Source organism: Trachypithecus francoisi, unplaced genomic scaffold (genome assembly GCF_009764315.1).
Source record: "Trachypithecus francoisi isolate TF-2019V2 unplaced genomic scaffold, Tfra_2.0 Lachesis_group7, whole genome shotgun sequence".
NCBI lineage: Eukaryota > Metazoa > Chordata > Mammalia > Primates > Cercopithecidae > Trachypithecus > Trachypithecus francoisi.
Genome location: NW_022681472.1, coordinates 41,018,059 through 41,129,764, shown reverse-complemented (window position 1 = coordinate 41,129,764; position 111,706 = coordinate 41,018,059). Strand labels below are relative to the sequence as shown.

General features: G+C 37.7%; 1 protein-coding gene and 1 long non-coding RNA gene across 7 annotated transcripts; one reads left to right on the top strand and one right to left on the bottom strand.

Annotated features, from left to right (window-relative positions):
* Positions 1–33,275: 33,275 nt before the first annotated feature.
* On the bottom strand, positions 33,276–52,408 carry LOC117079525. The gene is made up of 3 exons (XR_004435490.1): positions 51,927–52,408; positions 43,494–43,614; positions 33,276–33,461 (listed from the first exon to the last, which is right to left on the bottom strand). It is a non-coding gene; the product is annotated as an uncharacterized LOC117079525 (long non-coding RNA).
* CA1 (carbonic anhydrase 1) lies at positions 48,377–98,817 on the top strand. 6 transcript variants are annotated; one of them, XM_033203518.1, is made up of 10 exons: positions 48,380–48,513; positions 79,748–79,953; positions 83,774–83,872; positions 85,620–85,680; positions 88,728–88,925; positions 90,114–90,232; positions 93,515–93,610; positions 94,568–94,630; positions 97,283–97,438; positions 98,376–98,817. In XM_033203518.1, the coding sequence occupies exons 4-10, from the start codon at positions 85,644–85,646 to the stop codon at positions 98,490–98,492; spliced, it is 786 nt and encodes a 261-aa protein (XP_033059409.1). In that variant the 5' UTR covers positions 48,380–48,513; positions 79,748–79,953; positions 83,774–83,872; positions 85,620–85,643; the 3' UTR covers positions 98,493–98,817. The 6 variants fall into 6 exon arrangements, with proteins under 6 accessions (XP_033059412.1, XP_033059407.1, XP_033059409.1 ...); XM_033203517.1 differs by lacking the exon at positions 83,774–83,872 and having other exon boundaries at positions 79,748–79,949; XM_033203519.1 differs by lacking the exon at positions 83,774–83,872 and having other exon boundaries at positions 48,382–48,513; positions 79,770–79,949.
* The last annotated feature ends 12,889 nt before the right edge of the window (positions 98,818–111,706 follow it).

Below are 111,706 nucleotides of genomic sequence, written 5' to 3'. Positions count from 1 at the left end.
AGTAAGCTACTACTTTTAAAATTCCTATGGATATTGAAACCACCTTTGCAAAAATTGTATTGGTGAGAAAATTATGGCAGTCGGGGAGATCTGATCTAGCCAACCCTCCCTCTTGTCTTTAGCTTTCAAGCTGCTTTAATTATTCTTAGGCTTAGGCTGAGTTAACTTTGGAAGATATTGAGGTTATAGTTTATTTAAATATCTTGCAGTTTGGGCCTTCCCCAAAAGTCAACCACCTTTATAAAGCTAATGAGAGATCACCAGGTTAGGCAGAGGAGAGGAGCCTGCAAATTTGCTAAGGTACAGATTGGTCAAAAGATATGCAATTTCTTTAATTACTCCTGCAGAGAACATCAGTGGCCTTTTGAGATAACTTTTCTGGTTTTTTGCATGTTGGACACCCATGGCTCTACCACCTGATCCCACTTACCAATGGCTTCTGTGGCCCCACCCAGAAGCAACTCAGTGCAAGAGGACAGCTTCAACTCCCTATAATTTCACCTCTGACCCAACTAGTCAACAGCAAGCACTCACCCATGGCCTAACCATCTCCACCCCTTCCTCTGAACTACCTTTGGAAAACTCCTAATCTATGACCCTTTGATGAGATTGATTTGAGTAATAACTCCATCTCCACGCAGCATGGCCAGCCTTGTGTCAATTAAAGAATCTCTTTACTGCAATGCTATGGTCTTTATTTGTGCAGTGGGCAGGAAGAACCCCTCAGTTGGTTACAGTGTCTTTGACATTCTACATTCAATAAATTCCAAATGGAATAATATTTTAGCAAAATCCAGTAAGTTTTAAAAATATATCTAACAAATGTTATTGAAATAATATCATCTATTCATGCATTCTACATATTTATTTAGTGCCTTCTGTGTGCCAAGTTCTGTTCTAGGAACAGTGGTATATCAAGGAGCAAGAGAGAGAGTTTCTCCTCAAGCTTACATTCTACTAGGTGGTACTGACAAAATTAATAGACTAATATCCATTGTGGCTTGTGATACATGCTAGAATGAACACTAATGAAAAACTTAGATAAGGAATAATCAGCTATTGATACTGAAAAAGAGTGATCTTCTCTAGACAGATAATTATGGAAGTCTTTCTGTGGAGGTGAAATTAAAGAACTAAAGCATGGAAAAACATTAGCCACTTGAATTCAAGGAAGAGTATTCTTGGCCATGGGAGCTCCAAGAACACTGTGACTGGAAGGTAGTAATCCAAGGAGAAGGTGGTGCAAGGTGAACTTAGGAATGATGGTAGGAGGCAGGACACACAGGGTCCTGCAGGTTACAGCTGATCTTTTCCTTTGGGGCAATGGCAAGTTGGAGGATATGATGCTAAGGAGGAACACAAGCCAATTCACCTTTGCAGATCACTGACTGATACGTAGGAAATGGAATGGAAGGGGAAGCAGAAAGCAAACAGAGAATAGTAATTTCTGTTATTATGATTCCAGTGCATAATTTTCTTTATGTGATGAAGCTACAGATTTCAAATAGAGTTTCAAATATTCAAGTAGTGAAATTTGTCTGGCTGTACGTGGAGGAAGAAACAAGAAACAAAACTCAATTATGTGTTTCAATATTGCTATCATTAAAACAAGACAATTTAAATATTAAACAATGCTTCATATTTCTCCACATTAGGAGATGGGACGTGGTTGTCAGTTAGAGGTTCAGGTTAACTAACAGGTCATTGATATTACTCCTGGTGATCTCATTATATGATTTTTTTCTTTTCTTTTTTTTTCTTTTTTTTTTTTAAGATAGAGTTTCGCTCTTTTGCTCAGGCTGGAGTTCAATGGCGCAATCTTGGTTCACTGCAACCTCCGTCTCCTGGGTTGAAGTGATTCTTCTGCCTCAGCCTCCTGAGTAGTTGGGATTATAGGCATGCCGCCACACCTGGCTAATTTTGTATTTTTAGTAGACATGGAGCTTCACCATGTTGGCCAGGCTGGTCTCCAACTCCTGATCTCAGGTTATCCATCCCTCTCAGCCTCCCAAAGTGTTGGGATTACAGGCATTAGCCACCACACCTGGCCGATTTCTCTTAAAATAGATCTTAAATCATGTAGACCAGAGCAGCCTGTGAAAAGGTAGTATAAAACTTTACAGCTCCCTCCCCATTAAAGGAAGCACATAGGTTTAGCTATAGCAAGAAATAGGTAATGCTAAAACAAGTTTTTATTTCTTCATTTGTTTGCATTTATTTATGTATTTGGTTAGTTTTAAAATAAAATTTAAGAAGACATAAAGCATTGCAATTAAGAGCTGGAACTCTGAGTTCCAGAGACCTGAGACTAAGACTAACTCTGCCACTTACTTAGGACCAGCAATTTCCCTGAGCTCAGTTTCCTCATTAACAGAATAGAGTTTTAAGGATTAGTTAAGATAATACATGTGAGGAGTGACATCAGGAAGATGGCGGAGTAGAAGATCCCAGCCTTCACACACACACACACACACACACACACACAACACACACACACAATTAGCTATCCGAGAATGAAAATAGCTCTAGGAGAGCTCAGAAGTGTAGTTAAGATATTGTCACAACACAATGGAGCAAAAAATCAAGAAATAACTGCACAAAAACGGTAGGAAGAACAGTTTTAATTTACTGCGTTATCTCATCCCCTAGGCCATCACAGTTCAGCAACCAGTGATAACTCCCCAGCCCATGCATGAGCTTCCCAAACAGGGAAAAGAAGAGCAGGGTGAATGCCCAGCTTCCCCAGCCTTCTGGGCACTGCATGAAGGACCCACTTTGGTTTCATCTACCCAGATTGCTGGGGAAACCAACACAGCTGAGATATCTGAAGATGACTAGAATAAAAGAAGAACAGGGCCTATCAGTTTCAGCCACATGGCAGAGGACACCATGGTCCCCAGTGGCCTTGAAGTTGTATTGACAACTTGAAGAAAATTGAGCTCATATCAAGTATCTTCTCAGTGGAATGAGACTAGAAATCAATAATAGAAATAAAACAGGAAAATTCACAAATACGTGTAAGCTAAACCACACATTCTTAAACAACAATTGAGTAAAAGAGAAAATGAAAGGCAATTTAAAAAATTATCTCAACACAAGTAAAAATGAAAATATAACTTACCAAAACTTATGGGATGGGACAAATGTGGTACTAGGAGGGAACTACTTTAATGCCTAGTATTAAATGCCTATGTTAAAGAAGAGAGATATCAATTTAAAAACCTAGATTTATACTGCAAGAAACTAGAAAAATAAGAACAAACTAAACCCAAACTTAGCAAAAAGAGGAAAATGATAGTGTGATGTAAAATAAAGAATAGAGAAAAATCAATAAAACTGAATTGGTTTTTAAAAAGCCAAACAATTAACAAATCCTAAACTAGACTAAGAAACAAAAAGAGGAAGACTCAAATAAATAAACTCGGAAACGATAAAGGCAATATTACAATGGATAACACAGAAATTACAAAACATTATAGGGGACTATTGTGAACAATTATATGCCAAACAAGGAGTTCCATAACTGAGAAGAAATGGACAAATTCCTAGAAACATACAACCCATTACAACCACATCAAAAAGAAATAGAAAGGCTAAACAGACCAATAACAAGCAAGGAGATTGAATTAATAACCAAAAACCTTCCAACAGGCTGGTGCAGTGGCTCATACCTGCAATCTCAGCACTTTGGGAGGCCAAGGCTGAAGAATAGCTTAAGCCTGGGAGTTTGAGACCTGCCAGAGCAACATAGTAAGATCCCTATGTCTACAAAAACATTAAAAATTAGCCAGGTGTAGTGGTGCATGCCTGTAGTCCCAGCTACTCAGGAAGCTGAGGTAGGAGGATTATTTGAGCCCAGGAGGTCGAGGCTGCAATGAGGTGTGATGCTGCCACTGCTCTCCAGCCTGGGTGACAGAGGGAGTCTCTGGCTTAAAACAAAAACAAAAACAAAAATCATTCCAACAAAAGCCCCAAACTAAACGGCTGTGTAGGTGAACTCTACTATATATTTAAAGAAGAGCTGATACCAATCCTTGAATTTCCATGAAGTAGAAGAAGGAACACTCCCAAATTCATTTAAGAAACCAGCATCACTCTGATTCCAAAGCCAGACAAAAACAACACAAGACTGTACTAGCAAACCAAATTCAATAGTACATTAAAAAGATCATGCAGCAAGATCAAGTGGAATTTATCCCTGGTATGCCATGATGGTTCAACTTATGAGAATCAGTCAATGTAATACACCACAGTAGTAGAATGAGACAAAGGCCACGTGATCATCTCAATAGATGCGGAAAAAGCATTTGACAAAATTCGATATTTTTTCATGATAAAAAGTCTTAACAAAATAGGTAAGGAAGAAGCTGACCTCAACACAAAAAGGCCATAGATGAAAAACCCAAAGCTAGAGTCATAATCAATAGGGAAATAAAGGCCACATATGAAAAACCCACATAATCATCAATGGAGAAATAATAAAAATATTTTCTTGTAAAATCTGAAACAAGACATGGATGCCCACTCTTACCACTGCTATGCAACATATTACTGGAAGTCACAGAGCAATCCAGCAAGAAAAAAAAAAATAAAAGGCATCCAAATCTGAAGGGAAGAGGTAAAATTATCTGTTTTCAAATGATGATATCTTTTATGTAGGAAACCTTAAAGACTTCACAAAAAAAGCTATTCAAACAAATAAATGAACTCAGTAAAGTTGTAGGATACAAAATCAACATACAAAACTCAATGGGATTTCTGTGCACCAATAACAAACTATCCAAAAAGGAAATTAAGAAAACAATACCATTTACATTAGCAACAACCAAAAAATAAAATACTTAGGAATTAACTTAAGCAAAGAGGTGAGAGACCTGTACACTGAAAATTAAAAAACATTAATGAAGAAAATTTAAAATGACATGAATAAATAAAAAACACCTCATGTTCACGGATTGGGAGAATTGATATTGTCAAAATGTTCATATTACCTAAGGTGATCTACAGATTCAATATAATTGCTATCAAAATTCTGATGATGTTCACAGAAATAGGGAAAAAAATCTAAAATTCATATGGAACCACAAAAAGTCCTACGTTTATTTAAACATAGTTTTTACATTTTTAATAGCTTTGGGGTAGGAGTGGGTTTTGTTTACCTGGACAAATTGTGCACTAAAATCCCAGTTCACCCAAGTCATGAACATTGTACCTAAAAGGTAGCTTTCCCCACTTCCCCACTTCTGAGTTTCCAATGTCCATTATACCACCCTATATGCCTTTGTGTACCCATACCTTAGCCCCCACTTATAAATGGGAACATGTGGTATCTCGTTTTCAGTTCCTGAGTTACTTCATTTAGAATAATGGTCTCCATCTAATTCCATCTAAGTTGCTGCAAAATACATTATTCCGTTCTTTTTTATGGTTGAGTAGTATTCCACGGTGTGGAGATATACATATAGAGAGAGAGACATACATATATATGTGTGTATGTATATATATTTTATGTATATATATAATATGCATATATACATATTTTTTTCTTTATCCACCCATCAGTTGATGGACACTTAGATTGATTCTATATCTCAGCAATTATAAATTGTGCTGTGATAAACATATGCGTGCAGGTGTCTTTTTGATATAATGACTTCTTTTCATTTGGGTAAGTACCCAGTAGTGGGATTGCTGGATCAAATGGAAGATTTACTTTTAGTTCTTTAAGAAATCTCCATATTATTTTCCATAGAGATTTTACTCATTTACATTCCCACCAACACTGTATGAATGTTCCCTTTTCACCACATTTATGCTAACATCTGTTGCTCTTTAACTTTTTAATAATGGATATCCTGGCTAGGATGGTGGTATCTCATTGTGGTTTTAAATTGTATTTCACTGATGATTAGTGATGTTGAGCATTTTTTCATCTGTTTCTTGGCCATTTGTATATCTTCTTTTGAGAAATGTCCATTCGTGTCATCTGCCCACTTTTTAACGGGATTATTTGTTTTTTTCTTGGTGACTTAAGCTCCTCATAGATTCTGGATATTAGTCCTTTGTTGAATGCATAAGTTGCAAATATTTTCTCCCATTCTCTAGGTTGTCTGTTTACTCTGATAATTATTGCTTCTGCTGTGCAGAAGCTTTTTAATTTAATTTGGTCCCATTTATTAGTATTTATTTATTTGTTTGTTTGTTTATTTTTGAGACGGAGTCTCACTCTGTCGCCAGGCTGGAATGCAATGGCGCGATCTCGGCTCACTGCAATCTCCGACTCCCTGGTTCAAGCACTTCTCCTACCTCAGCCTCTGGAGTAGCTGGGATTACAGGCACGAACCACCATGCCCAGCTGATTTTTGTATTTTTAGTAGAGACGAGGTTTCAGCATGTTGGCCAGGATGGTCTTGAACTCCTGACCTCGTGATCCACCCTCCTCAGCCTCCCAAAGTGCTGGGATTACAGACATGAGCCACTGCGCCCGGCCTAGTATTCATTTTTGTTTCTGTTGCATTTGCTTTTGGGGGTCTTAATAGATTCTTTGCCTAGGCCAATGTCCAGAACAGTTTTTTTTAGATTTTCCTCTAAAATTTTTATGGTTTCACGTCTTAGATGTAAGTCTTTAATTCATCTTGAGTTAATTATTGTATATTGTGAGAGACAGGAATAATAAGGTGTTGTTTTCCCAATGTATGTTTTTGTATGCTTTGCCAAATATCAGTTGGTTGTCAGTATTTTGCTTCATTTCTGAGTTCTCTATTCTGTTCCGTTGGTCTACATATCTATTTTTATACCAGTACTATGCTGCTTTGGTTACCATAACCTTGTAGTATAATTTGAAGTCAGGTAATGTGATGCCTTCAGATTTCTTCTTTTTGCTTAGGACTGCTTGGGCTACTCAGGCTCTTTTTTGATTCCATATGAACTTTAGGAGTTTTTTTCTAATTGTGTGAAAAATGATATTGGTATTTTTACAGAAATTGTGTTGAATATACAGATTGCTTTGAGTAGTATGGTCATTTTCATGATATTAATTCTTCCAATCCATGAGTATGGGAAGTATTTCCATTTGTTTGTGTCATCTATTATTTCCCTCAGCAGTGTTTTATAGTCCTCCTTGTAGAGCCCTTTCACCTTCTTGGTTAAGTATATGCCTAGGGTTTTTTGTTGTTGTTGTTGTTGTTGTTGTTGTTGTTGTTTGTAGTTGGTGTAAAAGGGGTTAGTTTTTTATTTGATTCTCAGCTTGGTTGCTGTTGGTGTACAGCAGTGCTACTGATTTCTGTACATTGATTTTGTAACCTAAGACTTTACTGAATTCATGTATCAGATCTTGGAGTCTTTTGAAGGAATCTTTAGTGTTTTCTAGGTATAAGATCATATCATCAGTAAACAGAGATAGTTTTACTACCTCTTTTCCAACTTGGAGATATTTCTTTCTCTTGCCCGATTGCTCTGACTAGGACTTCCTTAAACATAAAATTTGGAACTGTAAAATTCCTAGAAGAAAACATAAGGAAAAACCTTCTTGACACTGGTCTTGGCAATAATTTTCTGGGTATGAAAAGCATAGGTAACAAAATTAAAAATAGATAAGTGGAATTGCATCAAACTAAAAAATTTCTGCACAATAAAGAAAACAACAACCTATAGAATTGGGAAGATGTTTGCAAATAATATATCCAAAATGTATTAATATCCAAAACATATAAGGATCTCATTTAGCTCAATGCCCCAAACACAAATGTCCTGACTAAAAAATGAGCAAAGAACCTAAATAGACACTTTTCAAAAGAAGAAATTCAGGTGACCAACAGGCACATGAAGATGTTCTCAACATCACTAATTATTAGGGAAACGAAAAATCAAAACCACAATGAGATATTTACCTCACACCTGCTAGTATGACTATTATAAAAAAGACAAAAGATAACAAGTGTAGGCAAGGATGTGGAGAAAAGAGAATCCCTTACACTGTTGGTGGGAATATAAACTAGTGCAGCCACTATGGAAAACAGTATAAAGCTTCCTCAAACATTCAAAATAGAAATACTGTATGATCCAACAATCCCACTTCTGGATATATATCCAACAAAATTGAAAACAGGATCATGGAGGGATGCTGAATTCCCATGTTTATTCCAGCGTTATTCACAATAACTAAGATACGGGAAAAACTAAAATGTCCTTCAATGGATGAATGGATAAGAAAATGTGATTCACACACACAAACAACAGAATATTATTCAGCCTTTTATAAGAAAATATTAAGTCCTGCTATTTGCGACAACACAAATGAAGCTAGAGGACATTATGCCAAGTGAAATAAACATGACACAGAAAGAGAAATACTGCATGGTTCTCACTTATATGTGGAATTTAAAGTAGTCAAACATGGATACAGAGAGGCCAAGGGAAGAAACGAACGGAGTGATGTTGGTCAAAGGGTACAAAACTGGTACCTATATAAAGGTGACATATTAATTGGCTGGGAAGAGATGATTTCACAATGTATATGTGTATCAAAATGTCAAGTTGTACACCTTAAATATATACAATTTTGTGTCAATAAAATTAGATCATCACTAAGTAGAGAATTCAAAAGACAAAAAACCCTTTAAATATGAAAAGTTTTTATTTTATTTTAAAGATATTATTATACTCCATCTCCTAAAAATGGATGAGTCAGATAGAGCTGTCATTCAAGTCTAAAAGCAATGTTTGCCTTTTGAATTCTGGGCAGTGTGTGTCCCTTTTGTTCTCAGGATGTATTTGAACCCTAAGGCTATTTCTATACACATCCACTGAATTGGCCAGAGTCTTTATAAATGATTGTGAATCATCTCAAGGTTCAACAGGTGGGAATGGTTCAAATAGTATAGATTCAAGAAATGAACAATTCATTAAACACATCCTTATGATAAAATGTATTTAGTAAAATGAAAAATGCTTACAAAAATAAAAGTAACATGCTCAGCATGCTACCTGGTATTTAGTAAGCATTCAGTAATTATTAACTTACAAAATATAAATGCAAAGTAAATAAAATTATGTCTGGGCTAATCAGCACCTAATTAAATGAAAATTTCATGAAAGCAGTAACCAGGACTGTTTTGTTCATAACTGTATATTCAATACCTAGCCCAGTGCTTGGCAGCAAGTAGGCATATATTAAATATTGTTGTAGGAAGGTAGGCAGGTAAGAAGAAGGAATGCAGGAAGAAAGGGAAGAAGGGAGAAAGGGAATTTCTAACAAACAGAAAGTGAATTGTCTGAAGAAATATCCTCTCTCACACCAAGGAAAAGGAATGGCTTCTGTTTAAAACTGTCTGACAAAAGATTGAAATGTATTGAAGACTTTTGAGATTATGAAGAACTGAATAGGGATTGGAGAACGACTTGTATGCATGTATGATGTACTTTAATATGACATACATGTATAGAGTCTATTCCAGTGTGTGAGTACCTCCAAAATATGCCTCCACCGCTATCATCGTAGGCCAAGCTGTAGACATCCCTCATCTGGACTGCTGCCATCTGTTCTGTGTGTAACTAGAATGTGCTAAACTCCTCTCAGCCTCAGGGCCTTTCAGCTTGCTGCATTCTCTATCTAGACTGATCCTGCTCTAAGCTCTGCACCTGCAGGTTCTTTCCCTACATTCAGGCTTCAGTTTAAAAGTCACTAGCACAGATTGGCTTTTTCTTACTATCCTATCCAAGTATATTCTCCTCTTAATTTTTGAGAGTTAGTATTTATGTTCTTTCTTCCATTTATCAAAATCTGTACTTTTTCCTTTGTCTGTTTCCTAGAATGAATGAATCAATTTATTTCTGGTCTGCCTGTCTCAAAGTTATACTGAACAAGGAAATAATTTATTGAAGAAAAATACGATACTATTTTTTTCTTCATCCAAAAACTTAAACTTTGTGGCAGGACCTTCAAATTGAAATCAACCAGATATTTGCAAGACAGCATACCATAGAGCACCTGTTGGTCACTTATTTACTATTTGGAGAAAAATAAAATCACCATGCAAGTTGCAGAAAAGTCATTTGCCTAAGACGAGTAAATATGGTAATTTCCATCCCTTACTCTTTGGTAGGCATCTCCTAGCATGGCATGCATATTGAAATCTCAATTCAGGAATGAAAATCTGAAACCAAGCTATCTGCTTTTGTGTACTCTGGCATTGTCTCACTTAAAATAATCTAAGAATGAAAATATGAGCTACACAGCTTGCTTTTTTAAACACTGAACGTGTCGATACTGAAATTCCATTGGACAGGCATTTACTCTCCATGAAGGTAAGAGTTCCTGTTGACCTTGAGTTACTCAAATGTCTTAACAATACAGCACTCCTCCCCATATATATATTCACTCTAAGCAGGTAGAATTCTAGCCAGATTATCTAACTGCAATCAACCTATTATAAAACACTGAATGACATAGAGACCAAAAGAGTTTTAGGAGAGCAGTTAAGAGCTGAAGTTCTGAATTACAGTGACCTGAGTTGGAAGTCTAGCTTTAACATTTACAACCCATGTATCCTTGAGAAAGTTACTCGGCCTAAGTCCTCAATTTCCGCATCTATAAAATGGAATAATAAAATATTATGGTTTTTTGTCAGACTAAATATGATCATGCATATAGAATATTTTTATAATAGTTTTCTCAATTCATATTAGTTGATACTATAACAATAATATTATAATTATTATTGGCTCTTTGAGCTCAAATGGATCTTATAAGACATTGAGACAATCTTCAATGAAGTTTCAGTAATACCTCTAAATTATTTAATAGTGTTCATATTCTTGCATAATCCCCATGAACAACTGCTCACTAAATTACAAAGTAGATTATTCCATTTTCCACAACTCCCAATTATCTGAAAATAATTCATGAGCAGAAATATGTCTCCCTGTCTTGTTTGAGTTTGAATTCTACTAAAGTAAACAGAATTGAATTAAACCACCCAAGCCCCAAGACATCCCCTTAAATCTTTGAAAATACCTATTTTACTTCCCTTCTCCCCACTCCCACTGTACCATCCAGGTCTTCCTATTCCAAGCTAAACATCCCCAGTCTTCACATGACACAGTTTCACTCTTCTGTTCTCTCTCTGAACATGCTCCAGTTTGTCAATATCCTTCCAAACAATAGCCGCCCCAAACTGAACAAAATGCTTCAATATTTGTCAGACAATAGCAATGACCAGAGTGCAATTACATTCCTTTTCCTGAACACTATATTTTAATGCAGGATAAGAATGCCTTAGCTTTTTTGGCTAACACCTTTGAGTCATATTGAGCTTACTGTCAATTAAAATATCCAAGTCTTTTTCATGTGAATTCCTGTTAATCCAGTTCTCCCTCAATCCCATATTAATTTCAGCCCATAGTTCCAGTCTGATGAGATCTTTTTAAATCCTGATTCTTTCTTTGAGCATATCAACTATCACTTCTAGCTTTGTGTCAACAACAAATGTGGTCATCCTGCCTTCTGTCTTCATTTATGTTGATAATAAGATTATCAAATGGGATCCAGCCATTCTCAGAGCCCTGTGACAACTCTAGGGATGTCCCTCAAGACTGAGATCAGTCCATGAGTTAATTCCCTGCATTCAGTTATTCAACTCTTTGTGAATATCTCGAATTACATCATCACTCAGTTCCTATTCTTACCCACAAGCATGCTACTGTTGGAAGCATGCCAAAATGGAACATCATGGACTTTTCAGCCCTATATAACTTAGTTCAAATTCTTACTTTGTTACTTATTAGCTGTGTGACAACAGGACTGTTATTTAACCTCTCTGAGTTTCTCTTTTCATATTTAAAACATAATTTTTAATTAATAGATAGTTCTGTGAAGAACTATCATATTGATCTCTGAACCGCTAATAGCCAGCACAATTCAGGTACATTCTTAGTAAATTTCCAAAAGATAATGAATTACTGAACAAGCAAAACAATCAATGACTGGATCAAAATTACTTACTTAAATCATGATACATTGTCTATAGGTTGTTTCTCTAATCTGCTTGTCTAGTTGGCTTATGAAAACATGATAACAAATTATGTTAGTCAAATTATTCTTAAGTGATTCATTGCTGGCTCCTAATAATCATCATATCTCTTCATTATTTGTTGGTACATAATTCATATATTATAAAGCATATTCTTTTAAGCTGTGCAAATTTAGTGACTTTTATTCACAGAGTTGTGCAAACATCACCAGAATCTAATTTCAGAACATTTCATCAGCGTGAAAAGAAATGCTATACCCATTATCAGTCACTTTCCATTTCTTTTCTAAACCCCAAGCCTAGACAACCACTAATCTACTTTCTATTTCTACAGATTTTCCCATTCTGGGTTTTTTATATAAATGAAATCACTTACTACATGCTCTTCTGTGACTATATTCTCTCAGTTAGCAAAATCTTTTCAAGGTTCATCAAGGACTTAGCTTGTATCAGTACTTCATTCCTTTTTAGGGCCAAATAATATTCCACTATATGGATGTACCATGTTTTATTTAACCATTCATCAGTTGATGGACTTTTGAGTTATTTCCACTTTTTGGTTATTATGAATAAAGGTGCTATAATGTTTGCATACAAGCTTTTGTGTGAACATATTTTTCATTTTTCTTGGATGTATACCTACTAGTAGAATTGGTGAGTCATATGGTAACTCTATATTGAACCTTTTGAGGAATGGTTTTTCAAAAGCAGCTGCACCATTTTAAGTCTTATCAGCAATATAAAAGGGTTCAAATTTCCCTACATCCTAGCTACCACTTTTTATTGTTTGACACTTTTATTATAACCATCTTAGTGAGTGTGTAATGATATCTCGTTGTGGTTTTTATGTGCATTTCCCTAATGACTAATGCTGTTGAACATTTTTCATGTGCTTATTGGCCATTTGTATATCTTCTTTTAAAAACGTCTATTAAAAGTAGTTGCCCATTTTTCTGTTGCACTGTCTTTTTTAACGTGGAGTTGCGAAAAGTCTTTTATGTTCTGGATAGACTAGTCCCTTAGTAAATATATGATTTGCAAATATTTTCTCCCATTCCATGAGTTGTCTTTTAACTTTCTTGATAGTGTCTTTTGAAGTACAAAAGTTTTCAATTTTATGAAGTCTAATTTATTTATTTATTTTGTTGCTGCTCATGATTTGATGTCATGTCTAAGAAACCATTGCCTAATTCAAGGTCAAAAAGCTTTATGTTTTCTTGTAAGAGTTTAGTAGATTTTGTTATTAAATTTAGGTCTTTGATCTCTTTGGAGTTAATTTTTGTATGTGGTGTGAGTGATACAGTTTTATTCTTTTGCATGTGGACATCTAGTTGTCTCAGCACCAAATTTTTGACACAACTATTTTTTTCTCCATTGAATATCCTTGGAACCCTTCCAGCAAATCTATTGACCATAAACTTGAGGTTTATTTCTGGACTTTCAATTGTTTCCTAGTGCTCTATATATCTGTTTTTATGCCAGTACCACATAGTTTTTAATACTGCAGCTTCACAGGAAGTTTTGAAATTGGTAGTATGAGTCTGTCTTTGTTCTTTTTCAAGTTTACTTAAGCTATCTAGGTTTCCTGCACTTTCATATGCATTTTAAATTAATTGTCTATTTCTGAGGAAAAGATAGCAAACAGCTGGAATTTTTATAGGAACTGCATTGATTATGTAGCTCAATTATTACCTTAATATTAAATCTTGCAATCCATGAACATGGGATATCTTTCCATTTATTTAGATCTTCTTTAATTTATTTCAGCAATGTTTTACAGTTTTCAACACACAAGTCTTAAACTCCTTTTGTTGATTTTGTTTGTAAATACTTTATTCTTTTTTATACTACTATAAATTGACTTTTTAAATTTTTCCTTTCAGATTGTTCATTGCTACTACATAGAAATACAATTAATTTTTGCATAATTATTTTGTATTTTTCAACTTTGCTAAGCTTGTTTATTAGCACTAGTAGCTGTTGTTTTGTACCTTCCCTAGAATTTTCTACTTATAATATCATGTCAGCTGCAAATAGTAATAGTTTTACTCTTTCCTTACCAATTTGGATGCCTTTTATTTCCTTTTCTTGCCAAATTACATGGAAAAATCTCCAGTACAATGTTGAAAAGAGTAGTGAGAGTGAACATCCTTGCCCTGTTCCTGATTCTGGTGGGAAATCTTTCAGGCTTCTACCGTTAAGCATAATGCTAGTTGTGGGGTTTTTGTAGATGCTATCAGGTGGGGAAATTTTTTTTCTATTCCTGGTTTGTTGAATGTTTCTATCATGAAAGATTGTTGAATTTCATCAAATGCTTTTCCACATCTACTGAGATGATCACATGAGTTTTGTCCTTCATTCTATTAATATGGTGTATTATGTTGATTCATTTTCACATGATGTAACAACCTCACATCCTAGGATAGATCCTACTTAGTTAAGTATGTAATCTTTTTTTCTATCTTTGGATTCAGTTGACTAGTAATTCAGTGAACTGATATTTTCCAAATGAACAAAGAATTATGCTATAAAATCATGCATAGCTAAACTACCTATTTAAAGTACAAGATAAAATCCAAAGCCATGGATTTTAATGTAACAGACTGTGGACAGTTTATTAATACAGTTTTAGATTCTACATTGAAGCTAATATTTAGGAACCTACAACTTGTTGAGTATTAGGGTAATATCAAAAAATAGCCACAATTATATGAAAAAGTTAACAAAATTCAGTCAGTTCTGCTTTCACATGGAAAAATCTGAATTTTTGCCAGCCAGAAAACAAATCTGTTTTGTTCTGAAGGCCTGAATATTTTCCAAAGAGAACCATTAGGTGAATGCGGAACCCAAAAACTCCAGGCACACACCCTCATGAGGACATCGAGCCACATCATCTGCATTCAGTGTCACAATTGTTCCATGTGATTTCAGATCACCTCTTGCCACCACTTTACAAAAACTTTCAAGCTACAAGCTTGAGTATTAGGATAATATCAAAACATAGCCACAATTATATGGAAAAACTCCTGTCCTAAAGACTCTTTCATTGTCCCATTTCCTCTTGCTTATTATATATTTTTTCTCTCTGCTCTCGTCTCTCTTCCTCTCTCCTTACCCTTTACTGCCTTGTTCTTTTATTCCTGCACACGTGATGGTGGGTGAGGAAGCCAGTCAGGCAAGCCTGGTGGGAGTGGGAGTTCAGACACCCACTTCCACAAGCAAACTTTAGATATTTTTCAAGGTAAAATACCATAACTATTATAGCATCCATTTATTTCTTAACCATTTAGAATGTGTAAAACTGTGCTCCCATTTTATTAGATTCCATTCTGTCTAATTAAATTCCTACCTGCTTTTTATGTGTCACTGATAAGTTTTTGAGTATTATCTCTTAAATCCTATTTTCCCATAAATCTTGTGATCTATTTTATTGGGATAAAGTGACTAACATTAAATCCACCATTTAAGCAATTTTAAAGCATACAATCCAGTGTCTTTTAGTATATTCACAATATATGGAACTATCACCACTAATTCCAGAAAATTATCATTACCCCAAAAAGAAACTTCATACCTATTAAGTAGTAACTTCCCATTTCCCCTCCAGTATCCCCTTTCACTGGCAACTATTAATCTACTTTCTATGAATTTCTTATTCTGGACTTTTTAGATAAATGAAATCATACAATATATGGTCTTGTTGTCTGGCTTCCTCCACTTAGCATAAAGTTTTCAGGTTCATCCATGTTTAGTATTTATCGGTACTTCATTCCCTTTATGGCAGAATAGTATTTCATTGTACAAATATATGACATTGTGTTTATTCATTCATCAGTTCATGAACACTTGGCTTGTCTACATTTTTGGATGTGATGAATAATGCTTCAGTAAACACTAGTATATAAGTATCGACTTTGAGTCTCTCTTTTCAATTCTGTTGGGTATATAACTAGGAGTAGGATTGATTAATCAGATAGTAATGCTATGTTTAACTTTTTGAGGAGCAGTCAGACTGTTTTCCTGTCTTTTTAAAAAAATTATAGCCATCTTAGTGAGTATAAAGTCATATTTCATTGTAGTTCTTATTTACATCCACATTCATAAGGGATTTTTATCTGAAGGTAATTTTTTCTTGTCATCTATCTTTCTGACTTTGGTATAATGATATTATTGGCCTTATGGAATGCATTTAGAAGTGTTGTCTCCTCTTCTACTTTTTGGAAGATTTTGAAAGGATTGGTACCAATTATTCTTTAAATGTTTGGTAGAATTCACCAGTAAAGCCATCTGGTTCTGGGCTTTTCTTTGTAGAAAGTTTACCAATTACAGATTCATTATCTTTACTCATTATAGGTCTATTCACATTTTTCTATTTCCCTTGGAGTTACTTTTGGTAATTTGTGTCCTTCTAGGAGTTTGTCTATTTCATTCAGGTTATTTAATTTGTTGGCATACAATTGCTTATTGTATTATTTTATAATCCTTTTATTTGTTCTACCTTTACAATTTAAAGATCATTCTCCTTGTTAGAAAAGAATAGCTGATTGTTTTTCATTTATTCCCTTAAAATTTCATCAAACAAAATTTGTTAAATAGGACTACAGTTACTACTATTTATTGAATGATGGAATTTATAAATTTTTTACTAATGTCTATAAGCAGGTCCTTTTAACTGTTCTGTCCTTTTGCAGGTGGAGAAGGTGGGGATGGAAGTGGAAATTGCCTTTTTACAGTATATGGCACATTGAAATCTGTTTGTGTATCTCTCCTTCTCCAGTTGAGAAATACTTGTATCCAGTATTTGTGTTCTCCTCCAGAATTTTCCGCCTTGGTCTTTTGGTATCTGGGGCATACTTGCTGCCATTTTTGTATGTATCAAATGGAGACAGATGTGCCATGTCAGTAATATTTACACTGGGAAATAAGAACAAAAACAAAATGTTCCAAAAGCAACTTGACAAATAATTCACTCTTAAAAAGCTTTTTGCTGAGGAGTGCTTTACTTCCAATTATGTGGTCAATTTTGGAATAAGTGCGATGTGGTGCTGAGAAGAATGTATATTCTGTTGATTTGGGGTGGAGAGTTCTATAGATGTCTATTAGGTCCGCTTGGTGCAGAGATGAGTTCAATTCCTGGATATCCTTGTTAACTTTCTGTCTCGTTGATCTGTCTAATGTTGACAGTGGAGTGTTGAAGTCTCCCATTATTATTGTATGGGAGTCTAAGTCTCTTTGTAGGTCTCTAAGGACTTGCTTTATGAATCTGGGTGCTCCTGTATTGGGTGCATATATATTTAGGAGAGTTAGCTCTTCCTGTTGAATTGATCCCTTCTCAGCAAATGTACAAGAACAGAAATTATAACAAACTGTCTCTCAGACCACAGTGCAATCAAACTAGAACTCAGGACTAAGAAACTCAATCCAAACCGCTCAACTACATGGAAACTGAACAACCTGCTCCTGAAAGACTACTGGGTACATAACGAAATGAAAGCAGAAATAAAGATGTTCTTTGAAACCAATGAGAACAAAGATACAACATACCAGAATCTCTGGGACACATTTAAAGCAGTGTGTAGAGGGAAATTTATAGCACTAAATGCCCACAAGAGAAAGCTGGAGAGATCTAAAATTGACACTCTAACATCACAATTAAAAGAACTAGAGAGGCAAGAGCAAACACATTCAAAAGCTAGCAGAAGGCAAGAAATAACTAAGATCAGAGCAGAACTGAAGGAGATAGAAACACAAAAAACCCTCCAAAAAATCAATGAATCCAGGAGTTGGTTTTTTGAAAAGATCAACAAAATTGACAGACCGCTAGCTAGACTAATAAAGAAGAAAAGAGAGAGGAATCAAATAGACGCAATAAAAAATGATAAAGGGGATATCACCACCGACCCCACAGAAATACAAACTACCATCAGAGAATACTATAAACACCTCTACGCAAATCAACTAGAAAATCTAGAAGAAATGGATAATTTCCTGGACACTTACACTCTCCCAAGACTAAACCAGGAAGAAGTTGAATCCCTGAATAGACCAATAACAGGCTCTGAAATTGAGGCAACAATTAATAGCCTACCCACCAAAAAAAGTCCAGGACCAGATGGATTCACAGCTGAATTCTACCAGAGGTACAAGGTGGAGCTGGTACCATTCCTTCTGAAACTATTTCAATCAATAGAAAAAGAGGGAATCCTCCCTAACTCTTTTTATGAGGCCAACATCATCCTGATACCAAAGCCTGGCAGAGACACAACAAAAAGAGAGAATTTTAGACCAATATCCCTGATGAACATCGATGCAAAAATCCTCAATAAAATACTGGCAAACGGATTCAGCAGCACATCAAAAAGCTTATCCACCATGATCAAGTGGGCTTCATCCCTGGGATGCAAGGCTGGTTCAACATTCGCAAATCAATAAACGTAATCCAGCATATAAACAGAACCAAAGACAAGAACCACATGATTATCTCAATAGATGCAGAAAAGGCTTTTGACAAAATTCAACAGCCCTTTATGCTAAAAACGCTCAATAAATTTGGTATTGATGGAACGTACCTCAAAATAATAAGAGCTATTTATGACAAACCCACAGCTAATATCATACTGAATGGGCAAAAACTGGAAAAATTCCCTTTGAAAACTGGCACAAGACAGGGATGCCCTCTCTCACCACTCCTATTCAACATAGTGTTGGAAGTTCTGGCTAGGGCAATCAGGCAAGAGAAAGAAATCAAGGGTATCCAGTTAGGAAAAGAAGAAGTCAAATTGTCCCTGTTTGCAGATGACATGATTGTATATTTAGAAAACCCCATTGTCTCAGCCCAAAATCTGCTTAAGCTGATAAGCAACTTCAGCAAAGTCTCAGGATACAAAATTAATGTGCAAAAATCACAAGCATTCTTATACACCAGTAACAGACAAGCAGAGAGCCAAATCAGGAATCAACTTCCATTCACAATTGCTTCAAAGAGAATCAAATACCTAGGAATCCAGCTTACAAGGGATGTAAAGGACCTCTTCAAGGAGAACTACAAACCACTGCTCAGTGAAATCAAAGAGGACACAAACAAATGGAAGAACATACCATGCTCATGGATAGGAAGAATCAATATCGTGAAAATGGCCATACTGCCCAAGGTGATTTATAGATTCAATGCCATCCCCATCAAGCTACCAATGACTTTCTTCACAGAATTGGAAAAAACGGCTTTAAAGTTCATATGGAACCAAAAAAGAGCCCGCATTGCCAAGACAATCCTAAGTCAAAAGGACAAAGCTGGAGGCGTCACGCTACCTGACTTCAAACTATACTACAAGGCTACAGTAACCAAAACAGCATGGTACTGGTACCACAACAGAGATATAGACCAATGGAACAGAACAGAGTCCTCAGAAATAATACCACACATCTACAGCCATCTGATCTTTGACAAACCTGAGAGAAACAAGAAATGGGGAAAGGATTCCCTATTTAATAAATGGTGCTGGGAAAATTGGCTAGCCATAAGTAGAAAGCTGAAACTGGATCCTTTCCTTACCCCTTATACGAAAATTAATTCAAGATGGATTAGAGACTTAAATGTTAGACCTAATACCATAAAAACCCTAGAAGAAAATCTAGGTAGTACCATTCAGGACATAGGCATGGGCAAGGACTTCATGTCTAAAACACCAAAAGCAACGGCAGCAAAAGCAAAAATTGACACATGGGATCTAATTAAACTAAAGAGCTTTTGCACAGCCAAAGAAACTACCATCAGAGTGAACAGGCAACCTACAGAATGGGAAAAAATTTTTGCAACCTACTCATCTGACAAAGGGCTAATATCCAGAATCTACCAAGAACTCAAACAAATATACAAGAAAAAAGCAAACAACCCCATCAAAAAGTGGGGAAAGGATATGAACAGACATTTCTCAAAAGAAGACATCCATACAGCCAACAGACACATGAAAAAATGCTCATCATCACTGGCCATCAGAGAAATGCAAATCAAAACCACAATGAGATACCATCTCACACCAGTTAGAATGGCAATCATTAAGAAGTCAGGAAACAACAGGTGTTGGAGAGGATGTGGAGAAATAGGAACACTTTTACACTGTTGGTGGGATTGTAAACTAGTTCAACCATTATGGAAAACAGTATGGCGATTCCTCAAGGATCTAGAACTAGATGTACCATATGACCCAGCCATCCCACTACTGGGTATATACCCAAAGGATTATAAATTACTCTACTACAAAGACACATGCACACGTTTGTTTATTGCGGCACTATTCACAATAGCAAAGACTTGGAATCAACCCAAATGTCCATCTGTGACAGACTGGATTAAGAAAATGTGGCACATATACACCATGGAATACTATGCAGCCATCAAAAAGGATGAGTTTGCGTCCTTTGTAGGGACATGGATGCAGCTGGAAACCATCATTCTTAGCAAACTATCACAAGAAGAGAAAACCAAACACCGCATGTTCTCACTCATAGGTGGGAACTGAACAATGAGATCACTTGGACTCGGGAAGGGGAACATCACACACTGGGGCCTATCATGGGGAGGGGGGAGGAGGGAGGGATTGCATTGGGGAGTTATACATGATATAAACGTCATGCACATGTACCCTAGAACTTAAAGTATAATAAAAAAAAGAAAAAAAAAAAAAGAAAACACTACAAGATGGAAAAAAAAAAAAAAAAAAAAGCTTTTTATGGGTATCTGTGAAAATCAGAGTTTCATTTTTGGGAGATCTCCACTTCACATTCTGCCGGTGTTTATACACGTGAGGATATAACTCAATAAAAGTATTGAAGAGACTTCACATGACTAATTCCCTCCTCCTAGAAGATACTACCTCTTCCACCCACAATAGTTGATTCATGTGGGCATTTGTTTATTGACTGATGCAAGAAATTTATATTGTCATATGCCAGGAATACAAAAGTGCACAATAGAATAAATGGACAGATGCACCTGCCCTTATGGAGCTTAACGTTCTACTGAGGAGAGATAGACAATAAACAAAATTGATAGAGAAATTTGATAGCATATCAACATGTGACTAGTGGTTTGGAGAAAAAAGGAAAGGAAATCAGAAGTGTGAGAATAATTTCACAAAGGGTGTTCATTTTCTTCCCTGAAAAAGTGGCATTTGCACAAATAACTGGAAGATCTTTTCATGATATGATTCCACTGTTGAAATTGGTATCATTATAGGTTTCCTCCTTCAAAGTCTCCCTTTGACATGCAGCACCTGCTTTCCCGCCCCCTGTCACGCACCCCGTTGTTTCTTATGTGCCGCTCTTCCACCTCCGACACTTCCATGCATACTTGTCCCTTTTCCAGTCCTCATCAAATATCTTTCCACTGCGCTTACTATGGAGGATGTGTCCTCCCAGCAGGAGAGACATTTGTTCCTCTTAGTGACATTTTAAAAAAGTATTTGACTTATATTGTGAGCCTCGTGTAATAGATATATGTCCTCTGAAGAATTTTTCCTCTGGGACGTACTCTCCAAGTTCACCCTTCTACATCTTCTTCACATGCTGCAGTATATTCCAAAACAAGGTTGCCAATTTCTATTATTTTTATGTGGGCCATGATTCTCTACAGCTAGAGCAACCTGTCTTTTCACATGGCAAATAATAATAATTTTTAATTATTTTAAAAATGTTTTTAATTCCAGCTAATTTTGAAAAACTATTTAATTAACAAGTGTTAAATTCAATACTTTATATGTACAAATAGAAAGCAGCCTACCAGTTTTTGTTTTTAATTTCCTTAAGACAGACCCCTTCTATTGAATTGCAAAAGAGACCCTAAAATCAGAAACCTGGAGAAATCTGGTGTTCCTCCAGGGATATTTATATTATCTAAAAATATTTGTACTCAAGGACTTTTTTTTAGTAATAAGAAGCCTTATGGGGATAAGTTAAATTTTTTAAATTGTAGGGTACGGCCGGGCGCAATGGCTTATGCCCGTAATCCCAACATTTTGGGAGGCTTAGGCAGGTGGATCGCTTCAGCCCAGGAGTTCAAGACCAGCCTAGACAACATGGTGAAACTTCATCTCTACTAAAAATACAAAAATTAGCCAGGTGTAGTGGTGCTGTAATCCCAGCTACTCAGGAGGCTAAGGTATGAGAATCACTTGAACCTGGGAGGTGGAGGTTGCAGTGAGCCAAGATCATGCCTCTGCACTCCAGCCTGGGCAACACAGCTAGACTCTGTCTCAAACAAAACAAACAAAAACAAAATTGTAAAGTAGGAGCTTTCCAGAGGTTGAGTTATATTTTCTTTAATGGGATGCAAAGAGAAAGAAAATTATTTGTTGAGCACCTTACTAGATATAAAGCCTTGTAATGAGTCTTACAATGATATAAAGAGTTGAACTTTAATGTCCCCATTTGACAATTGATATCACTGAGGCCTGAAAAGGTAAGTAACTTGCTCCAGGTCACAAAGCTATAGACCAGCAAAGCTGGTACTTAAATCTGGTCTGTTTGGCTCTAAAGACCATAGTCTATTTTTCTAGTAGTTAGTGTCATAATAGAACTCAAACCAGGCTCATCCCAAAGAGTAGTTGTTATAGAAATCCAAATTATAAAAGCCTACTAACCAAACAGAGAGTGACTGAGTTACATGTAACTTGTAAAGTACACAAGGATAGTTAATTGAAGAACTATCAATATACATGAAAAAAGTAAATGCACGATTAGTGACAGGAAAAGAGCCAAAACCCAGCCCTGCTCCTCACTCACAAAAGCATAAAATGTTTTGCCCTATTACCTTATAAAATCATCTTTAAAACTTTTATTTTCACTATATTTTAGGAAAAGTATTGCCAGTATATTTTAGGAAGCATGACAACTACACAAGTATTGAAATTGACATGGTGGTGAGAATTCAAGGTTGGTATGTGAATTATAATTCTAGTGCAAAGTGTACTGAGGGGAGTGTCTTTCCTTCCCTTTGCCAAAGTTGCAATTATCAAGCTGTTAACAGAGCCAGCTTCCCTCCTGGCTCATGCAGAGCACTGATGAGTTCCCATGGTCATGATCTCTACACAGAGTAGTTAGCTCTACTCTGAGAAAACGTGTTGCATAGCCACAAACAGCATTTTCAGTCTAGGCCAGACATCATAAAAGTTCACATCCCTGATCAAAAAGGAGAAGGGATTGTGCAAGACAGAATGGATAATTTGGTATCCACAAATGAAGAATCACTGCTGGGAAACCAGCTCCATTGCTCATTTTGCTGAAAATTTGTTGTTAGTACAGTGGCCATGTAATTTACTATCCAAACCAGAACACTTTTGAGGGGGGTGTTACTAACATCATCTGGGCCAGGTGTGGTGGGTCACACCTATAATCCCAGCACTTTGGGAAGCTGAGGCAGGTGGATCACCTGAGGTCAGGAGTTTAAGACCAGCTTGGCCAACATGGTAAAACCCCACCTCTACTAAAAATACAAAAAAAAAAAAAGGCCAGGCATGGTGTCAGGCACCTGTAATCCCAGCCACTCAGGAGGCTGAGGCAAGAGAATCACTTGAATCCAGGAGGCAGAGGTTGCAGTGAGCCAGGATAGTGCCATTGCAGTCCAACCTGGGCAACAAGGGAGAAACTCCATCTCAAAAAAAAAAAAAAAGTTGGGATAACAGGCCTAAACTGGGGTTGCACCAACAAGTGAAGGACTTACATTACACCAGCTATTAGTCTCATCTTTGTAAATGAGAAGACAAACATCTAAATGATATATATGACTATGTAGTGTTACAATCTCCCTGGAATTGTTTCCTTTAAAAGAAGTCTCTGTGTTGGTATTAGCTAGAATCAGAGCCTACTGTGGAGGTAACAGAAATCTATGATTAAATGATCCTCAGAAAATGTTTGTGTACTACAAGCAAGAACACTTTTCCTGTTTTGACTTTTGTCCTAAGAAAATGAACTCCAAGACGAAGGGACTAATATAGAGAAACTAAGACTTTCACTCTCTCACCTGTTGTTTCACAGCATTTTGTTCACAATTAGGAACTAGAGCTTAGCAAGATCTGTTGCCATTTACCTTATTCTGTGTTTATCAATGAACAACTCAAGAAGAAGGATCAAATATTACTCATCTCTGCAGCCCCAGTATTTAACATAGACCTACACAATGCATCTTCTGTAAATGTATGTAGGACAAATGAAAATGGTAGGATCAAGTGTCTTAATCCTGAAACTATGGAATTTACTACATTGACTAACATTGAACTTGAAATAAATTTCCCGGCCGGACGCGGTGGCTTTGCTTTTTTGTAAAAATACAAAAAAATTAGCTGGGCATGGTGGTGTGTTCCTGTAGTCCCAGCTACTCAGGAGGCTGAGGCAAGAGAATCACTTGAACCTGGGAGGTGGAGGTTGCAGTGAGCTGAGATTGCTCCACTGCACTCCAGCCTGGGCAACAGAGTGGAACTCCATCTCCAAAAAAAAAAGAAAAGAAAAGAAAAGAAATTTCTCTCTTGGTTTAAAAAATACACATTGAGTTTCAGGAAGAATCTTCTATGAAAATCTAAGAAAATCACTTCTACTTTGCTTTCATATGCAGATGTGAGAGTGAAAGCAAAGCATAGCTTTTCAAGTTTGTTCCAATATGAGCAACTGGCTGAAAAGCAACCTAAACTTTGCCGGTTACTTGTTCAGTCTGTGCAGGGCCTTTTTCTTATCTTAGCTTTGTTGTACAAGCAAGCTATGACTTTTACCAGCTTATTTTTGTGTTTGCTAAGCAGAAATTATTGCAGCATTTCCTAAGATGCCTGGAATGGTAAATATTCTTTTTGAACTCATGCTGCCAGCCATACCTTTCTTTCTCTTCAGCTACCATGGAATCAGAGTTCTAAATAAAGAGCTTACATGTGTTTTCAAACAGCCAAATTCACCTCTGTTTATTTCGCCTCCAGGAATATTCTTTGGCTAGAAGCTCTGGGAGTTTCATTTACTGATAGCTCAGTTAAGTCAGACAATGACATACTTCCAAGATGGCCTTTGGGAAGAATTCAAATAGAGCTGCTTCAAATTATTTTTAGAAGTAGACAGGACATAAATACATATATTTTTGATAGCAACTATGGAAGAGTTGTGGCATTATATCATTTTTGGAATGAAGTGGGATATAAATAAACAGATAACTATGCAGAGTTCCATCCCAGATATTTGTTTACAAGGAAAAGGTTGGATCCCTCCAATTTATCCTCTTTATTGCAGCCAGTGTTATTTTCCTAAAGTGAGAAACTGATCCTGTCTCTGCTCTGCCTCCAGTTCTTCCAAGCCTCTCTTCCTCTGCCAGTCCACATTTCTTACCTCCATTTACAAAGCCTGGGGTCCTCTATAACTTCCCGGACTCTCCTCTCACCAGTCACATGCACCTTCTCTTCCTACATAGTGACATGGATTGATAGTGCAAATGACCCCAGTTTTCCATCCCTCCACACCCTTTGCAAACTGACTGTGCAGCAGTGACTTATTTTCCCCCTCTGTGAATTTGCACTGGCTTAGTGACTTGCTTTGCCTTATGGAAGGTGATGGTGTGCTGGTTCTAAATCCAGTCCTCAAGCGGTCTTATGCTCTTTCTTAGAACCCTGCCTCCACCATGAAAACAAGTCCAGGCCAACTTGGTGGAGGAGAAGAGTTCACACAGAGCAGTGACAAGTCATCCTGACTGAGGCCATCTTAAACCCATCTGCTCCCAGCTTCAGGCCAGTTGATCACAGATTCAGGAGAGAACTCAGCTTAGATCAGCAGAGTACAACGAGATCAGCAGAAGCATCCAGCCTACTCACAGATACATGAGAAAGAATGGATGATTGTTGTTCAGCAACTGGATTTGGGATGGTTTGTTACACAACGTTTTGTGGAAAAAAGATAACTGATACATATACCAATCTACTTATAGTGCCTGAACAAAAATATTCTTTCACCCCATCACTCTTTCTTTTTTGAAAAAAAAAAAAAATATATATATATATATATATTTTTTTTTTTTTTTTGAGATGGAGTCTCGCTCTGTCGCCCAGGCTGGAGTGCAGTGGCCGGATCTCAGCTCACTGCAAGCTCCGCCTCCTAGGTTCACGCCATTCTCCTGCCTCAGCCTCCCGAGGAGCTGGGACTACAGGCGCCTGCCACCTCGCCTGGCTAGTTTTTTGTATTTTTTAGTAGAGACGGGGTTTCACCGTGTTAGCCAGGATGGTCTCGATCTCCTGACCTCGTGATCCGCCCGTCTCGGCCTCCCAAAGTGCTGGGATTACAGGCTTGAGAAAAAATATTTTTTTAATTTGTGTATTATTCATGGGGCACAAGTACAATTTTGCTACATTAATATATTACATTGTGATGAAGTCAGGGCCTTCAGTATATCCATCAGTGGAGCAATATACATTGTACCCACCAAGCAACCTCCCACCATCCAACCCCGGCAATCCCCCAACCTCTCTAAGTCCCCACTGTCTATCATTCCATACTCTGCCTCCACGCCCATCACTCTTTTAAAAGATGCTATTATCTCTGCATGGAATAAGTCTCAATTCCGTCCATAGTCATTAATATGTCACCCACATTCCCGAGTGTTTTTCTCCCTATTTATTTATCTGACAGGTATTTATCTGACAGGGACAACCCTACTGGCATATCAAGATCTTGCAGCTTGGAATCCCCCATAAAGTCAGCAATAATGTAGAGAACTGAAATTGCCCTTATTCCTCCTCATCTTCTCTCTCACCTCACAACTACTCACTCTCTCCTCTATGCTGCTTAGTACTTTGCATCTATATGCATTCTGGCAGTTGTCACATTATTTTGCATTTATTTTACATCTTTGTCTCTTCCACTGGACAGTAAGCTCTTTGAGAGGAGAGACCATGCCATTTAGTTTGGAGTAGCCAGGGCCTGAGACAGGCATTGCTCACATTTGCATGACTGCATTAATTTTCTACTCACTGTGAGTTTGTTTCTTATCAATGAATGTCTGTACTCAAAAAACATGGAAATACAACTCAACGTAAGTGAAGACAGTATTTAAGTTTATTTTCAATCAGGTACTAGGCACCATGGTAGCATGAAGGAAACAAAAAATAAATAATAATTAAGTCCTTTATTAAAAGGATGGGTTAAGGTTATCATAAAGATTTGTGGGTTTGGGCCAAGTACAGTGGCTCATGCCTGTAATCCCAGCACCTTGGGAGGCCAAGGCAGGAGGATTGCTTGATCCCAGGAGTTTGAGCCCACCCTGTCTCTACAAAAAAACTAAAAAATTTATCCAAGTAGGGCGTGGTGGTGTGCTCCTGTAGTCCCAGCTCCTCGGGAGGCTGAGGTGGGAGGATCACTTGAGCTCAGAAGGTTGATGCTGCAGTGAACCATGATCATGTCACTGCACTCAGCCTGGGTGTCAGAGAGAAAGCCTGTTTCAAAAAGGAAAGGAAAGATTTGTAGGTTAGGTAATGCCCCACATGATTTGATTTATCCAATTCTTACTTCATTCAGAAACCAAAAGCTATATTCTATTTGGAACTCATACATTTAATAAGGAGGATATGAGGCAGAAAGATTCAGGCAATTCTGTCTTGGCAAAAAATGTTTGATTCCTATATAGAATTCCTCTCAAAGAACAGATCTCGTGACCAGGAGAGATGACTTGCTAAAATCATAAAGTGGATGAAATTTGTTTTAATATTACAATGTACTCTCTTCTTCTTTATGATACCCATGCTAGGCAGGTTATTTTGGATCTATGGAATAAAGACTCTATCAGGATAGCTCAAGTAATAGAGGGGAATTATAAAAATTCTCACACTAAGGCTGACAGGACCTTATTTGAATGAATCTGAGGACAGGAACCATAGGACAGATGCATCACAGGGAAGGGAACTGGAAAGATGACAACTTATATGATGTGTCATCAGCCACAGGAATTCATGTGCCATTAACTCAGCTCCAGTTCACCCTCGTGGTTCCGCCCACCATTACTTCCTGTCTTCCCCGCTGCCCCCTGGTCTCTGCTTACACCTAAATTAGAAGTCTCATGACTTTGGCCCTGCCTTCCTCATGGCCTCGCTCACTGTGGCTGATGAACTTCTCCTCCTGTGTTAGAGTACTGATTCCTTTCATGTTTCTAAATTCTAATTGCTAAGAGAAATAACATGATGGCATAACTATTTCACATTTGGCTAAGGCTTCCCACATCAGGTCTCCTAACAAGCTATGGGCCGGCCATGAGATTGGCTACCTTCCTCCTCTGGAAGGGAACACTGTATCAGCACAAGACTGAAGACTGAAATTTACACTTTCTCTGGGGCCTTTGATACACACCATTAGCTTAGCCTTTGTTTCAAAGACAAGAACTGTAACAAGAATTTTTAAGATCCCGATTGGTTGGCTTTTTCTTAAGTAGACTCTTAACTAAACCAAGCAGTTTTACTTACAGCTAAATTGAGCAGAAAGTATTATACAAAGTCCCTGTATGCCCTCTACCCCTACACGTCCAAAGGTCCCCAACTGTCAACCTCCTTCACTAAAGTGATTCATCTGTTACAATCGATAAATGCACATTGACACATTATTATCATCCAAAATTCGTCATTTACATTAGAGTTCACTCCTGCAATTGCACGTTCTATGGGTTTTGACAAATGTGTGACATGTATCTACCATTATAATACTTTACAGAGTAGTTTTGCTGCCAACTAAAAATCCCCTGTGCTCTGCCAATTCATTCTTCTTTTCTGCCAACCCTGGCAACCATTGATCTTTTTACCATTTCAATCGTTTCGCCTTTTCCAGAGTGTTGTATAGTTGATAGTTGGATCATACAGTATGTAGCCCTTTATATTGGTTTCTTTCACTTAGTAATACAAATTTAAAGTTCCTCTGTTCTTTTTATACCTTGATAGCTCATTTCTTTTTAGTGCTAATTAGTAGACCCTTGTTAGGATGTTAAACAGTTTATCCGTTCACCTGCTGAAGGCACATCTTGGTTGCTTCCAAGTTTTGGCAATTATGACAAAACTGCTATAAATGTTCATAGACAGATTTTTGTATAGACATAAGTTTTCAACTAATTTGGGTAAATACCAAGGAGCACAACTGTCAGGTCATAAGCTAAGAATATATTTAATTTTGTAAGAAACTGCCAAACTGTCTTCCAATTTGTTGACTTCAAAACGTTCTGTTCTCAAATATTAATACTTTCTTCTCTGAAAGTTAGAATTGGCAATCACATACAATAATTTGGCTATGTTCTAATCAGACACAAAAATCCTCCTCTATTGCCTTTATTACCTCTGCTCCTTGTTCTTCACAACAATCTTCCCAATCTCCATAACTTACCTACCACCCATTTGCCACCCAAGAGTGGGATTGCAGAGAACATGATGTTACAGGCTTGAGCCTCTTCAACTGCTTGACATCTCCTAGATGCAAAATTACTTGTCTGTTTGCCTCTTTGCATTATTTCCTTTCACTTTAACACACACACACACACACTCTCCACACCTCTCCTCCAACCAAACATAATCCATCCATCTGAGCTCCAAACCTCAATCTTACACACATACTTTTCTACAGTTTTCTTTTTATGCCTTGACAATTTCCTTTTCATCTATTTTCTCTCAGCAGGTAAATAAGCTTACTTCACTTACATCTGAAAACAAGAAGCCAAACAAAGGCCTACTATCACCCTGCTGTAACTTTCTCTTCCCTTCTCTCTTCTTTCCTCTATAGCAGCAGTGGGTCTGTCCTGTTAACTCAACTTGCTCCCTTACCATCCAGTTTTCTGCACCCCTGTTTTCGACTTTTTAAAACTTTTGCACCCCTACTGCTCTGAATTTGTGTTCTCTAAGGTCAACAGTTATCTACTAATAGCATAGACTAATGAACACTTTTCAGCTTTGCTCTGTCTCTCTTCCCATTATTTTGAGTGCTTATTTTGACTTATTTCCCAGTTTTTACCCACTCCTACCCTTTGATCTCATCTGCTGATTTGGCTCTCCTGGCTCTCCTGATTCCTATACATTTACGTACAGACTCGTCTCCTCTGGTTCTTTCTTCTCCTCCTCAAGGTTTCAAGATAGCTGCTTAGACCTAGCTATGGTCCTTTAGGATTGACCTACATAGCTGACCCTCCAGCCTAGCACACCCAAGCCCCACTGATGGGTGATAGGACACCTCAACTCTCTATTATCTCATCAGATTACTTCAACTCTCACTTACATACTAAAGAATCACAAATTTATGTCTCTAGCTGTCTCTTAGAAACATCCACCAGTATGTCCCACAAGAACTTCAAATTTCACACGTCCCAAACTGATCACCTCATGTTAACTCCATATGTGTGTGCCTCCACCAATATTCTCTTTCTTTATAAATGGATTTCTTATCATTCAAACCAGTTACGTTTTTGCTTCAGTACTGCTATGGTCTGAATGTATCCACTCAAAATTCCTATGTTGCAATTTAATTGCCAATGTGACAGTATTAAGAGGTGGGGCCTTCAGGAGGTGATTAAGGCATGAAGGTAGATCCTTCATGAATGTGATTAATGACCTTCTAAAAGAGGTGCAAGGAAACTGTTAGTATCTTCAGTCATGAGAGGACACAGAAAATGCACCCTCTGTGAGGAACAGGCCCTCACAAGACATTAAATCTGCTGGTACCCTGATCTTGGATTTTCTAGCCTCAGGAACTATAAGAAAATAAATTTCTATTATTTGCAATTGCCTGGTCTAAGATAGTTTGTCATAGTAGCAGGAAGAGACTAAGGCAAATAGTGTTAGTTCTATTACAATTGTCTCCTATGATTTTCTCTAAACTTAACCCTCCCCAATTCACCCCTAATGCACTGCCAGTTGCACACTAACAAACAAATCTGATCGACACTTTCTTATTCAGAAATCTTTGCTAACCCTCTGCTACCCAAGGAATAAAGCATACACTGCTTGAAGGAAAGCGAGTCCTCCATTATCTGGCCCTTCTCTGCCTCTCCAGCCAAGGTCACTTTCATACTTTATGCTCTAGAAATATCAAATTATTTATAAATATGTGCTGTGCAGGACATTTGTCATTTTGGAAGCTGTATTATTCAAGATCTAATATGTTTAAACCATACTAATGTTTTAACAGGAAGAATGTAACATAAGGAATTAGTTAAATGGGTGTTGGGGTCTAAAGAAGGCAAAGGTGACAACTGAGGTGACACAGAGATAATAACTGTGGGGGCATCTGCCATCCCTGTGCTTGGAGCAGCAAAGGGAAGAGGTTGGCCTTATGAGAACCTGAAAGCTTAGGGAGAAGGTCCTCTAGAGTTGGGACCCAAACAACTTAGGAGAAAGGACAGCCCCCCTGGTATGTTAGTAGCTCAGAAGGGAGTCACCACTGAGCTAAGGCCCAGGTCACTGAAGATGGAGCACGGGCAGACTGGAGTTGGCCTCTCAGGGTAGGATGTGGGCAATTATGAGGTTGGTTCTTGGAATGTGGGAAGAAACTCAAGACTGGAATTGACTGCCCTGGACAGGGTGAATAATCATTCCTGGGCAGAGCCTGACAGGCACAGGGAGCAAATGAAGAAGGAACAAGTTTCTTCCCCATCCCCTAGCCTTCTCATCTCCTTCTAGTGGCCCCTATTGGTAAAATCTGACAGGGGGCCAATTGGCAGTGGAGGAATATGGTTCGCACTGTTCCAGCCCCAGTGCCACTAAGAAGAGAGCAAAGAGACAATTGCTTAATAACCAGCATCTAGACAACTTTTGTATGTGAGGAAACATCAAGACTAGTAGAAAGTGGAGCCCTGCATCTCATCCTGAAAGACGAAGGAGGCGGGAGGCTGCTACTCCCTTTCTGAGCTCCATGTAGCTAGAGGACCTATGTTCAGCCAGAAGAAGGTCTCATTTGAGACATTATTCCTAGAGTGAATGATGCAATCAAGAGGGGACAGTGCAGAATTCATCAGTTGTGACTCTGGCAGCAGAAGAGTCCAATATTAAGGGGGAGTGGTCCCAGAACAGGCAGTAATGGTGACCAGCAACAGAGTGCCACTCGTGGCAGGACTGCCAGTGGCGGCAGCCAGGGTCCATCTCTACAAGCTCTGGCCATCCAGTCTGTCCTGGTTCTTCCTTTATTATGAGTTTGGTTCTTTAGACTTCCAGAGGGTTTGGGAGTTACACAATATTCCTTTAATATATCACCTTTCTGCTTAACTAGCATCATTTTCTAGTGCTTGAATATACATGTATATAACTAAAAATAGAGTGATCTGAAATGACTTTTCCCTTTTTCATCAGCCTCTATAACCCCAGGGTAAAGAAAAGGGCCTGTTTCGCAGGCCATTTATGGACACACTTCTGTGTAGTTAGCTGATCTCTCTCTGCCCCTCCTAACCCTCATAGTGCTATTATTGAATGCCCAATACAGGCTTTGGCAGCCAACCGTGGGTGGCTCTGGAACCTCTCCAGGGCTGGCAGCTTCCTTCTCTTTTTTACAAATCTGATTTCTCGAATCTCTATGACACCCCATGCGGGAGGCTTCCTAGAGTACAAAGCTGGTCTCTGTGCCAGAACATGCAAGCATGCTCTGCAGGCTACTTTAGAACAGAGCTTAAACCTCTGCGCATTGACACTTCTAAGCCAGTGGGTTGAGAAGACTGATAGCCTTTTAAAAAGTCATAACTCAGGAGAGAGTTCTAAGGAGCAAATGCCATAAGGACATTCACTGACCAAATGCTTATTAAACATTTACTGTGGGCCCAGAACTCTGTCCCCTGCTCCCTATTTGAGTTTGAATATGCCTAATGGATTCACCACTCTCTTCTTACTGTGCTAGTCCTCTCTGCTTCTGGTTTCTCTAGGAAGAGCAGAGCCATCTATAAAGACTGGTCAGAAGTGAGTTAGAGTTCATTTTTGCCCCTTCTAATTATGGAATCTCTATCAAAGGTTACTGAGACTTGTTGAGAGTTTACCATTCACAAAGAGACTCCAGAGGACTGAAACTAGAGAAATAAAGAAATCATACAGGTTTTGGCAGATCATCTAGTACGAATTTTGTAATTTTGTGAACAATAGTCAAAATCCTTCCACTATTATACTTTGGTGAATTTACATGGAATCCCATATAAACAGATGGTTACATTCACTATATAAGTCATTTGCATCAAAAACATTCCTAGTGTCCCAACCTATAATGAAGCATAGAGTTACAGGAAAATTAGAGTTGACAACTTCTTTATTTGTTCCCTTTGCTGTCTCTAGAGCAGGGCTCCACAATACATTTTTTCATAACTGAATTATAATAATGTATTTACATTCTTGTCCCTTCTGCTTCTCTGCACGTCATTGAGGACCAGCTCACGGTCTGATTCACCTTCATGTATCGAGCACTTGGGCCAGTGCCTGGAATCTAGGAGACAATAAATGGTTTGTGAACACATAAATAAAAACATCTTGAGAAACAAAAGAGGTAAAGAGAGAACTACAGAAAGCTCACACATGGTGCAACTGGGGAACTACTGTAAGGTGAGTAGTAATGTACAAGATGAGAGTCTGCCGTTTTTGAGCACGAGGGTTGGGGGAATTTCAGGTAAGAAAAATAGAAAACATTTAGGGTTAAAATGGTCTATGCAGGGTTTCATGGAAGCAAGTATTGAGGTGGACTTTAAGGGATAGGATTTGAAATGACAAAAGGAATAAAAGCATTCTTAGTAGAAAGGCAATTTAAGACTGTAGAATGGAAATTTATAGAAGGTATCAGTGATTGTATTATAAGTTTGCTGAGTAGAGTAGTGAATGAAAGGGCCTTTCTCTTGCTTAAAATCTCCCTGTACTTTTTTTGTGTGTAAATATTCCACCTGTTCTTCAAAGTAATGTTCGTAACTCAGTCTGCTTCCTCAGCTGACTCAGACTGACTCTTGTTACCTCCCATAAAATTATTCCTGCACATTATTTTCTAGTCCCATTTGATACTTAAAGTATACTACAGTGAAGTGGTGAAAAGAAAGTCCCCAAAATGGACATTTCAATATTAGCTCTTCAACTGACTGGTTTGGTGACTTTGACTAATCATTAAGCCTCCCAAGGACTCTGTCTGCTATACAATTTCTAAGATCTTTTGCAAAATAAGAGTCTAAAATGTGTCTTTTTGGCCCTCTGGAATCAAAAGGAGAAAATATCTGACAGAGTCTTCAGTCTGACCAGTTTCAGAAACTCATATGCATTTTCTAACCCAATCCATGTCTTGTCCTGGTGGGGGAGGTCCTCTTGGCCTTCTCTAGCTACACAAAGTATTCATATAGAAATTGACTCTCAAGTCAGACTGCCTTGTTTTGAATTCAATGCTATTACTTTCTAAGTGTTTAATTTGGACAAACTGATTAACCTTATTATGCACAAAATAGGGCTATCAGAGTTCCTACTCCTTAAGTTTGCAGCAAAGATTAAAAGAGATAATCCATGAATAATTCAGCACAATTATTCTCAGAGGAGAAGCAGAATGAAGTGATTTTCTTCCTCTCTTCCAGTTTGCTGAAACACGGCTCCAAGAATCACGACTGCCCCTAGAAGCCATTAACATTGCTGTACCTGGCATAGTATAAGCTGATCTTGCCCACATTCTTGGTCCCTCACCTTCCAAGCTAATTTCTATGTGTCATTCAATAAGAAATGTTCAGCTTTCTCCATTGATGGTTCAGCTTTCTCTTTCTGACTGATGGTCAGAAGAAATAAGATAAATACATTATATATAATATATATATATTGAGTGTATATATATTGAATATTTTATATATATATATATTCAACCCCAGGTTCGAGTTCTCCCATCACTAAGTGTAGGAGTGTTTCTGACATGTTCTAACGTTGTATTGCTCTATCTCTAAAGATCTTTGAGTTAATCAGTTTCTAATTAATGAGGCTGAAGAGTGGATCACTTAATTTTATAGGCAAAGAAAAAACTATACATTTCTTCAGAGACTAATGAACAAAGAAGTGATACTTCAAGACAAGTGAGCAGGCATTGTGGTACAAAAGGTCCTGAATCTGGGGAAAGAAGAGATTTTTGTTCCCAAATGTGTGTGTTCCTTATCGAAGTGAGATGTATTATATTTAGAAACACTTTGGGAAAATAAGATCTCATCCAGGTGTCAAAATCTAGTTAATAGAGTTCTGCTCTCAGAAACAAAAGGAGGAATATACAGAAGGAGGGAGTTTTGGAAGGAGGGAAAGACTCAAAAGATGCTTGGTTTGTTTTTTGATTTAAAAGCAAAACAAAACAAAAAAATACCTATGTTGCTATAATTGCCTGAATAAAAGTTATAAACAGAAATGCTAGTTTCTGACCTAAACATATTTTAAATAATAAGATTTTCATGTATGCCTAGGTTCTAGAATCCGCATTAGTATTTTAAAATCTGTAGAGTGAGTTTTCAAATCACTGTTTTAATGGCATCTCACTTAAAGAGGAGCAAACAGACTGAAATTTTGAACCAGTATGTTTCATCTTCAGTAACTTGTCAAGGAGGCACCCAGTAGAGAACATGTATTCTGGAAACTAAAGCCAAAACTGAGTTGAATTTGGTAAGGTAAAACGTTCTTAGCAACTATCCAAAATGAGCAAAGCGAAGTTTCATTTTCCTCAACCAATAATGGGAAAATGAATAAAAATAAACCATTATGCAAAAAAGTTCTGGAAAATAATAAAGTCATTTTTTCCCAAATATAGCACACTTTTAAAAAATTGAATTCACCCTTTGAAAAAATACACAGGCTGGGTGCAGTGGCTCACACCTGTAATCCCAGCAGTTTGGGAGGCCGGGGCGGATGGATCACTTGAGCCCAGGAGTTTGAGACAAGCCTGGGCAACATGGCAAAACCCCACCTCTATGAAGAATGCAAAAAATTAGCCAGGCATGGTGATGTGCACCTGTGGTCCCAGCTACTCAGGAGGATGAGGCAGGAGGATCACCTGAGCTCTGGAGGCTGAGGTTGCAGTGAGCTGAGATTGCACCACTGCACTCCAGCCAGGGCAACAGAGAGAGCTTCTATCTCAAAAAAATAAAAAATAAAGAAAACACACAACTTTAATTCCTGAAACTTCCCTAATCACCCTTCAATTCAACTGCATTCAACTGATCAAAGAATACAAGTTTTATTATTCATAAATTCAAGAATATGTATTGCTTTATTGTGGTTGTTTTTTCATAATTATAGTAAATTAAATGAGGAAATGTAGCTCTCTCCGGCGTTAAATATGAAATATTATTTTCATATTATATATGAAACATAAATTATTGTAATTAAATTCAGAATGAAGTGCACACTTCAATATGTATGATTTCACATATGGTCATTTTATTTTTAATAAGAATTTATATTCATATTTTACTTTTTATATCTAAAAGTAATATGAAGCTGTTTCTTTGTTTATATCATCTCATAACTCAGTATATGCATAGTTATAAATTATATTCCTTATTCACACTTCGTCTTTTCTTCTTCCCCTGAGGAGAGATTGTATGAGAAGAAAGCATTTGAAGGACAGAAGGAACAATGGCTTTTCAAGAAGAAAAGAAAGAAACCTGATGGGTAAGAAAAAAGCCCAGGGTGGGCTGGTGCTCTCAGCTTCCTATTGGAGAGGCACAGCACTGATTTCTAAGAAGACTTTGAGAGAGGGCAATTGTCAGACAGAAATTCCTATAGCCCTATAAAATAACCTGACATACAAATGCTGCAAACATGTGTCAGAGTAATCATGTTGAGGTAAGCCAAACTTAAGATGAAAGATTCTGAAGAGGTGGTAGGTACAGTAAATAAAATAAGAATTTGCTTCCATAATTTCCCACTCAAATTGCTTTATTTTTATTGACATCTGTATTTCTTCCAATTTGCTATGGTTTTTGTACAATTCACTTATGGTGTTTTTGCCTTGACAGAATTTTTATGCAGTCAAATTCATCAATCTTTTCTTTTGAATATGGATTGCTAATCATAGTTTAAAAGTCTTTTCCTATACCTAGATTATAGAAGAATTCATCCATCCTTTAGTACTTTCATGGATTCTTTCTTTTTTTCTGTTTTTCATGTGTGAGAGGTGAGGAATTAATCTGACTGTATCTTTTGTCAAAAGACATAACTCTTTTATTTAAAAATTTTTTAATTAATTATTTTATTTATTTATTTATTTATTTATTTATTATTTATTTTTGAGACAAGGTCTCACTCTGTAACCCAGGCTGGAGTTCAGGGGCATGATCTCGGCTCAGTGCAACCTCAACCTTCTAGGCTCTAGAGATCCTCCCACCCTCGCCTCCAGAGTAGACGGGACTACAGGCGCATGCCACCACACCCAGCTAATTCTTTGTATTTTTTGTAGACACAGGGCTTTGCCATGTTGCCCAAGCTGGTCTCAACTTCTGGGCTCAGGTGATCTGCCTGCCTTGGCCTCTCAAAGTGCTGGGATTACAGGCATGAGCCAGGGCACCCAGCCACCTTTCTTCTCTTCCCAGCAATTTAATAGAAGTCTATCTTTACTCCAGTAATTTGAGACATTACTTTCATTAATATTAAATTTTCATATATATTTGGATCTATTTCTAGACTTTCTATTCTATTTCACTAGTCTGTCTGCCTACTCATGTGACAGTACCACATTGTGCTAATGACAGAGGCTTTCTGTATATTTTAATAGCTGTTAAAGAAAGTCTCCTCACAGCTTTTAATTTTTTCAGTATTTTACTGGCTACTCTGGTTTGTTGTTTTCTTTTTTTATGGGCATTTTGTTGTATTTAGTATTTTGTTAAGATTGCATTAGAGAGAAATGACATCTTTATGATTGAGTCATCGACCCAAAATTAATGGCTATCTTTTCATTTGTTCAAGTCTGCTTTTGTGTCCTCCTCATACAGAGTTTGCACATTTCTTGTTCTGTTCACTTTTAAGTATTTATCTTCTTTTGCTATGTAAATGAAGTTTTCTGTATCACTTTATCTTTTAGCTGGCTATTTTTATTTTGCATATAAATGCTATTTCTACATATTAATTTTATATCTTGCTACATTACTGAATTGTTTTATCATCTGAGTCCATGGACATTCATTTGAAAGCTACATACTGCACACATTCTGACAGATGACATTACCTAATTGAGGATCCTGTACTTTGGTCAAGGGTATGTGATGCTATTTAGAGTTGAAGGAAAATAATCTACAACAATGTTGAGCCTTAAAAATCTATTTGTTTCGAGAAGAAATCGGCATACTTCCTGATTTCAAAATGGTCTATGAAGAAATGGTAATGAAAACAGTGTGATACTGCTACAAGAATAGACAGCTATACCAAATAAATAGAACTGAGAGTCTAGATATAAAATCATACATTTACAGAATGGACATATGGAAGCCAGGGCCAGAAAGGAAATTATGATCTCCTGCATAGTTCTGACTTTCAGAAAGGAGCAAGCAAGTTGGCTGGGCACGGTGGCCTACGCCTGTAATCTCAACACTTTGGGAGATGAGAGGGTGGATTACCTGAAGTCAGGAGTTCAAACCAGCCTGGCCAACATGGCAAAATCTCATCTCTACTAAAAAATACAAAAAATTAGCCAGGTGTGGTGGCCGGCGCCTGTAATCCCAGCTACTGGGGAGGCTGAGGCAGGAGAATCACTTGAACCTGGGAGGCGGGCTGCGGTGAGCCAAGATGGTGCCACTGTACTCCAGCCTGGGCAACAGGGCAAGACTCCATCTCAAAAATAAAAATAAAAAAGGAAAGAGCAAGTTAATCAGTACCTGGCTACATAATCTTTTTATCTGCCAGTAAACTGAAAGTCTAAAATAAATTTTACAAAAAGAGCTATTGAAGAATTTAACGTGAATATTCCATAATATGCATATTTATGGTAATACTTACAATTGTAATTCTTCTAAATTACTTAAACTGGAAATACACAGTGCCTTATTAACATGTATTATATCAGATTTCAGGAGATTTTGTTGAAGGTAAGGAAAGAATTATGTGAGAATCACTAAATTTACAAACAAAATGAAAATTTGTAGGAGTTCTTTAATCTTTAAAGGGGCTATGGCCTCAAAATTGAGATTGTCTGTGAAAAACTACCATTCTTCATCAAATATTTGAGACAGAAAAACTAGCGAAGCACAAAAGTTATGCATGCAAACGTACAAAGTCTTTATATTAAAAAAAAATAGTAGCCACAGTTTATTGAGAACTTGCTAGGTTCTAAGTGTTGTGTTAGTACTTTAAAACATTATATTACTGCAGTCTCACAAGCACCTAATGCAGTTGCTATTTAGAGTCAGTACTTTACAGATAAGGAAACTAAATGTGAGAGACAGCGGGATCTTTGTCAATGGTCCACAACCACAGCTAGTCCATGGTTGAGCTTGTTACTTTAGCAGACGACTTGCTTTCACATAGCAGGGCTCCCAATAATTAATATTTCTCAATATGTTACCAATGAATGAAGTAACTAAAAATGTAAAATTGTGTATACAAAAGAGAAACATTTTCACCATATTGTTTATCTTAGTTTGCTTTAATTTATTATTTATCTTCTAAAAGATTTGACTGCTCATTTTTCACCTGTCTCTCTTTTGTCAGAAGCAAACTCAGTGTTATATAAAAATATGATCACATTTCCCAAAAGGCAAGGTGGTCAGAGAAAGCCAGTGATGATGATATGATACTGGACATTAAATATAGCCTTAAGCCAGACTTAAATTTCAGGTGGAGTCACTTGTCTGCCGAGAGAAATGCCATCATTGCTGATAAGGATTTTTAGACTCTAGCTTCAGAGTCCTTAGTTCTGAGTGATAGTTCCAAATGGTCAGTTAAAATCTGAGATCACAGCCTAGTCTGAATTCCATCAAGTCATGGCACTGGCCCAAGGGCAAGATTGACTGTACATTTGCAGACTTGGCAGCTTTTGAAATGATGACTTAGGGTAATCAACTTTCACCTCTTCCTTTTCTCTGAGATTTATGAAGAACATATTTAGTTTTGGAGGTGTTTTTTGTTGTTGTTGTTGTTGTTGTTTTTCTTACAGAAGAACGATGCTTAGGTTTAGTGATACTCTAACTTCAGAACTAATTCAGAAAATCACACTAAAGTCTTTAATGTGTTTGCATAATAACACACATTTAAAGCATTATAATTACGAATAAAGTAGGATAAATCACCTTCTGGGTATTTATAACCAACTTTAAACTAAAGTAAAAGCTGAACACAGAGTTTGCAAATTATCTAGATTCTATGTTTCTTCTCCTATGGTTTCTATCTGGCTTTCAGCTAGTTGTTAAAAGCTGCATAGAGTAGGAGAAAATAGCTTTGCAGGTATTATTTTTAAAAAGAAGATAACTTGCAGTTAACATGACTGCATTCCAATTATTCATGGATTAAATTTTCTATGTGCTGGTTGCCTATTCCTGTTAACCTCTGAAGAAGTTTAGACTTCTTTGAGCATGTATCTAAACTTGTGTCCTAAAATGTAAATAAATGTATATAAAGATGCATTTTAGTGAGCACAGACATTCCCTTTAAGAAATCAACAGGGAAATAACTAAAATATGTGGGGAAAAAATCACTGGATTGAGTCAGAGTCCTTTTTCATTTTTGGTGACAAATGGATCAGTAATCTAATTTCTCACAAGGAGATTTCAATCGTTGTATCAGTTAAAGTAAATTTGGAACTACTCTTCCACCCCATTGCTGACTCCTACTGTCTTGATGTTGAACCTTTTCCTGTCCTTTGAATGTCTGCCTCAGTCCTAGACCAATGCATTGTCATTGCCCCTAACAAGTGCAGTTGTCTATGGCTCTCAAATATTGCCCAGGTCAAATTCTCTCAGCCTAGCTTGTGTCCTCTCTGGTGACCTTCAGCCAGCCTGGTCCTGGCATTTACATAAGAACAGGATATTAAAACATTCCCTGTGCATGTTTGAAGTTGATACTCACTGCACAGTTATTTCAGAAACTTTTTAGAACAACTGCTCTATCTTTAAAATGTCTGCAGACAGGTGTCATAAATGGGCCATCCAAGAGTGTCAGAAACCATCAAAGCACTATTTGCAAAGTCAAAGTACTCTAGTGATGTTATTCATGGAACACAGTCTCACAGCTTGCAGGTTATCTAGTCCAACTCTCCATCTAATTCAATAAATTCTTTCTCCAGCATTCGTGGAAGGGGGCCTGAGAGGAAAGAGCACACGATATTTGTGAAGTCAGAAGGCCTTGGCCTGAGTCCTAGCTCCAGTTCATTCTACCTCTGTGTAAGCAAAATACAAACGCTCTGAACCTCAATTTGCACGTGTTAAGTACTTGGATACATAGTAAGTGCTTAATAAATAATTTTAAATGAATAAACATGACAACAACATCAATCTCTCAGAGTTGCACTTGCAATTTTCCAAATCATTCTCTTCCTCTCAACTGTGCTTTTGCATATCTTATATTCTGCCTGGGATTGCCTTCGCAGCATGTCACCTGGTTAACTAGTACCTGTCCAGAAAAATCTCTCCTGACAAGAGCCTCCTACCCTAGGCACCTGAAGTCTGTCTAGGGTACCCACTTTAAACATTCTGTGCTTACCGAATTAATCATATGTTACAATCACATGTCTCTACCTACGTCTGCCTGCCAAGCTGTGAGTTTCTTGAGGACAGGGACTATGTTTTATTCCTTTATTTATGTACTTTCCGCAAGTGTAGAAGGTCAAGTTAATCACATCTCTCAGTTCAGGGGAAATTGCCATTATTACTGTGAAAGCCCCTTTTTTCTTTTCCCCCTTTGTTACATTACTTTTTAACTTATTCTTTTTTATATCCTCATAACCATCTCCCATTTTTCTCCCCTGCACAAGTGTCCATTATAATGCAACTATATATATCTTTTTGTTTGCATGTATTTTCAAAATGAGCTATGTTGTTCTATATAGCTATGTCTTACTTAATTTTAATGAATTGACATACTTTTGTACCAACACTTGTTTCCTGACCGGCACATCTTTAATTTTCAATAAATATCTGTGGAATTACAAAGGAATAAGTTAAAAATGTGGTCACTGAATTTACTGTGAATCTGGTTTGGAAAGAAAATTGTGAAATAAAGTATGTGAAATTGATGTACAAATAGTCTATTACATTACAAATGTTACTCGTAATTAGTAATCTTTTAGCTTTTTCTAATATAATTTGAATGGCAGGAAACTCACTAGTTCACAAGAGAGTACATGGTAATCTAAAACAGGGATCCTCAACCTTTTTGGCACCAGGGACCAGTTTCATGGAAGATCATTTTTCCATGGACTGACATGGGGGCAGGGATAATTTTGGAATGATTCAAGTGCATTACATTTATTGTGCACTTTATTTCTATTATTATCACATTGTAATATATAACGAAATAATTGTACAACTCACTGTAATGTAGAATTAGTGGGAGCCCTGAGCTTGATTTCCTGCAACTAGAAGGTTCCATCTGGGGGTGAGGGGAGAGAGTGACAGATCATCAGGCATTAGATTCTCACAAGGAGCACACAAACTAGATCCCTTGTATGCACATTTCTCAATAGGGTTCGTACTCCTATGAGAATCTAATGCTACTGCTGATCTGACATGAAGTGGAGCTCAGGCAGTAATGTGAGTGATGGCGAACGGCTGTAAATACAGATGAAGCTTCCCTCGCTGGCCCGCCACTCACCTCCTGTTATGCGGCCCTGTTCCTAACAGGGCAGGGACCTGTACTGTGACCTGTTAAATCAGGGGACTCCTGATCTAAAACACAAAATTTGCATCATTCATTCTTAGTGAACCAATGCTGGCTCTCGGTGATTACCTCCATCTTTTGGTTTGTAATGTTTATGAGGGTATTTATGCACAGAAAGAGTCTCTTAGTCTACATTATAGGGTTTTCTTTTATTTTTTATTCTGGTTTTTTTTTGGTTTTTTTTTGTTTGTTTGTTTTTGTTTTGAAATTGTGCTGTCTTGACCCAGTTTGAGACCCTGGCTAAAGGCTGATAAATCCCCTTCCTCCAGCAGCTGATCAAGTCCGTACCTTGAAGACTTTCCTTATCATGCTCTCACACTCACATCTGCCCTAATCTGCCCTGGGACCTAGCACCAAACAACCAGGGACAGTCCCTAAACCCCAGGGCCTACCAAAATTATTTAAATCATCCAATCCACAGAGAGCCTATGAAACTGAGCTAGCCCCACCCTATGCGTCAAATGTAAGCTGCCCCCGATAGCTTGCAGTTATTCAGTTACTCAGTCCCCGATGCAACTTCTGTAAGTGTCCTCCATCAAAAGTCTTCAAATCTTATAAACAACTGGTGCTGTGAGCAGGAAGGTGTGGCCATGATTGTGGACTCTTGGGTAGCTCCTTGTGGGGACAGGGTGCAGGGTGTGAGGGTCTGCTCTTGGCTTACTCATTGGCTCCAGACCCGCACCAGCACAACTAGGGATGCAACTGCTGCCTGTCGGTGAGCTGCGCTTCAGCTGGCGCTGCTGTGCTGCGGGTGGTTGCCAAGTCTCTCCTTATCCACATTCCTGTGTTGGAATAGGAATTAAAAATGAGCAGTGCTGACTGGCTAAACTCCAAAGCTATATACTAGTACGGGGGGCCAACCTTAGACCATTAGGAGTGATGAGCCACTTGAGCTGCACTTTGCAGGGTCTGCATTCCCCATGCTTCTGCTCATAGCCTGTGTTTGGCAGAAGCCTATTCCAGGAGTCTGTAACTTCTTTGGCAGCGGTGCTTCTTTTTTATTATGTGGGGCAGAATCCTGTTTGTCCGAGTGTTTCAGGTAAACTCTTGTGGAGGAAAGCGTTGGTTGGGCTCTCCCACAATACAGAAATGGCGCCCAGGTCTCATTGTCAACTTGACCAATTTAACCAATTACGGTAAAGGAACTATAAAGGAACATAGAAATTGGTTAAATTGGAGGGGTTCCTACAGACTAATAATACTAGAGTTCCAGCCTCAGCCATAGATACATTAATTGGCAAACAACCTGACACCCTAGTAACCATATGCACTCCAATCAGGCCATATCATTTAAAACCCATGTACAGCAGAACCCCTCTCTTCACACGTCTAGAAAAAACAGTGACTGTTGAGAGCTTTTATATTCAGCTGCCTTTATTTTTATTAATTTTGTTTTATTTTACATTCTGGGATACAGGTGCAGGATGTGCAGGTTTGTTACATAGGTAAACCAGTGCCATGGCGGTTTGCTGCAACTATCAACCCATCACCTAGGTATTAAGCCCCACATTCATTAGCTATTTATCCTGATGCTCTCCCTCCTCCTGCCATCACCCCCAAGAAAGGCCCCAGTGTGTGTTGTTCCCCTCCCTGTGTCCACGTGTTCTCATTGTTCAGCTCCCACTTATAAGTGAGAACATGAGGTGTTTGGTTTTCTGTTCCTGTATTAGTTTGCTGAGGATAATGACTTTGAGCTCCAGGATACAAAATCAATGTGTAAAAATCACAAGCACTCCTATACACCAACGGCAGACAAGCAGAGCGTCAAATCATGAATGAACTCCCATTCACAATTGCTGCAAAGAGAATAAAATACCTAGGAATACAAATAACAAGGAAAGTGAAGGACCTCTTCAAGGAGAACTAAAAACCACTGCTCAATGAAATCAGAGAGGACACAAACAAATGGAAAAACATTCCATGCTCATGGATAGGAAGAATCAATATTGTGAAAATGGCCAAAATGCCCAAAGTAATTTATAGATTTAATGCTATTCCCATCAAGCTACCATTGACTTTCTTCACAGAACTGGAAAAAAAGTACTTTAAAATTAATGTGGAACCAAAAAAGAGCCCATATAGCCAAGACAATCCTAAACAAAAAGAACAAAGCTGGAGGCATTACATTACCCTACTTCAAACTATACTACAAGTTTACAGTAAGCAAAACAGCATGGTACTGGTACAGAAACAGACACATAGACCAATGGAATAGAATAGAGATCTCAGAAATAAGACTGCACATCTATAGCCATCTGATCTTTGACAAACCTGACAAAAACAAGTAATGGGGAAAGGATTCCTTATTTAGTAAGTGTTGCTGGGAGAACTGGCTAGCCATATGCAGAAAATTGAAACTGAACCCCTTCCTCACATCTTACACAAAAATTAACTCAAGATGGATTAAAGACTTAAATGCAAAACCCAAAAGTAAAAACAAAAACAAAAAAACCCTAGGAGAAAATCCAGGCAATACCATTCATAACATAGGCATAGGCAAAGATGTCATGACAAAAATGTCAGAAGCAATTACAACAAAAGCAAAAGTTGACAAATGGGATCTAATTAAACTAAAGAGCTTCTGCACAGCAAACAGGCAACCTACAGAGTGGGAGAAAATTTTTGCAATCTATCTATCTGACAAAGGTCTAATATCCAGAATCTTCAAGGAACTTAAATTTATAAGAAAAAAAAATGAACAACCCCATTAAAAAGTGGGCAAATGCCATTAACAAACACTTCTCAAAAGAAGAGATTTATGTGGCCAAGAAACGTGTGAAAACAGCTCAACATCACTGATCATTGCAGAAATGCACATCAAAACCACAATGAGATATGATCTCACACCTGTCAGAATGGTGATTATTAAAAAGTCAAGAAACAACACATGCAGGCAAGGCTATGGAGAAATCGGAGTGCTTTTACACTGTTGGTGAGAATGTAAATTTTCCACCATTGTGGAAGACATTGTAGCGATTCCTTAAAGACCTAGAACCAGAAATAGCATTTGACACAGCAATCTCATTACTGGGTATGTACCTAAAAGGATATAAATCATTCTATTATAAAGATACATGCATATATATGTTCATTGCAGCACTATTCACAATAACAGAGACATGGAATCAACCCAAATGCCCATCAATGACAGACTGGATAAAGAAAATGTGGTACATATACACCATGGAATATTATGCCACTGTAAAAAGGAACAAGATCCTGTCCTTTGTAGGGACATTTAACTGCCTTTAATTGAGACTTTGATCGTACCATTCAGATTCTGGCACTTTGATCCAATTATAGAAGAATCCTGGATGCTAGCATCTTTGCTAGCGGTGCACCCACAAAGCCTTTGACTTAAAAGACAAGCAAATCAAGCTCCCAGGACCCAACATTGTATTCAAATTCTATAAATGACTCAGTCTCATTATAACACCATAGAGCCACAAAAATATGACCCACATCAACCCTAGTGGGTATCCATGTTGAAAGAATACCCTAGTCCCACACTGCCCTAGCTCAAGACCATGCCATTAAAAATGGCATGCCCCTGCCTCCCAACCAACTATGGGCAGTGCCAACTACACTGGCACATGGAATGTCTTGCCATTCATAGGAGACCAGAGGCTCTTGGTTTTCCGGTGGCTAGTTACACTGCTGACTTCTGTTTTAAAAAGCAAGACCCACAAAACTGGAATGACTTTTCAGACTTTACAGACACCTATAAAACTGTAAGTTCTGCTCCCTTTGATTATAATTCCACTCTATACCAGGCTAAGCCCTTATGAGACCAAGTCCAGTGCCTCCTTAATGCTTCTAAGATTCGGGTTCATGCTAATCCCACCCACTTCTCCTGCCTAAAGGGTAATCTAACTGAAGTATCCACCCTGTGTGCTCTCCTAGGAGTAAAAGGAGCATCTGCTGGTCTCCCACTGTCAAACCATTCACTCCCTTCCATCGTCTTTCCCTTCCCTTTCTCATTGTCAGTATCCCTACTCCCACCCCCATCTCTTCCGTCCTAACAGCATCTTCTCCTCTTGCCCTCTAAAAGACTACATGAGTAAAATTCAAATCCACTGCCCCAGTTTCTCTGATATTTATACGGGCATCCAAAATACACACACATTTGACTGAAGTAGACTCTTCTGCAGTGACTATCCGTAATTCATCAGCCTGCTTCCACATAACCTACACCACACATTTACCCAGCTGATAATTGCTCCAGAGATGAAAAATATTGAGAAATTAAAACCACTTCCAAACGGCCTCTTCTCCTGTATCGGGGTGCCCTCTCTTGGCAAGCGGCAACTGCACTTGTGTTTTGTCAATACGTACCACAGGTGGGCTACCCAGTGAACAACTGCATACTCTCACCATATGCCCAACAAAAGCCACTGTCTTCCTCCAGTCCCATTCTTTAGTAATTTCCCTTTACCTAAATCAAGGTACAGTTTTCCAGTCTAAAGGTAATGCCACAAAACTATATTGTGTTCCAACCAACAAAAGGTGCTTATCCCCTCTACTTTGCCCTTCCATTACCCTGAAACTGGAAGCCATGAGATGCATTCTGGCCTCTCTTGGCATTCTTATTTATATAAATATTAATTATTCTTTCCCCATCTAGCCAAACATCATTGATGTGCCACATTCATACCTATAATACTGGGACTCACCCCTGCTCTAGGACTCACTGCGATGGCCACAAGGACCATTGCTTTAGCCCAACAGTCAAAAATAATTGACGCTATCCTACAAATGTCCAAAACTCTAGTATATCATATTTCTAAATTACAGCAAATATTAGTCCTGCTAGACCGGGGAGCTTTGGCAAAAATGTTTTTTGAGAGTAAATTTGTCCTTGATTATATATTAACTAGTCAAAGAGGTGCCTGTAACATTATTAGAGCTTCTTGTTGTAGGTGGGTTAACACCACCAATCAAGAGGTCACTAACAGAAAGCCTGGATCACAAAACCATCACCCTAAAGAAAACATGCCTTACATGTTTAACGCACTCTGAAATTCAGTCAAACTATGACTAAAGGCCCTTGCCAAGACTGATGTATTCTCCTGGCCAACACCAAACAAATGGGAGCCTGGTTACGAGTCAGCCTTCCGGGACTTGTCACATTTCTACTTGGTTTCTTCCTTGTTACTGTCATAACAAAATGTTTTCCATGCTGTTTAGTGCAACTTAGGCCCTATTCTGTAGAAGTCTCCTCCACTATTCAGGCCACTCAAATACCCCAAATAATTGAGTTCAAAATCAACATCAAAATATAAAGGAATCAGTGACTAAATATATTTCATATATGGTATTTTTATTCATTATGGTGCTGTCTTGACCTAGTTTTGAGGCCTCGGCTAGAGGCTGGTCAGTTTCCTTTCTTGAGCAGCCGATTAAATCCACACCCCAACCACTTCCCTTATCAGGTTTTCACACTCCGGGGCCACTATGTACCCACTCTAATCACCACAGGGCCAGACATCAGACAGTTAAGGACAGCGCCCATGCCCCAAAGCCCGCCAAAATTGTGCAAATTTTCAAAATTATTCAACCCAGATAACCCCGCCCTTTTTGCTATACATAAGCTGCCCTTTCCCCCTCCAGCTTGTGGTATCCAGTCTTCAGGTGCAACCCCCTGTGTGGTCCTCTGTGGTAGCTTTCTCTCATTTGGAACTGTAAGTAACAAAGACTTCTGCCTTTCATCTGGCTAAGCATTGAAGTGTTTCGTCTGACTGCCAAAAGAATCTTTAAATCTTATAAAATACAGTCCTACCTACATCTTAATTACTATTCAATGAATGAAAGCTGCAAAGTTTAAAAAATCCTTATAGTTTTTCTAAACCTTCTATATTTATCAAGCAGATGTCTGGAAATCTGGAAATCTGAAAAGGATAATATAATATTCTGGCCTCTCTTTTTTTTTTTTTTTTTTTTGAGACACAGTCTCACTCGGCCACCTATACTAGAGTGTAGTGGCACCATCTCTGCTAACTGCAACCTCTACCTCCTGGGTTCAAGTGATTCTTCTGCCTCAGCCTCCCAAATAGCTGGGATTACAGGCATGTGCCACCACACCTGGCTAATTATTGTATTTTTAGTAGAGAGGGGGTTTCACTATGTTTGCAAGGCTGGTCTCAAACTCCTGACCTCAGGTGATCTGCCTTCCTCGGCCTCCCAAAGTGCTGGGATTACAGGCGTGAGCCACCGCGCCCAGCCCCCTTACCCAATTTTTAAAGTTACCTCTTTTATAACTTTTTTTTTTTTGAGACAGAATCCCACTCTGTCACCCTGGCTGGAGTGTAGTGGCGTGATCTCTGCTCACTACAACCTCTGCCTCCCAGTTCAAGCAATTCTTGTGTCCCAGCCTCCCAAGTAGCTGGGATTACAAGTATGCGTCACCATGCCCGGCCAATTTTTGTATTTTCAGTAGAGAAGGGGTTTCGCCATGTAGGCCAGGCTGGTTCAGAACGCCTGACCTCAAGCAATCTGCCAGCCTGGACCTTCCAAAGTACTGGGATTAAAGGTGTGAGCCACCATGCCCGGCTTCTTTTATAGCTTATAATTGTGTAAGTTGATAGGTGAAATTCCCTCTACAGGATATTACTTACTACTCGACTGAATTTAATGTCTTTATTGCCTGATTGGAGTCAACTTGCTTTTTACATGTTTTATATCCAGTTCAATATCAATAATCCTATTGCCATTTTATTGACTATTCCCTACGTGATTGACATTATCTACTGAATACTGTATCTTAGAATATTACCTACATTTGCATCAAGCTCATGACCTATAGCTCACCTACATCCACCATTCTATTTTTGAAATGTGGGATAGCATGTGCCAGGATATAGTTGTTCTGCCTGAGTCTTCGCTGCACCTCGAGTTATTCTGAGTTTCGTCCATCTTATCTGAACATCTTCTGTGCTCTGGATTTTATTCCTCTCCAAGAGACACAAACTCATTTAGAGCATGTAGATCTTCCCTTGGGATGTTTCTATGTATTTTATTCCTTGTTTCTATCATGCCAACATTTGTTCAAAGCTTTCTATTTGTTCTAATTTTTTTTTTCAAAAGAAAAGGATAAAAACGGACTTTTATGGCACCACTGGTCAGTGTAGGGCAGGTGAGTGGGACACAGCATTAGATGTGCTAGTTGGGCAGAGCTGTGCTGTTACGTTTCTGAACAGGGTAACAAAATACATAAAATAAAACAGTGCAATGCCAGGACAGGCCAGCATGAGATAGGTGAGTTCTTCCCTCCGTAGCCTTCCTTCCAGGTTGTTTTATGTGTCTTTCCTTAATGTGTCCTTACTGTCTAATTAGGTTCCTCTCATTGCCCTTATCTTAATGTTTTACAGTTATCTAAGGTGGAATAGCACAGTGGAGAGAAGCAAAAATGTTGGAGTGAGACAGACTTAGGCAGAGGTGGCAATATTGTAAAAATAATGATGCTTAAGCTGCAAGACCATTCATTGGCTTGATTTACTTCCAAGATCCCAGAAGGGCACAAGAAATGTTTTATATAAAATTTGCAAAAGATATTTAACCACAATCAGTCAACCCCATTATCATTTTACTACAACTGCCTGGCATCATATTTCCTGTATCAGGTGTTGTTGGAGAGGCTGCGGGCATTTTTGAGACCGAAAGGGAGGATGTTGGATTGAGAATAATTTTAGTTGGGCTTTAGTGGGACATATTTATGTGGGTATCAGTCATTTCTGTATATTGATAATTTATTGCTAGCCATTCAGGGTAGCACCCACTATGCCAAAACAAATATTCAGGGCCAGAAGTCACATCGAAAAGTGAAAGTGTGCTTCTTAATGGCTCCTAGGTTCAGAAATTTGTAGGTTATTGAAGAGAAAAAGATGGTGAAATGCACAGAGGCAGAGCAAATCCAGGGAAAAAAATTTCAACCATCCAATATGTAAAACTGTAAGCAGAGAATTCCTTTTTAGAATTTGACCAGAAAACCTAGTTAAGACAGGTTCTCTCAGGAATGTATCTGATAATGTCTTATGTACAATTAAAACCATATAATATGTTACAAAATTTGTTTGATGAAAATAGTGCAAAATTAAAGAATCCTGTGTATTAAGACACAAACCTATAGCAGTACTTCAAATGTGTGTGAAGTTTTATGAATCCCAATATTAATAAGAACAAACATAAATTTTAATCAACCCATGCTTGAAATAAGACTGAAATATCTTTCTATTCTCTATACAGAAAATAATATAAAATTTTTGTCATATGAAGAGATAATCCAGAATTATGAAATTTAAATATAGATAAAAACTATTAGAGAATTGTGTCTGGCAGTGGCTGAATATGAAATTTTTTAAAATTTTGTGATATTTTTGATATTTAACTTTGTAAAATATTTGATTTATTATAAATCATTTTCTTGTTCTAAATAGATATTCACTTTAGTCACTAATTTTTATTATTAATTTTGTATTCTTTTTGTGATAAAATTAAATTTACTACTTTAAACATTTTAAAGTATACAGGTCCGTGGCAGTAAGTACATTGACATTGCTGTGCAAACCCCATCGCGCTTCATCTCCATGACTTTCTCATCTTTCCAAACTGAAACTCCATATTCATTAAACAATAACACGCCACTCCTTCCTCCCCCGAGCTCTGGCAACAATTACTCTGTTTTCTAACTCTATAAATCTGACTATTCTAGGTATCGCATATAAGTGGACTCACACAGTATTTGTCCTTTTGTATCTGGCTTATTTCACTTAGCATAGTATCTTCAATCTTCATCTATATTGTAGCAGGTATCATTTCTTTTTAAGGCGGAATAATATTTCCTTGTATGAACAGTAGTCCCCCTTATCTGCTAGGATACGTTACAATACCTGAAACCATGGATAGTACCGAACCCTATAAACACTATGTTTTTTTCCTTATATAAACACACCTATGACAAAGTTTAAATTATAAATTAGGAATAGGAAGAGATTAACAACAATAACTAATAATAAAATAGAACAACTATCACAATATTTCATAATAAAAGTTATGTGAATGTAGTCTCTCTCAAAATATCTCATTGTACTGTACTCACTCTTCTTGTGATGGGAGATGTTGCAATGCCTCTGTGATGAGATGACAGGAGGTGAATGATGTAAGCATTGTGATGTAGCCACAGCCTTTTAACCTTCTGTGTTCCTGAATCGGTGTAACCAGCCCTTACTTGTAGTAAGCGGCTTCGTATCACTCATTTCTTGCTTGCTGAAGTCTTCGCAGATGCTCAGTGCTTTCTGGTGCAACAGGTTGTTATCAGAACATGTTTTCTATTCATGTCTTCCACCCACACATTTAATGCCTTTTCCATCTTAACTAAACACCCAGCATGTACTGTAGCTGTAACTTTTACAGTTTCAGTTGCAATAGCAACACTAGCACGAATTTCTTTTTCCTCCTTCACAATTGCCTGGATAGAAGATTTGATTTTACCATAGATCTTAGCAACCTCAGTATATGACTTTTTTCCTTTCCTTATTAAGTCAAGAGCTTTCACATTTTCACTTAAAGGGAGGACTGATGGCTTCTCTTTGGCACATCCAAATTACCAGTGTCACAGATCTTGGGCTTTGGGACCATTATGAAGTAAAATAAGGGTTTTACTTGAACACAAGCACTGCAACATGGCAACAGCAAATCTGATAACCGAGAAGGTACTAAGTGACTCAGGGGAAGGTGGCGTGTACAGAGGCGATACAATGGGCAGAGGGAAGATTCACGGCCCCGCAAGGATGGAGTGGGATGCTGTGAGATGTCATCACACTACTCAGAATGGCATGCAATTGAAAATGTATTAATTGTTTATTTCTGGAAGTTTCCATTTAATAATTTTGGACTGTGGTGGATCATGTGTAACTGAAATGGAGGAAAGCAAAGCTTTGGTTAAGGGGGAAACTACTGTACATATAGTACCACATTTTGTTTATTCATTCATCTGACAATAAACACTGGGTTTGTTTCCACCTTTGGACTATTGTGAATAATGCTGCTATGAACACAGGTGTACAAATATCTGTTGAAGCCCCTGTTCTCACTTGTTTCAGATATATACTCAGAAGTGGAATGCTGGACCGTAAGGTGGTTCTACGTTTAATTCTTTGAGGAATCACCATACTGCTTTCCAGAAGAGTGACAGCTTTTTACATTCCCACCAGAAATGCACAAGGGTTCTAATTTCTCTACATCATCACCAATACTTGTTTTCTACGGTATTTTTGTCTGGTTGGCTTTTCTTTTTGTTTCATAGTAGCCATCTGATGAGTACAAAGTGCATTCTTTTTTAAAAAGGGCCTCCCAAAAACCTGGGTCTTCCCTGTGCTCAGGTCTGAACTTTAGTTCTACCATGGCATATGGTCCATCGTCCATGATCTTGTTTCCTGGCTTATAAAATGAGGATAAAAATAAACATACCTCTAGGATTGTTTTAAAGATTTGGTGAAATAACATATGTGAAACCATTAGCATGGAATCTACACTTTAAAAGTAACAATCCCTTTCATTATTATTTACTTACACATCTTTCTCCTCTACAACATTTTGAGCTTCTCGCTCTTTTTTTTTTTTTTTTTTTTTTTTTGTCCACAACACCCAGCTTAGGACCTGACATATATTTGGTGTTTAATGGATGTTTGATGGTTGAGCTTAAATTCATCCATAGAAGACAGGCCACAATTCTTTTAGTCACAATGCATATAGAAGTTCAAAAGTTCCTCAGTGAAGAGAAACTGAAAGTAAATATCAGAACCTTGCTGCCCTGTAATTCACTGAGTGCAATTAAATCTTTATCAACACAGTACAATCGTTACTGTTCTCATTCTCTAAAGTAGCTTCACTCATGCTCAGCAGATGATTTTATTTTTCTCATTAAGTTGTAAATCATATTACCTCTCTGGGTATTGCTTTAGACAAATATTTGTATTGGGTGGACCCTACCTGACTACTGTTGACAAGATTCTGGTGCACGGAAGGGCAAGACAGCTTCAATGGCATGTGATTTAGGATGCTGCCTCAGCTGGGCTGATTTCTGCTTGGGTGTACTACACATTGCATTAAAGCCTGAAATATTCAGAGATCCCATTCTTTGGGGGTTGCCTTAGGATTCATGAAAGCCCAGAAACTGTATTCAAAATTGTGAGCATGTGTGTATATGCACACGTACCTGAGAATATGTGCACTTTCAAAGGAAACAAACCTAACTTTTATCATAATTTCAAAGGAATGCATGACCAAAAGAATTAAGATTAACAGACCTAGAAAGCCTAGGGCACCAGAATCATTACCAAGTCAGAGGCTTACCTTTAGGAAAAGAAACATGTCTTGAAACAATCTGTGGTATGAGTTCAGATCTTAGGGGAGATAGAACCCCCAATTACTAGGACCAAGGCACAGAATCAGCTAACCAAACTCCAGGGATGAAGAGTCATTGGAGTTGACAGGGTAATTTAAATCTCCTTTAAACTCCCTCTAGCTGCACATAAGATAGATCCAGAATCCGTGGATCCATCCCAAAGACGGCAGTAGTCATTATAGCTGGGAGCTATTCAGAGAGGCATTCAGATATCACCCTGTGTCACATGTTAAATGCAGACAACCAAAGGTGATAGAAGAATTATGACATCAAATTTAAAATTCCTAGAAGTATCCCGAATAGTATGAAAATGTAAATTTAACACTTCTAAGATCCATTTAAACTTAACAATGGCAAGTTATATTTTAACCTATTTTGTGTCTTAATCTGATAAGAAGAAGTTTGAAATTGTGCATCTTTTAATACAGGACTGATTAAAATAATTTCTGAGAAAAGTCAATAAAAATGAATATTAGCTGAGAAAAGAAAGTCTAAGACATAAATTTTAAATAGTGTATCTGTACATACTTACACTACATGTTGTCATAAATTTTGAGAGTACTTGTTATTTTTAGAAAATTGAAATTACTTTCTATTTACTCTCTGTAAATAAAAAGCATTTCTACTGAGACATGGTTACTGAGTTGCATATTTACAGAAATGAGCTAGAATGTTTTACTCTCTAACTACAATAAAATTATCCAAGGTGATCATAAAGTTCCCATATCTCTTTCTAAAGAATAAAAATAAGATAGAACAAAGCTAAAAGATTTTTAAAGATTTTTTTTAAAAAAGCTCCAAGGTTTTAGTACTACTAAAAAATGCCTACGTTTAGAGGGTTTTGATTCAATTTCCTCTGAATTTCACTCTTCCCATGACAACCAGTCACTACCATTTGTATCCCCAGAGGTCTGAATGAAGTCTGAACAAAGCTTACTTCAATTGATTTCCTGCCAATCTGAGATAGACTGAGACTGTCAAAGTGAAGGAAAACCAGTACAAATAAACATATAAAATACAAGAAGCATAAATCCTTATGGGCTTATAAATTACAGGTATTAATATATAACCATCACTAGTTCTCTAGAACAGTCCTAACCTATCCTATGGCTGTGCCATCTAGCCCTTAATGACGGGGTTCAGCTTCAAAGACAGCTGATTCAACTTCCCCCCATTTCGGTTGCTGGCCTGATTCCGAAAGGTTTGGTGTCATGTTATTTCTCACTACAGAGGAAGTAGTTTGTTAGCCACATTAAACCCTATGTAACCAGATTCCAGGGATCTTAACTTAGTTGGTCAGATATTACTTGGCTATTTGTTGAACTATAATCCTATCCTCTACATGCAAGTCCAGGACTATAACAGAAAGTAATTTCCAATTAATAAGAAACAGACTAACATGGGTAACAAGCATAAGGGATGAATGGAGAACATCAAGATTGACCCACTATAGTGCCAGGGTTCCCATTCATTTCCCTTTCAGGTAGTCATTTGTAGTATACTTTTAAAAGAGAACCCTGTTCACATGCTTTCTCTTAAGTACAACTTTTGCATCAACCAAAGATAGACTAGCTGTTATGATACAAAGGACCATGGGAAGCTGCTCTGGCTAAACATCTCCTTCTTGCTGGTCCTACCAGTCCATGGCATTTCATTGTTCAAAATGCATTTCTTTACTTAAGATCTTTAAAATCACCATGTAAAGCAAAGATGTGATTAGAAGTTACCACATTAAGCTATTTTCTGTCATTAATGCATTGATATGAATTTGTTTCAAGATGGTTAACTAGCCAAGGTTACGCATTGAAAGTTGGAGAGATGCGTCCTAGGCAAGCTGGGGTGATCTCCAAAGTGGGGGTAACCAAGAGCATTAGAAAACTGAAGTTGGAAAAGAGAGGGTAGCATGAAAGATGAAATCTGATGTAAATAAGGGGGTAGCAGGGCAAAGTCATTTCACAGATCTGTAAACAAACTGCAATGATGACCTCTGGTTTCCCTAACATAAGAGCTTTCACAAAGTAAACATCTTATTTAAAAATAATAGCTCAAATAGCCATGCAATGATGATGCACAGTTTAGCTGAGACCGGGGAGAATCTCTGAGGGAAGAAACGAGAGATTAGGGTTCAAGGCTGGGAGAGAAGTGGCTACTTCCTTGGAAATGTTCCTAGGTGTCCTGATCTGCCACTGAGCTACTGCCTTCAAACTCAAACTGCAAGGGAAGCTTTTTTCTAGCTTCCCTGGAAAAAACCCATGACCCTAAAATCCTTCCCTTGAAGCTCTGTCCAGAGACTTGGTACCGCTTCAAGTAGAAAATCTGGGAAGGAGGACCTGTTGGAAAGTTATACGATTGGCATGACAGTGACAAGTCTGGAACCTCCTGGCTCTGATGCACAGTGCTTGAACTCCCTTAGAAATGAGGCATTGCCCCGAAGATAGTATAAGGTTATAATTATCTAAAGTTTTCTTTTTTTTTTTTTTCCATGTTTCTCTTTCTCCAAAAAAAAAGTTTAAGAACAATGAAAAATCAATCTTGAACAATTATAGGGAAACTCAAAAGAGCACACTGTGCATTTCAGTTGCTTCAGTCACAATGAAACAATCATTAAAAACATATTATGTTTGTTTCACACAAAGAAAATGTGAAAAGAACACCTCCGTATTTTTAAAGCAATCATGTACCACAACTAAAGACAGGTAAAACTTTTAAATGTTAAATTTGGCCAGGCTCGGTGGCTCACACCTGTAATCTCAGCACTTTGGGAGGCAGAGAAGGGTGAATCATCAGGTCAGGAGTTCAAGATCAGCCTGGCCAACATGGTGAAACCTCATTTCTACTAAAAATACAAAAAAATTACCCGGGCATGGTGGCACACGCCTGTAGTCCTAGCTACTCAGGAGGCTGAGGCAGGAGAATCGCTTGAACCTGGGAGGCAGAGTTTGTGGTGAGCCGAGATTGCGCCACTGCACTCCAGCCTGGGCAACAGAGTGAGACTCTGCCTCAAAATAATAATAATTATTATTATTTTTAATTAAGTTTAATTTAATTTTTTAATTTTAAAACTACAAACGATTCGTAAACATTCTGTCCTCTCTTCTTTCAACATTTTGTTTTTGTTTATTTTCTAATATGTATAACTAGCTGGAAACTTGTACAGTTCATATTCTTTTATAAGCAATGAAAAAAAGTGAGATTTAATACATACAAATAATTTTCTATTATTCTTAAATACTTTTGTTTTATTTAATGCTTTTGTTTTATACAACATACAAAATACTACCGCAGCACATGTAGTGTAATAGACAGCTTAGTCATAGTCTTACTTTTTAAAAAATTGTATATCATACATAATCTCAACCCCAGTATCAGATATCACTTGTGTACATCTTGCCTTTATTCCTATTCTTGCTTCTGGAAATCTTAGCCGTTTCTGACAAGGGGTATACAAGGAATATTTCTAAAGCAGTGGCTCTCTAAGTGTGGTCCTCAGAGCAGCAGTATCAGTATCATCTGGGACTTGCTAGAAATGCAAATTCTCAGCTTCCATTGTAGGCCCACTGAATCAGAAACTCTGAAGGTCAGGCTGGGCAATCTGTGTTTTAACAAAGCCCTCTGATGCACAGAAATATTTGAGAACCGCTCGCTTAAAGGAATCACAAAGCAAAGATTTTTAAAAAAGGTTTCAGAACTTATCCCTAGCTTTGTTTTTCTCTTTCCAATCATTTAATTTAAAAGTTTTCTCTTACGCCACAGAGTTGAGTGAGATTCCCCTGACTCCCTTGGTTTTTTTCAAACAAGTATATTTATTTTCCTCTTAGGAGTATAATCATCACGTAGATGGTACAAAATAAAATAACTTCTCCATGTATTCATCTGGTTAGGAGATTTCCAATTTTATAAGGCAATAAAACAGTATTCAAAAGGGGGCACAATAGCTATATTGACATGTCAGTAGACATGTAGAAACTACAGAAATGGTTCTTTTCCTCTTATAAACTTTTCTTATTGGTTAAAACAAGATTTTATTAAAATATTGACTCGTTCTTAAGGCAAGAAATTTTTAATTTTTAAATTCTATAATCTGTCTCTGAAATTCTTCAGATTAATATCTCAAAATCTTATAAACTTTTAAATATGAGGTTAAGAAAAATTTAAACAATTTTATTACAAAAATAATATATGTTATTTACAGCTATCAAACTATACAGATGTAAATCAAGTAAAAATTAACAATCTGTCTTCTTTTAGAGTCTTATTCTCTTCAAAGCAACAAATGTTAGCAGATTGGTGTTTCTTTCTAATCTCTCTTCACTGAATGCATAAATGTGTAGATGCGAAAACATTTCATATGCAAAATCAGGATCATATTATGCCATTGCTCTTCAATTCACTTTTTACACTTAAAGTATCACAAAGGCACTTGCCTAGTATCACTATTTAATTCCATTCCCCTTGAGTTATTTTGAAATGCCTGCTCTTATAAACATTGATTCAGTTAGCATCCTTGCACATTTATTTCCAATTACTCTTGTTAATTTTTCAATTGCACAGACTCCTAAAAGTGAGAAATTTTAATCTAACTCTATGTCCATTTATAATTTAAATAAGTGCTGCAAATGAATTACCGGAGTACCTTGTGTTTCCACAGGAAAATTATCAGTCTTTTGAATTTTGCCTCCCACTCCCATGGTCTCTCATTGTTTTGATCTACATTTCTCTAAACAAGGGTCACATAGATTATCTTTTCTCACACTGTTGGCCATTGGCTATTTTGTGAGCAAAAGGTCAAAAGTCTTCCTTGGAGGCTAAGGGGGAAAAGTGACCTTTTGAAGCTCCAGGTGAGAAACAGCATAATGGGTGGCACATAGTAACTCACACCAGTAATCCTAACACTTTGGGAGGCCAAAGTGGAAGGATCACTTGAGCTCAGGAGTTCTAAACCAGCCTGGGCAACATAGTGGGACCTCATCTCTACAAAAATAAATAAATAAATAAAAATAAAAATAAAAAAAAAGGAAGAAAGAGCATGGTGGTGCTTCTCCCTTCCTTAACTGTGTAGATTAACAATAGTTCCGCTCAAAGTTGCAGTTCCTCTCCAGGGCCGCTACAGTTGGCCTGCAGACGCAAGCTGTACATAGGACATTGGCAAAGGGAATTTTTCTCCAAAGACCAAGAGACATCTACCAGGTTTCACTGATTGCACCCACTCAGGGAGCCAAGGGTTCTGAGTTCCTTATCCCAGGGCAAAACATCAATCCTGTACCTAGGGGAGCCACTGCCCTATGCCTGGGTCTATAAAAGCCTTCATTATTTTGGAGGTCCCTAGGCCTTGCTTATTCTACTGATTGATTCTTACCTGCAGGCCATTAACAAGAAGAGGGGGTCATGGATATGCAATGAAATTGTCATCTTTCCCAATATCTTGTATTTTCTTCATGTGTATGGCCACAGTTGTTCGCCCTGAACTTAAAAATAAATTAACAAGCCTGGGCTATATTGAAGGTGAAGAGGATATGATTTAAAAATAAGATTTAAAGGGAATCAACCATTTAGAAATTTATTTAGAATATAACACAAGCAAAGTGCATAAAATGATTTACCAGTTCTTGCAAATGCTCATTTTAAAGCAAAAGCCCTGTGTACAAACGGGTGCAGAACACTGTGGCACAAAGTCCATATTTGGCTTCCTCAGCCTGCAATGTGAGAAATTCCTTTTACCATAATAATATTAGGGAGGCTCTGTCCAGCCAAGCAGGGTTCACTTTCTTAAGTCATAGAGGTTTATCATATCAGACAAAGTTCAGAATCATTTAATCTCACCTTTCATCATCCATTATGGTAGAGACGGAGCTGCCTACTTCTAGATTTATGTGCCTGTAATTTTTTCATGTTGTTCTGAAATGAAGCGTCTGTTAAGTTTACTCCCCAGATAATCCTTTGTTTCTGGAAGTTCATAGAAGCTACCCTTTGTCATCACTAATGTAATATCGTCTAACAAGCAGGTCCTATAACTCAATTCTGAGATTCCCTCACCCTTTTATATACCGGTGATGCCATAACTAATTACTCTGCTTCATATAGGTCAGCTGTATCTCCAACCAGGGCCTGAGGCCTCCTCTTAAGCCCCTGCCCCATCTGACCCCCCACATCCCCATCTCATCCTGGACCTCTTGCCCACAGAGGGAGAGCAGATGGCTACCTCCAGAGCCAAGCGGCAGCTGTTGCTGCCAGTACCGTCTAGAAGCTGAGCACGCATACCCACACCCACCCTCAGCACCTTTCTCTCCACATGCCCCTCGGCTGGCACTGCAGGGTGGATAATGCTCAAGTTAATTTGATACTCCCAGCCCTGTCAGAGTTTATGAGCTATTAAAAATTGAAACTTATTTATTCTCCAGTTAGGTTTCACATTTCTGGTACTAAGACGAGGTCACGTCTTAGGAAAAGAAATGGTATCTCTTTCCTGAAAATAGTGTAGTAAGATTCTGGCACCTTTTCCAGCATGAAATTTTTAATAGCTAATAGCTCAGTGTGTATTACAGTGTAGCTTGATTAAAAACACTGTTACTCTAGCTCCAGATGGTTTTTATTTTGGATGTGCTCAAAGTGTTTTTTCACCACATCACTAATGTTCTGTAGAAATAAATTAACAAAATCAATTCACTGGCTTATTCATTCCAATATTTAACAAAATATTTTGATTTTCTACTGAAGAGAATGGAAGAGTCCTAGGATTGATAAAATTCGGACTCTGATTTTGAGAGTCTTACTACCTACCTGGTGGAGAGACAAGTGTACACATAAATATAACCAAGGTTTGAATGTGATTGCTGTCATAAGAAAGATGTAAAACAAACTCTAAGGCAACGCAAAAATGAAAGACTTTATTCAAGAAATACCTATCATTTGAGATGTACTTTTAACGATAGGTTAGATTTTCACAAGTGGATATGTGTATTTGGGACAAGAGTTGGGCATTTCACATTAAAAAGCAGCACATCGCGAAGTCTGAAGGTAAAGAGAGACACAGAATAAACTTGGGGATAATAGCCAGGTGCAGTGGCTCACGCCTGTAACTCCAGCATTTTGGGAGGCCAAGGTGGGCAGATCACTTGAGCCCAGGAGCTCAAGACCAGCCTGGGCAACATGGTGAGACCCTGTCTCTATTTAAAAAAAAGAAAAGAAAAGAAAGAAAAGGAAAAGAAAGGAAAGAAAAGAAATTTGGGTACAACATATAGTTCTGCTTTACTGAAAAAGAAAAAGGAAACTATTGAAATAAAAATCTGGAAAAGTAGATCTGAGGCCCTTGCCTGCTAGGTGGTAGTATTTGCCTTTTATGCAAAGCAGCGGGAAGCTGTTGAAAATTCCCTGACCATGAATGAGCTGACTGGAAAAGGGCTTCAGGGCTATCATTCTTGCAGTAGGTCTTTAGCTGGATATGAGAGAGCAAAGGCTTAGGCAATGAGGTCAGTTACGATGTGATTTGATGTCAGCAGGTGAGAGGCAATGGTGATGAAAGGGGAAGGAAAGAACACCAGAGGGGTTGTGAAGATAGAATTGGCAGCATTTACCATGAGAGCCTAAGGAAAGGGAAGGAGACACAGATAACACCAAGCCGGTGGGCTTGGACCCTTACCTTTGATAAGGATGGCAACAGTAACCAACACACTGGAGGCAGGAGGGGAACAATCTCCAATTCATTTGGAGGCAGGAAGAGCTCAGAGTGTGGGCAAGTCACTCAGGGGGTGCTCCCTTTAGCAGAAAGGCTGTGTAGCTGAGGGTTTAGTTAAAGGACTGACATTTTCACAGATATGCCTTGAAAGTATGTAAATCTGTATTTCTTAAATGGTTAGCAAGCAGAGCCCTCAACAGCATTTATCACCTGCATGAACAGATTTATTGTGCTATGCTCCTGTGAATGGTATTCCAGGGATTGGAAAGATGCAGGCAAAATTTTGTCTTAAAATTAACTCTTAAAGAATTGGAGTTTCTCTCATTAGTAGTAAAAGCAACAAGGGGTTGCCTGAAGCAAAAGTGTTGAGAAAGAAACAAGTTCCCTTTACTTTTTCCTTAAATTATAAGTGAATGGATTGCCACAAAACAGCAACCATGATGACTAAGCAAACCTATTTAGACCTAACAGCCTTTATAAAATAAAACTTACAGCACCCTGACTTGCTTTAGTGCTATCGTGCCACAAGGGAATTGAAGGTAAGCAGTCCACATAAATGACTATATTGATAATCATTCTGCCAAACCACACATCTTTAGATCTTTTTAATTGCTTCTTCTCATGTATCTATTGCTAATATCAGCATTGATATTTTCATCAAAACAATATATGATAAGTTAACTGCCTAAAAATTTCAAAAGAATCAATAGAATAAATGGATGACCAATTAGAACTCTTTTCTGCTACATCAACTATAGCCAATTGAATGATATCCATCAATATCCAGAGAATGATATGCTTTAGTAATGAAACTATTTGTACATTATATTATTTCAGCCATCACTAACTCCCCTTGCTCTCCCCCTCACCACAATTATACTCCCAATTTTGCTTTTTAGAAAGCAAAAGCCCTGAATCTTTTTCAGCCCTCAGTGAGGCTAATTTCCTTGAATCCCACCCCCTCAAAATATGCCAATTCAATTACATCCAGGGTCGAAAATCATCTTTTATTTCCCGTTTGGCCTGTTTCCTCCTCAGTACCCCAGCCACCACCACCTCCAAACTCCACCATCACTAAATGAGTCCTTGAGAAATTTCCCCCTGCTTCCTACCTGTAGTAGGCTAAATAATTGACCCCAACGATTTAATCCCCAGAATCTTTGAAAACGTTGTCTTACACAACACAAGGGACTTCACAGATGTGATTAAATGAAGGATCCTGAGATGGGAGATTATTCTGATTCATCTAGATGGGCTTGATACAATCACAAAGATTCTTATAAGAAGGAGGAAGAAAAGAGGAGGGAGAGAAGATTTTATACTGCTCGCTTTGGGGATGGAGAAGGGCTCATAAGCCAAGGAATGTAGGAGGCTTATAGAAACTGGAAAAGACAACAAAACAAATTCTCCCCTAGAGCCTGCAGAAGGAATGCAACCCTGCCAACTCCTTGATTTTAGCCCCAAAAATGTATTTTGGATTTCTGACCTCTAGAAGTATCAGGAGAATAAATTTGTGTTGTAAGAGGCTAAAATTTTGGTGATTTGTTTCGGCAGCAGTAGAAAACTACTATATTACCTCTCTGTATGGTCTGCCATAAACTCAATACCATAAAGATGTGGATTGCCTGCCCACAGAAGGTAACTTGCATGATCAACGTGTACCTTCAGATGATAGTAGCTGGTAAATTGGTGCTAATAGCACTGGTTCAGTGAAGAAAGGATGAGGTGCAATCCAAACGGAGCTTCCACATAGTAAGTAAGCCCCACTGAGTGTTAGACATCAAGCTCGATACTTCACATCTGTTATCTTTCTGTTTTTTTTTTTTTTTAGACAGTCTTGCTCTGTCACCTAGAGAGCATCTCACATTGCACCCAGGGAATGCAGTGGTGTGATCTCGGCTCACTGCAACCTCTGCCTCCTGGGTTCAAGCGATTCTCCTGTCTCAGCCTCCCGAGTAGCTGGGATTAAAGGTGCCTGCCACCATGCCCAGCTAACTTATGTATTTTTAGTAGAGACAGGGTTTCGTCATATTAGCCAGGCTGGTCTCAAACTCCTGGCCTCAAGCAATCATCCTGCTTCGGCCTCCCAAAGTGCTGAGATTACAGGTGTGAGCCATGGTGCCTGGCCACATCTGATATCTCTTTAACATTTTCTTCTTTATTATCTCTTTAAACATCTTTGACACATACAGTGCTTATCTTCTTGGGTATCTGGTGGTCTTCATGAACTCATTATTTGATGATTTGGGGGAGTCCTAGATTCCTAAACTGGACAATCTTTCCTTAAAGAGATCAGTAGCCAGTGGTCATCAGCAACCATGAATCAGTTCAGCTCCCCAAGGAGAAGAGTCACAGATTCAGATTTCCCATCCCAGTGACCTAAGCCTCAGAGTTATTATTGGCATCCACTCTCAGGATGGGACAACATGTGCCTCTAAGGCCCAGCTCCCAGTTTCGGGGGTTTTGCTTTGTGTTTAGAGGGAAAAGGTGCATTTCCTGAAGGTATCAATTACTTCTTGCAGAACCCATATTCTCTCCAAGAGTGTGGTCTCCCCAGGGCCTGGTGGCTCTGCAAGAGAAATGGTGATGGCAGGTGGTGGTGCAAAAAGAGATGATTTAAATTATGTTTAGGAGGAAGAAGCTATTAAACCTGCTGCTGATTTGATCAATAGATTTTGTGAAAGGAAATATTCAAAGAGGACTCCTAGGTTTCTTCCTTAAGAAATAGGGATGGTATAATGCCATTTACAGTTACCGGAGATGAGAAACAAGAGTTATGCCTGTATCATTTTAAATTATTTATTTATTTATTTAGAGACAAGGGGTGTTGCCCAGACTGTAGTGCAGTGCTGCGAACACAGCTCACTGCAGCTTCGACCTCCCAGGCTCAAGCAATCCTTCTGCCTCAGTCCCCCAAGTAACTGGGACTACAGGCACGTACCACCATGACTGGCTAATTTTTGTGTTTTTTAGTAGAGATGGGGTTTTGCCATGTCGCCCAGGCTGGTCTCAAATTCCTGAGTTCAAGTAATACTCCTGCCTTGGCCTCCCAAAGTGCTGGAATTACGGGCCTGAGCCACTGCGCCCAGCCAACGCTTGTATCATTTTCTAAAAAGTCTTTACTGTTGAGTCCCCAGGCCATTTTGAATTTTTTTTTACCTTTTAGATTGACAAGGAAAGGTCAGCAGTGTCGTTAGTTTACATGTAGGCCTACTTTCAGGGAAAACCGGTATTTCATCTTCTTATAAACAAAATTTGGCTGGCTTGATTTTTCTATTTAAGATATGAAAAATTACTAAGTATTTCAAGCAAGTTAGGGTTAGAGGAGGTAAAAGGCTAAAAAATCTCATATTTTGTCTCTCTAGAAGGATTTATGGAGGAAGGGCTATGGGATTTGTTCCCAAAGACTGGCTAACAAAGATTCAATGGGACTTGAATCCTTCTTTCTATATGTTCATAGCTTGCTTTTTCAGTATCTTCTTTTTAAACAAGTGCTACAACTAGAAAACATAATTTGTCTGGAACATCAGCACATATTCTCCATGTTCTTCCAGGCAATTTAGTCTCCTTATTGGTAAATCATACACAATACCAGTAAGTGGGTTTTACGCCCTGGGACTCAGGTTTCAGGGTATCTGGATGTCCCAGGGTATATCAAAGAGGCCAGTGCACAGAGATAAGATACATGCCCACATTTTTAGGGGCATTAGTGGAATAAGCCTTTGTTATAACCCCTACCAAGTTATCAACAATATGTGAAAGACTGTTGCAAGCAGCTGCTTCTGGGCTCTTGTACAAACAAAGGTAAATAGAAGATAACCATTGATGAAACTGGTTGTTTGTTTCTCCAGCTGCCCCATCCTGCCTCACATCATTTCCATGCAGGGCTTCCTTTTCATTCGAGGTTTAGTGTCTCTTCTTCCAAACGCTCTCTACCAATTAACACAAGAAAGGTCCTGATATCATCATTTACGAGTGGTTGAATCTTATTTTTCATCTGTTAGCAATTCCAGGTCTTTCTATTTTTAAGAGTTACTTGAATTTCCCTAGGACTCATCCACCGGATGAAGTCACTGACTCATAGATCTGGCCTGCAGGAAAAGATTCTCCCCATACTCCACTCCAATCAAAACCCACCATGTTAATTCCTGGATGTTTCATATGCTCAGAAACAAGTCTGTTCATGTTCTTCCATCTGGCCTTCCTGTTATGGCCTTTCTTGCCTCAAAAGCTATTTTTAAAAGGCACTTCCTCTCTTCCTTGGCTTCTGAAAACCATTAAGAGAATGTGGCTTTGCTGAGTAGGGTACAGTGTGTGGGTGCCTTCCCAACTGCACAACATCAAGGTACAAAGTGACACTTCATTCTTCCAGTTCTTATTGTGTTCAAGGTCCTATGTTGTACTTGGTGAACTAATGGGCTAAAATTTTTACAAATTGCCACCTAAGCCTTCGCACAACTTTGCTTTGGCCTTTGATCTCATCAAAATCACCTTGAAAACAGTTCCTTTTGTTTCTACCTGCCATATTTGCTTCATTTAAAAATAATAATAAATTATTGATACCATTAAAGCTTTAATCTAGATTTCCCATTTTCTTTCTTTATTTTTTTCTTCCTGGAGGTAACTGTGATCACCTGAACAGGTAGTTACTTTTCTCAAGTGTATTGTTCATGTGATTGCTACCTAGTATGAATTTGTAAGTTACATGTTGCATTGCTATGCATATTTTTAAACATTATAAAATTGGTATTGTGCTATATACATTGTTCTCTAACTTTTCTTGATTATGTTTTTGAGAATTATGTATGTTGAGCATATAGTTCTGTTTATACTCTACTGTATAACAATGCCACAATGTACTTGTCTGTTCTCCTGTTGGCTGATATGTAAGTGGTTTCTAGTTTTTAGCTACTGATGACTATGCTTCAATAAGCATTTTTCCTTTTAAATGGATTTGAAGCAATAGTAAGTATGGAAAACTTATTAGGTTGATACAAACGTAATTATGTTTTTTGCCATTGAAAGTAATGGCAAAAACCACAATTATCCTTGTACACCAACCAGATAGAATAAGCATGTGTTGTTCTTCAGAGCTCATCCTTAGTTGTGGTTGTCACAGAGGGTCATCTACAATTTGAGAGGAGTAGTAAGAAGAAAAAGTTGCTTTCCTGGAATATCGCTTTCTTTCCTTTTATCTTCTCCCTAACTCTAATACAACTTTTCACCTCCTCTCTTTCTGCCACCAAAACTCTCATATATTGCCAACCTAGAGCCCATCCAGATCTTATATTGGCAATAGCTTGCTTTTGGAATTAGGAAGACCTAAATTAAAATGCTGCCTCTATGTCTGTGAAAGTTCAAACAAAGCTATCTAGATCATTTATACTTCATTTTTTCATCTGTAAAAATTTGAGTGATATTAATGACATTATAATGTTATTGTGAGAATTAAGAGATATCTGGGAACTTATGGTGGACTGCACTCTTCCCATTGAAAGATGATGTATATCTCCTCGTCTTGAATTTGGGGGCAGAGCAGGGTGAAGGGGTCTGTGATTAAGGGCCTCTCCAAGTAATTGCTCCAGCAGAGTAATCAGCTTTCTAAACAGATGCTCAGGCTTCCCAGAGAGTGTTCCTAAAGAAGGGAAGTAGAAGTTGCCAGTCTGATAAGGCCTAAGCCTGGGCACTGGCCTCTGGTCTTTTCCATCACATTCCATTACTCAAAGCAACGAAAGATATCTGGAATAGCCTCCTAACTGATCTTTTCAGTAATAAGTCTTCCCTTCCTTCAAACCTGTTCATTTCCATCGTATTTAACATACAGTAATTTGACATGTGTAAGGTTCTGAATAATTGTTTTCCTTCCTAAACCATCTCACACTACCTTCGCCTGCTCACTATGCCTCGGCTCTGTTTCAGGTTTTTTGCATATAGCAGACCACCCCAAAACTCAGTGGCTTAGAGTGACAACTTTTTTTTTTCTTCTCACTGTTACAGGGTGGATGGGTGGATCTTTCTATTGGTTTTGCCTGGACTTATTCACTGAGCAAATTTCAGCTGGGTGACTGAATTTTAGCTGGGACAGCTGGAACGTCAGCACCTTACACTCCAAGTGGTATTTCCTCTTGAAGGAGACCACACCAGGCAGGACTTTCTCACGTGGCTCATCTGTGTTCTAAAAAAGCACTTATCAAGCCTTCGCTTCTGTTGTTTGCTGATGTCCCATTGGCCAAATAAGTCATGTGGCCATGCCCTGAATCAGTATGGTAGGGGACTACATAAGGGATACCAGGAGGCAGGATTCATTGGAGGCCATTATCATTAACAAGACCCAAATGCCTTGTTTTATTTCATAGAATGCATCTAGCTTTTTTTTTTTTTGCTTTAAGGTCTTTGCATAGTCTTCCTTTTAATCATTCAACAAATATTTAGGCACCATCAGACACTGGACAAAATGTTCAGAGTTCTCAAGAATCTTTCTAAAGAGGGCAAGCATGTAATAAATACATGCAAAACTAGAAAAGATAATTTCAGATGGTTATAAAAGCTCTGAAAAAATAAACTGGGATAATGGGGAGAAAGTGACTGGCGAAAGTGGAGAGTGAAATGCAGTTTAGCGAGCTCAAGAAGGCCTTCTGAGGGGATGGCACTCCATCTGAAAGCTGGTGATGAGAAGGCACAGCAGCGAGGTGTCACAGAGGAGGAGTGTTCTGGTCACACCTCAGCCTCGGTCATGGCTGTCCTATCTCCTCTTGCTTTCCTCTTTGTAAGTAGCCCATTCCTGCCCTTACCACTGCTCACCAAGTTTATCCCTTTAGAAAATTCACCACAATTTTGGGTGATTTGCTGTTGCTCCTTATTTAAGTCCCTCTTAAACTATAATGCTAATGAAGATAGAGTTGTTTCTGTATGTTTGTTGGATATTTTCATAGATCTATGCTTCGTTGACATTCAAAAACAATTGCTGAATGAATAAATAAATGAATTAACATAGTCACTGGCGCAGGTTGAATGCATGACCACAGATGCTCAGGGTGAGACAGGTTCCTATGTCCAATTCCACATGGGCCCAGACTACATTTGCCCATTTCTCAGTTGGGACCAACCCACTGTGCAAGTTCTTTCTACTTTCCTGGGGGTTTCATTTCAGGGGCTCTTAGGACTCTTTGGAACTTCCCTGACTCTGAGCTGAGGTCAGTTGCTATCCTGTCCAGCCTAATAGGTTTCAATAGATGTTAAGTCCCAGAGACAAAGCTTTGCGGCCTTGCCCCTTTTCTCTTTAGGAAGTCTGCTGGGATTCATATACAAAATTTCTACCCCTTTTCCCTGCTACTTTCAAATTTGAAATAATAAAAAAAGATTTTATTCAATTTCATTAGATACTACCTCTCATGAACAATGATAGCAGCTATCAATCATACTGTAAGTACCAGGTAACTAGACACCTGGCCTATATTATCATTAACCCTCACCACAATCCTGCAAGGTAGGATTCTTTTCCCCATTTTCAGATAAGGAAACAGAGGCCTATAGAGGTGAAGTAATTTCCACAATAAATCCGAGGAGTAAAAGGTAGATCAGGTGTTTAGGCCTACTTGAGTCCATATCTGATGATCTTCCTACCAGACACGTTGCCTTTGTGTTGACCTGCTCCACACTGGGGATAAAAATACAGCTCCACTGTCTCTTATCTCCAGCTCTGAAATCCAAAAATTTCTGAAAACCAAAAGTGTTCCTGAAAACATATGACCTGATTTGACCTGAACTCATCTGTGGGCCTAACCTAACCTGACACAAAGCTATTTATAGTCTTTATTTATTGCATGTACCATGACTTTTCATACATTTGCTCCAAATATAGTAATGTGTTCAATTACAAGGTGCTCCCCCAGACCCTGATAAGGGCATTCATATATAGTATTTGTGTTACATTGCTTTCAAAAAAATCTGAGAAATTCTGAATTCTGAAACATATGTGGCCCCAGGGTTTTCAGGTGTGCAACTGGGATTCTGTAATAATAAATTATGTTTGTGAATGGTTTTAGAGCTCACAAAGTTTTTAAGGGTTGAGGAAATTTTATTTTGTTTTCCTCTAGTACACAAAGAAGAATTTAGGAGATTTATCTGTGCCTTATTTTCTTACTCTTCTATAAAGCAGTTTTATTCCTGATTTCAGGCTATTAATCATACTTGATCCCAACAGAAGTTTTGAGTTATTTCTTCTTGCAGAAAGACATTTAGTTTTAAGATTAAGTAAAAATAAAAAAAAAAAGGAAAGCACTTTTCAGAAGCATTGGTATTCACTCAGTTAAACTAACTTAAAATTTTTAATTTCCTAAAATAATGGCTTAGAATAACACTAAAGTGAATATACTAAATGGATCCAACCATTAAAACGTATTCTAAAAATAGTGAATAAATATTTTTAAATGTAAGAAAATAATTATAACAAGACTACCTTGCATTTATCAATTTGCAATTTATAAAACATTTTCACCTACCTGATCTCATATATAATAATAATTATTATTATCATTATAGGAAAGTTGCCATTCACTGAGTGCTATCTTTACATGAAACACTTTATATACACTATTTACTCATCCTCACAACTGTGTAAGGTTATTATTATTTCTACTTCACAAACAAGAAAACTAAAGTTCAATGAGGCTAACACATTTGCTTCCAATTGCGCAAATAGAAGGTTAGAGTGAGTACATGAGAAAAGCTGTGTGTAGAAAGCATTTTCTTTTTGGTATTTTATTCTTACCAACATATGACAACATTCAATGTGTTTTTAATCTCAAGGTTCCTGATTGTCATGGAAAAAACTCTTGGACTGGAGGCACAAAAAGTGGGATCAAATATCAACACTGCCACCCTGACATGGGACTTCTGGCAAGTGACAAAATATTTCAACTTCAATCTCCTCATTTGTGAAATGAAGGACATTATATTCAGTCCACATGTTTTCATAGGAGTTATGTCAAATACTAGAAGGATTAAATGCTAGTAAAGGAAGCCAAGAAAGTCATGGCAGGCTGAGGTTCTTGATCTTCTTTCTTTTCTTTTCTTTTCTTTTCTTTTTTTTTTTTTTTTTTTGAGACGGAGTCTCGCTCTGCCGCCCAGACTGGAGCGCAGTGGCTGGATCTCAGCTCACTGCAAGCTCCGCCTCCGGGGTTTATGCCATTCTCCTGCCTCAGCCTCCCGAGTAGCTGGGACTACAGGCGCCCGCCACCTCGCTCGGCTAGTTTTTTGTATTTTTTAGTAGAGACGGGGTTTCACCGTGTTAGCCAGGATGGTCTCGATCTCCTGACCTCGTGATCCGCCCGTCTCGGCCTCCCAAGGTTCTTGATCTTTCAATAAGAAGAAAAGAAAACTAGACCTGCAATTTATCACTGATCAAAATGGCTTGGTTCACACAGTAAGCTTAGCTTCAAGTTACATTAAAACAAAATAAATAAAATACACTTAATCACTTTTTTAAAATAAAAAGTATATACTTTTAAAAGTGAAAATTTAAACTTGGGCCAGACATGGTGGCTCATGCCTATAATGCCCCTACTTGAGAGGCCGAGACAAGAGGATCCCTGGAGCCCAGGAGTTCAAGACCAGCCTGAGCAACATAGCAAGACTCTGTCTCTACTAAAAGAAAACAAAAGGTAACTAGACAGTGGTGTGTACCTGTAGTCCCAGCTGCTCAGGAGGCTGAGGCAGGAGGATCACTAGTGCCCAGGACCTGGGTGCTGCAGTGGTCGTGCCACTGCACTCCAATCTGGGTGACAGAGCAAGACCTTGTCTTTTAAAAATTTGTTTTTAATTCTTAAATAAAAAAATAAGTGCACAGGTATGTTTGGTTGCTTTCTCACTAAGCTTTAAAGTTTCTTTCTTTGTATATTCATCTTCATATTTCAGTTAGAGAAGAGCAATTTCGGGGTGATGTTTCTCAGTGTTCGTGTGTACCAGTTCTTCCTTTGCAGCTACAGTTTTTCATGCACAGTAATCAGTGATCTCAGTGCCCTGATTTGCTGCATTTCTCTCAGCCTCTGGTCCAAGCAGTCACTTGAGCCTGAATTCAACTAGTGGCCTGTATCAGGCCATAAAACAGGGTGAGATAAGAGGGTCCTGTAATAGAAGCTGGGCTGAGCTGGCAGGAAGGGAATGGGCAGAGCAGGGGCATGCAGAGCAGGGGCATCCTGACACAGGCAGCAGTCAGTGGCTATGATATAAGACCAACCACAGATGAAAGGCAAGGTCACAGTCTAGGTTGGAAGACTGGGGCTAAGGTCCAGGGAGCTGAGTTGCTCCGGATGGCACAGGACAGAATGGAAAGCAGACATACAGGTATAGGTTGGACATTCAAGCTAACCTAAATCTAGCTTCCAGAAAAGACAGGTTCACACAAGTCTATTCCAGGACGTAACTAAGGTATGCTCCGTTGGTTTTAAGACTGTGCTCACAAAACTTGTTTTCTCTCTTTACATCAAACACAAAAGCTATCCTGGAGAGCTACTTACAAGGACAATGAGACTGCTCCTGCCTCCCCACCACCACACACTCCCTTCAATCAGAAGCTGGTTCGCCACCTTGAAAGATCTCTCTTCTCTGTTGTCTCAATGACTTCCACTGGTGACTCCACCTTGAATCTGCTGTCAATCATGTAAAAGTCATCCTTGTTCTATAAGCTATTTGCTTTCCTTTACTTTGTATATATGTGAGGAAACAGGTATTTTTTTAAAGAGTTCTAAAAACAGATCATCCCAACAAGATTTTGTCTTAGCACTTTTTCTGGAAGCAAGAATGGACTTCTCCGCTAAAAAGTGGTACTCCGGGGTGTATCTAAGAAATGAATTTCCTTCCATTCAACTTTCCCTTTAAAGAAAGCTGTCACCTTTGCCTCTCTTTATATACATTTTTCCTTATGTTAAAAAAAAAAAAGAAAAAAAGAAAGAAAGAAAAATGGGCCAGGCACACTAGGTCACGCCTATAATCCCAGCACTTTGGGAGGCTGAGGTGGGCGGATCACTTGAGGTCAGGAGTTTGATACTAGCCTGGCCAACATGGTGAAACCCCGTCCCTACTAAAAATACAAAAAAAAAAAATTAGCTGAGCGTGGCACAGGCCTGTAATCCCAGATACTCGGGAGGCTGAGCTGTGAAGATCTCTTGAACCAGGGAGGCATAGGTTGCAGTGAGCTGAGATCCACGTCACTGCACTCCAGCCTAGGTGACAGAGTGAGACTCTGTCTCAAAAAATGAAAAGAAAAAAAAAAGTATGTATTACCTTTCCCTCCCTGTCAGGATAGTTATTAGAATCTAAGTAGTGAGAAGTCATTGAGAAGAACAAAAATCTATGTATTTATTTGCAAGGTGTTTATATTACTAGACCCCTTTTCCTGTATCTAGTAGCAGTTCTCTCCATATACAAGGAAATGTACCATTCATTTCAGCACTGTTCATAACAATGAGAAATAACCTAAATGTCCATTGACTGAGGAATGGCTAAATAAACAATGGCAATCCTGGCCGGGCGCGGTGGCTCAAGCCTGTAATCCCAGCACTTTGGGAGGCCGAGACGGGCGGATCACGAGGTCAGGAGATCGAGACCATCCTGGCTAACACGGTGAAACCCCGTCTCTACTAAAAATACAAAAACTAGCCGGGCGAGATGGCGGGCGCCTGTAGTCCCAGCTACTCGGGAGGCTGAGGCAGGAAAATGGCGTAAACCCAGGAGGCGGAGCTTGCAGTGAGCTGAGATCCGGCCACAGCACTCCAGTCTGGGCGACAGAGCGAGACTCCGTCTCAAAAAAAAAAAAAAAAAAAAAAATGGCAATCCATAAAACAGAACATTGCAAAGCCAAAAAAAAAAAAAAATACTCTTTGTATGATGGCCAAATTCCAAGATAATGGGTTAAGGAGAAAAAGTAAAACAAAATATGTAAAACAAAAAGAAAAATAAAATTACTCTTTGTATAGTAATAGGGCCAAATTCTAATGTATAAGAGGAAAATGTAAGGGACAAAAAAAGTGTATACAGTGTGTATTATTTGTATTTTTTTCAAAAGAGCAAAATGATACATGCAGTTATACCCATGTATATGCATCCAATATCTCTTTAAATGTATGAAATAAATTGATAACTTTGGTTTTCTCTGGAATGGAAAATAGGAGATTTTTTGAATTTTGTACCCTTTTATACCTTTGAATTTGAAACCACATGAACATAGTACCCGTCCAACAAAATTAAATTAAGATCATAAATAAAAATATCCCTGGGTGGTTTTTCACAATGTGTGAGAAACTCAAGATGCAAATACTACCCAAGTGAGCTGAGTTGCAAGTCTATAGCCTCATGTTAGTTATTCGTGTGGCACAAGATTAATGGCTCATGTTCTTCTTGCTTTCACTTTTCTCCCATTTAAGCCAGATATTTCTGCTCAAATTTTTGACCACTGGAGAGCACACAGTGACCTTTGTTTCTGGCTCAAAACAGCCTGTACTCTCCCCTCTGGGTCTTGGGTGCCTCAGCAGTATTCTTCCCAGGCCTAAACTCTCAGCCTGTGGTCTAAGCAGTCACTTGAGCCTGAATTCAACTAGTGGTCAGCATCAGACCATGGAACAGAATGGTGTAAGAGGTCCTGGATTAGAAGCTAGGCTGAGTTTGTGACCAGTCTGTCCAACTTGGCAAAACCCCGTCTCTACTAAAAATACAAAAATTAGCCAAGCATGGTGGCACATGCCTGTAGTCCCAGCTACTTGGAGGCTGAAGCACGAGAATCGCTTGAATCTGGGAGGCAGAGGCTGCAGTGAGCTGAGATCACACCACAGCACTCCAGCCTGGGCAACAGAGTGAGACTATGTCTCAAATAAAAAAAAAAAAAATGGAGCTGGGGGCTGAGCCAGCAGGAAGGCGATGGGCAGAGCAGGGGCATGCATCCTGACACAGGCAGCAGTCGGTGGCTATGATATAAGACCAACCACAGGTCAAAGGCAAGGTCACAGTCCAGACTGGAAACCTGCGGCTAAGGTCCAGAGAGCTGAGTTGCTCCAGATGGTACAGGACAGAATGGAAAGCAGGCATACAGGTATTGGTTGGACATTCAAGCTAACCTAAATCTAGCTTCCAGAAAAGACAGGTTCACACATGTCTATTCAGGATGTAACTAAGCTATGCCCCCTCAAATGGTTTTAAGCACTTTTCCTGCTGAGGATGTAGAGAGAGGGAGCCAGGACACTGCAAGCACCACTTGTAACATGTAGCGAGGCCAAATGTGATTCTCTCCCCTCCCACACTCAGAGCTGTCTAGCCCATATTTTACACCCTAAGAAGCCATGGGTCATTGAGTTCAAAACACACTTTCTCCATCCACCCCATGAGGTTAGGTTGAATGATTTGGGTGCAGACCTGGTGTTTAACGAGACAGGTTGGTGACATTAATGGTAATATGTAACTATGAGTTACAAAATCAACCCATCGCTAATTTCAACAACCAGAAGTTGTGGTGCCTGAGACAGTGTCCAGCTGCCATGGTACCATTTGTTTTGTTCCTTGTTCATATTATGATGAGGGGATTAAGTTGTGTTCAAATTAGCTTCTTCTAGACACTGCAGTTCAAGTCTTTCGTCAGTAGCTGCATTTTAATCCTACTGAGTTTAATAACAATACTAAAAATCTTTATGGTATGTCATTTAATCATCGACCTTTGCATGACTTCAACAGCAGCCTTACAAGTAACAAAGAATAAAGCCTGTGCTTGCCTCTAGGTTTTCTGCAGAGGTAGTGAAAAGAACTGGATTTTCAAGTTCACTTTGGAAGAGGCAAGTAGGAAGGAGACTGAAAGCTGCTCGTAAATCAGTAAATCAGTTGCTTTAGGCAGGACACCTGCCCTGTCAGTCTCAGCTACATCCAAATGGAAAAATGGGTGATCTAGGATTACCCTCAGGCAATGCCAATGGCCAAGGCACTAAAAGGTCACATCTATTATTGCTGGCATTTCTCTCCCCACTGAGCTGTTTTTTGAGTGGATGTCATACTCATCTCATACAGAAGGCATGTCCATCATGCTAGGGCAGTGCTGTCAATATTGGATCTAATAAAATAAACCCTATTTTTCTTTTCCGCAAACTTCATTATACCTTATACCTAGCTGCTGCTAAAAGATGATTCCTTTTTTCCTTACCACTCCAATATTACATTTTAGGGACATGAATCCTTAAGCAAAGTTTCATTTGCCGCCTCTGATTTTAAAGTCAAAATGAGTCTTTTAAAAACATTAACCAAAATAAACGGCACAGTGAGTGCCATACCCAGAAATGGCTACATAAAGCCACGACATAAACAGTCAATGCTCCCTTGGAAGAAGCCACTGGCCTTTACTAATAATATCATGTTCGCCAGCAAACAATTTGGCACTGTTTGCGTAGTATCAGAAGTTGGGGGAGGACTAGAAACACAATCTTAACACACAAAAATAAATGCGGATAAAAAAGTGTAGTGACAGCTGTTGCCAGCTGCAAGCAACCACGCAGTAAAATCCTGTCCAGCTCTGCAGAGGACTGTATGAGGACTCTTGGAGCCTGAGATAGGAGCGACAAAAGATTGCATTGTAAGAACATCGAACGTGAACCCTGGCTAGCAAGCACCCCTAGGATTACCAACAGGAGGAATTGAGAGCATTGCCAAGAATTCATCTTCCCCAGATCGAATCACTGTGTAAAATCAGCCCTATTTATTCTAAGAAGTCCACATTAATAAGCTTCATTCTAACTGAGCTTGGTTCTTAGTCTATGAGGCCCATAAGAACTCCTTTGGACTCTCTGGATCTCCATTTTAAAAGCGTTATTGACACAAACCTGGGGAGGTGTTTTTCCTGGAGTTCTTTCTCACCAGACCGGTTCTGGCTGCCTCCTGGCTGATGATGGAAAACTGAGGCACTTGCCAACATGTCATCCCCTCATTTTGCAACCCTCAGGCAGTTGCACAAAGGCTGTGTGGAACTTTAGCAACTAGTTAAAGGCAGAGTCCGGGACAGTCTTAAAGGAATTAGGACGACTGCAATGTCCAGGTGTTGCATATTAAGGAACTCCATCACCAGGCCAGATAAACTAGGTGCAAGGGGATATAATTAAGAACCTTTCATTCAACACCTTTTCACTCATAACCCTGGGATTTTGAAATGCGGAGCCTTTCAAGTCACACTTGAAAACTGTTGCCTAAGCAGCCTCTCCAGAGTTTTCTGATTCCAGAAGCTAAAAGAGCCCTAAGAAACCACAGGAGAAGCTGCCTTGCACTCTTTCTGTGGGAGTCACTGAGGACAGAGTTACATGGTATCAAAGATCTTTAAGAGGGCTGAAAATTCTTCACTTACTTAGAGCTAAACCCATCTTAGAAATCTGCTTATTTAATATGTTTAGGTAACTCTCATTTGCTTGGAGCAACTTGAAAAAAAAATTTTTAGAAAGTAAAACAGGAAATTCAGAATAAGACATGACCTTGACCAGCTAAATTAATTGGCCAAGTAATCTTTTGCATAAAGAAAACAGGATCAGGAAGTTTGAACTTTCATTCAAACCTTGCTATTTTGCCTTTAGCTAAGAGGACAGGATTCTTTTCTGAAATTTTGCTGTGAAGATCCTAATAAATAATTTTGCTTTTTTCTCCTTCCTATTCTAGAAATAGAAGGGAGGAGGATCTATTTTGTTCCATCCTGTGGGCTGATCCTTTACACCTAGGACTGGAAGAAATAAAGTAGATTTTTGTGGAAATGTAGGATATGCATTCACCAGCTACACTGGAATCAGGAAGCATAGATCACGAATAGCTTGGTCTCTCCACACAAATGTGGGAATGGTAGGCCCTGAAAAAGCCTCGGTAGGGATGCATGTGATAGCTTCGTGGGCTGGGCAGGCTGGCTGTGGAGATGCAAAAGCCACAGCATGCAGGATGCATTCTCTCCGAAGATAATGATGGTCTATACCCCATCATCAGTGCCCATGGACAAAATCAAGCCAAAGTTATAGGGTCTGTTTTAGGGAAACTACAATGATGTTGTGAGGTAATAGTTTCCCATATGACTAAACTCTTTTGTGATAATAAAGTAAAAAGTAATGAAAAAGTTATTGTTAGTTTGATTTTATAATTTACCATAGTGGGAGGAATTCTTGACCCAGAGTTTAAAGACTTGACATTCCACTTTTGACACTTTCATCTGACTTTGGACAAGTGGCTTAACTTTCTCATCTGTAAAAGCCTCTTTCTTCCTTTTGAAATGGAAATACTGATATTTGTTTTTCTCAGCCTCCGAACTTCTTAAAAGTTATACATTAAGATCATGTGAGTAAAGAAATTACCGGAGTAAAATGGTCTCATTCTATTGGGTTACTCTAAAAAGAAACTATTTCTATTTCTTTCTTTAAAAGCACCTGTTGTGTCCTTAGTGTAGAGGCTAAAAATAAAAAGATTTTTTAAAAATCAGAAAGCACTTATAATCATTCCATTTATTCCTTCCCCATTTATTAGAAAAACTCCAGGATGAGGGGGTCGGATTATGTCCCTTGATTTCAAGGCTGATCAGCTAATGTACATCATCCAATCCTTGGAAGCTCAGACATAGCCTTGTGTCCTCCTTAACACCTGGCTGCATTTCAGTTTCAACCATAGCCCACGGTTTTCTATCAGTAGTAGTACACTCAGTAAAAAATAAAAGCCATCTTTTACTGTGCATCTGCTATGTGCATTAATCGCTAATCCTCATTTAGAAAATATTTTTAGGTATTTTATACTTATTAACCCAGGTTTATCATAAAGAAATAGCATTACTCAAAGAAATTGGGTTAGACAGACAAAAAAACTTTTACAGTTAATACTAATTCTTAAAAATAACTGTGAAGCAAAAGACAGTCTAGAGACTAAAGGAGCATTATAGATATTACATCATCCTCATTGTATGTCTTTGTTTACTCTTTTAAGATCAGTAAGGTAGACCTCTGTAATGTACGTTTTCTGTGAACTCTGCCCTTGGGTAATGAGTCGTTCTGCAAATCATTAGTTCAAATAGTGCTCTTGCCACTTTTCTTTGATAGATCTACTAAGACAAAGATCGGATAAGAGTAAATTAAAATGACAATCTCCTGCATGCAACAATTGGTATTTCCAGTACTAGAACACATTTAGTTATTGTACCTGTCTTCACTTAATCACGGCTCTGACTTGAGCATTTGATTTAAAAACTACTGCAGAGAAAGTCACCACCCTGTATTTAGCATACTGACTCAATAGGTAAAAGGGCATCACAAAAAATAAATGAAAAAAATTTCTTCACTGGAGTTAGGTACTAGTAAAATCATTAAAAATTCAAGAAATTTTATGGGGAGAAATCTCATTTAGAAAAACAGTGAGTAGTTTTTGAAGTGGCTGTTGAAGTGAATATTAATTCAGTATTCTTCCTAAAAGAGAAAGTAAGTCAAGAAAACAGCATTTAGGATTTTTAAAAATGTTTGTAAAAGTCTACAAATATGTTTTTAAAATATTACCTGGAAATATTTGTTAAAAACATAGATTCCCAGGTCTTGCATGCAGAGATTTTGATTCCGTAGTGTTATAATTATATATCACTTGAGTATAAATAACTTTTGTTCATATAATCTAATGCCTAATAGGAATGCTTGATAGTGTCCTAATCAGGACCTGCCCTCTTCAGAGGTGGCTACTTAGTTATTTGTAGTGAAATCAGCACCTGAAGTTTTGTTATTTACTATAAAAGATGTTAGAAAGAATTTTATACAATTAGTGGTATCAAGAGTACCTGAGAAGTAACTGAGAAAGAAAAATTTTCTGCACCTAGAAAATGTCTTGTATGAATATAGGAGTGGAGAAGCCCAGCACTCAAATGCCATTCATGGAGTATGTGAGGTCTAAGCCCCACTGAACCCAGCTGCCTGACCCAAAAGAGGTCTTGATGTCACTGACGTCTGTTTGGAGTGAGCTTTTCGTGCAAGGTGCTCGTTGGTGAGCCTCACTTATAGCCAGCCCACCTGAAACAACAGGCAAGTCATATGACTATTTTCTGGCTGTTTGCTTATAACACATGTACACTTGGGAAATTTGATTGTTGAAGACTTGTTTTCACTGAAATGTACCTCTTGGTAATTAGATTGTGGGGGTGGAGTCATCTAACTCCCAGATACCTCTAACAAAGCTACCAATACTTACTCAAAGAGCTTATTTGTTGATCGTCTAAACTGGCCAAGGCCATTCACAAAAATAAAGGATTGGTTGAGACACACACATTGTATTTTAATATCACTTCAGGTGACTTTGAAGCAGATAATTTACAAACCACACACTGGGAACCCACTGGATTAAGAAAAGACACATCATTACAAATGTATTTTAGAAATCTAGTCTTTGATAAAAGGATTTGAGAGCTAACAAAGCTGATTTCAGGAGTAAGAAGACATTTTTTTAAAAATCTTAAAAAGATTTTAGGTAGCCTAGAACCCCCAAACAGATGCATGAAGGATGTTACAAGGTAACTAATAGAACTGACCTTCACCTCACTTAATATTTACACTTGAGAACTTATCTTTTTTCATATTTACATGTAGGATTTAGTCTAATATACAGCAAACAGGTATCTATGAAGCAAGTGCTTGAATTTCAGGCCACATGCAATATTTGAACTATTTTGTTTTATATCATCATCTATTTGCCTGAGAGTTAAAATCAAATTCTTTTTTTTTTTTTTGAGGCTTACATTGATCACTTATATTAGTGCAGAATTTTCCTATTTATTTATTTAGAGATGGTGTTTCACTCTTGTTGCCCAGGCTGGAGTGCAGCAGCACGGTCTTGGCTCACTGCAACCTCTGGCTCCTGGGTTCAAGCAATTCTCCTACCTCAGCCTCCCAGGTAGCTGGGATTACAGGTGCCCACCACCACGCCTGGCTAAATTTTTGTATTTTCCGTAGAGACGGGGTTTCATCATGTTGGCCAGGCTGGTCTCAAACTCCTGACCTCAGGTGATCCACCTGCTTCAGCTTCCCAAGGTGCTGGGATTACAGGCACGAGCCACCATGTCTGGCAGAAGTTTATGATTTACAAATCATTAATGCATGTTATTTTCTTTTTAGGTGGAAAATGTTACTTAATAGTGTTATCATCTGTTCTATAAAGACTCATTTATTTCCCAAATAGTTATAGAAGATAAGATACAATAGTATATTTTCAATTTTAAAAATAAATTTGGGGGTAGTACTATTAACCTGCCCAAGTTATCCTTCATGCAGTAGAAGAGATTCCTAATTATTAGCATAAAAGTTCACAAGACATTCTCTGAATGTGTGTGTCTTTCTAGCTAGTAATTTCAATAAGCATGACAGTCAATGAGATATACTTAAAACTTAATATTTTCAAAAACATGAAATTGTAAGACATTGTGAATGCCTCTATGCATGTATTAAAATGATTACAAAAGGGAGTTGACTTGGCTGTTAATAAAAAACACTCATTAGCAGATTTAACAACTGCATTAAAAATAAAATGTTCTAAGACAGGAAATAAAAGGTTGAAACTTTTCTTTAGTTACAGTAATAAAAGCCATAAGAGTGATGGATTTTTGAAATTTATATGTCAAAAGTTCAAACTATATTTGAAGAGTTAGATTTTGACACTTACAAAGTGTCAAAAACTTGACACTTACAAAGATCAGTGTTCTCATTCTCCCAGTAATGACTGACAGACACAGACGGGTCACTTCATTCCTCCCATTAATAGAACTGAGAGGGGAAAGGCTTTTTCCTTAATCCAAAAACAAACATGAGTATAGCAAAGCTCATTCACATGCCCAAATATCAATGTAGCACAGAACCTGAGTTCAGATCAGTGCACTTGGGTAAGCATAGTCCCTGATAAACATTCTGTTCTTCTATATCTTTAAAAATATACAATAGTTTAAATTTAAAATGACCATTTAATTATCCGCTCTATAAGTGTCTATTGAGTACCACTGTTTTCCAGGCATGTTATAGGTGAAGAGAATACGGTGGTGAAAAAAAATGATCAAGGTTTTATCATATCATAGAGATGCCACTTTAGAGATGGTTATAGACATTAAGTAAATTAATTTCATAATACAAGCAAGATAATTTCAAGATGCAACAAATGCTATAAAAGAAATAAGACAGAATGATATAATGGAGTGACTGGGAAAAGGGGGACATGTGAATTTGGAGTTCAGGAAAGTCATATCTAAGCAGGAGATATTTGAGGCTGTGCAAAGGTCTGGGTACAGAGCAACCTAGACAGTAGGACAGCAAGCACAAAGGTCCTAAAATGGGAACAAGCTCGGTATGGATGGAGACAAATACAAACACTGGAAGGAATAAAGTTACCAACACAGCTTTGTTACTGGTGATGAGAAAGCCCAACTGAGAGAAAATGATAACTGTGAAATCCAGATAACCCATCCTGCCACTTCAGTTGATTAATCAGAATGTCTAGTTGTCTCAATGCGGAAATGTCTAGGCTAATATCACCATTTTCCATGACCCACTTCTCCACTGGAAATAAGATTTATCTTGCCACCCCAAATGATACCATTTCTGAAGGGGCAGGGAATTTAGGAAGCAATGTGAGAGTCAGGCCTAATTTAATAGTCAACAATGGCACTTATTTTCAGAATATATATTTCCTCATTTTAGGGAAAATATGAATCCCAGGAAAGCCACTTATTGTTGTGGAACTCTAAGCTTTGTAGAACAGCTATGGTTTTTTGGAATTTGGTCCTGCCAACGTGTGGATTTTTCCTTTCAGTGGCATTTAGCAGATCTCGCCCATAACTAGGCATGGATGACACTTTTTTTCACTTTTTGTTCCTTTTATACCAGAGAGTTATTTTCAAAGTACAAATTTAAATTTGAAACTCACCATAATTTATTTGCTTCCAGAAGAGTTCGTGTTTTTAATTTTAAAATATTAAAATAAAAATTAGATGAAAAGTATCAAAGGAACTAGAAGAACAAAAGTTAAAATAAGAAATACTAAGGCTTTTAAATATAATTTAAAACTGACTTAAATATATACTTAAAAACACTGAAGAAATGCTTTTTTGAAACACATTTTAGGGTACTAAAAAATCTTTAGGTGAAATTAATTGGTGTTAACAAATGTAATAATCTAATATATATTATATATGTATAAATTTAAATTATATTATATTATATACTACATATTATATAATATATAATTAGATTATATTATATATAAATTTAAATTATATATATTTTATATATATATATATATTTTAGTTTAGAAAAAGCAGAGGCTGTGTAGATTAAATTCCTTCTTGGTAGGCAAAAATAGCCCAAAGATCATCCTGGAAAAGTATACTGGGAGGAGACTGTTGGTGAAAGTGAAGTGAATACAAAATTAAACGTCTTGAATTTGGCATAGATTCAGCTGGGAGAAGCAAAATTTGTAAGCAGAAAAAGAGGGATAAAGGTAAATGGGAAGGGTGTTTGGACTCATAAAGCCTCGTTAAACTTTATATCCTTTCTCTATATAATTTTCTGCCTGAGGCAGTACACTAGCACACCCTGGGTACATAATAAAATAAAAGGTGATAATAGTTAGGGTCCAGTGTCATTCTGTACCTAAAACTTTAAATAAATTACCATTCCATATGGATGTTAAAGCATTCATGTAACAAATCATCACATAATCATGTAATGAAAGGGGGTTGCTGTTTTTCAAATTTGTGGATTAATAGAACAGTTCAAGCTAAAGTTACTTTTCACAAAGTATACAATATTCGGAGGCAAATTACCTGGCAAAGGGTAGTCTGCTCCTGTCACTCCATGAGCTTCCAGAGTGAAGTAAGCCCAAGGATGAAGCCTGACTCTTGGTCATCTTGAGCCAAACCAAGCTACATCACCTAATCCAATCCTCCAGAAAATAGAGTCAACTGGAGGTCAGTGGGCAATTGTTGACAGTGGAAGGTTGAGAAAATGTATTAGCTTTGGAATTAGACAGATCTAGGTTTAAACCCTAGGCTTATGGGATATAAACAGCCACTTGCAAGCTTTGTAACCCTGAGGAGGTGTCTTCACCTCTGTAAGCCTCAATTTTTTTTAATGTAAAACACAATTTTTTTTTTTTCCGGAAACAACTATGTTGCCCAGGCTAGTCTGGAACTCGTAGGCTCAAGAGATCCTCCCATCTCAGCCGAAAACACAGATTTTAATGCCCAATTTTGTTATAATAAGAATTAAATAAGTTGATGCACGTAAAGTTTTTAGCACAGCAGTTGATCCCTATTGGGCCTTCAATAAACAGTACTTTGAAAAAAAAAATAATTCCCTTTTAAACAATATCGTCTTATGCTTACTGAAGCCATAGAATGGGAGCTTGGGTCTCTTCCCACTCTGTGGATGTTCATGACCACAGCCCACTCTGCGTATAAGACAATGCACCATCATTAACTGCAAAGGAGCAAACAACGTGTCTCCAGTCAGCCTTGGTGAAAATTGCCCCGATCCCTCTCTTCTTTCAAGGGTTGCAGCAGCTCAAACAATCCTTACAGTGTGAAAGGAGGAATGACTATCATGGCATGAAAAAAGCATCACTATGGAAGCTTATTTTTCTGGTTGTCTTCTCTTTGAGCATGTTTAGAGCTTTGAATATGTAGAACTGGTCAGAGTCTGGCACATTCTAATCAGTTTTCTTTGCCTTCCTGAAAAGTCCTGTGTACCTTCTCATCATTCAATGGGCATCAGTTTTCATCTTGATCCAGGCTTAACTTGGACTTAAGAGTATTGTGAGCATAGGAGGGGAATTAATTGTGGCATTTGGTGGAGGTAAGTGAAGAAGGCAACTGGATTGGGAGGCTGAGGTCTTGGCTTCTTGGCTTGTTGCTAGTTATGACAAAGTACTTCAACATCTCTCAATTACAAAATGCTAATTCTTATTATATAGGATTTGTATGTATGTGTGATGGTGAAATAAAATAATAAGAAAGGGGTTTATAAACTATATAGAACTATTAAAAAAGAAGACTTTCATTCTAGTAGACCTATTTGATGTATCAAATAAATATTGGGCCATATTTAACTTTAACATTAATAAAATCTTCTTCATTTATGAATCCCAATATTGCTCCAAAATGAACTTTATTCTTACCCTGTACATCTATAAAATGTACCATTATAAATAACATATATTACAAATGATTAGTAATTTAATTATCTGATTTTAAATTAACATTATGATACTAATTCAGATCAGCCTGTAAACACACAAATTATTCTCCTGATAAATTACTTTTGCTTGTATTGCTTAAGTAACTAACAAAGGTAGAGTTGGAAATCTTAAGTGTACAAAGTATTTTTCATTTAGAAAATCTAAAGATTTATATATGATAATATTAAGTCATATCTTCTACTAACATGAGTGAAATAGGACTTGGCTTTATAAAATCTAGGATTTGATAATTCTCTTTTACAATATAAGAAAATAAAGCAATTGAAACTAACATAGCCCTTGTAGAATTTTTTACAACACCTTTTTTAGATATGTGTACTTCCTGATAAGCAGAGATGATGAAATAATGGCCTTTTAAGGGCAAATAAGTTTCTATAAAAATGCCCAAGCAGGGATTTAAGGTGTCTCCTGCACGCACAGTTGCAGTTAGTTATTCCAGGTATTATTTTTGTTTTCAGAAAAAGAAAACTCAGTAGAAGATAATGGCAAGTCCAGACTGGGGATATGATGACAAAAATGGTAAGAGTTCTCCTGTTTATATAGATCAAAATGATAGCTTCCTTCCATTTCCAACAGAAGAGATATTAAGCATTTAAAATAACGGTACAGCCATAGGTTAATTGTTGAACTGCCTGCTTTAAATAATTATACTATCTTTGCGTGTATTCTTATCATTGTCTTTTGGGGTATGACTGACTACAAAATATGTTTGATATATGTACAGGCATACCTCAGAGATACTGCAGGTTCAGGTTCAGACCCCTATCATTAAGCAAATATCACAAGAAAGCAAGTCACATAAAATTTGGAGTTTTCCAGGGCATTTAAAAGTTATGTTTACACTATGCTGTTGTCTATTGTGTGCAATAGCATTACGTCTAAAAAATATACATACCTTAATTAAAAATACTTTATTGCTAAAATATGCTAGTGACCATCTGAGCCTACAGAAGTATTAATTTTTTTTTCTTTGAGTCAGAGTCTCACTCTGTCGCCCAGGCTAGAGTGCAATGGCACGATCTAGGCTTACTGCAACCTCCGCCTCGCAGGTTCAAATGATTCTCCTGCCTCAGCCTCCTGAGTAGCTGGGACTACAGGCACCCACCACCACGCCTAGCTATTTTTTTTGTATTTTTAGTAGAGATGGGGTTCCACCGTGTTAGCCAGGATGGTCTCTATCCCCTGACCTCATAATCCACCCTCCTTGGCCTCCCAAAGTGCTGGGATTACACGTGTGAGCCACCACGCCTAGCCAAGTATTAATCTTTTTGATGGAGGAGGGTCTTGCCTCAATGTGGATGACTGCTGACTGATCAGGTGGTGGTTGCTGAAGGTTGGGAAGGCTCAAAGTTATCTATGACTTTGGAATCAACTTCTTCCAAACTCCTATTAATGCTGATAACTTGACCTTTTCCCATGAATTATGAATGTTCATGCAGAATGGTGAATCCTTTCTAGACAACTTCAATTTCCTTTACTCAGATCCATCATAAAAAAAATTATTATCTATGGGAACTACAGCCTTACAAAATGTATTCTTAAATAAGATTTGAAAGTTGAAATTTTTCCTTGATCCATACACGGCAGAATAGATGCTGTGTTAGCAGGCATGAACATGACATCAATCTCCTTGTACATCTCTATCAGAGCTCCTGGGTGACCAGGTGCATTGTCAATGAGCAGTAATATTTTGAAAGGAATCTTCTTTTACAGAGGAGTAGAGCTCAACAGTGGGCTTCAAAATATTCAGTAAATCAGGCTGTGAACAGATGTGCTGTCATTCAGGCTTTATTGTTCCTTTTAGAGAGCACAGGCAGAGTAGATTGAGCATAATTCTTAATGGTCCTAGGATTTTCAGAATACTAAATGAGTGTTGGCTTCAACTTAAAGTCAACAACTGCATTTGACCCTAACAAAAGAGTCAGGCTGTTTTTTAAAACTTTGAAACCATGCATTGACTTCTCCTCTCTAGCTATGAAAGACTTAGATGCTATCTTCTTCCAATAGAAGGCTGTTTTGTCTACTCTGAAAATCTGTTGTTTAGTGTAGTCACCTTCATTGGTTATCTTAGCTAGATCTTCTGCATAACTATCTGCAGCTTCTGTATCAGCACTTGCCACTTCACCTCACACTTTCATGTTATGGAGATGGCATCTTTCTTTATATCTCATGAACCAACCTCCACTAGCTTCTAACTTTTCTTCTGCAGCTTTGTTGCCTTTCTAAGCCTTCACAGAATTAAAGAGAACTGTAACCTTGTCTAATTAGGATGTGGCTTAAGGGAATGTGGTTGTTGGTTTGATCTTCTATCCAGACTACTCAAACTTTCTCCATATCAGCAATAATGCTTCTTTGCTTTCTTATCATTTGTGTGTGCACTGGTGTAGCACCTTTAATTTTCTCCAGGAAGTTTTCTTTTGCATTCACAACTTGGCTAACTGGTACAAAAAGTCTACTTTTTGGCCTGTCTCAACTCTTGACATGCCTTCCTCACTGGGCTTAATCATTTCTAGCTTTTGATTTAAAGTGAGAAACATGTGACTCTTCCTCTTACTGGAATACTTACAGGTCATTGTAGGGTTATTAATCAGATCAATTTCAATATTGTTGTCTCAGGGAATAGGAAGACTTATAGAGAGGGAGAGAGATGGGGAACAGCCAGTCAGTAAAGTAGTGAAAACACACACAACATTTACAGGTTAAGTTCATCATCTTACTTGGACATAGTTTATGGTGCCACAACACTATTACAATAGTAACATCAAAGGTCACAATGATAGATATATGAACAATTAAAAAGTTTAAAATATTGTGAGAATTACCAAAATGTGACACAGAGACGTGAAGTAAACACATGCTGTTGAAAATATGCCCCTAATAAGCTTGCTTGATGCAAGATTGCTACAAATCCTCAGTTTGTAAAAAATGCAATATCTGCAAAGCACAATAAAGTGAAATGCAATAAAATGAGGTATGCTTGTATTAGAAATCTATTGCTGATAATAAAATATGTATAGTCTAATCCTATATACTATGAGTATAGATCTATATTAGCAGTATTGACAAATACACTATTTTATAGTATAATATAGAAAAGAGACCAGGTGCAGTGGCTCATGCCTGTAATCCCAGCACTTTGGGAGACCGAGGCAGGTGGATCACTTGAGGTCAGGAGTTCAAGACCAGCCTGGACAACATGATGAAACCCTATCTCTACTAAAAATACAAAAAAATTGGCCAGGTGTGGTGGCACATGCCTGTAATCCCAGCCACTTGAGAAGCTGAGGCATGAGAATTGCTTGAGCTTGGGACACAGAGGTTGCAGTGAGCCGAGAGCACATTACTGCGCTGCAGCCTGGGTGACAGAGCAAGACTCTGTCAAAAAAAAAAAAAGAAAGAAAGAAAGAAAAGGGACATTTTCAAACACAGAATTTTTATTAATCTTAACAGAATATCATTTAATACACTTAAACCCTAATCTAATAAGCAAATAGGTAACTACACTCCTAAAACTTGGAATCAAGCATTTGGTAAAGTATCGATTTTACTCGTGTTTGTCCTTGTAGGTCCTGAACAATGGAGCAAGCTATATCCCATTGCCAATGGAAATAACCAGTCCCCTGTTGATATTAAAACCAGTGAAACCAAACATGACACCTCTCTGAAACCTATTAGTGTCTCCTACAACCCAGCCACAGCCAAAGAAATTATCAATGTGGGACATTCCTTCCATGTAAATTTTGAGGACACCGATAACCGATCAGGTGAGCTGAAAGACGCTGCTTATATTTTTTTTCTTACGGTCTCCTGGGGAAGTTTAAAAAATAGTACTCGAGAAACATGATACTCATTCTAAGTCTTTTGTGCTTGTGTGTAGCATTGCTGTAATCTAGTGAGGCATCTTGGACTTCTGGAAAATGCCGAGGTGGTAAAGACAATTTTTGGAATTCCCAGCTCTGTATTTTCAGTCTTTCTTCTCAAAGTCACCATCACATCTTTTCTGGTCATTCCGGTATCTGTGTGCTCACTTCACGCTCTCTGAATAAACAGTATTTATCCAGAAAGGTCTAGTGAACCAGTCATTACAAATATAACAACTGAAAAGAAAAATATTTTCTAATTGAGATGAAGATGAACGAGCACAGTAGAAAAGAAAAACAAAGCAGTAACTGAATTATCCTTATACTCCAGAATCTGGAACAAATTTTGCTACAGAGTTAGCTTTTCATGAAGGTTTATTGAATATTTTATTAAATGACAATTCCATAAAACAGTTCTACTGATTTAAAATGCTAAATTTGTTTACGAGTTTCTGAGGCCTAAATTTTAAGTACCTTGGGGCTATGTCCATTATTAATGTTAGATTAGATCTGGTATTATGTGCATTTAACTAATATTATCATTGGATAGGCTCTCCAAACAAAGTTTTAAAAGTGCCCCACTGCCCCACTGGTACTCTCTCTTGGTCCTTGGTCAAGGATTCTCAACAAAGCTGTCAAGATACACTGTTGTGTCTTCATCAGTTGCAGAGTAGGTGATGAATGGTTCATTACTCAAAATAAACTACTAAAGATTTTTGATGCATATTATCTTTGTTGAAAGAATGAAGGAATAAACTTGCAAATAAAAGGAGATTCAAGGACAGCCCTGTAATGATATAATTCACTCACCTTGCAATATGCCTTCTAGGAGTTAGAAATAGGTAAAATTACAGCTCGTGTGCTGGGAAATGTATGTAACTCATGGAATATCTCATCAGTGCCACAGTCAGGGGTGTACCATACATATGACTGTCATCCTCGTGGATGTGGGGTAAAACAAGATGAAAGCTTAGGCACTAATGTTTGTTTTCACTTCTAGTCAACACAATTTAGTGTTGGTTTATATTAAATGCAAAGATAAGCTAGAGTTTGCAGAGCATCAGACTAACAATTGGTTCCCTTTTCTTCCAGTGCTGAAAGGTGGTCCTCTCTCCAACAGCTATAGGCTCTTTCAGTTCCATTTTCACTGGGGCAGTACAAATGAGTGTGGTTCCGAACATACAGTGGATGGAGTGAAATATTCCAGCGAGGTAATGTAATTTAGTAAGTGAGAGATAATTACCCTGAGAGTACTCCCAGAAGCAGCTTCTCCCTTCTCTCCTAAAACAACATCATAACGACTCCAAAGGAATGAGTATTCCAGTAATGAACTCCCAGGTTCCATTAAAATCAAACACAGACACATAACGTTTGGCAAGAGAGGGAAATTTTTCATGTGGAAAGAGGCAGCTAAACTCCTGAGTCCAAGATTCACCTTTCCCTGAGAATGCCTCAAAAACTGTTACCTTGATATCATAGCTAGCTTCATAGGTTAGAGCTCTCCTTTAAAGTTCTAACCCCAAATGGAACACACCACCATTTCCTCTTTATTTAACTGTTCAAGTTGGGACACACCAGCAGTATGGTTGTGACCAAGCTGGGACAATTCAATGAGACTCTACTAAGAGCTCGAATTCAACCACAGCAATGGTCACAGAGAACAGCATACACCCAGATGAGGGTCTGAGCTTCCCTGGCTCTTAAACTGCTCTCACATGGAATGTGTGACTTATTGCAGGACATTATTATCTGTACATCCAAAGAAAAATTGGAGACATGTACACCAAACTGTCAACAGAGGGTCTGGGAGATTAAAATGGGAGAAATTTTGCTCTTTGCTTTGGCTGTGTGAGTTATAAAATACATGTGTACCCATATATGCAGGCTGACTTTTTAATTTTGCTTTCATCAAAATGAATTCTATAATATACATAATTTTGCAACCTGCTTTTTTCTATTTACCCATTTATCATGATAATTTTTTAAAATCAGAAGACTGAATTCCACCTCACTTTTTTACTTTCTGCATAGTATTTCATTTGGGTGAATACATCATAATTTATTTAACTGCCTTCTATTGATGAACAATCACAACATACAATTTTTGTTTAATTGCTTTCTTTTCCTTTTATTAAAAAAATGCTTCAGTAAATGTATCTGTACATATATAGTGAAAGTGAAAGTAAAAGTGCTAGTGAAAGTAATTATATAGGATAGATTTTTACAGGGCAGATTGCCAAGTTACAAAGTATATGTATCTTTTATTCTGATAGAATATCAGCGATTGTGTACAAATAAAACTTGCTTTACCTTGTGTTGTAAAGCATGACTAACACCTTTCAATGCTGCAAGAATCTGTTAATTGGATTTTCCCCTCCATAAAATTGAAGATAGATTAAAATTAAATGGACTAACAGCCTAAATTAGCATTATCTTTTTGGAAAGACAGTTGGTAGTATCCAAGAAAACTAAATTAGTGACTCTCATCTAAATTGAGAAAAATCAATATAACCCATGCTAGATATGAGAGACTCTTAGCCACAAAGTTTAGCATGTGATTAAATTTAATTCAATAAACCTTCTTGGGATACCTATAAGACACTAGATTTGAGAGGCAGTACAGCCTGTTGCTTAAGAATGCAAGTACCCAGCTGACTGCCAGGGTTTGAATCAAAGCTCGACCACTTACTAGCTGTACAACTTCGAACAAATCACTCTACATTCCAATATTCCTATATAGAGAATCTAGATAATATAACATTAGTATCCATCTCAATGATTGTTAACAGCATGAAAAGAGTAAACCCATACAGAGCACACTTAGACCAGCACCTTTCATGTTGCATGTGCTGAATAATGTTACTTAACATTTCCATAGAGACACAAGCAAGCCCTTTTCAAGCAGGGAAGTGTAGGCATAAATTATTGTGATTAAATAAATATAGTAGTAAATGGCAGTATGACTATTCACAAAGAAGCACAGGAATACAGATGTAAGAATAATTGATTACAAGTAGGGACAGAATCTAGACTGGCATGGTCAGAGGAAATTGCAATAAGTGATCCCTCGTAATATACTGTCTTAATCATTCTTTTTTCATTCAACAAATATTCATTGAACACCTACAATATGCCAGATACTCTCTTTATTTATTTTTTGTTTGTATTTATTTATTTATTTATTTTTGAGAATGAGTCTTGCTCTCTCACCCAGGCTGGAGTCCAGAGGTGCAATCTCGGATCACTGCAACCTCCTTCTCTCGGGTTCAAATGATTCTCCTGTCTCGGCCTCCTGAGTAGCTGGGATTACAAGCATGCGCCACCACACCCGGCTAATTTTGTATTTGTAGTAGAAACGGAGTTTCACCATGTTGGTCAGGCTGATCTCAAACTCCTGACCTCGCGATCCGCCCTCCTTGGCCTCCCAAAGTGCTGAAATTACAGGCGTGAGATACTGTTTTTAAAAAGTACTTGTGATCAGAACTTGCATTTGGTAGGGAAAATAAAAATTTCAGAGGAAGGAAGGGAAGAAGGAAGGGAGGGAGGGAGGGAGGAGAATAGGAAGAAGAGAGATTAAATAAGTGATATGGATAGAATTGTTTTGATTTGTGGTGGTTACTTTATGTTGGATGATCAGAAAAGAATTATTTAAGGAGTGGCATTTGAGGTCAACCCTAACTCAAGACAAAAGTCTGCCACTTGAAGATCATGGGGAAGGAAATTCCAGAGAATATTAGAAGCTAATGCAAATATTCAAAGTTGTGATGAAGTATAATCTGTAAGATGTGAATGTTGATAGGTGAGTAAAGTAAGAAATGAATGATAATTGTTCTACTTATTGATTGAGCAATTAAAAAACCTTATCCCAAGAAGGTAAATTTAAGCAGGTTTGGCAAGAAGGAAATTTAGAGTTCTATTTTGGCCAGATTAAGTTTGAAACATCTGTTAGACATCCATGTAGAGATATCAAGAATACATACATACATACTTGGATATATAAATCTAAAGTTTGCAGAGACATTAAACTGGAGATATTTATTTGAGAGGTGTCTGAAAAGGGCACTAATGTGCCTGAAAAAATCTGTTCTTGGCCGAGACTCCCAGATACTCCAGGAACCCTTTCTCACGAATTTACTACAAAGTACCTCATGTGAGAGAAAATTACTTCAATCATTTTCCCAAAAACTAGTTAGTCATGTTTCCTGATCCTTTCATAACAAAGAGAGATACATTCAAAAGAGTAATATTAAATAACAATATTGTAGGAAAGGACATTTTGCTTACTGTTTCCAGGTTTTGCAATCTCTACTTGGCACACAGATAACCCTTCCTAAGAGTAAGAAGGTAACTCCTCCAATCCACTGGATAAAGGTTCACATAAGTTTTATGTATCTAAGCCAAGATACATCATCATATGGTAACAAGTTAACTTATAATTTACATTTGTCGTCATACTGGTATAAATAATTAATTAACCAGAGTATCATGTTTAGCTTCATGTAGTTCACTGGAATTCTGCAAAATACTCCAGCCTTGCTGAAGCTGTCTCAAAGGCTGATGGTTTGGCAGTTATTGGTGTTTTGATGAAGGTGAGTTACAGGTAGTTAAGTTACACAGCTCTGCTTCCAATTAGACCTCAAAATAGAAGGAAATAAGGCAACATATATTTTAGAATTTCTTATTTTAAAGTTCCCATTCAACGGATGACTACAGGTGAAAAAATAGTTCCCTAGTATTTTATTGCTTGGTTTTATCTCTGCTTTTCCCTCTGAGAGAAATGAGTTTCAGGTGGAGGTGACATAGAAAGGTGTTCATAGGGAAAAAGGAATTTCTATTTTCCAGCTCTTCCAAATTCCCCTTCCTCTAAACTTCTTACCTCATAGACTCTGAAATTTATTAATCTAATATCTCATCAGGAAAGAAATATTATTAAATATTAATAAGGAAACCTGAAACCATAGATTCAGAAATTTATCAATTTAAAAATCTCATTAGGAAAGAAATAAAGAGAATTTTTTCTTACAAAGAACATTCGGTTGATTTTTTTAAACGGGAGATGTTGCTCAAATACTCTATAGAAGAATCCCTGAAAAGTTCTACAAAAAAGTTATTATTAAATTGGATATGCCTGGGTAACTAAGTAACTCTTGAAATTATAGCATCTCTACCTAATCTTTACTGAGCACTTACAATATGCCAAAAACTGTAGTAATGATAACTAACATAACAGACCAAAATAAGAGATTTGTTTTCATGTCAGTTTTGATAAATTTATAGATTTTGCCCTGTAAAACTTTGAACATATTGCCAATAATCAAGTTTAATCAAGTTTTTTGTTTGCTACTTTATCCGTAGGTACATATTATAAATAATTTATAGAGTACAAAGGCTCTCAAAGACATACAGCTTGAAAAACTTCTCCTTCTAAAGCAGAGAGAAAATACCTTACCTCTCGTCAGTTGCTAAATGAAAAAAAAAATTAAAGCTTAGCTAAGCAGTGTTTGACAATAATCTTTATCTCATACTTTATTTTCTTAAATCTCCAGGTTGGTGAGGCCAACCCAAAGCTACAGAAAGTACTTGATGCCCTCCATGCAATTAAAACCAAGGTAAATACACTAAATAAGTAGTTTAAATCAGAGAACAAGAATTTACAAATCTATGGAAATCATTTAATGAAGTATTAAAACCGGGAAGTAGGAAGGCGATAGCAAAAGCTACCAACTAAAAATCAAGGTGCTACTTCAACATTGCCTACCTCTGAGAAAGTCTCTAATGCAGGGAATTGTTTTGGTTTTTTGTTTTTCATAGTTATGGTTTATTTATTTCAGCAGAATATGGCCTGTAGAAAAGCAGATTACATAGCCATTTAAATTTGCTTGAAAAACTGTATCTAACGAAATTGTGATTTTCCATTTGATAAATAAAGATATCTCTAGTTTTTTAGCAGTACAAAAATTCAGAAGTAAAGGGCATTCTTTTGAGATACGATTGATATGCAATCTTTGATAACCATAACTCTTATTAGTCAACTCAAAAAATGGATTTTTTGATATACACAAAGTTAGCTTTATTGTTTTAATGGTAAGTAGTTAAACCATAAATCAGAGATTTGTCGTTTTTTGCAGCATGGAGAACTGTCATATTTTTGTGTAAAATAAATCTGATTTATGCTGATTCTAGAAAAGATTAAACTTAAGTGAGTGTCTTATAAAGTATAAATGACAGAAGATAAAAAATAAGCCCGCAACTCAAGAGTTATCAAAAAAATATGAAAAGAAAATAGAAGGAAATAATTAGTGAAGATAAAAGCAGAAAAGAATAAAATAAGAAAGAAAAATTACGGCCGGGTGTGGTGGCTCATGCCTGCAATCCCTGCACTTTGGGAGGCCGAGGCGGGCAGATTGCCTGAGGTTTCAGGACTGAGATTGTAGGAGTTCAAGACCAGTCTGGCCAACATAGTGAAATCCCATCTATACTAAAAATACAAAAAATTAGCCAGGCATGGTGGCGCACGCATGTAGTCCTGGCTACTCAGGAGGTTGAGGTGGGAGAATCGCTTGAACCCGGGAGGTGGAGGCTGCAGTGAGCCGAGATTGTGCCACTGCACTCTAGTCTGGGTAACAGAGCAAGACTCTATCTTAAATAAATAAATTTTAAAAAGAAAAACGATGACTAAGTAAAGGATAAAATTTTATCAATAAATTGAAAAGTTGATTCTTTCAAAGAACAACAAAAAAGTCAGAATATGGGGAAGCTGGATAAAGAGAAAAAAAGCCATACATATAAAACATTATTAGAAATAAATGGGTTATGACTAAAGATATAGAAGAAAATTTTAAGAGACAAAATTTTTTATAACATTATGCCAGTAAATTTGAACATTTAGATAAAATGGATAATTGTCCAAGAAAATGTGAAGTAAGGGAATTGACTCACAAGGAGTTAGAATACCTAAATAGACTGAGAACCTAAAAGTAAATGTAAACAATAGTCAAAATGTATTAAACGAAAAGACTAGGCCCAGACCATTCATGGAAAAGGATTTCTCAACTTTTAAGAAACAATCATGCCAGTGTTAACTAAACTGCCCAGATGAAGGAACAGACAGAAAACTTCCGGTCAATTTAATGGAATCTGATACCAAAACCGGGTATCAAAACTACAAAACAGACAAAACAAAAAACATAGCATAAACTTTCTTAGGAATATAGCTAAAGGAAATCCTAAAATTTATTATAACAAATCAAATTCAACAGTGTATTAAAAGAGTAGTTTCTGAATTAGTAGAGTATATCCCAAAAATACAAGAATGACTCAATATTAGAAAATCTTAAATTAATTCATTATATTAACTAAAGATGAAGAAAACCTCATGATCAACTTGTTAAATGCTTAAAAATCATTTTATAAAGGTTAATGCCCTTTCTTTAGGATGAAACAAAATGAAAGAAAACTGCCTGAAAACTTCTTGAATTTGATAAAGAATTTTACCTAGAAACTTGTATCAACATTTTACTTCATAGTGAAACACTTGAAGCATTTTCATTTGAATCAGGCACAAGACCAAGCTGCCACTGTGACCATCACAATTGAAAATTATAATAAGGGTCCTAATCAGTGCAACAAAATAATGAAAGAGTACATATTATGACAGATATTGAAATAGCAAAAGCAAAACTATCATTATGTGCAGTTGATATCATCATTAGCATCCACCTGAACACTCCAGAAGAATCATCTAAAATACAGAATGCATAAAAGATTAGCATACAAACATCAGTACATTTCAGTACTGATTACTATACATCAGTAATAATCAGAAAAGATGATAAGAATAAATAGAAGAAAACTAAAACAACCAATATGCATGTCAATAAAGATCTTTGCCATTGAAATAGAGTCTGGCATCATTCCTGGAGAAAAAATAAAAGCATTATACTAGAAGTTAAATATCTTTTAAAGATACAGATTGTAAAAACGTTTTTTGCATCTTTGCTTATCTGCAACCAAATGAAGAAGGAAGAAGATGTCTTGGTCAAAAACTTACATGTAACACATTTTTCATCTTTTTTCTTCTGTTGATATTACTGTTTATACCCACAAACACACCAGTCAAGAAATACTAAATAGAAAAATCAACGACTCTTAGCTAAAATGTCTACATAATGTATAACAAGATAATATAGCATATATATATGTCACATATATTCATATAAGTATTTTATATCATGCTGTAATGATGTATTATTTTCTTCCAGGGCAAACGAGCCCCGTTCACAAATTTTGACCCCTCTACTCTCCTTCCTTCATCCCTGGATTTCTGGACCTACTCTGGCTCTCTGACTCATCCTCCTCTTTATGAGAGTGTAACCTGGATCGTCTGTAAGGAGAGCATCAGTGTCAGCTCAGAGCAGGTAGAGTTGTGAATGAATGGGAACTGGGAATATGTAGCAGGAATATTACTTTAATTGGTAGTATCAGTGAAAGAGATTATTATTTCAATCAGCTTTGTGAGAAGTTCATTTTTCCTCCCAACTTAAAAATAGTAATTTGGGGACATCGGTTTATTAAACTATCCAAAACTGCATTATAATACAATTTTTTGACCTTTATGCAGAAAAAAAAAAAAATGACTCCCACTACTCTTTCCTCCTTAAGAAGGAAATATCCGACCTGTTAAATATCTTCTTAAGCATTTCAGAAATAAAAGAAAAACTGTGTGGACATTTCAATAAGATTTTGGGGAACTGTGGCTCTCAGCTGGCATACCTTGATAGTTGGCAAAATATTTCTGTTCCTTTTGTGGAGCTTAAACTTTTAAATACTCAGCAAAATATCTCATTAACTATTATGTATAATTGTGATTATAGTATCATTGGTTGCTCAACCACTTTTATTATGTGCCTTACATATGTTTTGTTAGCCAATTCTCATAACAAACCCACAGGACAAGCATTGTAGCCTGTTGCTAACTGACATTTATTGAGCACATACTGTATGTCAAGCATCATTCTAAGGGCTTTGCATGTATTAACCCATTTAATCTTCACAACAACACAGTGAAGTAAGTACTATATGGAAACTAAGGTACCAAGCTAATACATCACTCGCCCAACATACCCCAGCTGAAATTAAAAAGTTGATACTTTAACCCAGTCATCAATAATTAAAGCAAAATGCCTGGTTCAAAGGAATGAATGTAAAGGATCTGGGGCTTCTCTCTTCCTATTAGTGATATCACTGCAATTTCTAACTCAGTTTTCTAAATATTAGTGCATTAGTAATACTGTAAATAAAACGCTTTATGTAACTTTAAAAACTTTTTATGTTTAAAATATTTTATCCTTCCAGCTGGCACAATTCCGCAGTCTTCTGTCAAATGTTGAAGGTGATAACCCTGTCCCCATTCAGCACAACAACCGCCCAACCCAACCTCTGAAGGGCAGAACAGTGAGAGCTTCATTTTGATGAGTCGGAGAAGAAACTTGTCCTTCCTCAAGAACACAGTCCTGCTTCTGACATAATCCAGTAAAATAGTAATTTTTAAGAAATAAATGTATTTCAATACTAGCAAGATAGCATGCCTTCAAATCAACCCGTAAAACTAAGAAACTTAAATTTTAGTTCTTACTGCTTAATTCAAGTAATAACTAGTAAGCTAGCAAATAGTAATCTGTAAGCATAAGCTTATGCTTAAATTCAAGTTTAGTTTGAGGAATTCTTTAAAATTACAACTGAGTGATTTTTATGTCTTTTTTTTCAGTTTATTTGAACTAATAATTTTATCTCTTTCTTTCTATTATGCATTCAGTTTCTAAAACCATTAAGTTTCTAGTCTATTTACATTCAAAAATCTTACTTTACTTGCAAGAGTATTTTGCCTCAAATGTAACAACCTAAGAGCAGCTGAAGATAAAATATTGAGAAATTCATTTGCTTACTCCTGAAGACAAAAATACAACTGAGATGACAACTGGATTTAATATCGTTATGCTGGCCCAACATTGCTACCATTTGTGTTGTCTGTGATCAAAAAGATTATCTTTTATATAGGAGGATGATGCTTCTGGATATTGCTTTCACTTCTTCTCCCCACGTTAGCAAGGACAATGCTTCTCTGCCATTATTACAACTAGTTAGTTTGCACGGCGAATCTTTACTTTAGAATTGGAAGAAAAGTCACAAGTGAGTGGTTTATAAAAATGCTAAAGAAGTCGGCCGGGCACGGTAGCTCACGCCTGTAATCCCAGTACTTTGGGAGGCCGAGGCGGGCAGATCACAAGGTCAGGAGATTGAGACCATCCTGGCTAACACGGTGAAACCCTGTCTCTACTAAACAAAATACAAAAAATTAGCCGGGCGTGTTGGCGGGCACCCGTAGTCCCAGCTACTCGGGAGGCTGAGGCAGGAGAATGGCCTGAACTCGGGAGGCGGAGCTTGTCGTGAGCCGAGATCGTGCCACTGTACTCCAGCCTGGGCAACAGAGCGAGACTCTGCCTCCAAAAAAAAAAAAGCTGAAGAAGTCATTTGTGCTTAGAATCATATAGAAACATCATGCAATCTTTTAATCAGATGTGCACTTCACCTTATGCTGTTTTTATCTTTAATTGACACACAATAATTGTACATATTTATGGAGTACAAAGTGGTGTTTTTTGTTTGTTTTTTGAGACAAGGTCTCACTCTGCCAGCCAGGGTGGAGTGTGATGGTGTGATAATAGCTCACCGCAGCCTCAAATCCCTGGGCTCAAGAATCCACCCACCTCAGCCTCTTGAGTAGCTGGGACTATGGATGCATGTCACCATGCCAGCTTAATTTTTTTTTTTTTTTTTTTGAGGCGGAGTCTCGCTCTGTCGCCCGGGCTGGAGTGCAGTGGCCAGATCTCAGCTCACTGCAAGCTCCGCCTCCCGGATTTACGCCATTCTCCTGCCTCAGCCTCCGGAGTAGCTGGGACTACAGGCGCCCGCCACCTCGCCCGGCTAGTTTTTGTATTTTTTTAGTAGAGATGAGGTTTCACCGTCATCTCTTAGCCAGGATGGTCTCGATCTCCTGACCTCGTGATCCACCCGTCTCGGCCTCCCAAAGTGCTGGGATTACAGGCTTGAGCCACCGCGCCTGGCCATTTTTTTAATTTTTTTTTGTAGAGACATGGTGTCTCCATGTTGCCCAGGCAAGCAGTGTGATATTTTGATTCATGTATACAATGTGTAATTATCAAATCAGGGTAATTAGCATATCCATTACCTTAAACATTTATAATTTCTTTGTGTTGAGAATATTCAAAATCCTTTCCTCTACCTATTTTAAAATATACAATAAATTATTGTTCGTCATAGTCATCCTATTATGCTGTAAAACACGAGAACTTATTCCTCCTATATTGCTGAAGCCATATCTACATCCAGAATTCTACAAATCCTGTGTCCAGTGTTTAATCTTGTTATTTACTTTAGTTATCTCATTTGAAGTAGTAGAGACCAAGCCCAATTGTTCATTTCTGTAAGCTTTAGTAAAATTGCTTTAAAAACCATAAGCAGATTCTTCATTGCTCTAAGTAAGCCTTTCTGCAAAGGCTGTGTTTGTTTTACACCTAAAAACCATACTAAGAGACTTCTTCTGAAATATTTGACTTGGGGCCTAGAATTTAGGTGAATCCTGTTTATTAAAATGTAATTTGTTTTTATTTTATTTTTAATCAAAATTGATTTGTTTTTCTACACAAAGTTGGGAAATTTAGAATTTATTAATTGAAAAAAATACAAATATAACAGACTCAAATAACACATTAGCTCTGCCCCCATATGCAATCTCTAAATATAAAATACTTTCTTTGCAAAGGAATCCAACTGTGTATGATACTCTATATATGCCAAATATTGAGAAAGCCTACAACACTTATAGCTGGCCTAGGATGTTATTACTTTACATGAGTTGTATTGATAGGATTTTAATTATAAAGTTATGAAAGGCTCTCAAAAGGTGAGTGCTAAAGAGGGATATGAGCTTAAGTTGAGAAATACATTTGCAAAAGATGTTCATTTGAAAACATTTTCAGGAAAGAAATTAAACAATTTAGAAATAAGTTTCATAGGAAGGATCTGAAAAACACTTGACTTGATGGTCCAAATATTTTTTAAGAAGGTTAAAATGGATTCCAGCATTTAGATATAAGTCTGTAAGTCTTATTATGGAAAGGGCAAAAATGTGACAAAAAATACATTATGACCATCAAACATTATCCCTAAGGCAAATGCCAACTGGGGAGCATGCTTCCCCTTACTGCCTCTGCCAGAATTTCATATATTTGGCAGAACTCATGAGATGCATTATGAATTTCTCTGAAGTAGCCGATAAAAACAGCTGTTGAGAGAAGGTATGTGGACTAGGCATTGGATCATCTGAGAGTGTAACTCATATGTGTCACTGACTCACCCTCCTCTTGTACGTCCTCATCCTTTGTCAACTTACGTAAAGAATTTAAACATCCTGCAAGGATTCTCTGGTTTTTCCATGATGTTTGGCAGCTGACCTTCTTTATGCCGCATCTATTGGCATCTAGAATGATAAGCCAGCTGGTGAGGCCCAGCGTGGGCTCAAGGATAAAGAGTGCTTCTACTCCATTCTGTTTTCTGTCTTTTCACTTGCCCTTCAGAAATACCCTGCTGTACACTTATCACTATGGTACCCTTCTGTTAAATTGTGAGTCCAAAATATTTTCTACATTGTTCATATTTTCTACATTGTTCATTTATGTAAGGTTTAGCAAATGACTCAAAATACATTAAATTCATCGTAATAGGAATTAGAGAAAAGGAAATAAAGAAAAAGAAATATTTTCATTAAATTTAATTTCCTTACATGACTCAGAAGAGCAGATATCTATTTATTATAACTCTAGGAACTCCCTATCCGTGGTCTTTCTCTGTTTTGTGGTGGCAGATTCCTACCAATATGTGATTAAAGCTATGAAACTTCTCTTCCTTACCAAAAAAAAAGTCACATAATCAAATATAGCCAAAATTTTGCAATGAGTCTTAGAATGTTTAGAAACTCAGTCTTTTGCTTCCTTTCCCATCACAAAGTCATTCCTGAACCTCAGGAAAAGATCCCTGCTCTAAACTATTTAAAAACTTAAAAATGGACTCCAAGTCTCTCTTGATCTTGCATCCTAGTATAATATTTATTTTTGCTTTTCTACCTCATTCTTTATAACACGTACCTACAAATGGAATGACAGTATATTTCTGGTATCATTCATGAATTATCTTTTATTTCTTTCTCCTCTAAAAGTATTACTTTGGGTTGATATAAGGTTTCATTGCAGAAGAGATATAAAAAGATTTTTTTAAAAAAGAGAACCCAAACCTTAGTGAATTGTTTATTACTGGTAATAAAAGATTACAAATGAGAATAAAAGGGCATATAAGAGAAAGTTTGATTGAGGAAGACATCATCGGATAAATAAAGGGCCAAAATCATTTTAAAAGCCATCAATATTCTCTGCATCCAAGACCATGAAAGCATAAGGAAATACTTATTTTATAAGCATTACCTTCCTGATTATCTATAAACCCCAAATTTTTATTTATCAACTGATCTCCATGAGACACTGCATGGATTTTCTTATTACTCTTAATATAGTTACCAATTTTTAATCTCAGTAGATACACAAAGAGATAGGCAGACAGACAGACATAGCTACTGTACAAATGAGTATACCTACTTTGGCAAAATGGAACTATAGATGTAGGTATTTAACCAATTAACAAAAGGTAGCTGATTTTGTGTTCCTAGACTTAAAGCTAAGGGAAAAAATTAAAAGAGTAAAAAATATTTTAATAGAAATATAACATGTTTGAAAGAAATGTTGAGAAGTAGCCATAGGATTCTTGTATAAAATCTTGCTTTCAATAAAGAAGTAAGTCATAAGGAGTAACTTGGAGTCTCAAAAATATGTGCACACTCTCACCATGTACCAAAACAGTGAACTGGTGAACAAAGGGCATGTGTTTGAAGACTTTAGAATGCTCAGATCACAAATGCACTTACTAGATGTTGCAGGAAGTCAGGAACCCGGAATGGAGGGACCAGCTGGAGCTGGAGCAGAGGAACATAAATTGTGAAGATTTCATTTTAATATGGACATTTATCAGTTCCCAAATAATACTTGTATAATTTCTTATGTCTGTCTTATATTAATCTCTTAATCCTGTTATCTTCATAAGCTGAGGATGTACATCACCTCAGGGCCACTGTGATAATTATGTTAACTATACAAATTGATTGCAAAACATGTGTGTTTGAACAATATGAAATCAGTGCACCTTGAAAAAGAACAGAATAACAGTGATTTTTAGGGAACAAGGGAAGACAACCATAAGGTCTGACTGCCTGTGGAGTTGGGCAAAAAGAGCCATATTTTTCTTCTTGCAGACAGCCTATAAATGGATGTGCAAGTAGGGAAGACATCACTAAATTCTTTTCCTAGCAAGGAATATTAATATTAATACCCTGGAAAGGAATGCATTCGTGGGGGAAGGTCTATAAATGGCTGCTCTGGGAATGTCTGTCTTGTGCAGTTGAGATAAGGACTGAGATACACCCTGGTCTCCCACAGAACACTCAGGCTTACTAGGGTGGGGAAAAACTCTGCCCTGGTAAATTTGTGGTCAGACTGGTTCTCTGCTCTTGAACCTTATTTTCTGTTGTTTAAGATGTTTATCAAGACAATATGTGCACCACTGAACATAGACCCTTATCAGTAGTTCTGCTTTTGCCCTTTGCCTTGTGATCTTTGTTGGACCCTTATCAGTAGTTCTGCTTTTGCCCTTTGTCTTGTTCCCTCAGAAGCATGTGATCTTTGTTAGACCCTTATTAGTAGTTCTGCTTTTTGCCCTTTGAAGCATGTGTACCTACTGCCTGTTCTTATATCCCCTCCCCTTTTGAAACCCTTAAAAAAACTTGCTGGTTTGAGGCTCAGGTGGGCATCATGGTCCTACTAACATGTGATGTCACCCCCAGCAGCCCAGCTGTAAAATTCCTCTCTTTATATTGTCTCTCTTTATTTCTTAGCCAGCTGACACTTATGGAAAATAGAAAGAACCTACATTGAAATATTGGGTGTAGGTTCCCCCAATAACTAGAGTTTTCTCACAATGGCATCTTGGATGCTAATCCCCTAACTATGAGAAGATAGATATAGCAGTTATGTTAGAGAGGAACAAACTTTAAATGGCTTTATTTTTTCTCTCAAAAACTAGAGTATATCTTTCCCAAGTCATTAATAAATATTTTAATACCCCTTACAGGTAGAAGCATGTTATGCTATTTAAGTATGTTACCTTCTATTACGTTATTAGATGACCTAAATTGCCAGCAGAAGCAAACATGCATAACAGAATCATACAGTGCTAGAATAACATTTAGCTACTTAAAAAAAATAGTTAGAACCTGATCTCACTCATATATTAAAATATATCCAAGATGGGTTAAATCTTTCAATGAAATCATCAATATGCTAGAAAATGCATAAATATTTAAATAATATTTGGTAGGAGAATTTTATTCAAAAACACCAAAGGCAAAACCCAGGAAATGGCAGAATAATTGATTGAACTGTGAAAAATTAAATATGTTGGTAAAAGCAGCAACAATAAAAAAATTTAATGAAAAGGAAAATGACAACTGGGAATAAAGTTTCAATATAACTGGCATCCACAGGAACAATGGCCTTGCTTTGTAAAAAGCTTTCACAACTTTTAACATAAAAACTGAATTTCCAAGAGAAAATGTCAAGAAGACATAAAGAGGCAATTTAGTAAAGAAGAAATACAAATAATAAATAAATACATTTTTAAATGACCCAACTTAATAATCAAAGAATTACAGATTAAAATAATGTTCTATCATTCTTTACATTCTTTAAATTAGTAAAGATTTTTAAACAATACACAGTGCTGTCAACGATGCAAAGAAATAAGAACTGTCATATGTTGCTGAGAAGAGCATAAATTGGTACTGTCTGTTCACTGTTAATACAAAGGGTGTGTTCCAGAAGAAGTCCTATTTAAAAAATCATGTAGGCCGGGCACGGTGGCTCAAGCCTGTAATCCCAGCACTTTGGAGGCTGAGACAGGCAGATCATGAGGTCAGGAGATTGAGACCATCCTGGCTAACATGGTAAAACCCCGTCTCTACCAAAAAAATACAAAAAAATTCGTCGGGCGAGGTGGCGAATGCCTGTAGTTCCAGTTACTTGGGAGGCTGAGGCAGGAGAATGGTGTAAAACCCAGGAGGCGGAGCTTGCAGTGAGCTGAGATCCGGCCACTGCACTCCAGCCTGGGCGACAGAGCGAGACTCTGTCTCAAAAAAAAAAAAAAAAAAAAAAAAAAATCATGTAACAAAAAACCATAGGTTCAATATAAGAAAAAAGAGTTAAATGGCAAAATTTTAAACTTGCTATAATAAGGTTCACTTATCCATAACTTTGGCTTCAAACCTTTATTAGGTTTATGATCTTAAATTTACATTTTTATCCAAGACTGTTTCAAATGCCCACGTCCAATGCTTATTTGATATCTCCATTTAGATGTCACAAGAACATCTCAAACTACTCAAAACACGGTTCATGATGGCCTCTCAAAGCTGGTTCCCACCAGCCCCACTGTGCACAGAGATGATGAGGCAGGAGGAGCTTCCTGTAGCTCAGGGGCTGCTTGGCACGGTGGAAATCCCTAAAACATGGCTCTAATCAATGTCACCACTGAGCTTGATGTGATCCCTTCTAATTTTTCAAACATAATATTTCTCTTATCATTATCCTCCTCTTTTTTTCTGTTATCAAGAGCAGTGTTCTTGGACTAAACTTCCTATGTCACAAGCTACCTCCTACATTTTTTCTTTTACAGGAACAATGATACCTACCACATGAAGAAACAGATGTATTTCTAGCTCCAGTTCCATATTCCCAGGAAAAGCACCCCAGCTGGCTTGGATAGGACCCAGCTATGGTCCTATCAACTGTGGTTGGACATGGGGTGGAGATCCCATTGAATTCACTGACATTTAGGAAGATAGGCTATAGGCTGCAGGAGCAGATGCAGTTTAGGGGCCATTGTGAACCAAATGGAAACTTTAAAAAGGGTTACCACTTCTTTGAAGATGAGAGAGGAAAAAGATTGGGCTAGGAGTAAAGTTAGGTGAATCTAGGTAAAGTTTAGAACTGGGCTCCTCTGAGAAAGACACTCCCAATTCTGAAATCTGAATTTTCCCTGAAATTTTTAATGGTAGAATCCTAGCATGTCAACTGAATATCAAAAACAGCCATTTCCTTCCACTCACCATATGAACTGAATAGCAGGTCATTATTTTTATTTTGTAAATACTAGAGCTAATCATTAAGCCATTTCCAGGAAAATAAATCCCTATACAAATCAGAAAATTAACTGAGTTAATCAGAAAATCACCTCAAAAAGAAATCTAAGCTTTCAGGTAGAACACAGATTAAACAGCAGCATTTGTTACTTCCACAGAAATGAAAAGTCTCAGAAAGCTCTGCAGCTTAAATAACATGTAAAAGAAAATAAATGGAAGTTCTTGGAAACATTTATTGCTTCCTTAGATAGCTAAGATTCAATGATAGATAAAGAGAGAAGTTATACCTAGAGAAATAGTTTAGAGCCGAGAGATCTCTCAGGCATTTATTTTCTTTCTAAAATTGAGAAAAGAGGGATTTTTTTTTTTTGGATTTTTGTAGATTGGCAGTGTTCAAGAAGGGTATATAAACTTTCAATTCCTTATTTCAGCAGAAATACAGTTTTCTGTTGCACCGAAGAAGTTAACAAAGACTCAATTCCAGAGACCACAGCCCAAGCCAAGCATTAAGTGTTTGGGAAATGGCACCAATTTTATTAAAAACTTGGGAAATCCATAGTTCTGCCAAAATGATAGCTCAAGTTTTGCTTTACTTTCTGATGATTTTTCTTGACATATTTTTCCCCTTGATTTTATTGGACCAAGCAAACAGAAACAGAAGCTCATCCATCTCCCCCTTCACTCTTGTCCCTGTTTCAAGTCATTATTTCACTCTGAATTACTTACAGTGACTCTCAAACCTTTCGCCTGAGTCCTGAGCTTCTGATTAAAATTTTACCTCGTCAGGGTCGTCTCCCCTAACCAGAGTTGTCAGGCTCATCATTACGTTTTCTCACAGCACCCCGTGCTTCTCCTGAACAGTACTTAGTATAGTTATAATTTGTGTAATTACTCATTTGGTGTTGGTTAATCCTGGTAGGCTGTAAACTCTATGAGATCAGTGATGATGTCTGTTGTCTTCCTTTCTATATTTCCAGCAATTCACACAGTGTCTGATACATTGTAGGTGTTCAATAGACTTTCTTTTAATTTTTATTTTTAATTTTTGAGACAAAGCCTCGCCCTGTCACCAGGCTAGAGTGTAGTGGTGCAATCTCAGCTCAGGACAACCTCCACCTCTCAGGTTCAAGCCATTCTCCTGCTTCAGCCTCCAGAGTAGCTGAGATTACAGGTGCCCACCACCATGCCCAACTAATTTTTGTATTTTTAGTAGAGACAGGATTTCTCCATGTTGGCCAGGCTAGTCTCGAACTCCTGACCTCAGGTGATCCAACTGCCTCGGCCTCCCAAAATGCTGGGATTATAGGCATGATCCACTGCAAGGCTGACTTCGATAGACTTTTGATAAATTAGTGAACAGAATTTCCTGGCCAGTAATCTATAATCCACAAGTGACTCCCAAACCTGGGAAATAAAAATTACCTGAGGAGTTTTGGGGGTTTTGGTAAGTACAGTTTCCCAAGTCACCTTAATATTCTCACTCTAGAGATCTGGGCTGATTCAGTATCTTTCTCAAAGATCCTCAAGTGATTATAATAGCCTGCTATGGTTGGGAGCCCTCCCCCTACTCCTATCTTTCTCTCTGTCTCCTTACACACACACACACACACACACCACACACACACACTCTCATGCACTCACGCACTCATGGTTATGACTCCCCACTGTCTTCCCAAGTTAAGTACAGGTTCCCTAAAGTTCACAATGTGTCTTCCATCTACCTTGTCCTTGTAAGACTTACCTCCCACTTGTTTGCTATTTGTACATTAAGCCTCACAAACCCATTTGACATTCTCTAGACGTATCTTGCTTCTCTGTCTCTACTCTTGTTCTTCTCTTCTCCAATGGTCTCCTACTTCTTCAGTCAAAATCCTGGCCATACTTTCATGTTGATTTCAAATGCCACCCCTCTAGAAAGTTCCCACAGCTGGATACAAGCCTTACCCAGCGTAGCGCTCCCCCCAGGACATTAGATGAGCATCTCCCCAAGCTCTTCCCCTTTGTCGTGTTTCATAGTACGCATGCACTTGATTTCTCTCTTCTTTTTTTCTTGTTTTGGAGACCAGCAGGATTGAATTTGCTTCAAGCAGTGTAGTTGATATAGCTTGATAAGGCATATGATAAACATATAAAAAGACTCTATCTTCTTTTAGAGAAGATAGGGCCTCAAACTGCAGCCTCAAACCTGGGTTCAAGAGATCCTCCTGCCACTACTTCCTAAATAGCTATATCTCTTCTTTTAGACAACAGAATGCAAAAAGAGCAGGTGAGAGGAAAAAAATAAGGAAGGCAGTGATTCATCTAATCACTCATGTTTGTGTCTCTTGAAGAACTTGAGAAGTTAAAGCATACAGTGGGCACTCAATGTATTTGACTTGAACAGAGGTGCAGCTGTTCTCACCATAAAAAAGAATAATATGGGCTGGGCGTGGTGGCTCACGCCTGTAATCTCAGCACTTTGGGAGGCCAAGGTGGGTGGATCACAAGGTAAGGAGTTCAAGACCAGCCTGGCCAATATGGTGAAATGCTGTCTCTACTACAAAAAATAAGCCAGGCATGATGGTGGGCGCCTGTAATCCCAGCTACTCAGGAGGCTTAGGCAGGAGAATCGCTTGAACCCAGAAGGGGGAGGTTGCAGTGACCCGAGATCGCACCACTGCACTCCAGCCCAGGTGACAGAGTGACACTCCATCTCAAAAAAAAAAAAGAATAATATGTTGTATGAAAAATCAAGCACAAAAAGCCAATATGACAGCTGATTTCTATGCAGCAAAAAAATTAGAGAGTAAATATACATTCAAAAAGGGATACTCTAATTCTGTCTTTGCTATTCAAACATTTACTAGGTATTTCACTATGTGGAAAATATTACATTAGTATAAAGAAGGTAAATGAATAAGACACTGATCCTATTAATGAGAATCTTACACATTCTAATTTTATTATATGTCTTTAGTTTTTCAACCATTTACTATGCGTTTACCACCTGGAAAGCACTACCCTCATGCCGCAAGGCATACAGCAATGAATAAGAATAGACCCCGTCAAAAGGACCTTACAATCCTACTGAGGAGACTTAACTGTAAGACCAATTGGAATTAAATGCATACTATAATATGTACACAACCACATGCTAGGAAGGCAGAGGAATAACGATTTAACTTTGACTTCCTATTGCTAGTTATCCAGCAAGGTTTTTCTACTGGTGTATGAGCTACAAATTTGCCTCTCTTCCAGGATACAATTAATCTGCTCAACAAATTGGAATGCTATAGAAGGGTTTGAAACCTGTTGTTGGCCGTTTCTCCTGGGATGAGGAATATGCAAGATGAATAGGCCTAACTTGAGAAGAATAGATATCATTAAATAAAAGCCATCTTGTTGTACAAACTAAAATACGTAAAAGATAATGCAACTGACAAAAAATAGTAAGTCCATACTAAAACTTCAGATACAAAATAATGGTGTGCCCTGGAAAAAAAGCCAGGACCAGCTGGATAATCCAGAATGTAGACACACAATTAAGAGCCCCAGTCCCAAAGTTGAGATTGAGGAACCAGACTTCAATTTCTGTATTAAAAAAAAATGAGTGAAAGTGTGTTATTGTCCATATTTTAGACAACCTTGATTAACAATGCCTGGACTCAGATACACAGAATTGGACAGAAGCAGTTATTAGAACCAGATCACATGGTCAATAGCAGTAGCAGGGTTGGCTAGGTGTGGAGTTCCTAGTTGTTAGGGTGGGCTTCTCATATCCCTTCCTTTGTTTAAGCTCAGGTTATATTTTGGATTGAGTTTGCATCAAGCAGTGTAGTTGACCCAACTATGAAAAGGCGTAAATAAGGAGGGCTTTTAAAAAGAGATATAAGAACAACATAGTCCCCTTTGCCTGCCATTATCAAATTTCCAAGCCAAGTTCAAGCTACATTATTATAAATCTGCTCCCGATCTGTTTTGAAACGTTACTTGAAATCAAATAAAGCAAACCAAAACTAAAGTTGCATTAGGTTAAACCTGATTTTAAAATAAATGATTTAACACTTTAAAGAACAAAGGAAGCAATCTGTGAAGTTATAGTCTATTTGGAAAATTTGAAAAGGATTCCAAATGTTTCCCACTGGGCAATGTGGACAGAGTCTTACGAAAGGTAACTGAATGGCAGGTTTTTTCCTGTGTACAGAAAACTTGTTGATGCGCATTGTACATTATATCACAGTTATCTATGACCTGATGGACCCATGAGATGAACTTGGACCCAAGGACCTAATAATAGGAATGAACACAGCTGTGTAACAGTAACAGACCAGCTTCACTGAGAACTTAGTGGCACCACTCTGTTGGAGTGAATCTTTTCTTGGTAAGAATGTACCCACTTTGCAATTCGAAGTATTGAAACAATGTATGCAAATCAACCACAGTTAAACAAGGGTATGTGATAGTGTAGTTAAAATGCTGGAGGCACTGGAAACAGGAGCAAACTTTACCCAAACAACATTTATTAAACAACTAAAATGTGCCACCCCCACGCAGACACCCAGTCTCTCAACTTATCCCGGATCCCTCTTAACTTCCCTCATCATTTCCAAGTCCACTAACACATCATTATTAAAGTCATCCTTGCTTCTTGCAGAGATAATCACCACCCTAACTGGTGCCTCTGCCTCTATGGTTGCCCTTCTCTTAATTATACTCCCCCACCCAGGATTCAATATAATCAACTATTTCCCTGTATAAAACCCTTTACGTTCCTCTTTTGATTTAGGATAAACTCCGAGTTCCTTAAAATGGCTCTTGAGATCTCTGGGATGTGTCCTAACTTATCTTTCCTGCTTCACCTCCCACTACTCCCCTCAAGCAACCTGTGCTCCAGCCATACAGACGTGTCTTCAGTTCCCTTAACAGGTTACACTATTACATTCCTCGGTGCCTTTCCACAGTCAGTAGCATGTCTCATGGTGCTATATCTTCTTCAAGATGCAAGCAAATATCTGTGTCATTCTAAAAAATTCTTTGGTCCCATAAGAAATAGTCACACAGACCCTTAGACCTAAACTAGAAGGAGACCTGGGCTAAACCCTGTACTTTAGAGGACCTCACACATCATAAACAAACAAAAATAAATTTCTTGAGAAACATATACACATAACTGTCTTTTTGTATCTGATGCTCAGACTGGCACAGCAGAACCCATAGCCCTAAATATCTGTTGTCATAACTAAAATGATTGAGGGCCCAAGGAAATACCTCTCCAAGTCTTTAGTCCTATGTCCTTGAAACAAAAGGCCACTGTGTCTGAACAAGGCAA

Coding starts and splice junctions, on each gene's coding strand:
- CA1 (XM_033203516.1), top strand. CDS start 85,644: ATGGCAAGTCCAGACTGGGGATATGATGACAAAAATG. Junction 88,926..90,113: donor GGACACCGATAACCGATCAG/GTGAGCTGAAAG, acceptor CTTTTCTTCCAG/TGCTGAAAGGTGGTCCTCTC. Junction 97,439..98,375: donor TCAGTGTCAGCTCAGAGCAG/GTAGAGTTGTGA, acceptor TTATCCTTCCAG/CTGGCACAATTCCGCAGTCT.